This window comes from Amphiura filiformis, chromosome 3 (genome assembly GCF_039555335.1).
Source record: "Amphiura filiformis chromosome 3, Afil_fr2py, whole genome shotgun sequence".
Classification (NCBI taxonomy): domain Eukaryota; kingdom Metazoa; phylum Echinodermata; class Ophiuroidea; order Amphilepidida; family Amphiuridae; genus Amphiura; species Amphiura filiformis.
Window position 1 is genome coordinate 17,389,285 of NC_092630.1, and position 127,662 is coordinate 17,516,946.

The 127,662-nt window shown below is 36.6% G+C and overlaps 2 protein-coding genes across 2 annotated transcripts; both read right to left on the reverse strand.

Moving 5' to 3' along the window:
- Nucleotides 1–1,924: 1,924 nt before the first annotated feature.
- Nucleotides 1,925–27,040, reverse strand: LOC140147103 (hyalin-like). The gene is made up of 12 exons (XM_072168878.1): nucleotides 26,912–27,040; nucleotides 26,028–26,284; nucleotides 24,000–24,323; nucleotides 22,533–22,787; nucleotides 20,042–20,311; nucleotides 17,278–17,598; nucleotides 15,207–15,482; nucleotides 8,485–8,757; nucleotides 7,025–7,297; nucleotides 5,474–5,746; nucleotides 2,169–2,444; nucleotides 1,925–1,959 (listed from the first exon to the last, which is right to left on the reverse strand). Coding segments are annotated over exons 1-12 (2,835 nt in total). The 5' UTR covers nucleotides 26,914–27,040.
- A 2,120-nt stretch (nucleotides 27,041–29,160) lies between these two features.
- LOC140148138 (uncharacterized) lies at nucleotides 29,161–74,756 on the reverse strand. The gene is made up of 10 exons (XM_072169996.1): nucleotides 74,450–74,756; nucleotides 48,978–49,259; nucleotides 45,111–45,437; nucleotides 39,825–40,079; nucleotides 38,601–38,936; nucleotides 35,994–36,249; nucleotides 32,990–33,313; nucleotides 32,091–32,348; nucleotides 29,812–30,133; nucleotides 29,161–29,191 (listed from the first exon to the last, which is right to left on the reverse strand). Exons 1-6 carry the CDS (start codon nucleotides 74,517–74,519, stop codon nucleotides 36,044–36,046), a joined length of 1,476 nt encoding a protein of 491 aa, XP_072026097.1. The 5' UTR covers nucleotides 74,520–74,756; the 3' UTR covers nucleotides 29,161–29,191; nucleotides 29,812–30,133; nucleotides 32,091–32,348; nucleotides 32,990–33,313; nucleotides 35,994–36,043.
- Between the last annotated feature and the right edge of the window lie 52,906 nt (nucleotides 74,757–127,662).

Consider the following 127,662-nt stretch of genomic DNA (forward strand, 5'->3'; position numbering starts at 1 on the left):
ATAATGTATACAGCTTTCAATTTCAATTTAAACAAGAACTGTTTTTAAAACTGAGAACGCCACGAATCAAGTTCGTGTTTTCGTGAATCATTAACCATGTGTCAAATATCGGCACATCATTATAATAGCGCTAGTAGCAAACTGCGCTAATATCCAATCCCGCACCTTCCTTGCACAGACACTGACCTCTGGTTTATGTGTGCACCCAATATAAGTGAATTTCAGTCTCAGCACAGACTCTCTGGGTCTGTCAGGTCTGTGGTCTTAGTAAACATACTGATGAGGTGATATTTCCTGGATAGCTTTAGAGATGTTTAAAACAACCAATACACCAACATAGTACCCAAGTGGCCTGATTTAAAATCCAAACACCTCTTTAGTACCGATTCGTGGCAAAAAACAAGATGGGTTCATTGAATTTGGCACCATGAGAGCACCTACTAGCTAGGCGGTCCTGTAATATATTCTTACCTCCAGTGACTGTAACTCTTAGAGTATCAGAGTGTGTAAGGCCACAATTGTCAGTGGCTGTTGCTGTTACAGTTGTCACTTTTTTTTTATAACGGGTTATATAAAGGTCATGGAAACGATATTTTTGTTCTCAAAATGTTATTGTAAATATTTTTTTTGCAAACACGTTTTTGCCAAATATTTTGTTAACACACAAATGCTTTTGAATGTTATGGACCCTTTATATGTCCTTTATATAACACGATATTTAAACGTTTTCTGGCAACCTTTTCTAACCTTTAGCGAATGATGCATAAATGGTTTGCTTGCTGAGCTACACATTTTATTTATCATCCGATTTTCCTTGTTAAAAAGACAAGATCGGTTGTTTATAAATCATCTATTTTATTAATTATATTTTCAATAATTGATTAACAAATAATAAAATTATTTATCTATTTTCCTATCTATTTATTTATCAGGTCAAATAGGGTACGTTATCGGATTTTCCCATTAGAAAGACAAAATTGATGTTTTATTCATCAGTTATTTCATTAATATTTTCAATAATTCGGCTGCATTCCATAGTGGCGTATACCGTATAGTGATTTTTGGTAATTTTTTGAAAATTAGCACATATGTTTTAATAATGTTCATTTTTCTAAGTCTCATCAGTCAAAATTAGCTAATTAATTAGTAATTAATTAATTAATTACATGTGGTGCATAGCATGAAATTTTGTGTTTTCCATAGTGGCGTATCGACCATACGCCACTTTTTATACACATATTATAATTAATATTTTAAACGTTTGAAACAATTAGGTGTTTTTTTGAATCAGTATGCTTTGGATACTATTAGTAAAACCCCGTACTTCGCGTTTCTGAGTTTCAATGTGGATATTTATCTTTGCAGGTAAGCGAAGAACCCAAATTGCTGAAGCACCCTGTATCTATTTTACATACTAAAGATATTCTTCCGAGACCCACAATTACATAAAGATTTGATTTAGTGACGGCTAAATAATTAAAAACTCATTGCCCATGACGGAGGAAATAGATGACGTCATAAACGCACAAACTAGAAGCGAGGTTGAATAGTGTGTTACTAAAACGTATGGCGCAGACAATCTGCGTGTTTCTACTGGAGAACGATTGGCGGGTAATGCGTAATGCGTGATTAAAAAGATCACGACCTGATACAGTCACTCACTCGCTGATGAAAGATGGAGTACCATCTGAAAATTCCGAGGTAGGAATTAATTCCTTGTGTTTGGATCAAAAGTTAAATCAAAATCATGATTTATACCAACACAGATGAACTTTCATGAAAGTCTTTTATTATGGGTCATCTGTCTCGCCTTTACCAGATGAGCCACGGGGAGAGCGGATTTGTTTGGTCGTGCGGGGAATTGAACCCCGGACATCTCGCACCAAAGACACTGATCTTAATCACTGTGCCTCGCTGCTGTATCCTATTGGTCAGGGATGTTGAATTTGACAACCACTTCTAAGAGAAGTTATATTTGTACAAGAGAAGTTATATTTGTACAATTAAATCTTCGCTTTTTTTTTAATCATTGAAGCCATCCATTTATGCCTCATTGGCAATGGGCTACGAAAAATAACATGAACACGATTGATTGCCATAAAAAGTAAAGATTGTTGTGAAAATGGGACCTGTTGGGATTAATACCCGGGGAATGCTATTTTTGTTACCTTCGTTAACCGTAACTGTGAAAGTATAAGGCGTTGAGGAGATATCACAATTGTCCCTGGCTGTGCCTGTTACCGTTGTCACTCCAGTTGGAAAAGTCCCACACACTTGATTTCCTTGAGGGTTTATTTGAATAAATCCACTCTCGTATGTTACAGTAGAAATTCCTGAATTGTCTGTTGCTCTGCATGGTGTAAAACATACTTGTGTGCTTCCTTGTGCACACCGTGGTTGAGGTGTAACATCTGGACAGAAAATGGTCGGCGGGGTGGTATCACCTGTAATGAAATATAATTATTTTGATAATCGACATGGAGAGATATTTTACATTACTGATACAATCATGTTACGATAATATATATTGACAACTGGTGTTTCTGTCATTTCTTTCCAGGCCATGCGCCTGAAAAGATTCTGCATCATGAATTTTCAATCAGTGTGCAATAACCTAAGCCCATATTTGGGTCCGCTAATTTTTAGAGGAATAAGAACAATAATACCATTGCCATAAAATTATTTATTTATTCATATCTATCTATTTATTTACCAGGTCAAGTAGGGTACATTGTTCAATACTATGCATGTATTGTATTTTCCAATTGAAAAAACAAAATTGATGTTTTATACATCAGTTATTTCATTAATAGTTTTAATAATTGATATCCACAAAACAATACAGGGTAGGATATTAACTTTTACAGCAAACGACATCCATGAACAAAAAACATATCCAGCACATTTCATATCTGTCTAAAGTAGACTAAACAACCTCATCTATTTTTCTCAAAATAGCCACATCTTGAAGATCAGCACAAAAAGTTATGCATATGCAAAATGAGGCATATTCCTATTGCCAACTTGATAAAATGTATTGGTTTGTGGTTTTTCAAATGTTGCAATTAACCATTGTTTCTCACAAATATGAGACGCAAAAACCCAAATCTAGTACAAACAATCATTATATTTATAAAGCTATAGCTAACTTTCAATGGTAGAGATTGGACCCAAGACAAATTACACCTACAAATTAAAGCCATATTATAACATTTGCTGAGGAGGACGCCCTCACTGATTTTTTTAATTCATTTTTACACGATTATATTGTACTTTATTAAACCAATATACCCTGCCAAAAATCAAGACTCTATGTGCTGTAGTTTTGTCAAAATCCGAGATTTTGAATAAAACGATGGAACCGGCGTTTTATTATGACGATGGAATTATTAGTCGAACGCATACACGATGTTCATAACACACAGTACGTACACGGCGTGCGGGACGGTGATCTACACAACAAAGGGTCGTACCATAACATGACCGAAGGAGTGGTACGTATTGGCGACATATGCGCTGGTAGTAAATTCCAATTTTCTTTGCTTTGCCGTAGTTGTTCGGCTCAAAAATAAAAGGGATATATCTGACAGTAAAACTAACATTTTATGGCAAAGAAATGCTAAACTATTTTGTATGAAAATGTTATAATATGGCTCTAAGTGTAAATCAGGGTTACACCGAAAATTCCCGAAATGCCCTAACGCACTATAAAAACAGAAAAAATCTACACCTAGATTATTTTTGTATAAATATGACAACCAAGATCGAAGATTTTAATACGAATACAAGTAACTACTAATTGCTCCTTGCTCCTGTATGCTAGGGATACAGCTGGTATTAAGCTGAATTATTAACACTCCATCACTGATCGACAAGCTATTTGCATGGGTTACATTTTAATATTGAAAAAGTGAAGTCAAATGAAGACCTGCTTTTGTAAATAATGTATACAACTTTCAATTTCAACAACTGTCGGGTGTTTGTTTCCGAAACTTTTCTATTAATTCTATGGCGGAAAAATTCCCGAAATGCCCTAACGCACTATAAAAACAGAATAAAATCTACCCCTGCTATATTTTTGTATAAATATGACAACCAAGATCGAAGATTTTAATACGAATACAAGTAACTACTAATTGCTCCTTGCTCCTGTATGCTAGGGATACAGCTGGTATTAAGCTGAATTATTAACACTCCATCACTGATCGACACGCGATTCGCTACAAATGAAAATAGAATGATTTTTTTGGTTCGGACAATCGCGCAACCTCAGTTATTTGGTCCACATCAGCGCAAGTGCATTATTTTGTCTATTTTCTCTCCCAATAAGTAATACAAGTTTATTAATCTATTTCATACACGAGAAGAAACAAAACACGTGATTTTTACTTTTTTATATAACAAATTATCACTAAAAATGTTGGAAAGCAGAACCAAATATAAATGCATCAACCCGCCCAAACCTGTGGTTGAAAACAAATTTAATAAATTAATGCAAATTTTTGGCTCTCATATAGAAGTGGATGTCAAGGACATTAAACCATGGTGGATATAGCAAATAATGAAGTCGGACAACCCATCTCAAAATTATATTATGGGGGTGCCTTTGGGACTTGTTCCTGTATAATTATGTTGCTTTTTAATAGCATTGTTGGCAACACATATGTTAGCTATATTGCTTTTCCATATTAAACTTGAGAAAACACTACGCGGGACGCGTCATTTTATTCCGTAGGCGGCGGTAGAGTGTCACTTGTAATGAATATGCATTCTAGTTGTTTTTTTAATGTTGTTAACAGTTATCTGTCGCCTGAGCCGTAGTAAAAGTGTATCTTGAATTTCCTTGTCCAGTACAGATGGTCGTTTGTTGATTGGCTGGGCATTGTATAGATGGTTAGATGGTGGGTCTCTGTCAGCTATTAAAGAGGAGAAACAATGTAAGTTGATCAAAGAAATATTATTATACGTTCCATATCTATTTGGAGCGAGTCATGGTAATCGCTAATGTTTATATACAGCTGCTATAATTAAAGACAGAGATAAAAGCAATTGATCGTGTTTGATGTCACTGTCAATTACGATCCTTGATTGGTTTACACAGGTTAATCAGCGCGTAACAGGAAGACCGCTCTATCTGGTGCTGATCGGAGAAAAGGAATAGCAGCAAATGGCGAAAAAGTACGTACTTTTACAAGGCAAAAAGCAGCTTTTCTAGGCATTGTTGACATGGTGCCTTCGCCAAAGAAAGTTTCCTACTATAAAGACCTAACTTTTGAGATGGTTTGCATGTCGAAAGGTGCAAAATTAACAATAAGGCGCCCGGTTATAAATCCGCGTTCAGCAAGTCATCATCACGACACTTGTAAACAAACCGTGCTCGAATTTGATTGACAGATGACGTCAGACGCAATAAATTCTCTTTATCTCTGTCTTTAATTATAAGTCGAGCCAAAATAACTAAAAGAGTGCTTACTTTGAGTGACCGTTACTGTAAATTGACAGGTGGCCGTTCTTTGGCTGGAGTCAGTGGCAACTGCAATGACAGTAGATGTACCAACATTCATGCTTGCTGAGCGTTGAGACTGTGGTTGGAACACGGTAGATCCCGAAGAGCTATATGTTACAGTTGCTGCACCACAATTATCTTGAGCGGTGGCTGTGAACTGAACCACTGTGCTGGTGACACCGCAATTGAGTTCTCGGGCAATATTTGATGGACAGGTGATTGTTGGTGGGAAATTATCAACTGTAACCATGGTAACGATGAAAACACAGATAAAAAAATGATTTGTTAATACCATCATGTAGTTTGTACTCAATAAAGCTTATAAAACTCCGCAAATATTGAATAAGGATATAAACTGTCTATGAAGATCATATTTCATATTTACCAGGTCAAATAGGGTACATAGTTCAATACTATAAATTATGCCCATATCATAAAAAAAAATTTTTAAAACGTTATAAACTTTTTTTTATAACGGGTTATATAAAGGTCATGGAAACGATATTTTTGTTCTCAAAATGTTATTGTAAATATTTTTTTTGCAAACACGTTTTTGCCAAATATTTTGTTAACACACAAATGCTTTTGAATGTTATGGAAACATTTTATACCCTTTATATGTCCTTTATATAACACGATATTTAAACGTTTTCTGGCAACCTTTTCTAACCTTTAGCGAATGATGCATAAATGGTTTGCTTGCTGAGCTACACATTTTATGTATCATCCGATTTTCCTTGTTAAAAAGACAAGATCGGTTGTTTATAAATCATCTATTTTATTAATTATATTTTCAATAATTGATTAACAAATAATAAAATTATTTATCTATTTTCCTATCTATTTATTTATCAGGTCAAATAGGGTACGTTATCGGATTTTCCCATTAGAAAGACAAAATTGATGTTTTATTCATCAGTTATTTCATTAATATTTTCAATAATTCGGCTGCATTCCATAGTGGCGTATACCGTATAGTGATTTTTGCTGGACAGGTGATTGTTGGTGGGAAATTATCAACTGTAACCATGGTAACGATGAAAACACAGATAAAAAAATGATTTGTTAATACCATCATGTAGTTTGTACTCAATAAAGCTTATAAAACTCCGCAAATATTGAATAAGGATATAAACTGTCTATGAAGATCATATTTCATATTTACCAGGTCAAATAGGGTACATAGTTCAATACTATAAATTATGGCCATATCATAAAAAAAAAATTTTTAAACGTTATAAACTTTTTTTTATAACGGGTTATATAAAGGTCATGGAAACGATATTTTTGTTCTCAAAATGTTATTGTAAATATTTTTTGGCAAACACGTTTTTGCCAAATATTTTGTTAACACACAAATGCTTTTGAATGTTATGGAAACATTTTATACCCTTTATATGTCCTTTATATAACACGATATTTAAACGTTTTCTGGCAACCTTTTCTAACCTTTAGCGAATGATGCATAAATGGTTTGCTTGCTGAGCTACACAATTATATTTGATTAGATTATGTTACCTTGAGTTATAGACACTCTTGTCTCACAAGTAGCAGTTCGTCCACTAGTGTCTTGTGCAACTGCTGTGACCGTTGATGTACCAACATTCATGGTGGCACTGCTCTGGGGCTGTGATGTGAACTGGGTTGAGCCGATTGAGGAGTATGTTACTGTTACAGCGCCACAATTATCGAATGCTGAGGCTTGGAAGTCAACTTGAGAATTTGTAGTTCCGCAATCGACTGTACGATCAATGTTTGGAGCGCAATTGATTGTTGGAACTTGGTCATCGACTGTAATATTGAATAAACACATTATATGTTTTACACGTCAGTTCTCAGCTACATCATGAAAAAAGGGTCAATATTTTAAACGTTTGAAACAGGTATTTTTGAATCAGTATGCTTCGGAAAACCCCGTACTTCGCGTTTCTGAGTTTCAATTTGGATGTTTATCCTTACAGGTAAGCGGATAACCCAAATTGCTGAAGCACCCTGTATCTATTTTACATACTACTAAGATATTCTTCCGAGGCCCACAATTACATTTGATTTAGTGACCGTTAAAGTCTCATCAGTCAAAATTAGCTTATTTTAAAATTAGTAATTAATTAACTACATGTGGCGTATAGTTACATAGACCATGCATCACTTTTTATACACATTTTATAATTAAGAAATATCGGCCAAAATGAAAAACATTGCATGTCATAGTGGCGTACACATCGCTATATGTCATAGTGACGTATTGGACCTATATGCCACTATGGAATGAAGCCGACGAAAAGTAACAACATAGGGATTACACGACGATCGAGGTTTTTCATAGTGACGTATATTTTTGTACTTATTGTTTTCAGTTTGCCAGCAATATTATGTATTTGTTTCTTTTGAAGAATATATAAAAATAAAAGTTACTACAGAAATTTCACATCATTTACAATATATGATGAATGTCTGATTGACACAACTCGAATTTAAACTGGCATTTCTTCAAACCCGATTTTCTCGAAAAGTTGCTTATTCGCGGTGCCCCACTATATTCCACTCTGGAATACAGCCGACGAACTGTTATCCACAAAACAATACAGGATAGGATATTATCAAAAAACATATCCAGCACATTTCATATCTGCCTAAATTCTTCAAGCAGAATAAACAAGCTCATCACTTTTTCTGAAAATAGCCACATCTTGAAGGTCATCACAAGGAATGTGATGCTCTACCAAGTTGCTAAAATGTATACTCGTACCCCAATCTCGTACATCATAGCACCCAATTGATTTTGTGGTTTTAAAATGTTGCAATTGAAATTGATTATGAGACCCAACAGTCATTATATTATAAAGCTGTCTAAATCTAAATTAAGTGTAAATTCAGGGTTACACCGCTTTGGCGGAAAAATTCCCGGAATGCCCTACCGCACTTTAAAAACAGAATAAGATTTAACGAAACAATTATATTTGATTAGATTATGTTACCTTGAGTTATAGACACTCTTGTCTCACAAGTAGCAGTTCGTCCACTAGTGTCTTGTGCAACTGCTGTGACCGTTGATGTACCAACATTCATGGTGGCACTGCTCTGGGGCTGTGATGTGAACTGGGTTGAGCCGATTGAGGAGTATGTTACTGTTACAGCGCCACAATTATCGAATGCTGAGGCTTGGAAGTCAACTTGAGAATTTGTAGTTCCGCAATCGACTGTACGATCAATGTTTGGAGCGCAATTGATTGTTGGAACTTGGTCATCGACTGTAATATTGAATAAACACATTATATGTTTTACACGTCAGTTCTCAGCTACATCATGAAAAAGGGTCAATATTTTAAACGTTTGAAACAGGTATTTTTGAATCAGTATGCTTCGGAAAACCCCGTACTTCGCGTTTCTGAGTTTCAATTTGGATGTTTATCCTTACAGGTAAGCGGATAACCCAAATTGCTGAAGCACCCTGTATCTATTTTACATACTACTAAGATATTCTTCCGAGGCCCACAATTACATTTGATTTAGTGACCGTTAAATAATTGAAAACTCACTGCCCATGACGGAGGAAATACATGACGTAATAAACACACAAACTAGAAGTGAGGTTGAATAGTGTGTTACTGAAACGTATGGCGTAGACAATGTAATATGGGCAATAGAGAAGGTACATTTTATGAAATGTACTGGCTTATGTAAAAAAAACACAGGTTGAATAATAATGTAATGAAATATAATTATTTTGATAATCGACATGGAGAGATATTTTACATTACTGATACAATCATGTTACGATAATATATATTGACAACTGGTGTTTCTGTCATTTCTTTCCAGGCCATGCGCCTGAAAAAGATTCTGCATCATGAATTTTCAATCAGTGTGCAATAACCTAAGCCCATATTTGGGTCCGCTAATTTTTAGAGGAATAAGAACAATAATACCATTGCCATAAAATTATTTATTTATTCATATCTATCTATTTATTTACCAGGTCAAGTAGGGTACATTGTTCAATACTATGCATGTATTGTATTTTCCCATTGAAAAAACAAAATTGATGTTTTATACATCAGTTATTTCATTAATAGTTTTAATAATTGATATCCACAGAACAATACAGGGTAGGATATTAACTTTTACAGCAAACGACATCCATGAACAAAAAACATATCCAGCACATTTCATATCTGTCTAAAGTAGACTAAACAACCTCATCTATTTTTCTGAAAATAGCCACATCTTGAAGATCAGCACAAAAAGTTATGCATATGCAAAATGAGGCATATTCCTATTGCCAACTTGATAAAATGTATTGGTTTGTGGTTTTTCAAATGTTGCAATTAACCATTGTTTCTCACAAATATGAGACGCAAAAAAACCCAAATCTAGTACAAACAATCATTATATTTATAAAGCTATAGCTAACTTTCAATGGTAGAGATTGGACCCAAGACAAATTACACCTACAAATTAAAGCCATATTATAACATTTGCTGAGGAGGACGCCCTCACTGATTTTTTTTAATTCATTTTTTACACGATTATATTGTACTTTATTAAACCAATATACCCTGCCAAAAATCAAGACTCTATGTGCTGTAGTTTTGTCAAAATCCGAGATTTTGAATAAAACGATGGAACCGGCGTTTTATTATGACGATGGAATTATTAGTCGAACGCATACACGATGTTCATAACACACAGTACGTACACGGCGTGCGGGACGGTGATCTACACAACAAAGGGTCGTACCATAACATGACCGAAGGAGTGGTACGTATTGGCGACATATGCGCTGGTAGTAAATTCCAATTTTCTTTGCTTTGCCGTAGTTGTTCGGCTCAAAAATAAAAGGGGATATATCTGACAGTAAAAACTAACATTTTATGGCAAAGAAATGCTAATCTATTTTGTATGAAAATGTTATAATATGGCTCTAAGTGTAAATCAGGGTTACACCGAAAAATTCCCGAAATGCCCTAACGCACTATAAAAACAGAAAAAAATCTACACCTAGATTATTTTTGTATAAATATGACAACCAAGATCGAAGATTTTAATACGAATACAAGTAACTACTAATTGCTCCTTGCTCCTGTATGCTAGGGATACAGCTGGTATTAAGCTGAATTATTAACACTCCATCACTGATCGACAAGCTATTTGCATGGGTTACATTTTAATATTGAAAAAGTGAAGTCAAATGAAGACCTGCTTTTGTAAATAATGTATACAACTGTCAATTTCAACAACTGTCGGGTGTTTGTTTCCGAAACTTTTCTATTAATTCTATGGCGGAAAAATTCCCGAAATGCCCTAACGCACTATAAAAACAGAATAAAATCTACCCCTGCTATATTTTTGTATAAATATGACAACCAAGATCGAAGATTTTAATACGAATACAAGTAACTACTAATTGCTCCTTGCTCCTGTATGCTAGGGATACAGCTGGTATTAAGCTGAATTATTAACACTCCATCACTGATCGACACGCGATTCGCTACAAATGAAAATAGAATGATTTTTGGTTCGGACAATCGCGCAACCTCAGTTATTTGGTCCACATCAGCGCAAGTGCATTATTTTGTCTATTTTCTCTCCCAATAAGTAATACAAGTTTATTAATCTATTTCATACACGAGAAGAAACAAAACACGTGATTTTTACTTTTTTATATAACAAATTATCACTAAAAATGTTGGAAAGCAGAACCAAATATAAATGCATCAACCCGCCCAAACCTGTGGTTGAAAACAAATTTAATAAATTAATGCACATTTTTGGCTCTCATATAGAAGTGGATGTCAAGGACATTAAACCATGGTGGATATAGCAAATAATGAAGTCGGACAACCCATCTCAAAATTATATTATGGGGGTGCCTTTGGGACTTGTTCCTGTATATGTTGCTTTTAATAGCATTGTTGGCAACACATATGTTAGCTATATTGCTTTTCCATATTAAACTTGAGAAAACACTACGCGGGACGCGTCATTTTATTCCGTAGGCGGCGGTAGAGTGTCACTTGTAATGAATATGCATAATAGTTGTTTTTTTAATGTTGTTAACAGTTATTGTATAAGCAGCTGTACATGGGTTACATTTTAATATTTTATGGGTTACATTTTATTTTTTATGGATTACATTTTATTATAAAGTGAAGTCAAATGAAGACCTGCTTTTGTAAATAATGTATACAGCTTTCAATTTCAATTTAAACAAGAACTGTTTTTAAAAACTGAGAACGCCACGAATCAAGTTCGTGTTTTGTAATTTGGCATTGATACATGCATAGAACGCTGGTACTTTGCTTTGTGTGTGGAATCATTAACCATGTGTCAAATCTCGGCACATATTCATTATAACAGTTAATATCCAATCCTGCACCTTCCTTGCACAGACACTCCCCTCCTTTTTATGTGTGCACCCAATATAAGTGAATTACAGTCTCAGCACAGACTCTCTGGGTCTGTCAGGTCTGTGGTCTTAGTAAATACTGATGAACTTTTCCATATTGAACTGGTGAAACTTTCGGGTGTTTGTTTCCGAAACTTTTCTATTAATTCTATTAATCAATGTTATTTTAAGCATGATCGCAAAAACATTGCAAACCAGAAGGCCAAGACCAAAACAAGGGAAGTGCTTATTAGAGACATGCTATTCGCTGATGATGCTGCCATAGCTGCCCATTCTGAAGTTGCGCTACAGAAACTAATGGATCGTTTCGCAACAGCCTGCGACCGCTTCAGCCTAACTATAAATTCAAGTTATGGGGCACTAGAGCTCCACCATAAGTCCACATCGGTGACCAGCAACTTGAAGTAGTTCATCCATTCACCTACCTAGGCTCTACTACCATAGACAATTTCTCTCTGGATACTGAGCTCAACAAAAGAATAGGCAAGGCGGCCAGGTTAACTAAGAAAGTATGGGAGAACAAGTAGCTTACCAATACAACAAAGATAGCGGTTTACAAGGCATGTATAATCAGCACGTTCCTCTATGGTAATTAATCATGGACGACCTACTCTCAACAGGACGAAAGCTGCAAGTATTTCACTTGAGATGTCTACGCCGCATTTATGGAATCATTCATAAGCTTCTTACTGCAGATGCCTGGTTTTTAAAACAATGTGCTCTTCATATCGATAAACCTGTTTTTTCAAATCCTGACTGATCAAATTCGATATGCTAGGTTTTTGAAAAAACAGATTTCTCAACTTAGCCTAGGTTTATCGAAAAGCTTGATTTTTGAATCGATAAACCTGGCTTTACAAATTCGATTAGCTTATTATATGGGGGGGCTTTGGGACTTGTTCCTGTATTATTATGCAGGAACAAGTCCCAAAGGGATTTCCCTTGAGATGTCCCTTGGAGTCGATCCCAAGGATCTCCACTACGGAGAACTGTCTTCAGGACACAGAAGAAAGGGTTGACCACCACCCCGCTTCACGGGTGTCTGTTAAGTGTGACTGAAAACACTTACTGGGTCACCTGGGAAGGAATCTAACACTAGCGACAGAAAAACTTAGAAGCAACAACTCTTAGCTGGCCTGAAAATGGAGAAGACCTCATCCAGAAAGCTGCTGATGACAAACGAGCAGGGCGCAAAGCCAGTCAGTGTGAAACATAAAAACAAACCCAACCAGACGCGCCAGTCTTCACATGTCAGGTCTGCAACAGAAACTGCAAGACTCGCATTGATTTATTCAGCCACACAAGACGATGCTCCTGAACCACCATTTTTTGGTAATTTTTTGATGTGTTCTCTAAATTGCTAAAGTGGATGTAAGGGGTTTTGCAACAAAGCCCTTCATATGTTGCTTTTAATAGCATTGTTGGAACCACATATGTCGGCTTCATAGCTTTTCCATGTTGAAATTAGGAAAACACTAGGCAGGACAGTGTCACTTGTGATGAATATGGCCATGTGTCACAAGTTTGGACCCAAAAAGCTGGCCGCGTGACATTTATTTTGAAAAAATGAAATGAAAATGATATTTTCAAAATGAAGATGAATTAAACAACACACGCCCTTCATATTAGTCTTGTTTTAAAGCTTAGTTCTTTTATTTTAATTTGGCACCAAAACCAGAATTTTCCATTGATGTTAATTAATTTTATGATCAATTAAGCTAACGGACTTGTAGGGTGGCGAATAGACAAGCATGGATTGGCGGACACGATACCATACAAAGTCTATGGAAAAAGTTCATAACAGTTTGATGATACATTTATTTTCCCTTTATGTTGAGTTGAAAGCTAAAATCTATGATTATTTCATTACCAATCGGATTTCATTAAATGACGTAACTAAATAATTATGTACTTTGTTTAATTTCATCTCATAGAGTAACGAGCGCATTTACAGGCTCTTCCATGCCTTTTCTCGTTGGCTTCTAAAACAATCAATTTTCACAATTCAAGTATATTGTGTTTTTGTCTGGTCTGGAATGATTATTTATGATTTAAAGCACTTACTGTTAAGTATTTAATCAGCTAATTAGCACTAATTTAACCATTTAAATAATTAATTATATTTTTCAATTTCAGCAACTGTCAGGGGTTGGTGTCCAAAACTTGCGGAGTCCTTGTAAAATTTCCAAATCAGAATCTGAATACAAGGAAATTGTAGGAAAAAACTGATACCATTTTCATATACATCTCTACAAACATTATGATTAATGTTCAGATAAACACTGTCATCCAAAATTTATTTTGAAATGACACGCATTTAAATAGATGCATTGAACTTTTCCACTTACATTTCAGTCTAACCTTCAAGTAAGTTCTCATGAGTTGGGTTTTATATTATATATGGTCAATTACTGTTGACAACGGACGAGGACACAAAACACATCAATGATCAATAAATGATACAAGAGGATACCTTGAATATACGAACAACTAAAAAGAAACAGAGCAAGATCTACCAACTTGGTGTGGGGAAACAAAATACAGACTAGACGGTATGCAGAGGGGAACAAAAAACAAAAAATGTAGGCATAGAAGTAGGTAAAGTTCGATAAAAAAAAAATACCAATTCCAAGCCCCACAGAAGTGTGAAATCTGCAAAAACAACAGGGGATCAACAGGAATACAAAAGTGCACATAAGCAGACATGAAGAACCAAACAACCAATGCAGGTGCAGGCAAAGTTCAAAGTTCAGTTACTGTTGATTATTTTTGCCATTTTAAAAAAAAGACTCGCGTGGAGTGATATAGTCAATTTATTTGTCATTGCACTTGCACGCAGCTACCATGACAACGCTGACTTACGCGTGTGTATAGCGTTCGCGGTGACCACCTGGACTCGCCAATTATAGGTGCGGGTGTCGCTTCTAAACAAATATTGAATGTTTTATTCGTTCAATGGAAAGAATAATTTTATTCAGCCCGTACTTCACCTCATGAAAATATTCTTACCATTGTACTCAACATTCAATACTTGTATACCATATATGCGAGTGACATGTTGTGACAGCGTAAACATACAATGCAGCTAGTACCCAAAAAGTCATTAAATCTATGCTTATGGTCATAACCCGTGTACACATAGTGATGGATTTGGGAAATTCATTAAATTAGTTTCACCAAATTAGTAGACGCCAAACTGTATAGAACATTCGTAAATTCAATATTCTTATTTTATCACTCTAACATACTGTAAATGTTGTGTTTTATTTAGGCATCATGCCATAACCATACCTGAACTAACAGTGACAGTAAACTGGCAGGAGTTGGTCAAACCACAGGCGTCAGTTGCTGTTGCTGTAACAGTTGAGACACCGGCTCTAAACGTAGCTGTAACAAACTGCTGTTGTACATCAAATTGAACCGTACCACTGTCATATTCAACTGTAGGCGTTCCTGCATTATCAAACGCAACTGCAGGTTGGAACTGAACTTGGCCAGTTGGAGATCCACATTGAACATCAGACCTGACATTAGCTGGGCAAGTGATCTGAGGTACTTGCGTATCACCTGTAAAGGATGATTATATGACACAAGATAAAGTTAATCGCATTTGGTTAGTCAAGCCGCATGTACCCGAAGGCGTAATGTTTGAATGTTATGCTATCTATATCTTATTAGGGTCCTTGAATGTCGATACTGTGAGTCTTGTTATCAGCTTTCTTCAAGTTTGCGAATGGAGGTTGTTGTAAAAACAAATAAAACATGAGTGACCTGAATGCGAATTGAAGGTCAACTTCATACTAGATTCTTTTATTCGTTTTCAACTTTATAGTTACCGTAGCTTTTGATTATCAGCACCAATTTAAGCATTATAGATTGTTTAAATAACACATATATAAAAGCATACATGATATGGGTGTTACATTACAAATACCCTGATCTAACGAATTTTCCCGATCGTTCTTCATGAGCTCGGATTTTTTTTTTTTTGGGGGGCTTTTGGATTTGTTCCCGTGTCTGTTGCTTTTAGTAGCATTGTTGGAAGCATACATATTAGCTTATTTAATTGCTTGAACTGGGAAAAAAACACTAGGCGGGAAAGTTTAACCTGTAATGAATATGTATATACCGTAGTTTTATTTCTCAACAAAGCCTTTTGTTTCCTCGACCTCAGTTTTTGTATTTTATTAACCAACTCTCGATTACTGACAAAATGAGGTACGCGGTTTTGCTAACGCAACAAATATTATTCTATTCTCATTGGTTTAGAGCTAATCGATTGTAGATCAGCGACGGAGAGTAAAGTCAGCTAAATATAGAACCCCGGCATTATTATTTTGGAAACTTTGGTTTTGATCGAAAACGAGGTTTCTCAGCAGAAAAGCAAGTTTTTCAAAGCACTTTGACACTCAAATCGAGAAATTGTTTTTTGAATACAGAAACCAAGTTTATCATTCGATTAATTTAGTTCATCGCCGAAAACCTGGGTTTCTCTATTCCATCAAAAGCATATTAAACATGCATTGCTTTTGGCCCTTTTCAATTTAATGTAATGTTGTATCCGCAGCCTTTCAGTTTCCGGATTTCTTTAACCTACTCTCGACTACTGAAAAAAGAAAGAAATGTGATAAATGCGAGATATAAAAGCTACACGCACGGGACACTGAGATAAGCGCATTTGATTGCAAATATGCCATGACTGTAGACCAATTATTGCCAGAGTCAAGATTCATCAACTCAAATTTCTCGGCCATATATTGCCTGTTGAAGATGACGAGCTGGTGAAAGAATATGCCCTTTATATTCTACCATATCATGCATATGGGAAGAGGAAACCGGGACGGCCGCGCACACTGTACTTAGGGATGCTGCGGCCAAACAAAATTGTTTCACTTGCCCAAGATCGCAATAGTTGGAGAAAGCTAGTAGTCGCCTGCTCCGCAGCCGACTGATGATGATGATGATGATGATGATGATGATGATGATGATGATGTAGACCTTGTTGATGTGATTGAGATATCATTATGCAACTCGTCATATTTGTACGCTTATTTTTGACCAACGAGGTAGCTCGCTTTTCTCAACGCAACAAAAAGCACTATGTTCTCATTGGTTCATAGCTAATTGCTTGTGCACGCAACATCAGTGAATATCAGTCTCAGCATTGACCCTCTGGCTCTGTTAGGTCTGTGATCTAAGTAAATATAGTGATGAGGTGTTACTTCCTGGCTAGCTTTAAAGATGTGTAAAACAACCAGAGTTACAATACACCAACAAAGTACCCAACTGGCCTGATTTAAAATCCAAACTTCGTGACAAAAACAAAATGGGTTCTTTGAATTTGGCACCAGATAGCAACTACTAGTTAGGTCATCCTGTAATATATTATTTAACCAAAATGTCTTACCTCCAGTGACTGTAACTGTTATAGTATCAGACATTGTATTTCCACAATTGTCAGTGGCTGTTGCTGTTACAGTTGTCGTTCCAGTTGGATAGGTTGCACACTGTTGATTTCCTTGAGGAGTGAATTGAATGAATCCACTGCTGTATCTTACATTTGGAGTTCCTGAATTATCTGTTGCTGTGCATTGGTTGAAACACACTTGTGTGCTAGTTTGTCCACACTGAACTTGGGAACTTACACCTGGTCCGCAGGAAATAAATGGCCGGACAGTGTCTCCTATGATTGAATAAAAGTAAATAAATAGATGCATATTTTAAGTCCCCGTGGACAATACATCATATGACAGAAGATAAAGTGAATTGCATTTGATTAGTCAAGCACATGTACCCGAAGGCATAATGTTTGAATGCTATACCATCGATATATTATTGGGGTCCTTGAATGTCGTTACTGTTATTATTATCGTCAGCTTTCTTCAAGTTTGTGTTCGGTGTAATGCTTAACTGATGAGTTGTCATAATTCAAAGCTATTCAAACTAACATTTCCAGGATCTGACCGCCTTCATTTTCTTGATTTTAAAACGCATGGGTACATGTTTTGTTGAAACAAAATTAGTGACCTGAATGCGAATTGTAGGTCAACTTCATACTAGACTTTTTTAGTCGTTTTCAACTTCATATGGAAAGGTTTCTATACAAAATGATTCTCTTATAAACCATCAAGCGCACAGTTTCCACCTCGATACACTTGAGCACACATTTTCGTCCACGAGCTACACGGTTGCGGTTCTAGCTGAAAAATGGGCCTCTTTGTTTGGTTTTTGTCGAAACCTCAAGTGTTCCCTTCATTCAATCAGATTTTTTTATATATCAAACGAAAGCTAACACCTTTCGTTACTAGGTCAACAGATAACGCAATTCAATGTTATAGCAAGGCGAATGTGGATAATCTGTTGAAAACTACCTATCCAAGCACATTTTTGACCAAAATGTAGGTTTCTTCTTCAAGTGTTTCTTACAATATTTTTCAAATTTTATGTCATTAAATGAAAAAAGCACACTTATATTGTCCATATACTAGTGTCACTAGAATGAGCAATGGCCAATTCTCTTTGAATTGCAAAGCTTGTGCAAAAAGTTACGTTTGTAAATTCAATGAACTGTGACTTTGCTAAAGAGCGCTTACAATGTTACCGTAGCTTTTGATTATCGGTACCAATTTAAGCAAAATAAAATTGTACCAAAATGTAATTTGTCTTTTTTAAATCCGTAAAACTTTTAATTGAATATATTGTTTAAATAGTATGTAACAGCATACATGATGCGGGTGTTACAATACGAATAATCTGATCTAACGAATTTTCTGGATCGTTCTTCATGAGCCCAGGGTGGATTTGTTCCTGTGTCTGTGCCTGTGTAGCATAGTTGGAAGCACATATGTCAGCTTCATACATGTAGCATGAACTTGTAAAAACGCGTAACTAGGCGGGATATTGTTACCTGTATTCTGTATATACCGTAGTTATATTTCTCAACAAAGCCTTTTGTTTCCTCGGCCTTTCAGTTTCAGAAATTTATTAACCAACTCTCAAGTTATGAAAAATAAAGAAATGTGCTAAATGCGAGATTTCAATGCTATACGCGCGGGACGCTGAAATGAGCAATCTCATTGCAACCGTCTCACAATTGCAGACCTTGTGTATGTGATTGATGTGTTATTGCTCCAAATAATTATGATATTATGAATATACCACTTACTCATTTACACTCATTTTTGACCAATGAGATTACACGGTTTTCGCAACGCAACAAAAAAGCACTATGTTCTCATTGGTTTATAGCTAATCGCTTGTGTACCAAATATCAGTAAATATCTGTCTCAGTCCTGACTCTCTGGGTCTGTTAGGTCTGTGATCCTACATACTGATGAGGTGGTATTTCCTGGCTAGCTTTAAAGATGTGTAAAACAACCAGAGTTACAACACATCAACATAGTAAGTACCCAAGTGGCCTGATTTAAAATCCAAACTCCACTTTAGTGCCGCTTCGTGGCAAAAACAAAATGGGTTCATTGAATTTGGCACCATAGAGCAACTACTAGGCGATCCTGTAATATATGATTTGAAAGATTTCTTACCTCCAGTGACTGTAACTGTTAGAGTATCTGACCCGGAATTTCCACAATTGTCATTGGCTGTTGCTGTAACAGCTGACACTCATTGACTTTCGTTGGGTCACATTTAATTTACACTCTGTGTCTGGGCGCGCGGTGAGGTAGCACGCCTTTACAACAAAAAGGCTGTTTGCTCTCATTGGCTCATAGCTAATCACATGTCTTGCAGCTACGAAGTGTAAATATGCCCAATCGGCATTAGAAGTTTGCAATGCATTGTGGGACAGTTTTTGCAGTTTTAGGACACTTTGTCCTTTGACCTTTCAGAAAATTCAGAAATATTGGGTTTTTGTACGTACAAAATATAATCTAAAATGTTTTACAATATTTAAAACAAATATAAAAAATATTAGTACTTATAAATTAATTATTTGGTATTTTTAATGATCAAAATTGTGACAATAATAAGAAAATTAATAATAATTACGTAAATTTTCCCGATATGTCAGAGGTCAAAGTGTCCCAAAACTGCTCTCAAAAACCGGAAGTTAGAATGGCGATTGGGCTTATTCAGCTAAGCACATAATATAGAAAGTTTAATCTTACCACCCGTAACAGTTGCTGTGAATGTACAACTTGCTGTCTGGCCAGTTGTATCCCGAGCAGTAGCAGTAACTGATGACGTTCCCGCTGGAAATGTTGCTGAAATCTGGCTTGGGTTTTGAGTATTGAACGCAATAAAACCACTATTGTATGTGATCGTTACCAATCCCACTCCGTTTGCAGCGGTTGCTCCAGGGAAGGTCAAGAAAGAGGTACCTTGTGCACAACTTACTTGACTGTTTTGGTTTGGAGGACATGAAATTATTAGGTTGGCTGTATTGTAAATAAAAAAAATTGAAAAGAATAATATTATTATCTAAATTATGATAATTACAGCTCAAACTTATTAATAATATTATTTACGTGCAAATATCACATGGGCATGGTTAATGTGAATAATATAATAGACCATTCCTATAATTGGCACCTTCCTGTCGTTGATGGGGTGAACATCGATATCACATCGATATCATGTACTCAACGAAAGTGAGGCCAAAAGGTACGTGATTATACAATCTCGAAATGATCACGTGATACCCTTCTTTACCTCGATATTACTACCCTATAATATAATGATGTTCACCCCATCAACAGCAGGATTGTGGCAATTGACCTTTTCGGTAAATCCCATAAGCCTTTGCGAGTTCACCTAAGAACTCGTCATTCTGCGTCACGCCGCTCCGCGCCGATGCGCACATCGTTTATCGAACAGCGTTACTGCGCATTGCAAGTCGGCGTGACGTCAAATGACGAGTTCTCAGGTGTACTCGCAAAGGGTTATGGGATTTACCGAAAAGGTCAATTAGAGGAATTGTCTATAGTAAGGCAAATGTAATAAACATATTGAAGTAAAATACACTGTTAAGGTGGAATTTGCGGCATTTTGAAAGTACTCGAAGCATAATACAAATTAATTGAGTAGGGCAAAGTACACTAATCAGTGTGCCTTTTTGTTTGAAGCTAATCGGACACACACTTTTCATGATACAAATATTTAAATTTCTTTGCATTGTTTTTTATCAATAATCAATATAGTTAATGATCTAATCTAGCTTCGTATTTAACGGAATATTGAATAGACCCCTATATTGAGACAAATCTGCCACCCAATGACCCCTTGTTTTCATCAGCTTATAGCCAAATGACCATCTTTTTTTATTATTTACACCAGATCTGAAAATTTTGAGCAATTCTGGAAGTATTTCCCATTAAGACATTGCAGCATTATCAGGGTAGTCCCACTTTAAAAACGTGATCTAAACAGATTGTATCTTGCAAACAGAGCTATATATATTTATAATCATAATTATTGTCATGAAATTATTAAGCGAAAAACAATACAAATGTTTGTATTAATTTTGTGTACCAGACTTGAGTCTTGTTTATCAGGGACAGTCTGTAGCTCATTGGTAGAGCGCTCGCCCGACAAACGAGAGGTATGGGGTTTAAGTCCGCACAGGCAGGTACGTCGTATCGTATGTCCGGAGTTTTTACTCTGGTATATCTGCCTATGCATGTCATGTTTCCATTTGTAATTTCATGTTTAATTATGCTAGTGTGCGATGCGTGATTCTTCTTTCCCCTGTATATTAATATATTAAGAATAACGGTTAACTTGATCTCGTGCGCTAGTTTGTAATGTTTCCATGTTCCAGTGTAAGATGCGTAAGCCTCTTCCCTTGTTTGTTATCTATTGATTAAATAAACCTCTAATAGGGGCCTAAGTCCTTTCAAGGATTTGAAAGTTCACTTAGTCCCTCAGTCAAATACCATGAAATTAAGAATTCCAAAATTTGATTTTTTTTTTTTGGGGGAAATGTCATCTTTAAATGCGTATAATTCAAAAACATGTCTGGCGACTTTTTCCGGCTTTTGTTGGAGCTAGTCACATATTTATAGTCACGATCGTATTTGTTATGTCGTGTCCCTGTGGGAACATTTGGTCAAATTCTCCATGAACGAAGACTATAAAATAAAGCCAAAGAACACTTTGCTGTCAGTAAAAGCTATCAACTTAAACACTTACAAAAAATGTTGTCTTTTCAAATTGGACTACTAAAATCCAGAGCAGTGCATTGTGGGAAACATTTCCTAAAATAGGATGTTGATAGTGTACTATTGACAGGCATATGACGCGAAATAATATATAGGAGTGCCCCCGGGAATGTTGCCAACTTCAACGCATAGGCCTACGCCAGTTTTAATCAATCTACTCCGGTTTGCAATTGCTTTACCTGGCGCACTCTTAGAAATAAGTATTGGCGTATACTCGTAAGTACAAAAGTGGCAAATAAGCCGTAATACTTTAATTGATAGGGGCGGCTTCAAAACTCGACCGACTCCATGGTTTAGAACAATAGAAGGGCTGCAACCGGATGGAACCGGTCAAGTTTTGAAGCCGTGCCTTACCAATTTCCTCAAAAGCTTCCGTTTTATGAAGGAATGTACTGATTCAATGAATTGCAGGAGGGTCATAGAGCATTCAAATAATTACCTGTAACAATGTAGTTGTATGTACAAGTCACTGCATTTCCATTTGAATCTCTCACCGTCAAAGTTACCGTATTTGTTCCTACTTGGAATCCCTGTAGAAAGTGTGTCGTAGCCTGATTGAACTGGAATGTACCAATATCTTGACCGTTATAGTTGTATGTGTAGGTTACCACAGCACCGAGTGGGAAGTTGAATGTGGGACGAGCAAAACTGGTGAATGTTTGCGTCGACTGTCCAGGATTCGGGCAAGCAACACCTAGAATCAACAACGTATTCAGATAGTTATAGTTATAGTTATAGTTATAGTTATAGTAGTTATTACTACTTCTACTACAACTACTGCTGCTATTTCGGATAGTATTATTTTTTTAATTATTAGTGTTATTATTATTATTATTATTATAATTATTAGTGTTATTATTATTATTATTATTATTATTATTATTGTTGTTGTTGTTGTTATTATTATTATTGTTGTTGTTGTTGTTGTTGTTATTATTATTATTATTATCAGATAGCTCAAATCGCTGAAGATTGAAAGCCTGGGTGGTTTGTAGTGGCAACGACCTGCTTCAATAAATATTCTGTTCTGTAAAGATTCTTACATTGGTTCTGCCTCATGTTTTCAAGATCAAGATTAACGTTGAAAGTAAGTGCGTGTTTATTCGTACGATATTTACCTACTTATGTACATTCGTATGTGAGGAGTGCGTGCTTGTGTGTTCTTGAGGTGCACGTGTGTTTTAGTGGTGCATGCCGGGGTGCGTGTGTGATTCTATCTTCCTAATACAATCCAAGTAACCAGAGAAGATTATCATAACATCACCACAATGCACCATGCTTTTGCAAAACACCCTAAAACTAGTTCCTGATGGATGCAAGTTCCTATTGCATGTACCCGAAGGCGGCTTTACCATGTTTACAGCAGCTAAATATACTGGCCCTCTTGGAGTTCTTAGGTTTTGGATGGTATTCATAAGTAATTGGTGGTCGTACGTATTCATTGCATTAATTGCAAGTATTCAAAAATTTTAAAAAAAGAGCTCGTGAAGTTAAAACAAAATAGATTATGAAATTTGAAATGAAAAATGGGAACCAGTACTTTTTTCACACGGAGATCAACCAAGCTTCTCTTTTGATGTTTACTGACGTATATAGACAGCAAAATTCAGGACGTAAATTTCGGAAGGCTATTATAACGTAACAAGAGGGCAGTTACTGATAGATGTATAAATCCACTAGAGTGTGAAACTGGCTGTTTGCACATGAAAGAACATAATTATTATAATACTTTTCTGGCATGGTTTGGTCTGGCTGAAAACGTTCACATTTCAAGTCAGTGGTGTGTGCAGCACTTGGTGTATTCTGGGATGCTGTAATAATATTCTTTGCCAACTAACAGTATTATAGTAGACGTCTAACATATATAATTAACATATTGGTATTATGTTAGCATCAAGATACTCACATAGTCTGAAGTAAGTAAATGTACAGGTTGCAGTATTTCCGGCATTATCAGTTGCAGTGACCGTTACTGTGTTTGATCCACATGGCAGATTATTCAAAGAATGCGATTGTTGCGTAGATTGAATTGTCGTCAAGAGTTGATTGTTAACTGCTGGGTTTACATCGAAATTGCTGTATCTATATGCCAGCTGAACGTTAGCGTTGTTGGGGAAATTCGAGAGTGATGGACTGCTGAAGCTGACTTGAGATGCGGGGTTTGGTGACAAAGGATTCAGACGATTTTGAGCAAAATTGTTGGTGGTATCCGGACAGGCTACCGTTGGTACTGAAAATTAAATCATATACTTCTTTACTCAGCAAAATATTGGACAAAAATGTGGGTTTTTTTAACACTTCAGCTCTAAATTTACTAGAAGAGCAATTTACTAACCATGTCCTGTCTATATCCGCCCGTTCAAGCAAAACCACAGTATCTGTTTGCTGGCAAATACCACATTTATCTAACCCCCGTGTAACGGAGCACACGTATGGGTCCTAACTTGTAGATGTGCCTTTTGCCCCAGATTAAAGGCCCCAGAGGCCCAATTGTGAAAACAAAGGGCCGGTCGTTTATCAGCAAATTAACTACAGGGATCAAATTTGGTACACTATAGGTCTTCAGCATTATATTGTCAGAGGCTGTGCAATAATTATGTGTACCCCGGGGTGGCGAATTTTCAAAATGGTCTGTAAAAAATCGCTTGCCCCCCTCTCTGGCCGTGCCAAAAATCTTTTCCCCCCCTCTTATTTTGACTTGCCAAAAACCTTTGCCCACCCCATTTTGACGTGCCAAAATTCTTTGCCCACCCTTACACATGCAAAATTTTGGGGAACCCGAATTTAAAACCTTAAATTGTCTTATCATATATTGACCCCCCTTTCGACTTGCCAAAAAATGCTTGCCCCCCCCCCCCCCTTTGGCCTGCCAAAAAATCTTTGCCCCTACCCCTATAATTCACCAGACCGGGGTACACATAATTATTGCACCACCACCTTTAATGTGTTTATGAGCCCCATATTTCACATAATCTGGGCCCCGGGGCCATAAACGCTAAAACATAGGACCGACCGTTACTCGGTAAATAAAGCAGCTACAACGCCCTGCTTGAATATACTGATATCGCTTGAGAATTATACCTTAACATATGTACACGATTCCCATAATTCAAATATTATGGGCCCCTGGGACCCAAACGTTAAAAGACAGGCCGGTCGTTACTCAGTAAATAAAGCAACTGCAACGTCCTGCGTGGGTATATTGATAGCAGTTGAGCATTATACATTAACGTGTGCACATGGGCCACATAGGTCAAATATAAATGGGCCCTGGGGCCCCAAATGTTAAAACATGAGACCCGCGTCCTGGCTTGCAGTAGGCGGAGCAAGGGGGTCCCGGTCCTAGACATTCGTGTTTGCTCAAACACAACCCTGCTTTCTAGTTTACCTTGGGATAAGATTGGTCAATATATTTGAGTACCAGATATTAGCACGGTATCTGCACTTGAAGTTGCTGTATTTTGACCAAAATAACAAACGTTTTGTCCAGTATCTGTTTTGTAATCTGTTGTCAAATGTTGCCTTTTAAAACTGAATTTATACTCCATCGCGATTTTGCGATGCATCGCCCATCGCTTTTACATTTATACATGTACTAGCACGCAAATCGAGACAATTGCCGCCGACATGTTTTGTTCAAAATAAAATAACGCTCTAAAGACATGCATCGGTGTTGATAATTATTGTACCAACAGTTCATTAGCGAGAAAATTTAATTAATTAGAAAAACAATTAAACCCGGTGGTACGTAATTATTGGTCACTCTAGTTCAAGTGACTAGCGACATTGACCGTCTCGACGTTCTGAAACCGGAAAGAGCATGCGTGAGAATTGCTTTTCTGCAAAGGCGATCGAGTATAAATTCAGCTTTACGTGGGAGGGTAGATACGTTCCTAAACTTTAAAAGAGCACTTCCTTTAAAATTAGTAATTACCTCCTGTAACAATGTAGTTGTATGTACAAGTTACTGTATTTCCATTTGTATCTCTCACAGTCAAAGTTACCGCATTTGTTCCCGTTGTGAATCCCTGAAGAAAGTGTGTTGTAGCCTGATTGAACTGGAATGTACCAATCGTTTGACCATTGTAGGTGTAGGTATAGGTTACCGCAGCACCCAGGGAAACGTGACAGATGGACGAGGGAAACTCGTTGATGTTAATGTAGACTGTGCAGGAGTTGGACAAACAACACCTAGAAGTAACAATAAGTAAATATTCAGATTGTTATATTACCACTACCATGACTACTACAACTACTACAGCTACTATTATCATGATCATGACTATTGTTTTTTATATTATTATAATTATAATATTATAATTATTCTTTTTTGTATTAACATTTGTATGGGTATGATTACACTAATGCTAGGATATCAAGCATGCAGATCTGTCAGTACAGTTCTTTTTTTACAATGGGCGTCTACGTGCATAGAATAACCTTTGAGTGTGTTGGGTACAAAAATGCTCACAGCTAACTAGAGTTTAACCTTGATGGCAACATAGTATACGTGTTGAATGCAGGTTATTGGACTTTGCCATGAGAGATGACATCACTTTGGTTCATAGTTAGTGGCGGCACCAGGGGAGGGCAAAGTGAATTTCGGAGGGGGCAAAATCGACAAACTTTTGCATAAAATTGCCGCAAAAAAGTGGAAATTTACGTGATTTTGGAGGGTTGTCTCAAAAGTGAGGGGGCGGGGAGGATAACAAAATATATGGGGAAAATGCCCCTTGCCCCCCCCCCCCATGTAACGCACCCACTGCGTGTAGCTTGATCAAAGTTTCACAGATACTCAGTAATATATTATATACTCACATAGTCTGAAGTAAGTAAATGTACAGGTTGCAGTATTTCCGGCATTATCAGTTGCAGTGACCGTTACTGAGTTTGATCCACATGGCAGATTATTCAAAGAATGCGATTGTTGCGTAGATTGAATTGTCGTCAAGAGTTGATTGTTAACTGCTGGGTTTACATCGAAATTGCTGTATCTATATGCCAGCTGAACGTTAGCGTTGTTGGGGAAATTCGAGAGTGATGGACTGCTGAAGCTGACTTGAGATGCGGGGTTTGGTGACAAAGGATTCAGACGATTTTGAGCAAAATTGTTGGTGGTATCCGGACAGGCTACCGTTGGTACTGAAAATTAAATCATATACTTCTTTACTCAGCAAAAAATTGAAAAAAAATGTGGGTTTTTTTTTAACACTTCAGCTCTAAATTTACTAGAAGAGCAATTTACTAACCATGTCCTGTCTATATCCGCCCGTTCAAGCAAAACCACAGTATCTGTTTGCTGGCAAATACCACATTTATCTAACCCCCGTGTAACGGAGCACACGTATGGGTCCTAACTTGTAGATGTGCCTTTTGCCCCAGATTAAAAAGGCCCCAGAGGCCCAATTGTGAAAACAAAGGGCCGGTCGTTTATCAACAAATTAACTACAGGGATCAAATTTGGTACACTATAGGTCTTCAGCATTATATTGTCAGAGGCTGTGCAATAATTATGTGTACCCCGGGGTGGCGAATTTTCAAAATGGTCTGTAAAAAATCGCTTGCCCCCCCCCCCTCTCTGGCCGTGCCAAAAAATCTTTTCCCCCTCTTATTTTGACTTGCCAAAAAACCTTTGCCCACCCCCATTTTGACGTGCCAAAAATTCTTTGCCCACCCCTTACACATGCAAAATTTTGGGGAACCCGAATTTAAAACCTTAAATTGTCTTATCATATATTGACCCCCTTTCGACTTGCCAAAAATGCTTGCCCCCCCCTTTGGCCTGCCAAAAATCTTTGCCCCTACCCTATAATTCACCAGACCGGGGTACACATAATTATTGCACCACCACCTTTAATGTGTTTATGAGCCCCATATTTCACATAATATGGGCCCCAAGGCCCCAACCGCTAAAACATATAGCCGACCGTTACTCAGTAAATAAAGCAGCGACAACGCCCTGCTTGAATATACTGATATCGCTTGAGAATTATACCTTAACATATGTACACGATTCCCATAATTCAAATATTATGGGCCCTGGGACAAACGTTAAAAAGACAGGCCGGTCGTTACTCAGTAAATAAAGCAACTGCAACGTCCTGCGTGGGTATATTGATAGCACTTGAGCATTATACATTAACGTGTGTACATGGGCCATATAGGTCAAATATAAATGGGCCCTGGGGCCCAAATGTTAAAACATGAGACCCGCGTCCTGGCTTGCAGTAGGCAGGGCAAGGGGGTCCCGGTCCTAGACATTCGTGTTTGCTCAAACACAACCCTGCTTTCTAGTTTACCTTGGGATAAGATTGGTCAATATATTTGAGTACCAGATATTAGCACGGTATCTGCACTTGAAGTTGCTGTATTTTGACCAAAATAACAAACGTTTTGTCCAGTATCTGTTTTGTAATCTGTTGTCAAATGTTGCCTTTTAAAACTGAATTTATACTCCATCGCGATTTTGCGATGCATCGCCCATCGCTTTTACATTTATACATGTACTAGCACGCAAATCGAGACAATTGCCGCCGACATGTTTTGTTCAAAATAAAATAACGCTCTAAAGACATGCATCGGTGTTGATAATTATTGTACCAACAGTTCATTAGCGAGAAAATTTAATTAATTAGAAAACAATTAAACCCGGTGGTACGTAATTATTGGTCACTCTAGTTCAAGTGACTAGCGACATTGACCGTCTCGACGTTCTGAAACCGGAAAGAGCATGCGTGAGAATTGCTTTTCTGCAAAGGCGATCGAGTATAAATTCAGCTTTACGTGGGAGGGCAGATACGTTCCTAAACTTTAAAAGAGCACTTCCTTTAAAATTAGTAATTACCTCCTGTAACAATGTAGTTGTATGTACAAGTTACTGTATTTCCATTTGTATCTCTCACAGTCAAAGTTACCGCATTTGTTCCGTGTGAATCCCTGAAGAAAGTGTGTTGTAGCCTGATTGAACTGGAATGTACCAATCGTTTGACCATTGTAGGTGTAGGTATAGGTTACCGCAGCACCCAGGGAAACGTGACAGATGGACGAGGAAACTCGTTGATGTTAATGTAGACTGTGCAGGAGTTGGACAAACAACACCTAGAAGTAACAATAAGTAAATATTCAGATTGTTATATTACCACTACCATGACTACTACAACTACTACAGCTACTATTATCATGATCATGACTATTGTTTTTTATATTATTATAATTATAATATTATAATTATTATTTTTTTTATTAACATTTGTATGGGTATGATTACACTAATGCTAGGATATCAAGCATGCAGATCTGTCAGTACAGTTCTTTTTCCACAATGGGCGTCTACGTGCATAGAATAACCTTTGAGTGTGTTGGGTACAAAATGCTCACAGCTAACTAGAGTTTAACCTTGATGGCAACATAGTATACGTGTTGAATGCAGGTTATTGGACTTTGCCATGAGAGATGACATCACTTTGGTTCATAGTTAGTGGCGGCACCAGGGGAGGGCAAAGTGAATTTCGGAGGGGGCAAAATCGACAAACTTTTGCATAAAATTGCCGCAAAAAGTGGAAATTTACGTGATTTTGGAGGGTTGTCTCAAAAGTGAGGGGGCAGGGAGGGATAACAAAATATATGGGGAAAATGCCCCTTGCCCCCCATCTAACGCACCCACTGCGTGTAGCTTGATCAAAGTTTCACAGATACTCAGTAATATATTATATACTCACATAGTCTGAAGTAAGTAAATGTACAGGTTGCAGTATTTCCGGCATTATCAGTTGCAGTGACCGTTACTGAGTTTGATCCACATGGCAGATTATTCAAAGAATGCGATTGTTGCGTAGATTGAATTGTCGTCAAGAGTTGGTTGTTAACTGGTGGGGATACATCGAAATTGCTGTATCTATATGCCAGTTGAACGTTAGCATTGTTGGGGAAATTCGAGTGATGGACTGCTGAAGCTGACTTGAGATGCGAGGTTTGGTGACAAAGGATTCAGACGATTTTGAGCAAAAGCGTTGGTGGTATCCGGACAGGCTACCGTTGGTACTGAAAATTAAATCATATACTTCTTTACTCAGCAAAATATTGGACAAAAAATGTGGTGTTTTTTTTATTACTAAGCATGTTCTATCTATGTCCGCCTGTTCAAGCAAAACCACAGTATCTGTTTGCCAGCATATACTACATTTATCTATGCCCGTGCAACGGAGCATAGATAGTCTATTTTTTGTGTTTCGTCTTCTCCTTCTCAAGATCACTTCTTTGCACTCCTGTAGCTTAAGAACTAAAGAGAATCGGGGCACATGCTTGGTATAATAATGGCCCTACCCCGTACATGTACTTTTTGCCCATCTTTGCCCCAAAGATCAAAGCTCACGGGCCCTGGAATTTGCCATTTGGTCTAATACCATTTGGTCTTATATCCATTTCGTCTACATCCATTTCGTCTAAACCCATTAAGTCTATATCCACTACGTCCAATAATCATTTGGTCCTTTAACCATTTGGTCCGATAACCATTTGGTCTGATAACCATTTAGTCTAATAACCAACAAGTCTAAAACCATTTAGTCAACAACTATTTAGTCTAATACCCATTTGGTCTATAACCAATAGGTCTAATAACCATTTGGTCTAATACTCATTTGGTCTACAAACCATTTAGTCTTACAAACATTTAGCTTATTAATTAATAGACGAAACGGTATTAGACTAACTGGTTATTAGACCATACGAGTATTAGACCTAATGGCTATTAGACCAAATGGAGTATTAGACCAAATGGTTATTAAAGAAATATTAGACCAAATGGTTATTAGACTAAATGGTCAGTAGACATACCGGTTATTAGACCAAACAATATTAGACTAAATGGACATTAGACGATATGATTATTAGACTAAGTGGCAATTAGGCTGTCTGGTAATAGACCAATTGAAAATAGACTAAACGGGAATTAGACGAAATTGTATTAGATCAAATGGCAATAGACCACGGCCCCAGAGGCCCAAATGCAAAAGCATGCCGTTTCGCATCAAATAAAAGCAGGCTTAGGGCCCTGAGTTGGTAAACTGATAGCCACAGGGCCAGGGGTATTTTATATTTACACTTACACATGAGCTCCATATGTCATATATTTTTGGGCCCCAGTACCCCAAATATTAAAATAAGGGCAACAGATTGACAAGGCTAGCTCTAAAACTACAATGGCACTAGGGCTTATATGTGGTACACGTATGTGTCCTAACTTGTAGATGTGCCCTTCCTTTGCCCATTTTGGCCACACTTGTTCCAGACTAAGGACCCAGAGGCCCAAATTGGAAAACAAAGGGCTGGTCGTTTATCAGCAAATTAGTTACAGGGATCAAATTTGGTACACTTTTGGCCCCTAATGCTAAAACATGACACCCGCGTCCTGGCTTGTAGTAGACAGGGCAAGGGGTCTGATCCTAGACATTCGTGTTTGCTCAAACACAACCCTGCAATATATTTGAGTACCAGATATTAGCATGGTATCTGCCACTTGAAGTTGCTGTATTTTAACCAAAATAACATTGAAACCAGTATCTGTTTTGTAATCTGTTGTCAAATACTGCCTTTTAAAACTGAATTTATACTCCATCGCGATTTTGCGATGCATCATACCTTTTACATTTATACATGTACTAGCACGCAAATCGCGACAATTGCCGCCGACATATTTTGTTCAAAATAAAATAACGCTCTAAAGACATGCATCGGTGTTGATAATTATTGTACCAACAGTTCATAGCGAGAAAATTCGTTGAATTAGAAAAATGTTTAAACCCGGTGGTACGTAATGATTGGCCACTCTAGTTCAAGTGACTAGCGACATTGGCCGGCTCGACGTTCTGAAACCGGAAAAAAGCATGCGTGAGAATTCCTTTTCTGCAAAGGCGATCAGTATAAGTTCAGCTTTACGTGGGAGGGTAGATACGTTTCTAAACTTTAAAAGAGCACTTCATTTAAAATTAGTAATTACCTCCTGTAACAATGTAGTTGTATGTACAAGACACTGTATTTCCATTATTATCCGACGCAGTCAAAGTTACCGCATTTAGTCCCGTTGTGAATCCCTGAAGAAAGTGTGTTGTAGCCTGATTGAACTGGAATGTACCAATCGTTTGACCATTGTAGGTGTAGGTATAGGTTACCGCTGCACCCAGGGGAAACGTGACAGATGGACGAGGGAAACTCGTTGATGTTAATGTCGACTGTGCAGGAGTTGGACAAACAACACCTAGAAGTAACAATAAGTAGATATATTCAGATCGTTATACCACCATTCTCTTGCCTACTAGAACTACTATAGCTAATATTATCATGATCATGACTATTGTGTTTTATATTATTATTATTATAATAATTATAATATTATAATTATTATTTTTGTATTAACATATGTATGTGTATGATTACACTAACGCTAGGACATCAAGCATGCAGATCTGTCAGTACAGTTCTTTTTTCCACAATGGGCGTCTACACGCATAGAATAACCTTTGAGTGTGTTGGGTACAAAAATGCTCACAGCTAACTAGAGTTTAACCTTGATGGCAACATAGTATACGTGTTGAATGCAGGTTATTGGACTTTGCCATGAGAGATGACATCACTTTGCGCCATCGTTAGTGGCGGTACCAGGGGGAGGTCAAAGTGAATTTCGGGAGGGGGCAAAATCGACAAACTTTTGCATAAAATTGCCGCAAAAAGTGGACATTTACGTGATTTTGGAGGGTTGTCTCAAAAGTGAGGGGGGCGGGGGAGGGATAAGAAAATATATGGGGAAAATGCCCCTTGCCCCCCCCCCCCCGTAGCGCACCCATTGCGTGTAGCTTGATCAAAGTTTCACAGATACTCAGTAATATATTATATACTCACATAATCTGAAGTACGTAAATGTGCAGGTTGCAGTATTTCCGGCATTATCAGTTGCAGTGACCGTTACTGTGTTTGATCCACATGGCAGATTATTCAAAGAATGCGATTGTTGCGTAGATTGAATTGTCGTCAAGAATTGATTGTTAACTGGTGGGTTTACATCGAAATTGCTGTATCTATATGCCAGCTGAACGTTAGCGTTGTTCGGGAAGCCCGCGAGTGTTGGACTGTTGAAGCTAAATTGAGATGCGCGGTTTGGTGACAAGGGATTCAAACGGTTTTGAGCAAAAGCGTTGGTAGCATCCGGACAGGTTACCACTGGAGCTGAAAATTAAATCATATTCTTATGATTAAATAATATTAGAAGCTACATTGATCAATGTGCTATCTTTCAATATATTTCTTTGTTTGGTTTTTAGTTATATATTATTTTGAATGATTAATTTCGGCGGCGTAGCCATTTTCCCCTCTTAAATGCCGCTACGTTCGTTATAGGTTTGGGTCTCCAAGTAAATTTAAATTTTAAAACAGTTTTGAAGAATTTTCAATAATTTCAGGTAAGTCGATCATTACAAGTCTTCTTTCATGTAAAGTTTGTATTTTACTTTTATCTCGTTTGCTGACATATGATTAGATATACCGGCAGGGCCGGATTGACAATTGGGCCAGAGGAGCCCGGGCCCAGGCCCCCAACTTGTTTCGGCCCCCAATGTGACCATGTACATGTTTTTTTTTAGTCCAAAAACACGATGTTTTTGACCAAAATATGCTAAGATTGCAACATTTTGCGCACTGGCCCTGTGCATAGCAAATTTTACATTTCATTTTGGGCTACAATGGTGTGAAATTGAAATTATTTCGCAGGCGGTCCGCGCGCAAATGTAAATCGATCTTATAGTAGGGGCCCTATTTGTAAACCACAACTTCACAATTGAGTGCACATGCCTTCCTCACAGTGAGTTTGAGGCCTCCGAATTTTAGCCTGGCCCAGGGCAACCCAAAAATACATATGGGGGGGAGGAATACGAAAAAGATTTTCCTGTCACATCATTTTGACCCGTTGACCCGGTATTATCGGTGAATGTACATATACCGGTTTTATATAGAGAGACTGTACATGTGAAAGTTCTTGCTTGAGATATGCCGGGTGATTTTACATGTAAAATGACCTGGCTGGCATGCCGGGAGATATTAGCAGTGTATTCGATATTAGCAGGGTATTCGACATATTGACCACACACACTGCATTGAGGAACTGCAGTAATTATTTGGACTTGAATTTTATTGCAAAAATCAAAACGATAAAGATTTTTTTCGCTAAGTTTTCTTGAAAAACTTATGTGAAATATTCATTCTCCATTGAACTCTGTTAAAGTCAAAAGTTGAATCAAAAATTGCCACTTTTCTTAATTTTCAGGTAAAATATTGGCAATTTCGAACATATCAATTTTTGCACATCCTCCCAAAACAAAACCACCCAAAATGCCCCCCCCCCCCCTCCTCATTTGGGCAATTTTCAATTTTCAAATAACGAAACATCCTTAAAAACCTAAGATCACACAAGAATATTAAAAAATAACATAAAAATTCACAACAGTCTCTAACATATCAGTAGATATTCTAAGATAACACTGAATTTTAGGAAATATTCTAAAAATTCAGTGTTCAGTGACATTGGGCTTTGTAAAGTCTTCGAGTTTCCAAAAAAGGCTTTATTGGGATAATGTCTCGGCTGCTTTAGCTACGCTAATTATCATGTTTAGGAGTTGCACCATAATTAAATAAATAAATTTCAGGATTTATATGGCGCATTTTTCCAGCGCTGTAATTTCGCTGCGTGGTGAATCATCACAATCAGATCGCATCAACTAGGCTGGTTGCAGCCAAACATTGCGCAAACCTATCCGCACTTAGATTGTAACATCCACCCATTTTCTGCAGCTCCCCTAATTCCATTGGGTGGAGGAAGTTTTTGATAACCAAACAACTAATCACCGATTTTTGAAAGCAGGAGGAAACCGGAGATCCCGGAAAAACCTGCGAGAGCAGGCATGGATCGGGATAAACAAAGTGCACATACAGGCCTTGGGCACGGCCGGGGCTTCAACCCGGGGCATCAGTGGTGCAAGGCGAGGGAACTACCGCTGCGCCAACTCGCTCCCCTAAAATTTGACGATCATCCATTTGGTCTTGTGCATCATGTTTCACAAATTACTTTTCAACAAGGCTATCTGAGTCACCATGGAATCACATGAAGATACAAGCTTAACAATAGTATCTAGATAAGCCTGCACGTTAAGATTTGTTGTGCATTTCATTCGATCTTTGGGATCTCGCACAAAAGTGCACAAAACGCATTGTATTACCCCCGGGAGTGGGAGGGGGTCTTAACAAATGTCTATGTGCCACTCAGACTTGCACTCCCACTTTGGTGGTGACCCTACCGAAGAAGACCCTTATTTTCAATTTGAACAGCAACTTTCATTCATCACTGATTTTGTTACTTATTTTGAAAAAAAACTTTGCTCTCACCGAATGCCAAAAATCATGCTCTCACCCAATGACCCCATATTTTTATATTTTTTACAATTTGTTCTCACCGAATGCCCCTTACTGCAAACGTGCCAGCCCTACACCTATATCCATTTTATATTGAAGTGCCTCCCCCCTATAAAAAGCGCCCAATTCAGTCAAAATAGCCCTAATGCGCTCAATTCATGTAGTGTGGGCTCATTTTTTTCTGCTGAAACACACCTAAAACGTATTTACCCAACATTTCAATAAAAAAAAACATAATTTCGTACAAATTATGTGGCTTCGAAGAGGAAATAACCATAATACACCAATTCATAATTTGGTCACACATGTGAGAGGCATCGCTATACCAAAATTATTGAAAATACACTCCCAAAACCGTGACACATACCGTATATCATCAAACAGGGAGACGTTTCTAACATAGGAATGGATTAAAATGGCATACATTACAAATACATGTACTTACTTATAATTACTTGGTAGGTAAATGTACAAGAACAGGAATTTCCATTTGTGTCAGCCACCATCAAAGTTATTATATTGGTCCCTGTAGTGAATCCTGATAGAAGGTGAACCGAGGCAACAAACGAGGAATGAATCAATCGTTTGTCCATTACGTATGTACGTATACGTCAGGATAGCACCCGTTGGGAATGTAGTCGAGGACGAGCAACACTGAAAAAAGTTTGCCGCTGAACTTGGTACAGTCGGACAAACAAGACCTGGAAACAAGAAATAATAGACATTCAAATTAATAAAACATAATAAATAATAACACTAATACTTATGTTAATATTAATACTATATAATACAAAATCTACATTAATATAATATATCTTTTATGCCAATGCTCGCAACGCCGCAAATTAAAGACAAAATAATAATTGAAAATTATAGTATAATTATACACCGCACAAGAAATATCCGTACACGTAAAACAACCAATATCTTAAAGACACTAGACCTTTAATTAAAATTACTAAATAAAGTAATCAATGGATGTATAATTTTGTTCTGCGTATTGTGATAAGTCGTTCAGCAAGATGTGACTTTATTCCCTCAATGAGAAAACTAAAGAGAGTATTTCAAAGGTGACACATTTGAAATACTCTCATTTCAGCGTGAATGATTAACACTCCCTCGCTGTGCTCATAATTAACGTGCTCTGTCACCTTTGAAAAAAAAAAATCTTTTTTTCATTCAAATTGGAATAAGTTGGGGGGAAAAGTAGCAAAATTCTCCATCTATTGACTACTTTATGTGGTAATTTAGGTGTGTCATTAAGATTTGGTTTGGTTTAAGTCTACAGATACTTCTTGTGCATTATAAGTATTTTGTAGGATTATTTTGTCTTAAAAGCAATCGTTTTAATATAATTGTTGGACCATCCATAATCAATCAATGATCTAAGTGAAAGTGTAAAAAAATTAAAATTGTTTATTAATTGCGTAAATGTGAAGGATAAATCAAATTAAATTGAAATATTGGAAAAAAACGATGGAAACAGCAGTATTGACAAACCTGAAGCCCTGTTAAAATGCATGTAGTTAATTTCTCTACTTAAATAAAAAAAAAAGATTCATGAATGTCTTGTTTTGGCTTTAATACACGGCCTTCAGCTTCAGCACTACCAGGCCAGCTATGATAGAACATATATGACACTAACAAAGGTGTCAAAATCTGAATTCTAATGATTTTTATGATCCTCTGGATGAGCAAATCACTGGCCTTTAATAGAATAAAATTGATGATACCGACCTCTCATGTCAACTTAGTGTTTGGCCCAATTCGATAACCACGCCAATAATTTTATATACACTTCTAGTGCCCGTTTCTATTCATCGTTATGTATTCTTCTCCCGTGCATTATTTTCGCGAACTACCCTTCATAGCCCAAATTATATAAACCTGCACGCTAAACAATGCATCATCTAAAACCCGCACGCTAAACAATAGATTCTAGATAATCCGTGCACGCTCAAATACTAGAAATACTATACTTTCATACTTTCACATAACTATATAGTAGAGTTAGGTGGCGCTTTCGACACAGAGGTCACATAACTATATAATTGTCTGTTCGATATATATACCATCAAAAAAGTACGAATATACATTCTGTGGTGTTAAAATGGTATAGTTACAAACAGTGTTCTATTTTGCAAATATCATTGTCATAAATTATGATTAATGACCTCAAATAAATCAAACATCAAATGAGAATAATCGAGCTTCTATTAATTAAAAGGGCCAAAAACAGGTGGATCATAATTATACAAGATGACACCATTGCAAAATATTCAGCATTTTACAAATGAAATACATGTAGGCCTATATCTAAAACAACATGGCCGGGCCCGGGAAACACACACTAGCGCATAATATCATGATCATGCTTTATAATACTGAACAAATTGTAAAATCCCAATGTCGTGTGTTTTAATATAAGTAGATTTTAAAGTTCAAATTATAGAGCTATAAAGTCCAGTTGATATTGATATGTTTTTTCTCTCATCTCAATTCACCGTAGTACTAGTCGGACATCTAAATCGATCGTTTCCAGGTGAACTGGTTCAGTGCTCTCTATGTTCAGAAACCACGATATTATATTAAATGATCACAAACAACAAAGTATGACGTATGGCGCAATCGATACCATTGATAGCTAACTTATACAGGGATTGATTTTCTTTACCAGTTAAATGCTACCTAGCTGGTCAATGGCCTGACGGTGTTTTTAAAATGTACGATATTTTCCCTAATATTAAAATTAATATAATGAATGCAGCAATTAATATTGCCTATTGTTTTAATACACTCAAAGTGTATGACGGATAATGTACTCGTACAAATGCATTCGTCAAGATAATTGCACTTGCCATGGAATTATTGCATTTAGCTCTCGAGCCTATTGGCTCTCGAGCTAAATGCAATAACTCCACGGCGCGTGCGATTATCTGGACTAATGCATTGCACTCAGTTCATTATCCTTATCATAAATACTTTTGTGTGACAATCATATTGATAGTATCACATCTACAATAAACATAATAGTACTTAGTAAGATACTCACATAGTCTGAAGTACGTAAATTGACAGGTTGCTGTACTTCCGGCATTATTAGTTGCTTGGACTGATACTGTATTTGATCCACACTGCAGATTCGACAGAACATGACTATTTTGCGTAGACGGAATTGTTGCCAATTGTTGGCCATTTATTGGTGGATTGACATCAAAGTTGGTATATGTATATATCAGCTGAACGTTAGCATTGTTGTTCGGAAAGTTTGCGAGTGCTGGACTGCTGAAGCTGACTTGAGATGTACAACCCGGTGATAGAGGGTTGAGACGGTTTGCAACAAAAGCATTGGTAGGATCCGGGCAAGTTACTTCTGGCACAGATGGAACTATTGAAGAAAAATAATAGATTAATAACAGGTGATGCCTCGTTACAAACATTCATAAGACCATATAGACGGGTATCTACCAGGTTTTAATGTGCATCCCCCCCAGGACTCTACCAAACCAACTTTTTTAGCTTCCTTTTATGGTCCTATAACACATTCAAGATGTTAACAAAAATATTTCCCGGCACTCCGGCCATATTCAAGGTTAAAGGTCAACACAGTGGTCAAATTTCAAAGTTGCTCAAATCTGGTTAACAAGCACACCAAATTATTCCTCTCATTGCAAGGATTCAGAAAAAGTATAGTTTGACCTACCTGCGACTTACCGTTCTTGAGTTATAAGCAAAAAGGTCAAATTTTGAGCGGTGGTCAGTTTTTTTTGGCCACACAGGGGCCAAAAATTAAAAATGCTCCGATTTCAACGCAAATGGTCTCTTGGAGTCTGTATAAGTTGCGGATTTGCCAGTTGATGGTTTGGCTCAGGTTAGTTATATGTTTGTCCATATTTAGTTGTTGGTCGAAAACAAAACCCAAGTTTCGCACATTGGATGATTGAGGAATGATATCATCACCAATATTGAAGTTAATATCATGTAACCGGGATTTATGATGAGATGATGACATAACAACAAACTTATCGGGATTTAACTTAAGTTTGTAGTAGAAGTAAGTAAAATATTGGCGTAAAAGTGGAAGTAGAGTATATGCCATGAACTTTGCTAGGAGCGGTTTCAAAACTCGACCGACTCCACTGTTTAGAACAATAGAAGCCGGGTCCAACCGGACGGAACCGGACAGTTTCAAGCCGTCCCTTACCACTTCAGCTTTACTAATGAACGTACTGATTCAATGAATTACAGGAGGGTCATAGAGCATTTAAATAATTACCTGTTACAATGTAACTGTATGTACAAAACACTGAATTTCCATTTGTATCTCTCACAGTCAAAGTTACCGTATTTGTTCCTACTTGGAATCCCTGAAGAAAGTGTGTCGTAGCTTGATTGAACTGGAATGTACCAATCGTTTGGCCGTTATTGGTGTATGTGTAGGTTACCACAGCACCGAGTGGGAAGTTGAAAGTGGGACGAGCGAAACTGGTGAATGTTTGTGTCGACTGTACAGGATTCGGACAAGCAACACCTAGAACCAAGAAGATATTCAGATTGTTATAGACATTACTACTTCTACTACAACTACTACTACTATTTTTGAAATTATTATTATTATTATTATTCGATTGTGAAGATTATCATTCATCCAGGTAATAACAACTATGAAATTGACCTGTGATACAACATCCGCATCACAGGTCAACGAACTTTAGCCGCGATAACATCAGTGGGCCTGATGATGCATCCGAGATAGGGTGTAAATATTGCCACTCATCAAAACGTAAGTCCAGTAGATCAGATTATAGTCTCAATTTCATAGTTACCGTGTAACTGGGGTTCACCTGCAAACAGGGATATCCCCGGTTGACTTTTCATGCTAAAGGGCTATACAACCCCTAGAGGGCGCTAAATGCATTATTTGGCATATGGCCTGCATAAGGGGTGATATCCCCTATTGCATAGTACAGAATCCGACCAATCTGATTCCATACTATCTAACTGGGGATACACACACATGATTTTTTCCAGCAAAGTGGGGATTATCCACACATGCAATGCAACATAGCATAGCGCATTTGGATAGTCTCGGTTGAATAGTTTACACACACATATCCCCGGTTGGCACGTTTTACAAGTAGGGGTGTGTGCAGGCTTGGCTAGCTGAGCGTGATATTATGCATCACGAACATTATTAGCCCCCTTTTTGCTCGTTATGTTTTTCGTCTTTGTTATGTTTTGCTCGTCCTCCTGCCTTAATCATTGTTGCTGCTGCTTTTTTTATTTTTCCTTACAAGGACCCCAATGGAATTAAGCTTTCTTTGGAAGGCTTTTTGGGCTATCCTTGGTACTCATTGGTTTTTCTTCCATTATCACCTCGTGCAATAGTTTATTCTGGTACCTGAATTACATATATGTAGAGTAGATTTTAAAGTATTTTATCCATAATGTGCAATCTATTGTATTTTCTCTTTGTTTGCAATTTTGATGTATATTGAGTGCTAAATAAAATGAAACGAAAAGAAATGAAATGTGTGTTCTTGAGGTGCAAGTGTGTTTTAGGGGTTCGTGCCGGGGTGCGTGAGGTGTGTATGAATTCGCCTTCCTAATACAATCCAACTAACCAAAGAAGATTATCACCACAATGCGCCATGCTTTTGCAAAACACCCTAAACAAGTTTCTGATGGATTCAAGTTCCCATTGAACATGTACCCGAAGGAAGGCTTTACCATGTTCACAGCAGCTGTATTACTTGGAGTTCCTAGGTTTACGATGGTATTCATGAGTAATTGGGGGTCTCATGAACTCATTGCAAGTGTCCAAAAATTAAGGATAGTTAACCGGCGTGTGTACATGTGCGTGCGTAAAACGTGTAAAACGGGGATACATTTCTGAATTTTTACCGTGTAACTGGGGTTACACCTGCAAACGGGGATATCCCCGGTTGACTTTTCATGCTAAAAGGGCTATACAACCGCCTTAGAGGGCGCTAAATGCATTATTTAGGCATATGGCCTGCATAAGGGGTGATATCCCCTATTGCATAGTACAGAATCCGACCAATCTGGGGATACACACACATGATTTTTTCCAGCAGAGTGGGGATTATCCACGCATGCAATGCAACATAGCATAGCGCATTTGGATAGTCACGGTTTAATAGTTTACACACACATATCCCCGTTTTACAAGTAGGGGTGTGTAAGGGGGTGTATGGGGTGTAAGTGGGGGTGGGTGGGGTGGGTGGTGTGTATGGGAGTGTGTATGATTACACTTACAATCAAACTAACACTAACGCTAGGATCTGAAGCATGCTGATCTGTGCACAGTTCTTTTCCACAATTGGCGTATACATGCACAGAATAACCTTGAGTGTATTTGGTACAAAAAAGCTCACAACTTGTAGTAAACCCTGATGTCAACATACTACGCTTGTTGAATGGAGGTTATTGAACTTTGCCATGGGAGATGAGATCAATTTTGTTCATAGTGAAGTACGACGGCAACTTCATGACCTCTTTTGTTCGATAGAAAATTATTACGGGTTGGTGAGCACGGTGTTACGTAACACAATGTTGTAAATTTAGCCAGCAAACATTTTTTATCAAAATTGCTCCAGAGATACGGGTCGTTTACTGCTTAAATTACGTACCATGACCACGGATAAGATACCAAACATTTGTGTAAAGCAACAAATATTGTGTAAAAGTTGAATTATATAGAAAATAATGAAGCTTGAACATGCCCAAAGTAGCCAGGAAAATGCGAAAAATTGCATGTCACGTTCACCAAAATGGGTATGTATCTACAATTATGAGCAAACGCCGGTCGTATGCTTTTCTGTAATGATAGACATTAATCAACCTCAGCTTGTATCAAATTTTCAGCGAAAATGATTGGTGGAACAAAAAACGTCGTAGGTTGAAATGTTGCTTTCAAAGAGGCCTCGTGTCGTATTCGTGCGTGACTATTGGCGACCAATGTCACTAGGAAAATTAGCAGCCGGCCTTGTCCATATATCGAAAAATAATCGTCAGAATCGTCCATTTGACTCCAGTGATATTTATTTATTCAAGCAAAATACTGCCTTGACTTACAAAATATTGAAGTCAATATAAAAAGTAATATCACCTCATTTTGCTGAACTTACAAGCAGTTTTAAAAATATTATTGTTGATCGAGACACTGAATGAGAATGAGTATAATACAACAAGTTGTGATGGTCTAGTGGTTAAACGCCGTGGCTTGTAGTGCGCTAGGTTGAAGGTTCGAACCCTACCGTAGCATTTTGATTTTTTTTTTTTCTCTTGTTCTGTTAGGCCTATGAGGGTGTGAGTGTAGGCCAGTCATTTATAATTATTTGGATATATCAATATCATGATATGCAACACGGCCTTCCTTGCAATGTTTTTATGCGTACATATCAAATCACGAGAAAAAAGTAAGCCATAATGCTCGAATTTCAAACCTGATTTTTTTTTGGCATATCTGTAATTTTTACACATGTCCCAACTTACACCCCTCGGGCGTACACCCACCCCTACTTACACCTAATTGGAATCAGCCAAGTTCGTTCTCTAGAGCAACTTTGATGCCTGGGATTAAGACATGATCCCCAATATATAGAACACCACAGTTAAGCGGTCAAGATAATAAATGTTTTCTTTCATTTTCCCTCATCATTTCTATTCCAAATGACCAGAAAATCTTCCTGACAGATGTTTATTGATATTAAAAGTATTTTCATAATTTTCAACAAAATCAAAACGCTAAGGTAGGGTTCGAACCTTTAAACCTGTCGCACTTCTAACCACGGCGCTAGCCACTATACCATCACAACCTGTTGTATTTTGTATGTACATTTTGCAATCTTACATAGTGTCTCGCTCAACAATAATCTTTTTAAACTGTTTGTAACACTCAGGTCGCGCTATAAAAAGTCGATCGATACATCGATAAATCAGCACAATTCAGGGATACACCTTTTTACTATGAAACTAATTTTCTCGGTCAAATATAAAGGAATATTTTTTCCTTCAGAAATGTCAGGTAAAAATGTAGTGCTTGGATATATTTTTTTTAAATGTTAAAATTAGGCATGAATCTGTGTCTTTTAGTGTAAGATTTTTGATTTTTATAGGCCTTAACTTCGCCCGCGAGCTTTTTACGGAATTCATTTTTTAGCGTTTCAAAGATATTTGAGTATTTCTGTGAGGCACATCGTGTGTGTCCATATATGATAGTTTGTCAGAATATCCGTTTTGATTTCACCTTTTTCACTTGCGACTGCCAAAATGTCCAACTCAGTAATAATACTTCATTTCTAATATAACCAGCAGAACTAATCGATATTTCTATTGTGGCTTGCAAAATCATCCTTCCATGAGTACATTTGCGAGTTGATTTTGAAAAAATTGGTAGTCGGAATTGAAAATGGTGCAATCAAACCCGAAATTCTGACAAAACTATGATATATAGCTCGCGGTGATGTGCGTTAGAAAGTTGGGGGGAAAATCCTTCATTAGCGAACTATATTACTTTGAAAAGCTAAAAGGTTGATCAAAAAAAAAAAAAAAAAAGCTCGCAGGCCAAGTCGAAGCCTATCAAAATCGAAAATCTTACACTATATGACTGAATTTCACGCCTAAGTTTAACACTAGGATTTGAAGTTTTCATGACATTTACTGAAAAAATGAAAACTATTGCTTTGTATTTGGTGGAGAAAATTAATTTTGCATTCATAAGGTGCACCTCAAACTTTTGCTCATTTCAACACCAAATTCGATCGTTTGTCATATTTGTATTGCCTCATTAAATGACTGAGTGAGCCTTGTACAACAATAGCCATCGGTTGACTAGAGTTCTGTCTGGTAAGTTCAGTTAAATGAGGTGATATTACTTTTTATATTGATTTCAATATTTTGTAAGACAATGCAGTATTTTGAATGAATAAATAAATATCATTAGAGGCAACTGGACGATTCTGACCATTATTTTTCGATATGTGGACAAGGCCGGCTGCTAATTTTCCTAGTGACATTGGTCGCCAATAGTCACGCACGAATACGACATGAGGCCTCTTTGAAAGCAACATTTCAACCTACGACGTTTTTGTTCCACCAATCATTTTCGCTGAAAATTTAATACGAGCTGAGGTCTATCATTACAGAAAAGCATACGACCGGCGTTTGCTCACAGTTGTAGATATAACCATTTTGGTGATCGTGACATGCAGTTTTCCTCATTTTTTTTGGCTACTTTGTGTATGAATAACATTCATTTTGTCCACAATAATTCAACTTTTACAAGTGACTGTTTCCTTTAAACTCATGTTTCATATCTTATCTATAGGCTCAATACGGGAATTAAGCGAGAAATGACTCGTGTATTCCATTTTTGAGTGTTTCCCAAAATACCGTCTTTATTTTCAGCATTTTGTTACGTAACATCAGAGGTCACGCCTGTAAATATTACCGGAAGTGAGCAAAGTTGCCGTCGTACTGGTGTAGCTTGAGCAAAGTCTCACAGATACAACCAACCTAATAGCATCAAGATACTCACATAGTCTGAAGTATATAAATTGGCAGGTTGCGGTATTTCCCGCATTATCAGTTGCAGTGACCGTTACTGTGTTTGATCCACATGGCAGATTATTCAAAGAATGCCTTTGTTGTGTAGATTGAATTGTCGTCAACAGTTGATTGTTAACTGGTGGTGTTACATCGAAATTGCTATATCTATATGCCAGCTGAACGTTAGCATTGTTGGGGAAGCTCGAGAGTGTTGGACTGTTGAAGCTGACTTGAGGTGAGAGGTTTGGTGACAATGGATCCAGTCGGTTTGCAGCAATAGCGTTGGTAGGACTCGGGCAAGTTACTTCTGGCACAGCTGCAAATATTGAAAAAAAATAACAGATTACTTACAGGGGATGTCCCATTACAAACATTCATAAGACGGCCAAAAACATTATCTTAATACTAATAACGGCGTGTCCGTCCGCCCGTCCGTCCGCGCGCTATCACGTTCGCGTCCGCGCGGTTCGCGTCCGCGCGGTTCGCGTTCACGCGGTGCACTATCGCGTGCTCGCGGTGCGCTATCGCGGAGTATCAACGGGAGTGTGCGAGGAGTACAGTGCGCGCATCGGAAAAGCATTACAGTGTGACTAACAGGTGCATGTCATCGGACCCATAGACATACCACCCTAGACCAATGACTTTGGTTCGCGTAGTGAAGCCGACACTGCTTAGCAACGACTTTGACAAAGACGCATACCCGGACGCAAAAAAGCAGATTTGTTCGCGTCTATGGAACATGTTGCATTTGACGCGAGCGATAATGGCACAACAATCACGCAAACGAGCGCGTCTTTCTCTCCAGACATGAACGCTTATTTCTCCGCGTCCGACCACCCGACCAAAATCACCTTGGATACGTGGCTTCACCTACTGCCACGGTCAGGGATGGGTAGTCATAGGTCTAGGGTGGTATGTCTATGATCGGACCAATAATTATCAGGCCTTATTTTCAACACATATTTCAATACCGAACACGTGCACACACCAAACACGTGCATATAGGCATATTTCAGCAGAACATGACTATTTCCGGATAACCGTTTTTGCGTTCACGTTTCTCGCGATTGATTTCATTACTTTAGTAACGGCCTATATCCACGTCCAGATACTAATTTCGGTTTCTCTAAATGTGGTAACAGGGCAGGGCTTGGAAGAGGCGAATCCCGGGAGGCGAATGACGGGTTTCCAGATTATGGGTAGGCCTACCGAACTACCGAAGTAAGCATCACACCTATGAAACAAACAGAGTTGATTAAGTTGTGTCAAGTTGGGTCTTGATCATTGAGAGACGCATTTCATAGTAGTTTAAAAAGTCAGGGCAGGTATAATGGGTAACGGGTTTGGGTAATTAGAAATAGGCCTATCACGAGAAGCATCTAGTAATTAATAATGATAGCAATTATAAAGCATTTTATATACGTTGGCGAAGTGATGTAATAATCGGATTAACTACCATAGCAATAGGTGAAAACAATTTTTTATATACCGCGCTGCACTGGTATGTTCACGCGGTACCTCTGCATTGAACCATATCATGTTGATCACTCGCACCTGTAAGATTAGTATCTTTGAAAAGACCGGTATTGTATTCAATCTATGATTGCAGACATACACAGGTGATGAGTGCAACCTGCTTGTAGTGCAGCGCGATGTAATCAAAAATTGTTTTCACCTATTGCTATGATAGTTATCACTTCGCCATGACCAAAGGCCCGTAAGTCCTTAGCATAGCAAAAACAAAAATAAGCATCCATACAGGCTTAAACAGTGCGGGCACTGAAAATATAACCTATTAAGTCTACCAAAATATGTTTCAAATGTATAGACGAATCCAAGTAGCCAAGTCATGGTCAGGATTTGGTCGGACATCTTTGGGTAGCCGTTTGCACCAACCTGATGTTTTGAGCGCCCCATTGTGCAAATAAAAGCACTCATCACCTGTGTATGTCTGCAATCATAGATTGAATACAATACCGCTTTTTTCAAAGATACTTATCGTACAGGTGTGAGTGATCAGAATGATATGGTTCAATGCATAGATACCGCGTGTAGTTAATCCGATTATTATGCCACTTCAACAGCGAATAGACCATGTAAGCTCATGTAAAAGCTGTGTGTTTTGCCGAAGGGAACTGTAGGGCCTATTGTGTTGTAAACTAATCATTCTTTTGTCTACCTGTGTTTTCGCGGAAGGTATAAAACGGGTGATGGAATGCAGTTTAAAATTTCCGCCAAGGGCGAATCATTTCACATTTTGGGTGCATTGTAGCCGACGGCTACCCAACTAAAGGCTGCTAGTCAGGTGTAGGAGTGCGTGGATTTGGATTCGTCTATAGATAGCATACATGTATCACAACAGCAAATTTACATCAACCAAGGACAAGTCACGAATTTGAACAGATACAAAATTGTACCGGCAAAGACGGATGCCAGACAGTAGGACAAGTAGGTGACCCGTCCCTCAATACGATTTTCATATAGGAAAGACATCATTATCACAGTAAAAGTCCGTCAGAGAGCCAAAAGAGTAGGTTTAGGTTTAGGATTAAGAAATTACGTTAAAGGTTGATATTGTCATTGTGTATGGCGACAACTACAAAGACAACTTTATCACTGTATTTACTATTGTTTGATATCGTCTGGATATTATGAGATAATACTAGAGAGTTTGCGAAATGCGGCTTAAAAGCACAAACTTCAACGTCTAGAAGATTATTGAGGATCATCTATTCAAAACCACTTTGCCATTAAAGCCTCTAGAAATCGACGTGAACGCAAAAATCTACAGTGAGCCGTAAATTAAGAACAATAGTTTCCAGATTTCCTCATATACCGTAAAAACTCGATAGTTAGCATAATGTGCTTACTAACATGCAAACATGCAGAACCCATCCATAAAAGGGTTTTGAGCTAATCATCGATACACATAGTTAAATACGAACAAGTAAACCTCTTATATTTTATCTAGTTAAAAAACCAATTATTGGAAATCTAATTTGGTTTGGGTAAAAAACACACCGCATGTTGTTGAAAATAACTGCTTGAATTAGGATAAAATAATTTTCTGTTCCAAACGTCAAGCTTGGTACATGTATATACTTTTGTGTGTGTTCATGACGTACACAAATTCAGTTTCCGAAATAGAGAACGTCAAGGGATTAAGTTCACGTATAAATGGTCTGTTTTTACTGGAGCGAGCAGTGTAGCAAACTTCTGGAAGAGTATGGTAGGTACATATATTTTTAAAAAGAACATGTCATAGGTAATAAGTCACTATTACCGGTTATAAGTCACTATATAATCATTAAATAGCTCTAGTCTGTGTTTGCTTTGACTAAATCCTGTTCAAGTGATGGGTTACAATTGCATTGTATTTTGTCTAGGTATGTATAACCAACAATAACAATGAGAGGACATTCCTGAACCTCGTTGACTTGGGGATGATTTGAAATGACCGCCAATTATGACTTTATTACCAGCAATGTGGAAAAAGAGACACACGTAGAACCGAAAAAAGGGTACCATTTTGTTGAAGGATCAGAGTTCAACAAACCATAACCCCGCTTCTGGATATCGTTTGAAGTCAAATGATATACTATTTTAAAGCTTATGATATATATTTTCTAAACACGAAATAAAACAAAATTGACCGGGGCCGACTTTACGGCTGATTCGTAGTGTCCAGTCACATTTTGGTTTGATCTTTCTTTCTTTCTTCTGACGTCTCATAAAATAACACAATACAATGTTGTGTAGAAAAGGAACAAAAACTATTTCCCGACCCCTTAGTGTGCTAAAAACCGAATCAGATGCCTATAATTTTAGTTAGCTTCATCAAAAAATGTTAACTTACCAGTACTAACAGCTCGAAATGTGCACAATGCTCTCTCTTCAGTTACAGTATCCCTTATCTCAACAGTGACAACAGTAGTTAGACCCGCTGGAAAACCCGTCAGAACATGAGACGGAAAATCACTAGCTGTTTCAATTTGTGCATTAATCCCGGTTCTACCAAGGTAGTCGTACGATATCGTATTAATAGATCCCTGTATCATAAGCGTCGTCATCGGGTTGGTAATGGTTACCGTTCCTCCTTGTTCAACTGTTTTTGTTACAGGGCATGTGATTGTAATACCTGGCAAAATGAGAAAATAAAGAAATGATTACCATTAAACTACAAAACTATTGTAATCATGAACAGTGGCGTACCCAGGGGGGCAATGGGGTGCCCCTCCCAAAAAGAAATTGAGAGAGGTGGTGGGGGAGGGTCCCTGTAATAAATCCCTATTACTTACGAAGAGTACGGTTCGTAAGTAAGTTGAGTGAAATGGAACTTACGATACGTCATAAGGGGCTGTGTAATAATTACGTGTACCCTCGGGGTGGTGAATTCTCAAAGCGGTCGTCTGCCAAAAATCGCTTGCCCCACTATGGCAGTGCCAAAAATCTTTGCCCCCCTCCTTTAAACAAGATTTTGGGGAACCCGAATTGAAAACCTTAAATTGTCTTATCATATAATGCGAGCGCAACGAGCAGGAAATTTTGCATATTTGAACGTGTTCCTAATGTTTTCCTGCACCTTTTTAGGGCATAATATAGAAACGGTGCCCAAAATATCTGTGCCAAAATTGCTTGCCCCCCCCCTTTTCGACCTGCCAAAAATTGATTGACCCCCCCACCTGCCAAGAAATGCTTGCTCCCCCATCCTTTTGGCCTGCCCAAAATCTTTGCCCCCCACCCTATAACTCACCACCCCGGGGCTACACATAATTATTGCACCACCCCTAAGTTGCGATTGATTTTAAGACTTACGTAGTACGCGACGACAATAGAGGTCTATATTGGTGTAGAGGTCTCAGTGTGGGCCCCCACGAGAAAGGTTATCAAAACATAAGCTATGTCATGTATGTGTTCACCGCCATGATCATACTGTTGAATGGGCTGTTTTTATAGCTCGCGCCACAATATTTACACATTTCCCGTGTGACCTCAGGGTCATTACAAATGTACGGTAATGTTAATTGGTAGGCCTATATAATTTGTGCTGTAACTGTGTCTCACTATAAAGAGCAAGAGTTTCGGGATATATACTCGGTATTCACTATAAACACGCTGAATGACAAATTTGAGCTCGGGGAGTTATATATATCCCTGCTCCACTTCCTTGAATGACGGTATCGCGGCACCCTCTCAATTTATAGTGGCTGTATACGGAAAGATTATACTGCAGTATCCCCGGGGCAATATCCATCGATTTCGAAGGATATCTATTCCGTATAATATGTGCGGCATTAACCGGTATTGGTCCGTTTATAGTGGCGACCAATGCCGTATAATATGTATTTATACGCTTAATACCGGATAATCTGGTTCTACTCGTAGAGCGTGTTTATAGTGGTGTACGGTATTCGGTATACTTATACGCATCAAGGAAAGGGACTGTTATATCGATATTCTTGAGCGAACTGTATACAACCACCATTGTTCAATAACCTTATTGTGATGTGACGGGAGTTTTAAAAGCATGGGCCCTGAACAAAATATGATGCGCGCGCATTGTGCCAGGTAAAAACACTATGGAAATTGTGGTGATGCGTGCGCATACTGCCAGGCAATGACGTCAGAAATCAAGTCATCTATAGATGAGGTGACATGTGTTTACATTTGATACGCCCTCTGTTGGTCTGTGATCAAAACTGGCAGGCAAAAAAACACTGTAGTTTACATGGAAGAAGTTAATTTTTATTCATTAACTTTGGTTTCCAAGCAAATAATACAAAAAATGGTATCAATCTTGTTTATAAATGCATCAAGCTATATACATAATATCACACAAAACTTCAAAGGTTTTTAAAAGTTGAGTTTTAAAGAGATTTATGTGGTCTGTCATAGACACTTCTGTGTTATTTTGCCTGACTTGAAACAACAGAGGGCGGTCTGAATGTAAACATGTGACATCATAGGTCACCTCATCTATAATAGCGCTATTCTGAATCCGATTCCGACACAAGTGGTTGACCTCAGCGTTGTCTGTTCAATTAGCTTAGATTCTTGTACAGGGTGTCCCAGAATGATTTATACCGTGTTTGAACAAAATATCTAAAATATATAGTCAACAGTATATCTAATTTCAATAAGTGCAATAGAATGACACATATGTCTCCTACTTATTCTGTGACTTTCATGGAAATAGCTTGATTCGTTTTGGCGTGACATTGCTGTTACTGAAAATGGACGAAAACTGCATGTGTATAATTTTCAGCGCAAGGCTTCATAACACATGGATCCTTTATCACCATCGTCCAGTCGCACTGTGCAATATATTGGAGAAATCCTATATTCTTTTATAGGAAATACACCAAATTTGGCACAGATGTAGAGCTTACAACGCTGATATGGGATTAAGTGAAACATTTCAATATGACTATGATATTTAGGTTGAAAAACGTACTTTTTATATGATTTTTACCACAATTTGCACCCAAAAATGTCATTATTACAGAGGATATAACTTCCTTAAGAATCCCCCGCAGTAAATTGTAATATTCTCTGTTACGTAGCTGTGGGTTTGCCAATATACTGTGGACATAAATACATGCTGTGACACTAAGGACGAACCTTCTCTATACGATCCATCTCTGCCGGCAATATTTCAAATGATGAAACCTCAATATTTATTTTCAAAACTGCTGCCAAAGAAAGAATAGTTAATGGTCACCCAAGCAAATCCTTTATTCCATACAAGGATTGCTTCGTAACATCATAAATAATCGATAGATATCGACCATTTAGTAGAAGTAAGAACAGGACACAACAAATATTCTGCATAACATTTTCTAAATAACTTTGTAGGTTTTTTTACAGGTTTTCAAAATAGGTAGTTTTGTCAAAACTTGGAATTGACCATTTTTACGCAATATCCTGTAACTTCTGTTAGAAACGTGTAATTTCTAAAATCTAAAATTTCTACGAAAGATAAATATATGTAAATTTTAGAATTTAAAACAATACTACCTTCATACCTAAAAAAATACAAGTTTTCCGGTATAACTCATTCTGGGACACGCTGTACTTGTAAGATATTTGAAAAAAATAAAAAATTGTGGTCAAAGTCATCAAAGAAAAGTGTTAGAACCAACGCTCTGCAGGGTCTATTGTTCTATTGTTTCCGATGGAAAACACTTATTTTATGAATAGCCTGTTCGTTTGATGCCGATTAGAGTTTACAATTGTTTCGAACAAAGGGGTTCCGCCATTAAATTGGTCACTGATCCGGCATCATATTAATGCTCTACACGACAGACGAGTATCAATAAGTGACCACAATACAGTCATGTGTAAGGGCAGTCATGTGTAAAGTGGTACCATTGTTCTCACGTATCCCAAATGTGTGCTTGTGTGGGTCTGAAGTCTATAAAGGAGGATTTAGATGTCGATGCAATCATCTTTACCACCCACCTGACTTTAGGCGCTTCATTTAAATAAATTGGCTGCTTTTGCTGATCGATTACACATCAGAATGTATTAAGGCTGCCATGTCCACATATCTATATTACTCTATAATGGTAATCGCTATACGTATACATGTAAGTATAGGTATAGGCCTATAAAGGTTGTTTTTAACAAATTTCCAATTAATTTTATGTTAAGAAGGAGATTGGTATAGAAATAGTGGCGTATCCAAAGAGGGGAGGGGGTTGGGGAGTGGTAGATTCACCCCTGTGAGAAGTCTTGCGAGGGGAGGAGGGAGGAAGAGGGGATATGGAGAATGAGAGAGTGCTGGAGGTAGGGAGAAAGAGGAAGAAATGAAGAGATATAATAAAGACAAGTAGATAAATAGAAATATCAGGTGGTGGCGGATGCGATATCGCCATTTTTAACGTCCCCATTGGATTAACACGTAATCGTGAAATCTTCACAAACAATTCTAAATTTGTTATGTGGTGTCAAAGCATAATTATCTTACTCTAAAACCGTTGGGGTACGACAAAGTACCCCACTATAAGTATGTTGTTTTTCAATGTATAACTGCTAACCGTCTATTTTGAATGGGGTTGTCAGCCTTGTATTTACGCCAGCCTCGAACGTCACGTGTTGCGTGTCCTATACCGCCTGAGAAATTTAAGGAAAATGATGGGAATGAGAGAGGGAGGGTGAGAGGGGACAAGGAGAGCGAGGGAGTGATTAAGTGTAGGCCTAGGAAAGAATAAGAACAGAGAAGGGAAAAGAAAGGAACGATGAATACATTTAATAATAATTATTAGGCCTAAACTAAACACATAACAGCACTGGGCAGCCATTCGATGATGCCAATGCCTTTATTCGTTACGTAATTAAAACGCCCAGTCAGATGTATTTCACACCTGCCAAACACAGTCACCCAATTTCGAAAACTGGACGTTGAATGTACACTTTCATGAATATTGATTGGCAACATTTATTATGTCAGCGCTCTAATCGGAAACAATAGAACAATAGACCCTGCAGAGCGTTGGTTAGAACCAAAGAGTTTTTAATAGAAATAGAGTCGCAATAGATTATATAATGCTTTGTTCAACACCCGATTCACACATATGTACACGTAACACATTGTGTCCATACGGGTCATATGGGCAGGGTAAATACCGTGCTGGGGTGGATATGCTGTATTACAGCATACGTATGGGCACGGTGTACCCCGTTGTCAAAATAATTTGTAACATAATTAATTAATAACCCTAACCCTAAACCTAACCCTAAACCCTAACCCTAACCCCCCTAACCCTAAACCCTAACCCTAAACCCTAATCTTAACCCTAACCCTAAACCCTAACTCTAACCCTAAGCCCGAACCCTAACCCTAAACCCTTATCCTAACCCTAACCCTAAACCCTAACCCTAAACCCTAACCCTAACCCTAAATACTAATCCTAACCCTAAACCCTAACCCTAATCCCTAACCCTAACTCTACCTTTTACTTTTTACCCCATAATTTCCCTCATTCTTCAAGCCCTGCCCTCTTTCGGGGGCTAATTTATAGTTTAAGTTTGTTGGATATCAATATTTCGCGGTTAGTGCTTCTTTGTAGCCCTGCGGGGCAAACTAGTTGGATGATCCACATTTCGTGGTTAGTGGTTCTTTTTTTCTTCTCAACCCTTCTGTCTGGCCTTAACTGTGTTCCTTTTCAATATATCTGTTTTTATGTGTATTATGAATAAAATTGAAATGATGAAAAAAAACCAATACCTTCAAATTATGTGAGTCTTATGTTGTATTTTAATACGGCAGACTTCTGTGACATTTTGAGATATTTTCTAGTGCTGTATTTTTCTGGTATTAGGAGCAGTGTGTAACCTTGGACATCCAAGATGCAATCTTGAAAGTTAACGATGCCATCTTTGACATTCAAGAATTTGCGGTATATTTAAATCGACGAATCACATCAGGGCCAGAAATTGCAAACAGCAAATCATCTTAAGCGTAGGCCTATGTAATACCATGATATTCATCAGTACTCCTCTTCTTTTTTTCTTGCAAATTTATGAAGTACATTAATATGTTCATCACCTCATGTCCTGAACTTATAAAATATCCCTACATACAAAGTGCATTTTAGTAAATCATTTTGGCCTTATATATTTTTTGTTTACTGTATCTTAGTAACTCAGATGTATGTTTCATTACAAAACATGATTTATTCTATTCAAGTAGAGAATGAATAGAATACTATAAATCTTTTGTTATACTATCTATAGAAAATGTACTCAGCCATGCATGCTAAATAACACTGAATAAATTAAATAAGCTCTTCCACAGTGGATGCATAGCCAATTTAATATTATGTAGCTTCTATAATGTGTTGTTAGGAAAAGAGATTTCAAAAGGTTATAGGTCATCATAGGTCAGCTTATAGGTCACTTGGTTCAGGTGAAATTAAGGCATCCATTTTGAAATACACGTGATAGTCTGTGATATCATAATGAGGCATCAATTTTGATATTTTGTCTGGTTTGTCTTTCACTGGATATAATAATGAAAATGAAAATGTGGTGGATATATTAACATACCTTGGGATGTAAATGGTGAGTACAATTTAGATTGCCTGGTTGAAATGGATTGAATAAACAAAGGTAAAATAGTTACCAAAATCACAAAAGTGAAGCTTACGAAAAACTACCTAATATGGTGGTGACAAGGTGACAAGAAATACAATTTTTTTAACATTGCTGTAGTATGGTTGTGATAACCTGTTACCTATGGCTTAATTAAGTTTCAGTGAAATAATGTTACTAGTTCTAGTTAAAAATACAAAATATAGCTCAACATTGAAAATAGAAGCATTTTAACCAGTTTGTGTTTTTTTATAGGTGTGGAGCACCAAGTTCATGAAGTCATAAAAGAAATCAGGAACCACTTATTCCCATTTTACATATCAGCAACACATATCCAAAATTTTAAAGAAATCCGTTGATAGTAAGCTTTCCAATATGAAGTGAATTTAAAACATCAGTGATGTACCTCCTTTTGGCTTCTACCTTTAAAAGTATGTAAGCTACATTGATATCGATGCCACCAATAGAACGATAAGATTTGCCCCTTCATTTTGCATACCACTTTGTTCAATTTTTTTCTCATTTCTTCACAAAATGCAAAAAAAAAACCCGCAAACAAATGCAATGGGTGTAGTACCTCCTTAAGGCGAGCGGAGGGGACCATGACCTAGCGGTGTTTGCGATGAATATAAAACTGACAAAATAAGAGGAAGGATAGAAACACTCCAAAACAGTCAAAAACTGAACACGTATCAAATTCTTAAACATCAATATTCAGTGGCTAAACATAATCCATCTATACACTAAAATGTTTAATACATTCCTGCCTTCATTTTGTAAACGTATTTTAAAAAACAGTGTGCTAATCCCTGTTCATGTAGTGGGTTACAAAAGCATTGTATTGTATTAGCCCCCACTAACAATGAGATGACATTCCTGAGCCTCGTTGACTTGGAGATGATTTGAAATGACCGCCACTTCAGATTGTCAATATTGTTTGTTATTTTCTGCCAACAATGTGGAAAAAGAGACACGTGTAGCAGCCGACATAAGGTACCTTTCGCTGTAGAGGTAACCGGAACGGTGGGGGTAAATGGAACGCTGAGTATACAATTTCCTCAATCAAGAACAAATTTGGGCAACATCATACCGAGTGTTCCATTTACCCCAACGCCATAAGTTTCGCTTTTGTTTCATACCCCAAACTTGGGTTTACTCGGTATTGGAGTGGAAGAAAATCTCAAAGGTTGTCACTGACCATGAAGTGGTGCTACGGTTCAGTGAACACTACTAATTTAAGGGTATTGATTCCTAAATATTTGAATATTGTGCTGAGAGTTGTCATACAATATTAGCAATATGTTTGTTATTTGCAATAACATAAATGTTTTAAACAAAAAAATAGCAGATTATTTTAATGATGAAATTATGCAAATTAATATGATAATTAGGTAATTAATTAGTTTGGTGTTCCATTTACCCCACAACAGATCCACTTGAGGTAAATGGAACACGGTTAACTGACTTTAGATATATACATGTATATATAACATGTTAATATTTTTTTGCTAATTGGTTTAAATATTATGAAATTATATACTACAAAATAACTAATTCATAGTAGATTAGGCCCCAATTGATTTTTATTGTAATCTGAAACCCATTTTTGTCTGTTATGTACCAAGAGAAAGTGTATTTTTACGTGGTATTTAACCAAGTTTATAAAAAACATGAAAACAAAATTACTGTCGTTACTCTTTTGTTTAGGCACAAAATATATGTTAAATAAAATATTCTGATGTTTTTTCAAATAGCTATGAATGTAGACTCCTTGCAAGAAATGCCACTTATTCCAATTACCCACCCCACTGTTCCATTGGGCTGTTCCATTTAAAATCCACACTACCCCTGCGGAAGATTTTGGAAATATCTGCAATAGGGGGAGTATGAATTTCAAAGGAAATAAATACATTAGGCAGCTCCATTTGAATTCCATACACCCTCTGAGAAAGATTCAACCTGAATCTTCCCCTGAGGGAGAGAGTTTCAAAATGGAGCTGCTAATGTGCTCATTCCATTTGAATTTCATACTCCCCCTGTGGCAGATATTTCCAAAATCTTCCACAGGGGTAGTGTGGATTTTAAATGCAATAGCCCATTTACCCAATTTGTTAATCTTTTAACAAGTTACAAAAACATAGTATCTACTTATTGAAACAAAAGAAATCATAATATGTGACGTGTCATGTCAAAAGGAGACACTTTTGGGCAGGTTACCAATTTTGAGGTTTTTACATATCCTAAATAAAGAGATATTTTGCTCCACAACGCCGTTTTCCCCAATGAAATCGGACATTCCTAAGCGAAGATATTGAGTTCGTAAGTTATGGTATTATAAAATTAGAAATTGAGATATCGGCCTTTAAAAATATTATTGACAATGTTGAGAGTAGGAATTACCTTGAAAAATGTCTCAAAAAGTACTAGATGCCAGTTATATTCCGGTCTAAAACTCTCAGACAATATTTTAAATATTAATAACATCACAAATTTGCAACAAACCCAAATTGTGAAAAAATCACCCCAGGCAGATTTTTGGCTGTTTCTCCATTTACGATCCTGCCCAAAAGTGTCTCCTTTTGACATGACACGTCACATATATGGATACCCCTTCCGACCACAGAAAGTGATTTATTGCTTAAGCGTTCCATTTACCCCAATTTACCCTAACGGGTCACATATTTCCAAGTCCAATTTGGGATATGAAAAAATATTTGCGAATAGTGTATGTATTCGCCGTAGAAGTGATGATGTAACAGGATTAACTACCATAGCAATAGGTTAAAATAATGTTTGAATATATCGCCCTACACTACAAGCAGGTTGCACTCATCACCTGTGTATGTCTGCAATCATAGATTGAATAAAATACCGCTCTTTTCAAAGATTGGCCTACTAATCACTGTGGATACTAATGCGGCCCATACACGTTCAATCTTATTGTCAATACCAAAGACCCTAGATACAAGAATGGATACAAAATCTACCATTGAACACGCACAATGGTAGATTTTGTATCCACTCTTGCATCTAGGGTCCCCAATATCGATCAATATTTTGATCGTGTATGGGCCGCATTAGGGTCTTTTTATCTCAAACGTATTAAATTCACAATTTTGGTGCAATTTGTATTGTCATGCCCCCTCCAGAGTTAAGGGCTCGGATAGCGAAGTTTTCGCGTATTTTTGTGGAACCTGAGAGCACATCAGACAGGTCCCACAAAAATATTGTGCAAACTTTGCTATCCGATTCCTTAATATAGCCAAAGTCCAATAGAAATATGTACATGCATAACCTTTGGCCCATGATTTCATCCAATACTGAGGTTATTCATTTCTCAAACAAATTAGTTTCCTCTTTCGTTTGCCAAGAGGAGTAATTTGGGACGAGTTGCGATTGATTCGGTGCATTTTGAAAATTCGGCCTCTGTGCATGAGATATTTGACCTAGTTACCCTGTTAACATGAACTAAGCACCCTGGTAAATATGGCAATGGACCTTTTTTTTTCCATTTCTTGCCATGAGAGGAACAATTTGAGCATAGGGGCATAGAAAAAGATGGAACCAATTCTAGTTTTATCATTTCATGTGTAAGGATGCCAAAAAGCATTGGTTCCACTAATGTAGTAAGACAAATGCTATAACTCAAATATCATTACACAGCGTCATGTACTATCAACTGAAACAGCCCAGATGCTTAACGGAAGCTGGTAAAACATTCGTCGTTGCCAATGCTTTCTGTGAAAAAGTCACAAAATTGGCATAATGACTTGCATGGGAATACTTTCGATTGTGGTTTTTTTTTTCACCAGATTCTAGGGCGGTTCCTTATGGTACCCCATTGAAAGATTTCACTCAACCATGGTTGCATATTGTGTATGCACAAATGTCTGGTTGTATATCAGAAGTTCATCGCAACCTGCCCAAGTATCCATACAGAGTCGAATGTTAAGTCAAAAGTACATGTAACTTCTGATTAGTTTCCAGAATCAGTTCTAATAGGGATGAATCGTCATTGTTAATAAATATATTGCTTTAAATTGTTTTGTTTTAATAATGTGTTTAAACATGATTGAAACAAAATCATTGCTATTATGTTTAGTCAAACTGTTCATCACCATGATCACAAGAAACGATGTTTCAACTTTAAAAAAGCACTGTTTCCAGTGCAAAAGAAAAATCAGTAGACAATATTCTCATCTGTAAGTACAAAGTTCTTTAAGTTTATAATACCACTAATATGCTTGGGCGATGCATGAAAATACGACGAAGAACTATTTGTTTGCAGGCCATCTGAAAAGGCTGCTTTAAGGTGGTACTACACCCCCTGATAAATTTTGTGACTAATTTTGCATTTTTCTCAAAAAATAACCACACTGGTAACAAAGTTATGTATATTATAGGGCAAGAAATCCAATTACTTCACTGAAATTTCAGTGATTCAAGACAAGTGGTTCATATGTTAAGAAATGAGGTACATTCTAGCGGTACCTCTTTTCTTATCATAAATAACGTGCCGCTTGTCTTGAGTCACTGAAATTCCAGTGTAGTAACTGGATTCCTTGCCCCTATAATATTCATAACCTTTGTTACCAGTGTGTTAATATTTTTTTTGTTTTATGCAAAAATAGTCACAAATTTATCAAGGGGTGTAGTACCACCTTAAAATTACTAAAATTACCAAGTTATAAAGCATTTTAGGTGTTGATGGTTTGAAATGGTATGTTGTCTCTCATTATGTGCATTGTTGAAATATTAGGCCTACTAAAATTCATCCGCACGGCATCGGTTTTTACTTTAGTAAATCATTTCGCCCTAGCTAATTGTAACTTTCATGCAGCTTCGAGGGCGCAGTCCGGTTCGCGTATTTATTTTCTACAACTATAATAGACCGCAATACACTAACCCTAACCCTAAACCCTTACTATAACCCTAACGATAAAGGTTAGGAGTATTGCCGCCAAAAGCAGAAAAAATAAGCGTTTCATCTGGTATTGGTGACGTTTAACTGAGCGAGTTCTGATAATAGGAGAAAATTCCGCACAAAATTGGCAATTTTTCTTAGAAAACTGTATAGGCAATTAGTGGTATTTAACCTTAACACGATTATTTATGTGGACTCAAAGAACAAACGTTGCCTGCATAACATGAGGTCTACTGTTTTATTGAACTTAACATTGGAATGAGACAAGTTGGACTCGAGTTACAGAGTCAAAGATATGTTTTCAAAAAGTCGTCTTAGACGAAAGAAATTTGAACAAATCGAAGCGTAGCACGAAAATCACAAAAATGAACTTTGCTGACAGGAGGACTCGAACCAACGACCTCGGTATTACTAGTCACCGCGCTCTACCACTGAGCTATGACAGCATCTAGTGGCGAGGATCGAGTTTTAGACCTATGCAGTGTTCGACTGTGACATGCCGCAAACTTGAGGGCGATCGCCCGTTTTTTAAACGGTGATTCAATTACTTCACGGCAATTTATATTTTTACGTAAGAAATATAGTAAGGGTTACTAAGGGTCACTTATATATATATATATATATATATATAACATTTCTGGAAAACAGTAAGCTTTGTGTACAAAGATTGCTTTGTTTGTTATCACCTGGGGTCCTTTGAATGTGAAACTGTCCATGGTTGCGTAATTTTTACTCTTAAAAGCTTCATTACAAGTGTTCAATTATGGAAAACCAAAACAGCTTAATAAATAACAAAAAGTCATCAAAATGAATCACTTTAAGACATATTACATGTGTGCAGATTTGTACAACTTTGTACTTTGTTTCATACTTTGAAGTCCGCCTCTGGTGTAGAAGTTATTAATCGGATTAACTACGGTAAAACAATTTTTAAATATATCGCATTTCACTAGTACGTTCACGCGGTACCTCTGCATTGAGCCATATCATGCTCAGTGTTCACTCGCACCTGTAAGATTAGTATCTTTGAAAAGAGCGGCATTGTATCCAATCCATGATTGCAGACATACACAGGTGATGAGTGTAACCTGCTTGTAGTGCAGCGGACATATTCAAAAATTATTTTACCCTATTCGTCGTCGAAGTGATGTAATAATCGGATTAACTACCATAGCAATAAGGCAAAACAATTTTTGAATATATCGCACTTCACTAGTACGTTCATGCGGTACCTCTGCATATCAAGCTGATCACTCGCACCTGTAAGATTAGTATATTTGAAAGGGGCGGTATTGTATTCAATCTATGATTGCAGACATACACAGGTGATGAGTACAACCTGCTTGTAGTGCAGCGCGATACATTCAAAAATTGTTTTACCCTATTGCTATGGTACCGTAGTTAATCCGATTATTACGTAACTTCGACAGTGAATGCGTCTTTACTTTTGAATGTTGCGCCCGAGTCATGTTAGGATATTACGAGGGTTCAGAACCAGAAAGCCGTAACCAGCCCTCACAAAATGAGCATAAAGTTGGCTCCAGGTGGTGTATGACGTGCAGTCCCTAAATTCAGTAAATTTTCATCGTCAACCGTGTAATTGAATGGGATTATTTTGAAATTTTAAAACGCTTGAAATATCACAAACAAATAGGCCTATGTTGATAAATAATATAAATACAAGCTAAAACCGTTGGGGTTCGATAATGAACCCCACAAAATTAACCGAGTATATGGAAAATGCCATACGGCCGGGCGGTTCCACGAGTTGCCGGCTCGATCATGTCATCCGCCGCCTGGTTGGCTCCTTGCTTTGGTCTTCAAAAATCAATATTTCCGTCACAATGTCTTTTGTTTTCCATTGAATTTTGTCATGATTAATGGACTGTATCTTCTATAATGCCCTGACGACTTTATACTCATTTTGTGGGAGCAGGTGATTGTGAATTGAGGCTTTCTGGCTCTCAACTCTGTATTTTGTGCATTTGAATGAGTAACCGTGGACTACTTTGTTCAAATGAGTGTTGTTGTTTTTTTAATGTAACATTAGCATTGTTAGTAGTTTTTGGTCTTTTCAAACAGTGTTTCCAACAGGGAAGGAGAATGCCCCTTTTCTTTTTTTCAAATGTGAGATTCTGAGGGATAAAGCCACTAGAGCACCAAAAAATGTCTTGGAAGTGATCCATGTTCTCTAATAAACTTATTTATATGTATAAGGTTTTCCCAAAGTATTTTAAAATCTAAACAATAGTATTGATCAAATCCAGAAAAGAAAACATTTTGAAAGCTTATGGTATGACCTTTCTAACACTCACAGTCATAACAATTTTGAATGTCCATGGATGGATTCCTCACCAAAAAAATACGAATTTTTACGAAGACAATCTTTTTATGTAAGTCAGCACTTTTTAAAAACAAAATACAAAACCCTTTGTCACTCTGAACTAACAAGATGACAATACATAAATCAGCATTTTTTTTTTTTTTTTTTTTTTTGACATCTGTGACAACAAATATGTAAGTATATTAGAAAAAGAATGGGAATAATAAATGAGTTTGAACCCATCCAGTGGAGCCACTTTTGATACAGTGAAGACCAGCACAATAAATTAGCCAAGGAAACGGTTGTACTAAAACGTGAAACAGAGTTCAACCATGCTCTGTGATTTCAACACAATAAGAAAAGAAAATTGGTAGCAATGCACTAAGGTAGCACGTATTTCACCTCATTGTAAAACACAAAACTCTAATATTTGACGAAGAATGAAAAGAAGAAACCAAGGCCACAGATCATGCATGATTTAATTTGGGGCTGTGAAATGCAAATAATATCTGACCTGGGTTGTGCTTTTTATGAAATCTCGCAAGCTATTCATATTACTTAAAGACATTGGTACATGCACCTTTGAAATAAATTGAACGTAATTATTATGGCTCATTTAATAGAATCAAAATCGACTTAAGGGTAGACGAGGTATTGTTGGTCGAAGCAACCTAAAAATCGATTTTCATTATGTAGATCAATATATCATTTAAAATTAACACCTTGATGTTTTGCAAAAGTTCATTCTACAAATCGTATACTTTGCAAACTTGCTTAATTTATTGTTGTTAATGAGTTATGTACGTTTTGTATAACAAGTGTTGTTGTTTCAGCCCTCTTTACAACGTAACTCAAGAACCGCAGCACCTATAAAAGTATATTTGTGATATTTTAATTCTTCTACACGCTCACTATGAATTGAGCAATGCACTTTTTGCCCAAGCTCACTACCATTCGTAAGATGCTGTGAACTACCAAATCACAACAGTTTAAAATAATTAATAACCTTAATATGAATAGGTTCCTAAAACATTAGCCTGAAGTCTCCAAGATAGCCTGTACATTAATCATGTTCATATCGATAAAATAATCAGTGGGCCGCTCCTCACAAAACAAGAAACAAGTCACATTTTTTTTATATACTAGAGTACCTGTTGCTATGACGGCACTGTAGCTGTACATGAGAGCACCACCAGCATCAGATAGTGATGCTGTTTGACCCCCAATGACCCCATATGACCTGTGACCCTAGATGACCTTGGCTTGATCACCTTTGACCTTTGATGACCTCAGTTTTATTTTTATACATCCGTTTGAAATTTAGAAATCATTTTCAGCTATGAATGCTGGGAAGACATTGCAGTCCTCGCAGGGAGTGGTGAAATCTTCCTGTTCCTGTCATATTGAGAATTTGTTATACCATGTTTAAGCCCTCGTATCAAGGATTCCACCCACCAAGTCTGTGCCCGATCGGACAAAGTTTGAAATTTGACCCCCTCCGTAATGACCTTTGACCTCGGTTGACCTCAATGGTATTTTGTGCATATATTCCCCTCGTAGCAAGGATTCCACCCACCAAGTTTGAGCCTGATCGGACAAAGTTTGAAATTTAACCCCTCCATAATGACCTTTGACCTTGGTTGACCTCAATTTCATTTGGGGCATTTTTCCCCTTGCATCAAGGATTCCACCCACCAAGTTTGAGCCCAATCGGACAAAGTTTGAAATTTGGCCCCTCCGTAATGACCTTTGACCTCGGTTGACCTCGATTTTATTTTGGGCATATATTCCCCTGGTATCAAGGATTCCACCCACCAAGTTTGAGCCCGATCAGACAAAGTTTGAAATTTGACCCCTCCGTAATGACCTTTGACCTTGGTTGACCTCAATTTTATTTCGGGCATATATTCCCCTCGTATCAAGGATTCCACCCACCAAATTTGAGCCCGATTGGACAAAGTTTGAAATTTGACCCCTCCGTAATGACCTTTGACCTCGGTTGACCTCGATTTTATTTCGGGCATATATTCCCCTGGTATCAAGGATTCCACCCACCAAGTTTGAGCCCGATCAGACAAAGTTTGAAATTTGACCCCTCCGTAATGACATTTGACCTTGGTTGACCTCAATTTTATTTCGGGCATATATTCGCCTCGTATCAAGGATTCCACCCACCAAGTTTGGGCCCGATCGGACAAAGTTTGAAATTTTGACCTTTGACCTTGACCTCCGATGACCTTTAAAACTACCCCATAAACGTGGAATGCCCGAGACCTATCTATATCCGAAATGTCGGAACGATGCGTCGAAGCGCGGCGAAACGCATAGCCGGACAGACGGACAGACAGAGCTCACGATTTTATTAGTATAGATATTTGCAGTTGTCTTCGATATAGTATAGAAAATAGCAGAAAATAAGCCATAAAATAACAAATAAATGCATCTGTACAGCGTGCCCCAATACATAGTATTGCTCATAACCCCTAAATCTCTTCATTAGAAAAACTTGAAATCCAAAATTTCCCAACACACCCCTATAATCATAATCTTGACAATTATTTCTGCTGTACATGTCTACAATGTGTCCCAATAAAAATTACCGGATGCTTTAAATTTGTTAAACTCCAAAAGTACATACTGAAATCAGACAAGGTAAAATCGCATCTAAATCACGTGTATTACTATCTTTCCTAACATATCAGGATAAAGTTAGTCCGATTCGGTTGGTTAATGAAACGGTTAATTATATCACCACAATGACAATAGGGCTATAATTCATTCCAAGTAGGCTCTATTTTAGGCCCTATTTAAAATCGGTTTTATTGAGCAAATTAGTTTACACTTTCCAAATAAGAAACGGAAAACCATTTTAATTGAACAGTCTCTGGTTGCATACTAACTGCAAATTCGCACTACGGATGTCCTGTTTATACAGTACTTTTTCTTAATGAGGGGAGGGGTCGATAGGTTCAACACCGAGAAATTGGACAATAGATATGCTTGGCAACAGGATAAAGCAGTTGGACAAATTAATTGTTCCGAAGAGCATTTGAGCATTTGGTAGATTTGATACGCTTAAGGGTAGACTAGGTATTGTTGGTCGAAGCAGCCACAAAATCGATTTTCATTATCTAAATCAATATATTATTGAAAAATAACACTTTGATGTTTTGCAAAAGTTCATGCTACAAATCATATACTTTGAAAACTTGCTTGATTTATTGTTGTTAATGAGTTATGTACGTTTTACAAAAGTGTTGTTGCAGCCCTCTTTACAACATAACTCAAGAACCACAGAACCTCCTACACACTCGCTATGAAATAATCAATGTATTTTTTGCCAAAGCGCACTACTATTCGCAAGATGCTGTGAACTACCAAAACGCAACAGTTTAAAATAGTTGCTAACCTAAAGAGGCAGTTTATTGAGAATACCAATTTTATTTTATGTTAAAATTCTGGGGAAAAGTCAGAATTCTGGGGGAAAAGTCGACAACTTCCCAGCAAACACAAAACGTTTTCGACATCATTCTCAAAAGGTTAGAAAAGATTGCCAGAAAATGTTTAAATGTCGGGTTATATAAAGGACATATAAAGGGTAGTAAACGTTTTCATAACATTTAAAAAACATTTCTTGATAACCTACTGCAAATAGTCTAACATAATGTTATTTAAGTGTTGACAAAATATTTGGCAAAAAATGTTTGCAAAAATATATTTCACAATAACATTTTGAAAACATTTTTAAATTATTGTTGTAGTGTGTTTTCATACAAAACGTTTTAAAACGTTTCCATGACCTTTATATAGCCCGCCCTTTAATGTTATTAACACCTCAAGGTAACAAATATTGGTAGACATGGGTATTGAAGTTGAACTCAACCATTTGTCAAACCTCTTGCTTACTTTTTCTGGTGTTCTTGCTTCACTGGCCATTTGCAATATTGACCAACAGGTTTTGTGGTGTTTGTGCTTTCATTGATCATTTATAAAAATTGACCAACAAGTTTTTTTTGTGTTTATGCTTCATTGCCCATTTGCAAAATTGACCAATAAGTTTTTTGGTGTTTGTGCTACACACTGGTCATCTGCAAAATTGACCACCATCTGTAAAATTTACCAACAAGTTTTGCGGTGTTTGTGCTTCATTAGCCATCTTCAAAATTGACCAACAAGTTTTATGAATTGCAGATTCATACGTAGTGGTAATAACAATGATCAGGTTGGTCTCTAGCCGTTTCCAAGAAAATATCAGAGCTAACAACTTCGGCTGATGACGAGGAAGTTCCTCGAAAGCGATCCCGGTAAGCGAAATAAACAAGTAGTGTTGAAGTTTAAATTAATAATTTTCAAGTTTTATGGTGTTTGTGCTTCATTGGCCATCTTCAAAATTGACCAACAATTTTTTTTTGGTGTTTGTGCTTCATTTGTCATCTGCAAAATTGACCAATAAGTCTTTTGACGCTTGTGCTTCACTGGCCATCTGCAAAATTGACCAACAAGTTTTTTGGTGTTTGTGCTTCACTGGCCATCTTCAAAACAGACCAATATTGTTTTGGTGTCTGTGCTTTATTGACCATCTTCAAAATTGACCAATAATGTTTTTGGTGTTTGTGCTTCATTGGCAATCTTCAAAACAGACCAATATTTTTTTGGTGTCTGTGCTTTATTGACCATCTTCAAAATTGACCAATAAAGTTTTTGGTGTTTGTGCTTTTATTTTGGCCATCTCCAAAATTTGCCAACAATTTTTTTTGGTGTTAATTTGTGCTTCATTTGTCATCTGCAAAATTGACCAATAAGTCTTTTGGCGCTTGTGCTTCACTGGCCATCTGCAAAATTGACCAACAAGTTTTTTGGTGTTTGTGCTTCACTGGCCATCTTCAAAACAGACCAATGATTTTTTTGGTGTCTGTGCTTTATTGGCCATCTTTAAAATTGACCAATAAAGTTGTTGGTGTTTGTGCTTTTATTTTGATTATTATTATCTCCAAAATTTGCCAACAAGTTTTTTGGCGTTTGTGCTTCACTGGCCATCTGCAAAACAGACCAATGAATTTTGTGGTGTATGTGCTTCTTTGCCCATCGTTAAAATTGACCAATAAAGTTTTTGGTGTTTGTGCTTCATTTGCCATCTGTAAAATTGACCAACAAGTTTTTTTGGTTTTGGTGCTTCATTGGCCATCTGCAAAATTGACCAATCAGTTTTTTGGCGTTTGTGCTTCACCGGCCATCGGTAAAATTGAGCAACAAGTTTTGTGCTGTTTGTGCTTCATTGGCCATCTGCAAAATTGACCAATAAGGTTTTTGGTGTTTGTGCTTCATTGGCCATCTGCAAAATTGACCAATACGTTTTTTGGTGTTTGTGCTACACACTAGCCATCTGCAAAATTGACCGGCATCTGCGAAATTGACCAGCAAGTTTTTTATTGTTTGTGCTTCATTGGCCATCTGACCAAAATCGTGCTTCATTGGCCATCTGACCAAAATTGACCAACAAGTTTTGCGGTGTTTGTGCTTTATTGGCCATTTGCAAAATTGACCAATAAGTTTTTTGGTTTTGGTTCTTCACTGGCCATCTGCAAAATTGACCGGAATCCTCGAAATTGACCAACAAGATTTTTTGGTACTTATGCTTCATTGGCCATCTGACCAAAATTGACCAACAAGTTTTCTGGTGTTTGTGCTTCATTGGCCATTTGCAAAATTGACCTACAAGTTTTTGGTGTTTGTGTTTAATTGACCATCTGCAAAATTGACCTACAAGTTTGTTGGTGTTTGTGCTTCACTGGCCATCTGGACAAATTGTGCTTCATTGTCCATTTGACCAAAATTGTACAAGAAGTTTTCTGGTGTTTGTGCTTCATTGACCATCTGCAAAATTGACCTACAAGTTTTTTGGTGTTTGTGCTTCACTGGCCATCTGCAAAATTGACCAACAAGTTTTTTTGGTGTTTTGTGGAATAAATCTTAGTATCAGTACTTCCGGTCACTATGAATGTGAATGACAACTCAGAATAACAATCATTTTCTAGTGATATCCACATACTGACTGTGTGACGCACTCGCATTGCAGACAAACGGACACAATCAAGGGTTGTCATTGGCCAATACAAAGTACAAAAGTACGTTTGCACTGTGTAATAGATCAAATGATACCGCCCTCAACAGTTAGTGTGATTTAAAGAGACGGTTTATAGGTATTTGTGATTCATAAGTATGCATTGTATGAGAAAACTACATTGATACCATTGTATCCTTTTTTTCTGGTAATAAAAGAAAAGAATCAGAAATTTTTTGAGATACTTGAAAAGCCTTTGAGATACGTGTTTAAAAACATGTTGATCTCATTTTTTGATCTCAAATCTCATCAATCTCATTGATCTCAAAAACTTACTTTCCCAAAATCTCAAAAAAACTCAAAATACAAAATATCACTTTTTTGTTGGATGGTGCACGGTGGCCGAGCGGAACGGGCTAGGACTCATAATCGGAAGGTTGCGGGTTCGAGCCCCGGCGACGCCAACGGTGTTGTGCCCTTGAGTAAGGCACTTTATCTCGATTACTCCTCTCCACCCAGGTGTGAAATGGGGAGCTGTTATGAATCCTGTCCATTGAGTGCCGCCCAAAGGTATGAGCATGCCTTGGGCATTGTATGGCAGCTGACATATTCTAATGACGGCGGAATAAATGTAAAGCGCTTTGGTACATGTGAAAGGCGCTGTATAAATACCAACATTTATTTTATGGTAAGACGTCGTCGGGTTATGATCAATTATTGTACATGTAGACTCATAATAAAAGTCACATAAGTTCCAGCACCTTCTCGAATAAGCAATTTGACGGATCAGATTTAAAGTCAATAGCCAAATATCCTATTCTTTGCAGACATTGCTAAACGTGACAAAACATTACCTATAGTGAAATAGCAAAGTTGTTGTATGCATTGTACGATTTTAATGACATTGAATGACCATAAAAATTATTATGTGAGGTCATCAAATATCATGTGCCATGCACAATGTGGAATAAAATCGATCAATGTTCAAACGTTCACCTTAAAAAAAACACCTTACATCATTGTGGAATGTATGATTTTTTGCAACGTTGCTCAAAATTTGACCTTGCATTGTGGAAAATGATTTTTTTCTTGCAGATAATACATTCAAATGTCATTCTTAGAGTGTAACCGTCCCGGATAACCGTATTGGGGTCATAGAATCGTGCCCTGAGGACGAGTATGTATTATATTTATCCATTGAAAAGGCAAGATCAGACCATGGAAGTACTGGCAACAGTGGCGTAACTAGGGTTGGTAGCGCCCGGGGCAAGAAACAAAATTGGCGCCCCTACCCCCACCCAAGAATATCATAGACGCGGGCAGTGGCGTAGATAGGACCTAAGGATACATAATGCCCCCCCCCCCTCCATTCTTGAAACAATTACGCGCGGAGCGCTCGAAATTTTTGACAAATAAGACCAATACACTACTTAATTTTGGTTACTAGAATTTTGCATAAATTTTGACTTTCATCGCTAAGGGGCGCAGAATCGATGCTGAATTGGTCAATTTGGCGCCCCCTAAGGGTAGCGCCCGGGGCATGTTGCCCCCTCTGCCACCCCCCCGTAGTTACGCCACTGATTGGCAAAAACAGTAGCAATCAGCCCCGGCAATCAGCACATGCAGGTAAATTATTTAACGATACAATGGTGCATTCCAGTTGAAACACATACATCCCCTATGGAAGACATGACAAGGGGTGGGGTAGATTTCAAATATAGCCACCCATTCAGGTAACCAATCCTGTGTAGAAGGTTAAGGCCACGTCTTCCATATGGATTTCAAATTGAATAACCCAAATGTCTATTCAGAATTATTTGACTTTAAACTATACGTAAGCAATTTTACGCACACAAAAAAAAATCATATCAGGCCATTGTAAGGGTCGGTCGGACTATTTTTGTTCCTTGCAAAACACGTCGCTATTAAGGGTAGACGACGTATTGTTGGTTAAAGCAGCTAAAAAAACGATTTTCATTGTCTAAATCAATATATTATTGACAAATAACACTTTGATGTTTTGCAAAAGTTCATTCTACAAATGATATACTTTGAAAACTTGCTTGATTTATTGTTGTTAATGAGTTATCTACGTTTTACAAAAGTGTTGTTGTTTGAGCTTTCTTTACAACATACTAGTAACTCAAGAACCACAGGACCTACAAAAGTATATCTGTGATACTTGAATTCTTCTACACACTCGCTATGAAATGATCAATGCAATTTTTGCCAAAGCGCATTACTATTCGCAAGATGTTGTGAACTACCACATCACAACAGTTTAAAATAGTTGCTAACCGTAAAACGATGATTTATACGGTTTGTCAGCCTCGTTGTTGGTATATCAGACTTATGCAGTTCGAATTACAAACAAGAAAACCATTTTACGAATTTATTGCCAAAAGTATAAAAAAAATAATTAATAGCGACTCTAGATTTTCCAATTTTTGGGCCGGTCAAAAAAAGGGAGATATTTTTTCCTGATCAAATTATTATTATAATGGAATTGACAAGCAAACTTCGAGGCCCCAACAACTTGAACAAATGAAGCGCTAAACCTTGATGTTAGGTTAGTCAAACCAAACATTTAAGAGCAATGCAGTCTTCTTTCCAGTTTGATTATTATTTTTAGATAAAGTGTGATTTTGCAAATTGCACTATGTTCCTATGTCCCCAAGGGGTTACCCTCCCCCTATAATCCCACAAAGTATTGACAATAGTTAGCTAAGTAATTCTGTGCATACTTACATGACGTAAGAATCGAGTAAAATACAAAAAGTTGGTACTGATTTGGTACTTTTTTTAATATGTATAACAATTGGTCTCGCACGAGCAGTTTGATAGAATTATTGGTTACGCTTCAATAGCATGAATTTAAATTGGTCCGGATGTAACCTCAAGGCATTGAAAATGGGCGTGGAATAATTAGCCTTTTAGGAGGTTTTTAAATATAATAGAGGTTTTTCCGACCCTGACCATGCTGATAATTTACTATACGTATTTTGATAATCTATAGACTGCACCTTTCACTATGGCCAGATCGTTTCCCAACAATAACAGAATCAAACAACGATAAAGAATGCAATAATTGTGGTCGACCGTGGTTCTTTTTGGAAACTTTTAACTACTTGTAACTGTAGCAACAATCTATTCTGAATTCCAGTGTATGATCTCCGTGTGCAGATAAACTAATGACTATTATGGTTATTTTATTTGTTTCTCCACGCTAAACAGAATCAATACATGAATATTTCGCACTCAATGTACACGTAGTCACATAAAAATAATAAAAACCCCGCCTTTCATGAATTTTTACCCCAAGTGGTTTTGCAGTCAAACCCTTGTATCTTAGAAACGTTTGCTTTTTATTATCTAAATCAATATAATTGAAAATAACACTTTGATGTTTTGCAAAAGTTCATTCTACAAATCATATACTTTAAAAACTTGCTTGATTTATTGTTGTTAATGAGTTATGTACGTTTTACAAAAGTTTTGTTGTTTCAGCGTTCTTTACAACATAACTTAAAAAACTGCAGGACCTACAAAATCGGAGTATATCTGTGATATTTGAATTCTTCTACACACTGTATGATCTCCGTGTGCAGATAAACTAATGGCTATAATTCTCCTTAACGTCAACAAAACTGTTTGGTAAAATTTGATGCGTTGTCATTTTGGTAAGAAACTGTGTGTTGCCACTGCATGAAAAGTGATTTAAAAAATACCTGTATATAATACCGGATCTGTGTCCCTACTACGTTTTCGTTGGTTGAAACAAGATACCATAGAGCAACGTGAAGCGCCTTGAATTAAACGAAATATTCGGACAATTTCCCGATAACCCATGCATAATTGCCACTTTCTATAAATTCATTCTTCAAAATTACATATGCAAAAATGCATACGCGTATCTTTCAATTGTAATTCTTTTTTTCCCTATCATGACCCATCATATCTCCTTACGGAGCTGTTTATTTAAACAAGCAATTAATAAGCTGATCACGCAAACATGCAAAAAAGGGTGTGTTTAATCATTTTATATTTAGTATGATAATAATCATATATCAACATTGCAACTTAAAAAAAGCTTAGCAAGACTTTAAACCAATCAGTAAAATTACACAATAAGAGGAGTTTTGCCTGAGCCACAGACTTAGTCCATTTGTAGCGTTACTTCACACAGCCACATATGCACCTGCTAGGAACACAACCAAACCGTGAAAGTGTAACACAAAGGGCGGGCCACGCTTGTAGTTCAGGTGTAAGCACTCCCAGTGGGTAAATTCTTTTCGTAGCATCAAGGCATTATTTCACTTGTCTTCTCAGTGTTGATTTTCACCCCTGTTTGCCAATATCTTTACACCTCACAAAACAGCTCAGTATTGTTTGTTGGTTATTTTGTCTAACTACAATAATATATAAAATATGGTGTAAATTCACAGGAATAGACATGTGCAATATACCGTAAGCGTTATTTTCATACCGCATATTATTATAAACAAAGGATATTTATTTGAGTTGTAGCATTAATACAAAATGGTAGCTAGCTCTACGTAGACTAAATATACAAAATGGTAGCTCTACCAAAAAGTAGATACAACATTAGAGCATATTTTATTTGTTTCTCAACGCTAAACAGAATCAATACTTGAATATTTCGCACTCAATGTACACGTAGTCACGTAATAATAATAAAAAACCCGCCTTACATGATTTTTTACCCCCAAGTGGTTTATCCATTTACAACTTGCAGTCAAACCCTTGTATCCTAGAAACATTTGCTTAAATGAGATCTGTCATGGGTAACACACAGTCTAAGCTTATTTACTACGTACGTTTTAGAGTAACAAATAACTACTATTCCACTTGTGCCAATATTTTATATTTGCCTGTGACTTGCAACGCTGTAATTATTGTTTCAATACTTGCATCCTAGCCATAGCATTCAACATAAAAAGTCTTCCGTTTTGAAATATTTTCTTGAGACTCTGTACCAATACTAGGCTTGTTTGTACTCATTTCAATTCAAAATAAGGTTATGCAAATTAACAATTCCAAAATTTTTGGATTGAAGAAAAATTAAAACTAATAATAATATAAGTCAGTATACATGAACATTTTAAGGTTTAAAATAGCAACGTGTCACTGGTACCTTGAACTAATGACCAATATACAATGTATATACCTTTAATTTTGTTAACATTGGATTTTTAGCACCATTGATTTGAAGGTTATGTCAATCACAGAAAACAGAGGAAAATGCTTCTTCATGTACAGAGTTAGAAACGAACTAAAAACATGACCATAAACCGTGTCAAATATATATTGTCACGTTCTTTCTTCTTGTACGGTTCGATAGAAAGATTTTGTTCCCGAGTTGGCTTCATTTCAATTATTAATAGTAGTCTGGATATTAACAATATCTTATATCTTATTATTTTCCCATATATTGCTGCTCATATCAAGCCAGTGGAGTGAGAATGGTCACGTTTGAAGGTGTGCAGTAGACATAAATTGCCTTTTTTTATCCGTCCAAAGATTCAAGTGTGATTTGCGCGACGTTTGAAAATGAATAAAGAAAGAAAGAAAGAAAGAAAGAAAGAAAGAAAGAAAGAAAGAAAGAAAGAAAGAAAGAAAGAAAGAAAGAAAGAAAGAAAGAAAGAAAGAAAGAAAGAAAGAAAGAAAGAAAGAAAATAATTATAAGTTATAAGTTATACTACCAATTCCAGACACACCCACCCACCCATGCACCTACCAACCCAGGCAAATCCACATTTAAAGTATAAAGCACAAACAGCAATATTGTACCAATATCTTATCAAAATACACAAAATCTAAAGAAATACCATTTTGAGTAGCAAAAATGAAGCCTTCACTGTGATTGCTTCGTAATATTTTACTTAAATAATATACTTTACTTACCTGTGTTTTGTGCAGATGCATACTGCTGATGCAGCAGAAACACCAGGGCTCCAATCAACAAAATCTTCATGTTGGAATTATGCGACTTCGCCGGTTTTTAAACGGCGAACTTCGCTTTGTTTTTTGCTCCAGGCAAATTATTCCGCGACTTTGCTTATTCACTCTTTTGCAAACTTCGCTTACCACTCGAAGGATCTATCCAGAATGTTATCCAATTCCACTAAAAGTGGTAGTTCAAGAGAACCAAACAGATAGTAGTCTCACCCCTTCTTGGGTGGACGCATAGAGTGAATCGGTCCGTGAACTTGGCTTCTTTTCATAATTTTGTGTCTTTCTTCATGGCTTCACCGCACGTCGTGGGAGGGAAGAATACAATAGAGGCGCGGTGAACCGTGCAAAAATGGCTTCGTGGACAGCCAGCCATTGAAGAATTACCAGGGTCGTCGTCGGAAAATTAAATGTGGATCTAGGATTTGGAAAATTGGCTGTTAGTGCCTTGCAAAACGCTGATTTTGTTACTTTGGTCGATTTAGCATTTCTTCCGCTCCTTCTTGATCCGCGGTTTTGTAATTAAAGGTTAATGGCAGGACGTTAATGTCATGCGCGAAAAAGTTTGTTACAAAAAGAACACATCGAGGGTTGAGAACCAGAAAGCCTTTAATAACTCACAATGAATTTCATTGTCAGTTAAGGCTTTCTGGTTCTCAACTCCACGACATGTATCTTTGAACGTAAATTATTGACACTAAATTAAATGTAGGAAGAGAGCAAAATTAAACTTATACACTACTTGAAGACGGCGGTTGACCCAGTGAAAGCGCTCCGATGAGTGTACCAAATTTGAGTCGCGTAGAAGTCGCGTATGAATATGCATCATTATAAATTTAACTGTGTTTTGAAAATCATAGCTAGCAAATATCTATAGCATGTATAGGCTAGGCTTCAGAATAAAACCGGCAGCCGATTATAAACAAAGTTTACATGACTCATATTTCAGTAGAAAAATAAAATAAATAAAATGTAGACATTTATATAGTGCTTTATGCCGTAAACAGCCTCTAAGCGCTTTACATTTATTCCGCCGTCATTAGAATATGTCGGAACCACGTTTGCAGCCTACAAGTGGCGCAGGGTCCATCAGTACAACGACTGCGACTACCCCTAACAGCTTCCCATTGCACCTGGGTGGGGTGAGGCAAGCGAGGCAAAGCGCCTTGCCCAAGGGCGCAACAGCGGTGGTGGGACGGGGAATCGAACCCACGCACGTCGAGCAAGCTCTCAGATTATGAGTCCAAGGCGTAACCACTGAGCCACCGTGCCCTCACAGCAAACAACACAGTGGCTTTTATGTCATCCCGTTTAAGCATTTACGGCCAAAGACATATGAAAAAATCTTAGTTGGTCCATCTAGCACATCATGCTACATACCACCAATGAAAAATATTTCTTTTTCTTCTGGTAATTTTTTTTTACACTTAAGGTTAACAACTATTTTAATCTGTTACGATTTGGTAGTTCACAGCATCTTGCGAATGTTAGTGAGCTTTGGCAAAAATTGCATTGATCATTTCATAGCGAGTGTGTAGAAGAATTCAAATATCACAAATATACTTTTGTAGGTAATGTGGTTCTTGAGTTATGTTGTAAAGAGCGCTGAAACAACAGCACTTTTGTCAAACGTACTTAACTCATTGACAACAATAAATCAAATAAGATTTCAAAGTATCAGATTTGCAAAGCATCAAAGTGGTTTTTTTTTTTCAATAATATATTGATTTAGATATTGAAAATGATTTTTTTGGCTGCTTCGACCAACAATATCTAGTCTACCCTTAATACTGTATTTGTAAAATTATTGAGATTGTTGATTTTTCTTTTGACAAAACATTTACAAAATTGTCTAATTATTATATTATTATTATTATTCTGATATTTAATTGTTGTTATAACAATTCTTTCATTAATCATGTTTATGGTAATGTATAATGGCCTTTGTAAAGTATGCACTACAATCAACGAATACCAATGGCCAACTTTTGTAAAACGAAATCTGTTGATCAATTTGATTATGAATGTACCTTCTTTCGACCCAAGGACTGCAGTTCTTCACCAGGGGCGTAGGGGGGGACACAAATTTCGGGGGGGGGGGGTAAATACGACAAAATGTCCCGGTTTGCGTCATTTAGACCGGTATTATCGGGAGATATATACATAGTACCAGTTGGTATTTAGAGCGACTCACATGAAAAGTTTTCCTAAAATATTCCAAAGTCTAAACATTTTTGACAAATCTTTAAAAAATTAAAAATTATCTGATAAATCCCAGAAATGAGGAATGAGGGGGCGAGAACCAAAACATTTTTTCGGGTTAACCTTTACCTTGACTATCACAATAAACAATTTACGATAACAAATATCTAAACAATTGCTTGGTCATGTGTGAAACCAAATTTATGCAGTGTCAGCGTAAATATTTCTTCTTTTATATTTTTCCTATGATATTATCAGAATCTATAGAACCTAAATTCTTGCTGTTCAATTAAAAGCAAAAAGAACATTGCATTAGGAAAAGACGAAGGATTTTCAACAATTCACGAATACCAATACCAATGTTGAGATGTGGTATAGATATGATAATGTGAAATTGTGTGGCAAAGCACTGGGTCTTTTCTCATCATCCTTTATATATTTTGTTGGACCAAAAACAAGCTGAAATTATGCACAAGCTTTTCCTGTTACCTTTACCTTAAAAGTTAGTAAGTAAGGACATCAAACGTGTCATCAAACTTCGTACACATAACGTGCATACCAAATTATTACGAAATGTAAAGTCTCTTAGTTTGAATAAGTTGAACTTTTGTCCCCGAGATTTTCTTCCTTTTCAATTAGTTCCCATTCATCGCCATTACACAGACTATTAATGAACCATGCCTAAAATTATAGCAATAATTTCAACACCTAAATGTTCAGAGTCAACAACCACTACTAAAGATCCACGGCTATTGCCATGATATGCCCTGTGCTCAAAGTCACACACATTCTGACTCTAAATTCAGTGCTCTAAACGAGAATCCACACGACGGGGATCAAACTGAATGATAAGCGCCGAAGGCCATGGGTACGAATCCATCCAACAGCAATTTTTTGTGTGTGATTATACTAATCTTAGCTGCTATGTTCGCCTTCGTCAAATTTCTCACAAGTACAGGGTGTCTGAAAATGTAACATAAAAACTGGGATTTTGTTTCTTACATTTTGCAACTAATTTCTTACCAAATGTATATTACTATACAGAAGAGTGGCATCGCTTTGTGAGAATTCGACAGACAGTAACAAAATATGCCATTTAATAGCAACAAAATGGTCTAAATTTATTGGTCCAAACTCCATACTTTAAGAGCACAAGTTTGCCAACCAATACAATTTTAGAAGAGCATTTCCCCACAGAACAGGTGAATACGGTACGGGTGGCTGGTCATGCAAGCTCATGCACAAAGGTCAATTCTGGTTATTCTGCTGAAGGTTGCTGCATATGCCTGTAACTTATCGACGAATCTTTTACAGAGCTGCTCTACTGCTGCAATGTTGACTTGACTCCATAAAGTGGCGATCAATGTGTTCTTCAAGAGTAAACTGTCTTAACAGTACGACGGCAACTTCGTGACCTCTTTTGTTCGACAGAAAATTTATACGGGTTGGTGAACACGAGTTACGTAACACAATGTTGAAATTTTAGCCGGCAAACACGTTTTATCCAAATAGCTCCAGAAATGGAAGACACGGGTCGTATATTGCTCCATTTATGTACCCTGACCACAGATAAGATAGCAAACATTTGTGTAAAGCAACAAATAACTTGGAAAAGTTGAATTAAATGGAAAATAAAGATGCTTGAACATGTCCCAAGTAGCTCGGAAAATGAGAAAAATTGCATGTCACGAACACAAAAATGTTCATATCATCAAGCAAGAAAAAGCGCCGGGATCAAAAATGGGTGTCATGTTATAGAATAACTAAAGTGAGCTTGCCTGAAAATTTCATCAATTTTGGTTGGGGTATATTCTTAGTCGTATATTGAACATGTTGAAATGTTTATCTTTGTGCGTGACTACTGTCACGCGATATATTGTAAGGCCGATGTTTTTCTTGCAAAGAAACTTTCATTGTCGATTGTCCATTGTTGGTTATTTACCTTGAAAATAATACTCCCAACGTTTAAACAATTTTAAAGTCAGCATAAAGGTTTGTGTTAAATTATTTGGACGGTGTGAATTCATTCCAGAAATAGAATACCGGGGGTAAATTAAATATTTGGAAGTTCGATCTTGGTTCGAACCCCGCTAGCACCTCTCTTTGATTTTTGATTTTATTTTAACTCATTTTTTAAATCCTAGTTTTCATATTTTTATTAAAGCCATAATATACGATTTCGGGCAAATTTGAAGTTTTGTTATTCCAAAATTATAACAATATTTATAATATTAATAAATAACTGTCAGGAAGGTTTTCACATTACATTTGAAGCAGGAGTAGCGAGATAGAATGGAAGAAAACACCTGATATCTTGACCGCTTAACTGTGGTGTTCTATGGGGGATTAAATAAGACATCAAAGTTAGTTACTCTATCTAAAAAACGAACTTGGCTGATTCCAATTAGGTGTAATCCGAGGTGTAAGTTGGACATTGTGTAAAAGTCCTGGGTTTAAGTCCTGCAAAGGTCGAGATGAATTCTACTGTAGACATGACTGCATCATGAACAATCTTTTCAAAACTACTTGTACTTCAGTTAAATGAGATGATACTACCTTCTTTGACGATTACAATATTTTGTTACCCAATAGAGTATTTTGCATTAATAAAATATAATACAATAGACGTTTTTAATTGCTATATTGAACAATATAACATGTATAATAGACAGCGCCGGCTGGGATCCATTTCGTGAAGCATCGTGACACTTGCAACGTGCGCTTACGACACGAGGACTCAAAGAACACAACTATTCAACCTACGACTAGGTTATTCCACCGCTCATTTTCGCTGAAAATTTAATACAAGCTCTGGTTAATTAATGTTTATCATAACAGAAAAGCATTAGACCGGCGTTTCCTCCAAGCTGTAGATATAACCATTTTAGTGATCGTGACATGCATTTTCTCTCATTTTTTAGGCTACTTCGCAACACCAAAAGCATTCATTTTTTCCACAATAATTCAACTTTTACACGTTATTCTTTGCCTTATACTCATGTTTCATATCTTATCTATGGGCTCAATATGGAAATGAAGGGAGAAACGACTCGTGTATTCCATTTTTTTTTTTTTTTTTAAAAACCGTATTTGCCACCTGATTTTCAACATTGCGTTACGTAACAGCAGAGGTCACGCCGGTAAAAATTACCGGAAGTGAGCTAAGTTGCTGTCGTACTGTTAAGCAGCCATCTCTAACTTGCTTACTTGCTTAATTCGAGTGGTGTCCTCGAACTTTAATCATGGTAATGACTTTCCACCTTTTTCTATCCTCCTTTGCTGTACTGATGTCTGCTGTCTCCAGTCCCGTGTCATCTTTCAGTATGTCTACCTAACAAACACAAAAATGTTTTTAAAACGTTTTTATACAAGTTTTCCCGTGAAAACACACTACAAATTTTAGTTTTTAAATGTTTTTAAAATGTTATTGTAAAATGTTATTGTAAAATGTTATTGTAAAATATTTTTTGCAAACGTTTTTGGCCAAATATTTTGTCACCAAAACCATGTTAGAATTATTGCAGTATAGGTTGCCAACAAATGTTTTTGAATGTTATGAAAGCATTTTATACCATTATGTCTTTTATAAACGCGACATTTAAACGTTTTCTGAGAACCTTTTCTAACCTTTTGCAAATGATGTCGAAAACGTTTTGTGTTTGCTGGGTATGTAGGTCCAGGTTTCTGCCTCTCGTGCTTGAGTATCCAAGAAATTATGAACCACTTTTGATGCGGGCTCAGCAAACCGGATTCTTTTTCTCTGATCTTTTTTTCTCTGATCTTATCAGAGATGTATCGTTCGAGTCCGGACTTTTTGTTGGACTCGGACTTGGCTCGGACTCGGACACGAAAAGACTCGGCTCGGCTCGGACTCGGACACAAAAGGACTCGGACTCGAAGCCGAGTCTGGTCCGAGTCCAGTCCAATTAAATCCATGTAAAATGTGAAATGATAAATCTAAAAATGTCAAAATAGATCTCAAATTTGTTGACTTTTGAATATTTGGACTATAAAAAATATCTAAGAGTTTTTTCATGGAACTTTCCAATCCATTAAAATTTAAGAGAGAAACATGCACATGCACTGGACCCTACATCTCAGCTCCCACTCAGTAAATTGGTAGGTCCATGACAGGGCTACGGTGTCTGTAGTTTGTGTGTGCTCACTACTCACAGCACATTTGTGTGGGACAATTTTGAAAAGATGATTAGAATTAAAGGTGAATTTCTGTTAGTATGATTATTATTATGATGATGATGATGATAAAGATGATGATGATGATGATGCAGAGATACCAACATTAACATCCAGAAAATAGAGAGGATTCAAACAAAAAATAGGGAGACTTTCAAAATACATGCAACTTCAAGGGCACAAAATTTGCCAGAAATAGGGAGGTTGCCAAATTTGGGTGTCAAAATGGATAAAAAGGTTTACAATAATAGGGAGCCTCCCTCTAAAATGTATTTGAATACATTGCAATTCATTTACACATCTTTATGCTTCACACAGCCTAGTGACATTTCTCTAGTCCTGAGTTTACATGTAGTGTGCCACACACACACAAATACCCCCACATGACTGCTGTCTGATACAGGTGGTCTGATACATGTAAGTTTAGTTTTTACCTTCAGGAGTTACATGTAGCTGCTCATGGGTATGGGTCTTTGAAGTATTGTATGTACCATGTGTACGGTTGGTTGGTTGGTTGACCTGGGTTGAGTCTTTGAAATGTCAACTGTGTGGGGTGGGGTAGGGTGGGGTGGGGTTTGGTAGGGTGGGTGTGTATAGGGAGAGCGGTGTGTGGTGTGGTGTAGTGAGTGACCTTTGACCAATGACCTTCTCTTTCTGCAATTTTATCATCAAAATGCCTTAAAATTATGCGGAAACTTTGAAATTGTCTTTTTTTCAGCTAATTTGTATTGTAAATTTTCAAATTAGAAACAAAATTTTGCTCCATTATTTGGAATAATGACCCATTTTTTCAAAATTTTATACAAAATGATCCCCTCTCTTTCAAAATTTTATACCCAATTACCCTAGCTTTTTCATTTTGTTATACCCAATTTTTATACAAATTCCTACTAAGCAATGCCAGTAGGCAGATACATGTCACATTCAAGTTGAATGACCCCCCCCCCCCACCTCCGGTCATGGACTCTGACCTCGAGTCCGGACTCAGGTCTTATTTTTGTTGGACTCGGACTTGGCTCGGACTCAGCACCCCCGGACTTGGACTCGAGTCAGGACTCGGACACAAAAGGACTCGGACTTGGCTCGGACTCGGATACAAATGGACTCGGCTCGGCTCGGACTCGGACAAGCTGTTCTCGGGTACAAGTCTGGATCTTATGGCCTATTTTTGGAAGATATCCATATGCATATGTGCATCTCCAATGCACATTCAGCACAGTTCTTAGCATGCGGATGTAACAACAAACAATTCTGTCTCGCCATCTGGTAATACTACTTTGATTTGGTGTTTTGGTACATTTTACCAATAGCTTAAACAATGAGATTCGGAATAATGTAGGCATGCGTATATTCAGCATCTTGCCTGTATGAATCTTGTCGAAAGCTTTCTTGAAGTCGATGAATGTTATTATTGCTGGCAGCGTGGCAGGTTGTGCGCCTTCACCTCTTTAATCATCCTTCGTAGCGCAAGATTGTGCCCAACAGTCGTTCTCCCAACTCTAAATTAATTCTGATTTGTTTTCAGATGTTTGTCTATTTCTGGTCTAATTCTGGCATGGGGTATGGGCGAACTTGAAGTACAGGTATCTGGAGAGGGGAAGCGACGAGTTATTCCAAATCACAGCGGCAGGTAGTGACTGGGCCGCCGAGTGCGAATATGTATTTTGGAAGGTTCGTGTTTGTTCTAAATTTTGGGACGTTTTTCCAAAATTTGATATTTTTTGTGATATTTCAAAAAAGCGACCTGCCAAAGACAAATCTGTGGGCACATGCTTTGTTATTGCTAATGCTGTTCTTTTCCACATACCTACGTTACCATTCGCTTTGGTGATTTACTAATATTATATATTTTGTGACTGTAATTTGGTGTTTTCAATGCGATTTAATCTTACCCTGTCTTTAAGACGGATATCTGGTCATTGATCTCATCGTCGGCTTTTGCAGGCAACAGAATGCAGATTGGCTCACGATATATGTCGTATTCCTCTGTGTGGGTCTATTGATGCTAAAATTACTTTGAATTCCTTGTAACAAGATGATAACTTACCTCTGTATACAGGGTTCGTCGCTGTGTCTGGAAAAACTGTAGTCTTTGGCGCCGTATCAATATCTCAAAAAAGCGCACGACTAGCGAGCGTGTCTTCATATTTCCCGCATGAAAGCTCGTGTTAGCACCACACCACTCCACGCCATACATAAATTCTCCCAGTCACATTTCCCCAATATGAAATTTAAAAAAAGTTAAATTTTAATTTTACTTCTTTTAAAATTTGGCAGAGGCGGGGTTCGAACTCACGGCGCACCACGCCACTTTGGATATGCTCTATGAGCCTAGCGCCTTAGACCACTCGGCCACTTGTCTTGATGGAATCCATTTGAAACTTATTTGAAGATATAATCGCAACTTCAATATAGGCCTACCACGTGACAAGCAAAAGCAGAAAACGTACCATATTTTGGAATTTTATTTGCCTAAAAACATTAATGTGTATTAATAATTGTTGTTAATTGTTGTTAATCCGACAATAAACATGATAAATGCGTGTCTATATGGACAATACATTATATCGATTTTGACATGTGCTCGCACGGTGTCAGTACATTTCCATGGTCAGTAAAATACTATAGAGGAACCTACCATTTTTCTTGTATACACGTTCGATGTTTTTATCAATTACATAAAAAATCCATTTTAGACCCCAAATGTTTTGTCAGGAAATAAAAGATTAGATTACCATAAAAACGAAACAGTAATCTTTTGCCGGGTCTAATGTTATTTATACATAGAGTTTTCAACGTTTTTCTATCCTTATTCTTGCTCAATTAAAAAATATTTTGGCGTATATAAAATTGAAATAAAATTCTCTGCCTCATAAACGACATCAAATGTGCCACAATTGGGTATCACGAATCGTTATATATGATGTGCAGTTAATATTCATATTTTCTTTTATACAGAGGATGCTTCAGTTTGGACAGGAAAAATATTTTCCTGAAAACCCTCTCACTCGGTTATTTCAAAACGGTAACCACGCTTCCCTAGAATGTGCAATAATTTAGCATTAAATTTTTTCTTATTCTAACAGCAAGCGTTTCTATAATGCAGTATGGCGAAATGTGGTGTATGTTAGCACCTATACTATACTAAACGGTTCCAAAAAAGTAAGTCCCCCCTAAGACATTTTAGTCTAATCCAAAAACGGCTTGATCAATTCTCTTGTTTTAAAGTTTGGAACATAGGCTGATTAGTTATGCATCAAGTGAGCGGGTTTTTGTTGCTACTTTTTATCATCATCATTGCAAAATGCAGTCATTTACGATATTTTCGGCCAAAAAAAAGTTGCCTTTTTCTACATAGGCTTTTTATGCTTGAATTTGGGTTTGACAATTTTCCCTTTAATTGAGTAATTTAATCAAAAAGAAGCATAATTGAATTTAAATGAATTTAATTAAGTTTAAGCCTTTCCTGATTTAGGTATCACACATTAAAAACAGTTTTTATGGTTCAGGGAATAAATTAAATTGAATGCTGCAGCTTATTAATGTCTTTCAATAATGAATAGGCCTTCCTTCATGTGAGATGGTTTCCAAGCATCGTTCTTCTCTGCTGTTGGTCAAGCTGGTTCTCCGCATGCTGTAGGATTTGCTGCAAAGTCCTCACTTGTCCGCTTGTAACAAGTTGAGTCTTGATAAAGGCCACCCATATAAATGTTTTTGAACCATTCAAGGAATGACCAATGAAACAAGTGTATAGGGCCAGCATAAAAGATCTAACCAGGAATCTATTAGTCCATTGGTTAAATTAATTAATGAACATAAGATTTATCATTGAAGTTACAGTTGTTCCTTCACAATAAATTAAATTAGAATGAAAACTTGTTAAATTTACGCATTTTAATGCATACAAAAAGCCAATTTAGAACAGTGCAACTTTTGTTGATGAATAAAATTTAATAAATGGCTATATGATTACTCACTGAACCATAAAACATGTTTGAAAAGTGTAAAAATTAATTCATGAACATCTTAACTTAAGTTATTTTAATAAAAAAAAAAAAAATATAGAAACATTCCTTTTTGATTAATTTTATTCAAGTGAAAGAGGTCTGAAACCAAAAGTCATGCATAAAAAGCCTATGTAGAAAAGTGCAGCTTTTTGTTTTGGTCGAAAATTTTATAAATGGCTGTATTTCTCAGTGAAGATGATAACAGATAACAAGAAAACACCGTTCACTTGATGCATAACTAATCAGCCTATGTTCCAAACTTTAAAACAAGAGAATTGATCAAGCCGTTTTTGGATTATACCAACAATTCTTAGGGGGGGGGGACTTACTTTTTTGGAACCGTTTAATATGGATACGTGTGCTGTGATTGGTGCTGCTTGAGATATCTCTTTGTATAATGCCAGAACCAAGCCACCAATGACCGACCTTGTTACAGACTCTTAATCTGTTATCAAGGTTATATAGCATAGATAAAAGACTGATTGGTTTAGCAGCTGGTCAATACATAATCCGTCAGGGCACACAGCAGTTTGACTATGGAGTGAAGTACCCATTATTGATTAGGTGCGGATATTAAAAGCACAGCTCCTTTGCGTGTATAGCAGAAAATTATAAATAATAGAATGTCATCGTGCAGTTATTGTTGCCTACATGTATGCACACAACACAGGGGCACTCACAATAGGCAATTGACCCCTACTGGTAGCGCTGTGTTGTAGATATAGGAGATGAACTGGTTAGCGTCATATATCAAAAAGTATAAAAGCTATGATTTTAGTACTTGCTCTATGTTTCAATTACTTATTCTTTTCAAAATATCTGAATTTTCATCCCGGTACAAGCTTTAATAACGGGGGACCATACATTTGTATGAGAAAGAAATCCTACCATCTATCCAAACTGCCGTGTTATTCCAATGCACATTTTGAAAGAGGGGTGTCACGAAATCGTAATAGGTACAAATTTAGTACTTTCTGTCAATCAAGTTTATTCTCTACATGTCAACTTTAAATCATTATCATAGTCCTTATAATAACGGCGGACCGCCTTCATGAGTAAATGACAGCAAACCAGTGAAAAATACCCCAAAACTCGGTCAGTGGAGCTCCGCCCGTACATGTCAATAGCGCGTAGCGTCATTATCGATTGGATTAGTCGACCGTAGCGGACAATTCGATCGCTCATTGGATTAATATTATCACGTGGTAATAAATTTGCATTGGACAATCGATTACTATAATGGTTTAGCACTGCATATCTCGGTTTAATCTTCACTAAGCGGGTTTACGGCTGGAAAGATTACGGTGAATTTTCCGTGGACATAACTGCACTATGTTTGGAATTTTGTAACTAAAATACTAACTGCATTCTGCATTATTTATTTATTTATTTATTTATTTATTTATTTATTTATTTATTTATTTATTTATTTATTTATTTATTTATTTATTTATTTATTCATTTATTTATTTACGGGTCCTATGCTATTTATTTATTTGTTTATTTACTGACTTTAGTAAATAATTAGTAATATTCCATGATTTTAGTTAAGCAGAGACACACTTGGGTCCTGATGTGACCAGGCTCAAAGAAAATGCTCAAGTCAGGCTAAAAATCCTATGTAAGCATGCTGGCCTATATGGAAAGAATTAAAAAGAGAAAAATATTGTTTTTCATTATCACTGCCATAAATTGTTAGTATAAGCAGGGATATGAGACAACCTGGTATAAGCCATTACAAAGTGAAAAGTTGAAGTCGACCTGAAGTCAATTCACCCGAGGCCACATGAGCTGAGGTCGACAGTTATATGGATAGAGAGAAAGAAAGAGAGGGAGGGAGGGAGGGAGGGATGTTGTTATAGGTAAAACATTTCTGAAAATCTGATCAAAGTTATCAACTAGTTTCAGACCTTGATCTTCTTCTGATGAATTATTGCAGAGAGAACAAAATCAACAAAGCGAGATAGAATTGAACAATTCATTTCAGGAATTAGGTTAAATATAGTTCATATTGTTTCTGGGTTATGTGCAGATATTTATGTCAAACACGTCATGCTACTTAGTTGAAATACGATAGTTCAATTAAACGGGGACACCGTTTCAACTACATGTACTATCACTTGCTCTATCCTTTAAATTTCTGAATACATCATAATGAGTAGGCTATATAATAATAATAATAATAATAAAAGACATTTATTGAAAGCGCACTAATGCATGCAAAAGCGGCCTCTAGGCGCTATAAAAACAGAGGTTTTTAAAACAACATCAAAATTCAAATTACAAATAAATTCTATAACAATATAATACTAAAGTAATAAACTACAATAGATAAAAATCATACAACATGCTACACATAACCAAGGCAGTAATAACATCAAAACATTGCTTAAAAGTTATACCATAGAATAATATTTCTTAAACTATACATTTGCATTCAAAAACATACATATAAGGCAAGCAAATATATTATTGTAAAAACAATTAAAATACACTACTGGAAAAAGATTATGCGAGGAAACGTTCACGTTTTCCTGACCCATGCAAAAACCCATCCGGGGACGAGCAAAAACAAAACCCAGTGGGCGATGCATGCATCAGAAAAAAGCAAAACGTAAAAACATTAATCTAATACAATGCACCAAACCTTAACTGGTCCCCCGCACGGGTGCCCGCGACAAGCCATAAAATTGTTTCTGAGTAGAAACAAGTATGAGTTTATCGATTGAGAATCTACGAAGCCCCGGAAGGGTCATAGTAAAAATATTTATTTTTTGTGACAGTGAAAAATATATTTTGACCTTTTCGCCATCCCATAGGGCTGGTATCTAATTCTGAGATGGGATGTGTGTACACTAAAGATTAGCTAAGATTATAGCCTTCTTCTATTGGTATGAATTTTTTTTTACTAATTCGATTTGCAAGGAAAAGAAAGTATGTTTTGCCGTTTCAACGAACGAAAACGATTGAGTATTGCCAAAGTTATGTTTGAATTAATTATGACTTAAAAAGTTATCATAGGTTAGGCCTACACATATAAACATAAACTTGTTCAGGAATCAGCATATCAAAAAAATGACATGGTCAACAATTAGTAATTAGCGGGGAATGATCACTGGAACGAGGTCATATCAGTGGACTACTGAGCATAGCACGATGTTTGGTTGCCTGTGAGTGCATAATTGATATGTTGATAACAGATCTAATAATGTTGTAGAATCAAAATCTTCATTATATGGACCACATTGAAGTCAAAAGTAATTATCTATCCTATCCTGTATCGTTTTATGGATAAAATTGACTCAAAATGTTATTGATGGTATTATTGCTATCTTTAACATCAGTTTTGTCTTTTCAACGGGAAAAATCCGATGGAAAATAAAGTTTTTAGGGGCTACCTATAATATTGAGCAATATATCCCATATTTTGACATGCATTTATAGAAAATAAATAAATTATTGTCTTACTTTATAATTATAAATACTGTAAAATGACACATAACTAAAGTGAGGCCACTTTCTATCTTTCTTATTTGATTCACAAAATTACATTCAACAAAATGATTGAAGACTGAGAAAACACACAATGCAGACTATTACAGAATGGAGTAGGTAAGATGCCATGTCCATAGCTTTGCAGGAGTTTCGGACTAACAATCAACACATTCAAAAATACAGTTTAAAAGTGAATATTGTAGTGAATGATCAGTCCTTTATCATGTGCTTGCCACTATCTACTTTATAGTAAACTATACATTGCGAAATAATATAAAATCATTTTAAAATAAAATGTGCATGTAAGTTGAGTTTACATAGCGAATTAACTAACAACTGCAGTGTATTTCTTGATTTTCTTAATAATAAGCATGGGTACTAAAAAACAGTAAAGACAAAAATACAGAACAATTTGGAGTAATGAATTAAAGAGTTGACAGGAGTTATAGGAGTTAATGTTTTTTGTTGTTTTTGTGTGCATGTTCTCACCATTGATGGTTTGGTGGACTGTCATGTAACATGGATGTAAGCGTGATCCTAAAAATGCCTTTCACGGTGACCCAAACTATTTACAAGACCTCTTCTGCATTGAGGCTGGCCTTCCTTTTAAGGAATTTTTATTATCATACTAAATGCAATTGAGACATTTTATTTTTGGATTAATGAGTCAAGCATCGTCATCGTTCACCGGAGAAGAACAACGCGACTCGTGTCCCGATGTTATTCTTGGTCGATTTGTTCAGCTACCATTGAAAAGCACCCCCCGACAGCCCCCCCCACCCCCCCCACCCCATGCACCCCTTCTTCTCCTCCCACCCCACAACATATATTTCACTGTATGACATAAATATAAAGATCAATATCCCGGCAGGACATGTCATGGCAATGAAATTGATCTTATTTATTTATTTATTTATTCATTTATTTATTTATTTATTTATTTATTTATTTATTTATTTATTTATTTATTTATTTATTTATTTATTTATTTATTTATTTATCTATTTATATATTTATTTATTTATTTATACTTCTGTGATACTTTTACTTCTTAATATTTATTTATTTATTTATTTATTTATTTATTTATTTATTTATTTATTTATTTATTTATTTATTTATTTATTTATTTATTTATTTATTTATTTATTTATTTATTTATTTATTTATTTATTATTGTGAGAAATTTGATGATGTATATACACGTTGAGGCTGTCATACCGGAAATAATAAATGCACGGGAGAAATGTGATATGACGGACGTAGCAGTAACTTTATTGATATTGATAATTGCTAGCTTTCGACTATGTCTTCATCAGGCAACTCAACTACAAAGAAAATTGATACGGGAACTAAATAATAATAAATAAACCAAAGTAAAAAGGTACGACATGAACATGAAAATGCGTGGCACACAATGAGTGCCGGTCGATAAACAAGCAGCAAAAAAATGTACATGTCGGACCAGTGAAACACAGAAATTAAATAAATAATTCAAGTAAAATAAATAATTAAATAGGAACCACACACGCAGAGTGGAACACACAAAAAACGAGAGCAAAAACAATAGGCACGACTCTACCAGTGTAAAATAACAACAAAGGAAAAAGTATAAACAAGGAGATCGATACCACAATGAATATATAATTACTATAAAAACATTAAACAGAGAGTAAAATATTTCCCATCTATTTATTTATTTATTTATTTATTTATTTATTTATTTATAATTATACTAGTGAAACAAATCTGTTTCGTATAGATGGTTTGACCCATCTACACTCTTCAGTTGAAATGTGGAAGTCATCTTATCGCTCCTATATTTTATACTGTAGTTGAGCACTGTATCTAGTGATGGTTTCATTGTAATTTCTTGCTATTTATTTGTTTATTTATTTATTTATTTATTTATTTATTTATATATTGATTTTATTTTATTTATTTATTTATTTATTTACTTATTTATTTATTTATTTATTTATTTATTTATTTATTTATTTATTTATTTATTTATTTATTTATTTATTTATTTATTTATTTATTTATTTATTTATTTATTTATTTATTTATTTATTTATTTATTTGTTTGTTTATTCTTTCTTTACTCTGGATGGCTCCGTCTCCCAAGAGGTTCAGATAACTATTACAAACAAAATGTTAACAAAATAAGTATACAATGAATATATAATTACTATAAAAACATTAAACAGAGAGTAAAATATTTCCCATCTTTGTATCCTACATTGTAAAAGTTCCATCACGAAAGGTGTGAATGAGATGGGGTTGGGGAGGGGTGTAACGCCGTGGGTAAATGTATAGAACGAGTGTTAAGTTTGTCAATTAAAACGATAAAGGAAAAACACGATGCCAAAGATTTTGGACACACCTTTTACAGAACGTGTTCAGCTGTATACCAATGGGCTTTACATATTCGGAATAATCAATGGTCATAATGATAGCCCATAAATTATGTATATAACTGTAAACATTTGCCAGGAACACACCAAAAACGACAAGAACTTTTATTCCGAAGTGTCACGTCCGTGGCTTTATAGCGAAACTGATTGACCGCGATGTTTTCATTCCATGGGAAAACTCTAAAGCTAAGTTGATACTACATCGCTGAGCGACGAGCGATTGGTTTCAAGCCAATGATGAAAGTCCTTATAAATTACTTTGTGAAAAGCGCGATACCTCATTAGTTATATTGTTCAAATGGTGATGGAGTATATAAGATTCAACTTAAGGGTACACAATGTATTGTTGGTCGAAACAGCCGAAAAAGAAAATCGATTTTCATTACCTTAATCAATATATTATTGAAAAATAACACTTTGATGTTTTGCAATAGGTCATTCTACAAAGAGTATACTTTGAAAACTTGCTTGATTTATTGTTGTTAATGAGTTGTCTACGTTTTACAAAAGTGTTGTTGTTTCTGCCCTCTTTACAACATAACTCAAGATCCACAGGACCTACAAAACTATATTTGTGATATTTGAATTCTTCTATACATTCGCTATGAAATGATCAATGCAATTTTTGCCAAATCTCATTACCATTCGGCATTCGCAAGATGCTGTGAACTACCAAATCGCAACATGCAACAGTTTAAAATAGTTGCTAACCTTAATTTATTTTAATGGTGGAAGAATATTGGTCAAGTGTTCTGTACAATCCGGTTCACAGAATTAGGCACAAGTCTCTGGATAATACTCCAAATCGGAGGGTGTAGGTGTAGGGCGTGTGGGCTGTGGGTGGCTGGGTGGCGGGTGCATGTGCGTAGGTAGGGGTGGGGTGTTTAATGTGGGGGTGTGTAGGGGTGTGTTAATATGAGGCTAATGAATCGCATTATGTCCAGTTGGCGGGTCGAAGAGGAGCATGACCTAGCGGTGTTTGCTCTCAAGTATTTAGAAAAATAAAGCTGAATGGTAGTTGTTCTACGAAGAGGATCCCAAAGCTTCAGGGATGTCCGCCCCATATGCACAATTTATCTTGGGAAGGGAAAGCGACCAAAACTTTCGTTTTGCTAAAATTATATTATTGGCATAAACTCAAGAACCGCAAGACCTATGGAAATATAAATGCGATTATTTGCTCTCTTAAGAAATCGGATAGTATTAAACGCTTGCACAGTATTTTTTGTGGGACATGAGAGCACATCATGCATCAGACATATCGAATTGCATTCTGAAATTCGCGATATAATACAAATTTTATGGCAAATTATTTAAAATCGATATTCTTTTAAATTTGTGATTTTTAACAGTCCTCGAAATTTAATGATATGTACTTAAAATGTACGTATCTGGGAGGAAAAGCTGTCCGTCATTTGAAAAGTTTGACCTTTCGAATTGAAGATATACACTTTTTTTACCTACATTTTTAGGCCCTGGGGGAAAATGTATATCTTCAATACGAAAGGTCAAATTTTTCAAATGATGGACGGCTACAGCTACTCTCAGCTACATATACCTCTAAATACAGTCATATCATTAGATTTAAAAGTACAGTCATATCATTAAATTTATATAGTTAACTTTGAGGAGTATAAAAATGTCAAAAATATCAATTTTGAACAAGTTGCTATAAAATGTGTATTATATCTCGAATTTCAAAAAATCTAAATTATTTGGTATCAGAAAGACATTTATCGTATTCAGAATGCAAGTTGATGTGTTTGATGTGCTCTCACGTCCCACCAAAATACTGTGCAAACATTGCTATCCGAACCCTTAAGGAAAATATGGTTTCTGCTAAGAAGAAGAAGAAGAAGAAGAAGAAGAAGAAGAAGAAGAAGAAGAAGAAGAAGAAGAAGAAGAAGAAGAAGAAGAAGAAGAGAAGAAGAAGAAGAAGAAGAAGAAGAAGAAGAAGAAGAAGAAGAAGAAGAAGAAGAAGAAGAAGAAGAAGAAGAAGAAGAAGAGGCAAGAAGGAGAAGGAGAAGAAGAAGAAGAAGGAGAAGAAGAAGAAGAAGAAGAAGAAGAAGAAGAGAAGAGAAGGAGAAGAAGAAGAAGAAGAAGAAGAAGAAGAAGAAGAAGAAGAAGGAGAAGGAGAAGAAGAAGAAGAAGAAGAAGAAGAAGAAGAAGAAGAAGAAGAGAAGGAGAAGAAGAAGAAGAAGAAGAGAAGGAGAAAGAAGAAGGAGAAGGAGAAGAAGAAGGAGAAGAAGAAGAAGAAGGAGAGGAGGAGAAGGAGAAGGAGAAGAAGAAGGAGAAGGAGAAGAAGAAGAAGAAGGAGAAGGAGAAGGAGAAGGAGAAGAAGAAGAAGAAATGAAGTACCGCTAGACTATATTTTGTTGATACTTTTGTGTGTGTAAAGTAAATAGCCGTATTGTCCTGACAGATTGTGTTTAAATGCTATTTCGTATAATCAAAATCTATGGTATAATGTACAGTGTATAATTACGGCCGGCAACAACTGTAAGTTTGAAGGTAGAATGTTGGCAACCCATGATTTGCCAGGTATTTTACAGTAAAACATACGCGCTTTCTACCGTATTTTATGTACATTCTACCGTACTTTTACGGTAATATACCGTTTATGTGCTAATTATACGGTGAAATACTTGTACCACCATCGGTTTTTTTTACTGCGTAGATCAAGTTGCGTTGGTAACCATTATGTTATTTATGATACTTATTTAAGAAATTTTACACCCTCGATAAATTTAATGACTATTTTTTGCATTTTCTCAAAAACTAATAACACACTGGTAACAAAAGTTATGTATATTATTAGGGCAAGAAATCCAATTACTACACTGAAATTTCAGTGACTCAAGACAAGCAGTTCAGTAAATATGATAGGAAATGAGGTACACCCTAGCGGTACCTCATTTCTTATCATAAATGACAAGACGTTTGTCTTGGGTCACTGAAATTTCAGTGTAGTAATTGGATTTCTTGCCCCTATAATATACATAACTTTTGTTACCAGTGTGTTATTAGTTTTTGAGAAAAGTGCAAAAATAGTCACAAATTTATCGAAGGGTGTAGTACCCCTTAAATGATTTTGTTTCACATTGGTGTGCTAGTAGTTGTTAAATATTTTATCATATCATTTAGTTTTTTATTTGTACATGGCACTGGGCAAGATCTGCGGTTACCTGATTCGGGCCCTGGAATACGGGTGTAACCTCTACAAGAATACAGGCCGATGTAATAAAAAATAATAATGATATCAATAATCACGGTGTTCTGCACACCATAATATTTTGGCTATAGAATTATTTGATTTCAATGTCATGTTCCATACTGTCACGTTTCCGTTACGTTTGTTTGATTGTAGTCTGTGGCATTAAATCTATTTAAAAAAATGTGAGTGAAATTGCAATGTGACCTCAATTACAATGTGACCTCTTGCAATGGGATATTCCAGTTGAGATCCACACTCCCCCTCACCGTAGGCGTAGATTGCAAATGGAGTCACCCATTCAGCTTAATTCACACTCCCTCTGTTGAAGAATAAATTCATGCCTTCCTTCCTTCCTTCCCCGGGTTCCTTCCTTCCTTCCTTCCTTCTTTCTTTCCTTCCTTCCTTCTTTCTTTCCTTCCTTCCTTCCTTCCTTCTTTCCATCTTTCCCTCCTTTCTTCCTTCCTTCCTTTCTTCTTTCCATCCATCCTTCCTTCCTTCCTTCCTTCCTTCTTTCCATCCATCCTTCCTTTCTTCCTTCCTTCCTTTCTTCTTTCCATCCATCCTTCCCTCCTTCCTTCCTTCCTTCTTTCCTTCCTTCCTTCCTTCCTCCTTCCTTCCTTCTTTCCTTCCTTCCTTCCTTCCTTCTTTCCTTTCCTCCTTCCTTCCTTCTTTCCTTCCTTCCCTCCTTTCTTCCTTCCTTCTTTCCTTCATATCTATATACGTGCTGTACCATAATATTTGAGTAGGCCTATTATCGTACGGTCTTTATGTTAACCATGCATGATACCGGAACGTATGAACCGGAGATAGTCTTCCCTCCGACTCATAAGGGGTGTATGCATTTCAATTGAATATCCACATTTTCGATACACATATTCTGTATACATAACCTGCTCTGCAAAAACAAAGACAAAGAAGAACAAATATTTTTTAAAGATGTTTATTCGTTCGTATTAACACAGGTTCATGATTAATACATGCATGGTAAGGCACTAGACAAGAATGATGTGCTTGGTATTGTGTGGTTGAAACTCTTCCCATGCGTAGATTATTTTCTTGTGAAACTTAAACAATTGTTTCCTGTAGAAATCTTTTCTTGTCCTGTATTAATTAGAGAAAAATATAAGTAATGATATTTTCATTCGAAATTATAGTATTATAGCGATAAATCAATGAAAATCGGTCTTTAATTATGTTCAGGCCGTATCTAACGTCTGACATGTCTGACAAAACCATAAGTATACGTGAATTCTTGCATATCTTACTTTAAACCTGGTAAGTAGTACAATTTAACAACACTCATGCACTTCTGGTTCATATGCGGGAAGCAAACATAAAATTAATTTTAGCATATTATATCCCGCAGTTTCTGCCTATTTTTAGCCTTCCGGTCTTTAATTATTTCATTGTGAAACGATTGGACTGAATAGGTAAGTATGAAAATTCCAGACCAAATCAGCAAATAGTCTTCTAATTAAAATGGCCAGTACACATTTGGCCAATTCAAAAATCAGCAAATTTTGTTCAAGAAATATTCCTAGAATCGTCAAAATCATAGCATTTTATTACATTGAATGTTAGCTATTAAACTTTGACATTGACTTCACGAATTGCCAAAGGGTGACAATTAATTTTAACACCCACCTGAATCCCGGGACTCGAATCTTATTTGTACCACAAAAAGAGCAATAATCAGCAAAAATATGACACAAACGACAAAATCATATAACCTGAAAAGTTACCGTGTTCTCTGCCAGATCATTAATCAAAAAGTATCAATGCAATCTTCGACACAGAGTTAACAAAATGGATGCCGCAACTTTGCCAGTAGGCCTACCAACTTGCTGAAACTGATGGTATGGAATCACTAGCGCCAATACATTTTGAGCATAAGCATAAAATGCTTAGCGCATGTTATTATGTGAGAGTTGTGGGTAGGGCAGTAGGCCTATGGTCTATGCAGCCATTTTTGCATGAAGGGCTGGGGGTTGGGTTCAACCAGCCTCCCCAAATTGCCCTTTTTCGGTTTGTTTTCAAAGCTTCGACCCCTAATTGACAATTTCAACCCCATGAAAGAACATACTGTATTATCAGGGTTAAAGTCAAAAGGGTTGGGATTGGGTTTAGTTATGACACTCAGGTGTAGGCCTATATTATACAAAAGGCCAAGTCGACCAAAATACTTCCATTTGGCAGTAGCAACAGTAGACAGTTACAGCTGCTTATGAAAGTTTCCATGGCTTATCGGCGCACCATTTGATTTCCAGTGGACATGGGAGTTTTTTGAAGAAAAAAAACTTCGCAGTATAAAGGTATACATTAAAATTGAAAAACAAAATCGAAAAAAAAAAACCCTAAAAAAGTCTGCCTGACACAAACCTCCCACCCGATAATCAAATGGTGCGTCCCTTACGTGTATGACCGTCTTAACCTTGTGCACTTTGTAGATCTGATCATGTAAATAATTATGATTATAATTTGAAAATTATATTTTCTCTGGTCCCAGCAAGTGCATGGCATATACTATATAGAAATTGTCAGTCTGTTTCTTTATTGCCCTTCATTACGCGCCGGGTCGCTAAGTTTGAATAGGGAAGTTTCAATAGCGCAACTTTTCAATGCTCTCACGGTCCATTCCATTTCAGTGAGCGCTTTGTTGTCAAAGTTGAAATAACCAGCTATACAAATCGAATTTTTTGCTAACACAGCTATATGCTACATGTAGAAAGGGCATTAAAATATATTCGTCAATTATATCCGAACATTCTAGACGAAATATACAAATGATTTGAGATTTGTAATAATTTATGAAAATGCGACAAATTTGGAGACAATATGCCGATTTTGTTTCTTTCTGGGCTGTTCATTTCAGAAAAGGTGCTGGGTTTTGTCTTTTCAGTTAAACGTTCAAGAGGGAGATCAAGATGCAGACATTGGGAAAGTGAAGCGGAATGCGAGTAAAAGGAGGGGGAGAAGGAGGAGGAAGTGGGGTCAATTATGAAATCTAATGTCAGATTTGTGAATAAAGAACACCATAAACTACCATTTAATTTACAACGGCATATTTTGTATTAGGCTGCCGGTATAAACTGTAAAACAAATTCCCCATTGAATGTAAATCTATAGTGCTATATAGGTATAAAATCCGAACGTATAAACGACAATTGGCTTTTCTATTGGTATAATTACAAAATATCGTTACTTATTCATTAGGTTATACTATCTTCACAAAATTGGAACACTTCATTACTTGCATTATTCAGCATTTGATGACCAATGTTTGTTAAGTATACTATCTGTCAAAGAAACAAACGGAAGATGAAAATTATATTTTAAAAAAAAGCGCAGTGATTTATAGTGCGCTACGCACAGGCACAACGCCTAGACGTTGATCCACAAGCCTCAGCACACTTTACAGGTTGTCGCTGACCACTACGACCCCACATCATTCCACAAACCATTAAACAACAATTCAGGGACGTTGCTGCTTCCAGAGCGCACACCCTAGACATTCCACAAATAACCATCGCAACCAGGATCAGCTCCCCGAGTTTCGTACGGGTTACAACGAGACAAATTAGCAGTGAGTTCCTTGTCCAAGGGAATTTCAAGGTAACTCAATTTTTCCATGTGAGCGTATAGGCACCGCCAGGGTTCGAACCCGCAACCTCTCGCACCGTAGGCGAACGCCTTATCGATTGAGCTAACTTGACTGCTAATAACACTATTACAAATAATATTACTCTGTACTGATCATTATTGATTAGGATACCATCTTTACAAAATTGCAATACTTCATTACTTGCATTATTCAGCATTTGATGACCAATGCCTGTTAAGTATATACTATCAGTCAAAAAAACAAACGGAAGATGATAATTATATTGGAATTATTACAAATCGTGTTACTTTGTATTGATAAAAAATTATCATGGTTTCTATCTTCACATAATTGGAGCACTCCATTACTTGTATTATTCAGCATTTTAATGACCAGTGCTTGTTAAGAATACTATCAGTCAAAAAAACAAATGGGGAAATTATACATACAACTATATATGTAATTGAAATTGTTAAACATAGTGCCACCATGTACTGGTATAATTGCTTGTTAAGTGCAATATCAGTCAAAGGAATCAAGGCAGGGATATCACGCCATGCTCTGGTTGAAACGAACCTGACCTGGACGGTACAAAGACAGATAGCCTATAATATACAGTTTCATTTTTATTTATTTTTTATTTTTTCATGTTCATTAGCCAAATCTTAATTTAATACAATTACAAGGTCTTAAAGAATAGTTGAATAGATTCATCAATTTTGTTGATTAAATAGACATTTTCGTATTTTTTGCTTGATTTCATTTTGGCCAAAAGTGGATGACCATGCAGTCATAATAGAAGTCATCCGATGTGAAGGACAAAGTATTGTAGGGATTAAAATTTCACTTTTTTTTTTTTTTTGAATATCGAGTGTTTGATCGCAAGTCTCCAAATTGACATATTTGATATGCAACGTACCAAATCAATTCATATACATATACCATTCCACAAAGGTAAGGCGCACAAACAAAAATATGAAAGGTCATTAAAAGTTGAAAAGAAATAACAGAAAGATGAAGTGATCAAGCAAAAGTCAAAAAGAATAAAGAGCTTATTTTCAAATGACTTGGGAAAGACGAAATATCATGATTGTGTATAGAATGGAGATTCCATTATACACAGGTGGCTTGTGATGAAAGCCGAAGCCGACAGTGTCAAAAATTGCTGTATGCATGTAAAGTCATCTCTTCGGGCCAAAAAGTAGATTTATTTTAACAGAAAAAAGGCGAACGAAGCTAAGCGAGGGAAAAGAATTGCAAAACACTTGTAATATATACAGATTTTGGTGATTTTTAGAGTCATTTGATATGATAAAATAAAATAAATAAAACGCGCCTGACCGAGGTCCGTTTGTCCGTTGAACAGGATTCTTACCGTATTTCATTTTCACTGGTCAAATCTTAGTTCAATGCATGGTCCTGAAATGTGTTTATAAATGAAGACCAGAGTGCCAGAAGACCGTAAGTCCACTTGGCCCTCAACGTGTATACACTAAAGTTATGTATAGTTTCTTAGGGTTTTATAATGTTTAATACATGTTCCAGTGTGAAAACATCATGAAAGGTTGTGAATGATTTGTTTTGGCCCCTGAACATAATATAAAACATTACCAAACTATACGAAATTATACGCAACTTTAGTGTATACATGTTGAGGGGCCAAGTGGACTTACGGTCTTCTTGCACCCAGGTCTTCAAATAGAATGCAATCAAGCAAAAAATAAAATGCATACAAAAACCATTTTTAACTAAAAAAAGCTTTAATTTTCAAATTAGTCCTTGGACAAAAAGGAGTCCATCATTAGTATACACAAAACAAAAAACTTGGCGAGTTTTCATTTCAAGGGGTATGTACATGCAAAATGTCATATTTTGATATGTCTACAGGGCAGCTATGGTTCATATCTGACCCCTTGTTTTGTTGCTGCATATTAATCACACAATGATAGTGCAATGTTAGCATTTTTCGTTGTCAAAATATCCATTTATATATCACGGTAATCTGGATAGCAATGTGCTAAATGATGGTTATGGTTCAGCTGCAGTGCAAGTAACTACTGACTCGACATTCCTGTCTGTATCATGACTATTGACTATACAAATCAAACTCCCACGCTATTTATTTCCCTTGAATAACGTTTGCACGCACCCCATTCACCGCAAAACTGATACCATAAATTCATAAAATGGTATTGGCCTACCCTGTATATAAGCTCTTGGATTCCACCTGGACAAAAAGAAGACGCTTTTGGCCTATAGAGCCGGAGATTGGTCAAGCTTTATACTTTTTCCGAATCCTTGTGATTTTTGGTATATGTTTGGTATGCAAATTGTTTTATGCAAATTAGCCATTTCCCCCAACGTTGCTTTTTCTCCTTTATTGATGATAGGTTGTTTGGGAAGTCTTTCAGAAATATATACTTAAAAAAATCATTTTTTTTACAATTTTGTCCAGATATGTTTTTCCTAACAGTGGCGCAACCAGGTGGACCCTGCAGTGTGAGAAGTCTCGCCCCTTCTTGGGATGCTGGTCGTCCTGATATTTAAGATTTTTGGCCTTTTTTGTATTTTTTTAGCCAATTTCTGACCACTTTCGTCAAAGTTTGCCCCCTTAAAAGTGGTCTTGCCCTCTTTGCCCACCCTTTGAAAAGAGTGCTGGCTACGCCACTGTTTCTTATAGATTCGACTAGACTATACTGCACTGGTGGTCTACCGGAGATACAGCTGCAACAGCGGATATAAGTGGTGATATGGTGTTCTTAGCTATCTTATCAACTCCTGACATGAGTGTTAATGCAGTCGCCATCTACTGCTGATGTGCGTTGATGAAATCCATCTAACTGCGGATATGGGCGTTTGATAATGTAGCTATCTACTGCTGATATGGGTGTTGATGAAGTAGTTGATTCATTGTTGATTTGGGACGGGTGTCGATGAAGTAGGTATTGTGATCTTCTTGGAGATGAAGTAGCTATCTACTGATCGTCGGGAAGGAAAAACCTCCTATGTGCTTTTGGCCTCTGAACATATCAGCAAAAACAGCAGAGCAACACTTAATAAACACTTTAACACTTCATAAACACTTGTTTGTACAGTGAAGGTATAGGGATGTTAATTTATAAACACAAAACACGTTTAGAAATATCTAAACGATGTTTTGTGTTTTTAACACAAGATAGTGTTTAAAACTATGTAATTAAACATCTTGTGTTTATGAAGTGTTAAAGTGTATATTAAGTGTTGCTCTGCTGTTTTTGCAGTGTATTTAAAACAAAACTGCCAACAGGTTACATATGATGTTTTGCTTTAAGGTTGGTCTGAACCCTGGAATTATGGAAACTTTCGGACCTCATAACTGCTAAATTATTAGTCTAAAGAATATAAAAGTATACATTTTTGAATGGAAATGACTTGATAAATTCATCTGTGAGGTCCAATTTGGGCCAAAATGCTCATTTTGGAGAAAATCCCAAAAAACAGGTTTTTTGGCCCAAATTTTTTCGCGCAACGTAACAAAAAAATTGTTTGGCCAAAAAAAAATGTTTTTATTATTTTTAAAACTAGATAAAAATATCTAGGACCCGTATTTTTATTTTTTGAATTTTGACCAACTTTGAGAAATTTGCACCAAAATGGTCAAAAATGCAAAATTTTCAAAAAATCATAAAAAAATGCCGATTTTTGCCCAAATTTCAAATATTTTTGGTGAAGTTGGTCAAAATTCAAAAAAATAAAAATACGGGTCCTAGATATTTTTATCTAGTTTTTAAAAATAATAAAAAAAATTTTTTTTTGCCAAACAATTTTTTTGTTACGTTGCGCGAAAAAATTTGGGCCAAAAACCTGTTTTTGGGATTTTTTCAAAAATGAGCATTTTGGCATAAATTGGACCTCACAGATGAATTTATCAAGTCATTTCCATTCTAAAATGTATACTTTTATAATCTTTAGACTAATAATTTAGCAGTTATGAGGTCCGAAAGTTTCCATAATTCCAAGGTTCAGACCAACCTTAAACATGTTCAGAGGCCAATGACACATAAGAGGTTTTTCCTGCCCAGCGAGATAATAATAATAATAATAATAATAATAATAATAATAATAATAATAATAATAATAATAATAATAACATTAATAATAATGTCAAAATGTCAAAAATAAAATTATAAAAAGATGGTAAAGATAATCCTATACGCTATAAGGAGGATCTTTGACCTTAAAAATAAATCAAAACACGACAATCAGTAGAGGCCATAGTAGCAACTATCACGAACAAAATATAATACAGAGATAAAAGCATAATGCGAAAAAACATGACAAAAGCTGGAACACTAATAAAGCATGCAACAAAACAAGCGTAGATCCGTTGTGCGTTGGGGGGGGGGGGTAAATCCCCAAAACTTTGACTAGGGAGTGATCCATACAATCCCAATGTTGACGCCTGTATGGGGGTTTCTGACCAAATTAACCACATATTTGACCATTTTAGCCCCAAAAGTGCCAATTTTCGTGCGCGTTTGCACCATATTTCGCCAGTTTAGCTTCAATATGGCAAATGCCCCCCCCCCCCCGCTTCGCGCGCATTTGTACCATAAACTTATTCGGTCGCCAAAAGGTGCTGGATTCACTATACTCCAAGAAAAATTCAAACCCCCATCTCCCCAATGTAAAAAAAAAACACACACATAAAACTACATCATTAAAACAAAATAGGATAAATGGCATGGCAAGAAGGTTATGGCAAAACACGAAAGAAATCCAAGAGCTACCACAAAACAAAATCTTGCAAGGCAATGCACGTGAACCGTCAGGCCTTCTCAGGTGGATAAGCAAACACCAAACATGCCAAAGGTAAGAAAGGGTGCCATCGGTCAACCGTTGCCCCAGGCAAATTCAGCGAGAATGGCAATGAAAATTAATTAAAATAGAAATTTTGTACCCCAAAATGTCATATTTTAACCAGCTACTTCCGGAGAAGAAACTTCATATTTTGGTGTGTAAAATTCTGACACATGAATATTTGATATCTATGAACCAAATCATCACTTTATTCACTAAATTTGATTTATGGGTGAAAATGTTATTTTTGATCTGTTTTGACCAAAAATTGTCAACAAATTGGGTTACCAGCTTTTACGCGAACGTACCGCTTGATGCTTTAAAAATAAGCACATATTTCCAACACAGAACCAATCTATGGGTGGAATTATGCATAATGTTCAATTCAGGGGCATAAAAACAAGAACTACAGCCCGTTATATTGATTTTTTAAAGTAAAATAATACCTATTTCAATGCATCCAAAGGTCCTGAGAAATTAATGAGGTGTCACTGGAGCTGGAATAGATAATAGGAAAGTTCAAACAGAAGAATTGAAGAAATCTATCTAAGAGATTCTGAATACAACCTAAGCATGCTAAGGGGTCACAAAAACGTTCTCATCCCAAAACCCATGCAGAACAGAGTTCCAGAAAAGGTCGTCATCGTATAAAGGTGCAATATTTTGGAATGACCTTCCTGATTTGACTAAACAAGCGTGCAATATTTCGCAATTTCAAAAGCGGTTACTTAACAAGCATTATTTTTAAATGCAATCCATCTCAATCTTGGTTTCATGTTTTAACGTAGATATTATTTGTGTATAATTTTTGACGTTATTATTTTGAAAACTTGTAAATTTGACTTTGAATTCTTAAAAGATTATGTTTATTTCCTTAATGTTCTTCAAAGTTTTACATCTGTAAGATAATTGTTTTAAAACGATCTTTTATTATGTTTTGTAATAACCTGTATATAATATTATTTATTGTTTTACACCACGGACGTGTGGAAGAACAATTTATTTGGAAAAAGTAACCGTGTATAAATAAAGTGAATGAGTGAATGAATGAATGAATGAATGAATGAATGAGTGAATGAATGAATGAATGAATGAATGAATGAATGAATGAATGAATGAATGAATGAATGAATGAATGAATGAATGAATGAATGAATGAATGAATGAATGGTAAGGTTGTGGCTGTGGGTATAGAAGGAGTATTTACTTCTGCAGTGTTGAATAATGTACCTTACTATACTGTTTAAAAATGGGTATAGATTGAACAACTTCTACTTATTGACCTTTGATAAAGCAAGTATGCACTACTGATATAGGTGTGACATCACGTGGTGTTACCGTAGCTGGAACATAATTATTATAGTATGGTATGATCTTCTATGATAAAGATTTATTTAAGGTTTATTAACCAGCGATGACTCTTTGACGTTTTAGTCAATGAACTAAAATGATAGGACTAATACGACCAAAACCAAAATCGTGTTTCATGGTTCTTTTGTCAGTGTATTTTGTCAATGCACTGCGCATAAAATAATCAAGGACCGTGAAAGGTGCCAAAGTGTCAGCCTTTGCACTATCATAAAGTGTCATCATGTTGGACACACAGGACACCTAGCCCCGCTGAAATCCTAAAAGTTCGGTCTCTTCATGCAGGTGATATGACAATAGATGAACAGTTGTCAAAAATCACATTTATAGCACTCACAATGATGTCAGGAACAAGGTTTAATATATCGATGTAGCTTTGACGATAGGAAAGATTTACAGTAGCGTAGCCAGCGGGGGGGGGCAGGGGGGCAGAGTGCCCCCCCCCCTGACAAAAAAAATGAAAGAAAAAGTGCCCTCTGACAAAAAATGAAAGAGGAGGGCAAAGGAAAAGAAAAGGGCAAGGAGCCCTTTTCTAGCAAAATTCAGGGCCAAAATAGTGTAAAACACAAAAGCCCTTTTTTAGCCGGATAATGGGCGAAAATAGTGTAAAATACCATTTTTTTCGCGCTACGCGCACACATCATCCCAATAAGGCCCATTTCGGGAAGCTCGAAGACATACAGTCTCTATGTATTGTATGATGCAACTGCAATTTTTTTCGTATGTGCCCCCAACATTTTATTTTGCCCCCCCCCCCCCCCGACCAAGAAAGCTGGCTACGCCCCTGGGAAAGAAGCTACTTATGAAAAATTATTTAAAAAATAGCCCCAAATAAGGTGTGTTTAGGTACTTTGAGGGCCAGTGTGCGCGACGCGAGCAAAATTGTGCAATTTATCTACTGGTGATGGCGATGTTGGTGTTGAAGTAGCTATCAATGGATACAGATTAAATAGCTCTGCAGATATTAGTATTGATGAAGTAGTTATCTACTGCTGATATGGAAGTTGATAAAGTAGCTATATACTGCTGAGTGCTGATATTTTCGTTAGTGAAGTAGCTACACTCTTAAATAAACGGACGCCTAAAATTGTGTTCAGGTTTTTAACACCAAATGTGTTCTATAATTTTTAAAGTTATTATACTGAAATTTGACCCATGCTGTCCATGTTTCCTTGTTTAACAGCGTTCTGTCACATTAAAAACTGTTGAGGAGAACAGTTTTAACGCATTCCAGGGCATAATTCAAAATCTTATATTTCAATGTGTTCAATTTTGAATACCAGTGTTACAGAAATGAACACTTGACAGAACATATTTTGCACACCTCTTTTGTAACAGTTTGGGAACAATGCGTGTTCTAGAAACTTCTGCTGATACCGATGTTGATGAAGTAGCTTTCTATTGTTGATATGGGTGTTTATGAAGTAGCTACCCAGCAAACACAAAACGTTTTCGACATCATTCGCAAAAGGTTATAAAAGGTTGTCAGAAAACGTTTAAATGTCGGGTTATATAAACGGTATATTAAGCGTATAAAACGTTTTCATAACCTTAAAAAACATGTTTTGATAATCTACTGCTCAGCAAACAAAAATGTTTTACAGAAAACGTTTAAATGTCGGGTTATATAAAGGGTATAAAAATGTTTTAATAACATTCCAAAAACATTCTTGAAAACTTGATACAAAACATTCTAAACAGAATGTTATTTGGGGGTTGAAAAAATATTTTGCGAAAAATGTTTGCTCAAAATATTTTCAATAACGTTTTAAAAACGTTTTCATGACCTTTGTATAACCCGACATTTAAATGTTATTAAAAGGTTTTGCAAAAAACATTTTAAGAACATTTCTGTGTTTGCTTGGTTCAAATATTTTAACATAATGTTATTTAAGTATTGACACAATATTTGGCAAAAATGTTTGCAAAAATAGTTTACAATAACATTTTTGAAAACATTTAAAAATATTGTTGTAGTGTATTTTTCATACAAAACGTTTTAAAACGTTATCATGACCTTTATATAACCCGACATTTTAATGTTATTAAAACGTTTTTACATAAACCAAAAGCCAAAATATAACTTATTTAAAACATTTTTAAAACGTTTTTGTGTTTGCTGGGATATCTACTACTGATAGGGTGCTGATGAAGTAGCTATCTACTGCTGATACGTGTATTGATGAAGTAGCTATCTACTGTTGATATTGTTATTGGTAAAGTAGAGCTATCAACTGCTGATGTGGGCGTTGATGAAGTAGCTATCTACTGCTGATGTGGTTGTTAATGAACTTAGCTCTCAACTGCTGATATTGTAGTTGATGAAGTAGCTATCTACTGCTGATACGGGTGTTGATGAAGTAGCTATCTACTGCTGATATGGGTGTCAATGAAGTAGCTATCTACTGCTGATATAATAATTGTTGATGAAGTAGCTATTTGCTGCTTAAAATTATATAATAGTATTGATGAGGTAGCTAGCTATCTATTGCTCATATCGGTGTCGATGACGTAGCTATCTATTACTGATGATATGTGTTGATGTTGGACCAAGTAAAAATATACCAGTTTTCTTTATTTCAGGCATAAATTGTTGGAAAAATGTTTCGGCAATGGATTTGCTTCTGTCCAAGAAGCATTTTAAGTTCTGTTTTTATATCAACCCGTCAGAACCATCAAATAACATGAATAACAAGAGCCGTCTGCTCGGCAGGTTAACTGATATCGATATAATGATCAATTTGCATCATAAAAATATATATAATAAATAATAAATAAAAAGGCCCTCCTCCTCCTCCTTTTCCTCCTCCTCTTTTTGAACAAAATCAACTTTGTATCAACTTTTCACTTGCTTTAGTAGCTATCAACTGCCGATATGGATGTTGATGATGAAGAAGCTATCTACTGCTAATATATGGGTGTTCATGACGTAGCTATCTACTGGTGATGGCGATATTGGTGTTTGAAGTAGCTATCAATGAGTATAGATTAAATATAGTTACTTCTGCAGATATTAGTATTGATGAAGTAGCTATCTACTGCTGATAAAGGTGTTGATGACGTAGCTATCTACTACTGATATTGGTATTGATGAAGTATCTATCTATTACTGATATGGTTGATGAAGTAGCTATCTACTGCCGATACCCGATACGTGTGTTGATGAAGTAGCTATCTACTGTTGATATGGGTGTTGATGAGGTAGATATCTATACTGCTGATATTGGTATTAATGAAGTAGCTATCTACTACTTATATTGGTATAGATGGATGAAGTAGCTATCTACTAATGATATAGGTGTTGATGAAATAGCTATCTACTGCTAATATATGGGTGTTCATGACGTAGCTATCTACTGGTGATGGCGATATTGGTGTTTAAAGTAGCTATCAATGGGTATAGATTAAATAGTTACTTCTGCAGATATTAGTATTGATGAAGTAGCTATCTACTGCTGATAAAGGTGTTGATGACGTAGCTATCTACTACTGATATTGGTATTGATGAAGTATCTATCTATTACTGATATGGTTGATGAAGTAGCTATCTACTGCCGATACCCGATACGTGTGTTGATGAAGTAGCTATCTACTGTTGATATGGGTGTTGATGAGGTAGATATCTACTGCTGATATTGGTATTAATGCTGAAGTAGCTATCTACTACTTATATTGGTATTGATGGATGAAGTAGCTATCTACTACTGATATAGGTGTTGATGAAATAGCTATCTACTGCTAATATATGGGTGTTCATGACGTAGCTATCTACTGGTGATGGCGATATTGGTGTTTAAAGTAGCTATCAGTGGCTATAGATTACTAGTAAATAGTTACTTCTGCACATATTAGTAGGCCTGTTGATGAAGTAGCTATCTACTACTGATAAAGGTGTTGATGAATTATGAAGTAGCTATCTACTACTGATATGGGTATTGATGAAGTAGCTATCTACTACTGATATTGGGGTTTATGAAGTAGCTATCTGCTGCTGATATCTTAGTTGATGTAGTAGCTATCTAATGATGCTACGGGTGTTGATGAAGTAGCTCTCTGCTGCTGATATGGGTCTTGATGAAGTAGTTCTCTGCTGCTGATATGGGTGTTGTTGAAGTAGCTATCTATTGCCAGAGGCGGATTTAAGGAAAAAGGGCCATGTCAGCAAAATATCCTGGGGGCCCAATGGTAAAGAGTTGAAATCAGGAACGTACCTGAATTTTTGTCAAAATTTGATAGTGATCATTAGTTCGGCCCAATGTTATGAGATACGTGCGCGTATTGCGCAAACATTCATTCCATTTCATACTATTTGAAGTAAAAGTTGATGTAGGCCTATATTCGGTAAATTTCGCGCGAAGCGCGCGAAAATTTGCAATTTCACACTATTCTATACACAAATCGAGGGTTTAGCAGATTTGTGAGTGTTTAAACGGTACTAAAGAACCCACCCTCCCAGTAGCTGCTTCATCAACACCCCTATCAGCAGTAGATATATCAGCAGTAGATATATCAGCAGTTGGAAAATATGTTTCGGCAATGGATTTGCTTCTGTTCAAGAAGCATTTTAAAACAGGTTTTGTTTTTAAATCCATCCGTTAGAACCATCAAATATAACGTGGATAACAAGAGCCGTCTCATCAAGTTAACTGATATCGATATCATGATCTATTTGCATTATAAACCTATAATAAAAAGGCCCTCCTCCTCCTCCATTTTTGAACAAAATCCATACGATCAACTTGTATTTTTTTACTTGGCCTTAGTAGCTATCTACTGCTGATATGGGTGTTGATGAAACAGATTTCAACAACTCTTCCTATACCTTTATACAGGAGCCAACCGTTGTTAATCCGTGATGAACCCACACTTTTACTGTAGCGTATACGCGATCGCGGGCGAGAATACGCGTTACGCGAGAGCGCGTAAAATTCGTCATGTCTGGAACCTTTGTGCGCTTTGTGCGTATGCAAGCTTACAAGTTGAATTCAGTATTTGCCAGGTAGCGGCTAAACATTGCAGTTTTATTCTGTAGTTTTATCCCAGTTTTGTTGCTAATTTTAACAGAGCAATCGTCGAAGTTTTTGTAAGGCTGAGTGGCAATGATTAATTGACATTCCTCGTGAAATAACTCGCGTCCGGCGCGTCTGCGTGGTTTACTTCGCTCGGGCAGCTAAAGCTGCCCTCGCGAAGTAAACCACGCAGACGACGCGGCCGCATCGTTGTTAAACGGTGATGAACAACGGTGAAACATGATTGAATCCCTAATTCAACAACTCTTCCTATACCTTTATACAGGAGCCAACCGTTGTTAATCCGTGATGAACCCACACTTTTACTGTAGCGTATACGCGATCGCGGGCGAGAATACGCGTTACGCGAGAGCGCGTAAAATTCGTCATGTCTGGAACCTTTGTGCGCTTTGTGCGTATGCAAGCTTACAAGTTGAATTCAGTATTTGCCAGGTAGCGGCTAAACATTGCAGTTTTATTCTGTAGTTTTATCCCAGTTTTGTTGCTAATTTTAACAGAGCAATCGTCGAAGTTTTTGTAAGGCTGAGTGGCAATGATTAATTGACATTCCTCGTGAAATAACTCGCGTCCGGCGCGTCTGCGTGGTTTACTTCGCTCGGGCAGCTAAAGCTGCCCTCGCGAAGTAAACCACGCAGACGACGCGGCCGCATCGTTGTTAAACGGTGATGAACAACGGTGAAACATGATTGAATCCCTAAATCAATGGGAACAGATTAAATAGTTACTTCTGCCGATGTAGTATTGATGACGTAGCTATCTACTGCTGATATTAGAATTGATGAAGTAGCTATCTACTTCTGATATGGGTGTTGAAGAAGTATATATCTACTGCTGATATTGTTATTCACGAAGTAGCTATCTACTGCTGATATGGGTGTTGTTGAAGCAGCTATCTACTAACGGAGGCATCTCTGGACCCTTCGATGTAACAACAGGAATCCTGCAAGGCGATGTATTGGCTCCCTTTCTCTTTACCATCCTTGTTGACTACCGTACCTTTTGGGAAAGGCGTCTGGACCAGACTCCGGAGTTGTGACCTGTCCTCGTCGATCAAGAAGATATCGAGCCAAATTGCTAAATGACCTGGACTTTGCTGACGATATCGCTCTCCTTGAGTCTTCCACCCCTCGGGCCCAGTCTCAGCTCTCCAGGACCGCTAATGCCGCAGCAGACCTTGGACTTATAATCAGCGCAACCAAAACAGAGTATATATTTTTTTTTTTTTTTAGACAGCTGATTTTATTAAAAGTTTCTTAATACATAATACTGCCACTAATCAGTGACCTTAATGTACATTTACATGCATTTGATTAATGACATAGGCATTAACAGAGAGTTATAAGAGGATTGGAAAAAAGCAACACTTTAAATAAAAACTAATCAATGCAGAGCAAAATGGGAAACAGAGCACCAAAATGAAGCGAATAGAGCCCAATGCTGCAACTACTGGATTACGACTCAAATTTAGTAGGCCTATCAAACAAACAATCAACACTGAGCTCCACCCGACTCACCCGCTGTCCCGCTCCCCCTCACTCAACATTAAGCAATTTTTACTATTTTTTTTAAAATTAAGAGTGAAGCGAGTTTACAATGGTTAAAATACACAGGGATTAAATTTTTATCATGCCATTAACAGTTGCCAGGATTGCCACCTTTTATTAAACTTTTGTAACTGTAAGCTACATTTTGCTTGGTATTTCAAAACATTGTAATAACATTTAACTTCCCTTTTTAAAACATCGAAATTTGGTCGTTTTTCTGTCATCTTTACTCTATACAAATGAAGTTTTGCCATAGTCAAAATCAGTGTTAAAATAAAATCATGTGTTGATCCAAACAGAATTAATTGAGGGGTCATAGCTAGATCTATATTAAGGTTCTCTTTTATCCAATCTTTAACGTTATCCCAAAAGTTTCTAGAAATAGTGCAATCCACAAAGAGATGCTTGATTGTTTCCGGATTTGTCTTACAAAATGTACATAAGTCATCATTTCTCGTGTTCATTTTCAACAACAAAGTGTTTGTGTCTATGATACTCTGATTAATTCTATATTGAAACCATCTCATTTTAATATCAGTAGAAAATTTAAAATTTAAGGTACTTATTTTTTTCCAATCATCATTGTCCATTCCAAATTCCGTTTGCCACTTACTCATTGTATTCTTCATCTTTGATCCAATAGAAATATCATAGAACACTTTGCACCCTTTTCGTTGCTTAAAAAGTAATTCCATATTATATGGCTGAAAAGGCGAGGCTAGTTTGGAGCCTATAGTACCATTGTAATTAAAGTTTGATTGAATTGCCCTGACAATACCATTGTATTCCAAGAAATTGGTCTTCACTTTATAAAGTTTTGTAAATTCTGCACTAGACAAAAAAGATCCGTTTACTTTTAAAAGATCATTTATAAACAGCACACCCCTTTTCTTCCAATGGGCATAACAAACTGATTTACCACCAATCTTTATTTTATCGTTCCACCACAAGTATTGTTTTGCAATACGATTGAAATCAGATTATTATAATTTACAATGTTTATAAGCGAGGACCAAGAAAGCAGAGTATCATACCAGAACTTGTTATCGATCATGTTTTTCATGTCATTAAAACGATTCATACCAAAGCAACAAATATCATCACTTATTACATTCAAACAAAAACGAAATAGCTTAACCCATTTTTGATCACCACAGGCAACTCTCCGAATCAATTTACCTTTAGAGCATTTATATGCATTTCTACATTTGGCATCTTTACTCCACCATTTTCATAATTTTGTATAAATTGGCTTCTTTTTACTCTGTCTGGCTTGCCGTTCCAAATATATTTATATATCTCATCATTTACCGTTTTGATAAACTCCTTGCTTGGGTTTGGTAGCATTTGAGCAATGTAACTTATTTTTGGCAAAGCCAATGATTTCACAACTATAACCCGTACCAACACAGTTAAATTTCTTTTTTTCCAACTTGATAACATTTTTCTTATCAAAAGAAGTGCATTATCATAATTATCATTTACCATTTGAGCAAGGTTTGTACTAAAAGAAATTCCTAGAAAATCAAAGCCACCATTGAAATTCCATTTAATTCTTAAATTGTTACTAATTTTAGTATTTCTGAATTTCTGAGACCCAATCAAACTGCAACCGTTTTATCTATATTAATTTTCAAACCAGACATCTCATAAAATGATTGCAATGTTTTAAAGGCACTTTCCAGTGATTTTTCTGTACCATCTAGTATTAATGTAGTGTCATCTGCATACTGCGCAATTTTAAAATTTATGTCATTTATGCAAATTCCTGCTATATCCTTATTTTGTCTTATCATGGAAGCTAATACCTCCGCACATAAAACAAAGACATATGGTGAGAGAGGATCGCCTTGTCTACAACTGCGCTGAATTTGGAATGGTTTAGATATATTTCCATTTATGATTACAGAAGATGATGCATTCTTATACAAAGCTCTAAACCATTTGCAAATGTCTGATCCGAAATTAAATGCCCTTAAAGTTTTAAGAATAAAATCATGTGAGACCGTGTCAAAAGCTTTTTCAAAATCAATCAGTAAAAGCATCCCAGGAATTTCTTTAACTTCGGTATAGCTCAACAAATCATAAATAAGGCGAATACTTTCACCAATGAATCTATTCGGGACAAAACCTGTTTGGTCCTCCGAAATTAAATATGGCAAAACCGATTTTATGCGGTTTGCAATACAGGCAGAGGCCAATTTATATGATACATTTAGAAGTGATATAGGCCTCCAGTTTTTTAAGAACTGGCGGGGCTTATCTCCTTTCGGCAGAAGAGTAACATGACCCCTTTTTTGAACTTGAGAAAGAGACCCATTTTTAAAACCTTCATTTAAAGATCGAAGAAGAAAACTGGATATTTCCAACCAGAAACATTTGTAAAATTCCACTGTAAACCCATCCGGCCCAGGTGTCTTATTGTTCTTCATGTTTTTCAAAGCATAGGTGAGCTCAGAATGAGTAATTTCGCCCTCTAAGGTATTTGATTGTATTTGCGTTACTTTGTTTATGCAAGCATAATCATCAATTTTAACATTATTATTTCCACCTTTTTCTTTATGCAGATTTTCATAAAACGATACTACTTCCTTTTCAATCTCATTTTGAGCCGTTACCTCTGTGTTGTTACTTCTCACAATTTTTACCATTTGTTTGTTTACAAAGTTTCTCTTTTCAAGATTAAGAAAATATTTGGTGGGTTTTTCCCTCCTCTATCCATCGGGCCTTTGTTCGAATAAAGCATCCTTTAATCCTTCTACTACGAATATCTTCAAGCTCATGTTTAGCATTATCTAACTCATTCTTTAAAATTTCAACATTAGGGCTATTTTTCAATGAAGCTTCCTCGTATGACGTATTTAAGTTTTCTATTAATTTGTCAAGTGCTTCTTCAGACTTGTCTATCTCTTTCTTTCTTTTTGATGAGTATGCTATAGTAGCCCCTCTGATTTCCAAAAGCAGTGTTTCAAAAAACAGTTGGTCATTAATAGTTAATTCTAACTCATTTGGATCAATATTGTTTATATTTTCTCTGTCATACGGCGAAGCAGCATATATTTGTTTCACTTTAGTTATCGAGTCTTTAACCACTTTCACATATTCATCATCTTCAATTAAATCATTATTCAACTTCCACGAACCTCGTCCCCTTTGTATATTATTGTTCTTACTTAGACCAATGACTACCATGGAATGGTCAGTCCTATAACCTGGTAGAATGTCAGAGTATGACCATCAACTGTCAACCCCAGCCTCATATCCAAGTGTACAGAAAGCCCGACTTCAGATACCTAGGCTCCATGATGGGGTGCAATGCTACGGCATGAGTCGTGGGTTATCTCTAAGGATATGGAAAATAAAATCAACTCATTTGGCACATCCTGCTACCGTTTTATGTTGAACATCAAGAGTAGACAGAGTACCAAATACTACTATTTACAATCTGACAGAGACAGCGACACTTGTTGAGAAAGACAGGACTCGTCAACTGACATCTGTAGGGCATAATACTCCACTTGCCTGACGATGAGCCAGTAAAAGAGTATGCATTGTATGTCCCTACTCATGGCAAGAGGAAATGGCAACGAACCTTGTTCTGGAAATACATCCAGCGTCTTTTGGAGAGATACGGACAGCATGCTGAGTCAAGGTCAACTATCAGCAATGATTCAAGACCGATGTAGCTGGAGGAAACGTGTAGTCGTCTGCTCCGCAGCCGAAGGATGATGATGATGATGACTACTGATATGGGTGGTGACGCAGTGGCAATCTTTCCCTGCTATCTAAAATAATAATGGATATTTTGTCTGATATCAGTATCTTTCTAAAATGCTATCTACTTCTTAAACGGGTGGTGATGAAGAAGGAAAAAACCTATCCACTGTTGATATGGGCTTTGATGAAATAGGTATTGTTGATATAATTGTTGATGAAGTAGGTATCTAATGCTGATATGGTTGTTGATGACAAAGCTTTCTACTACTGCTGATGATATAGGTGTTGATGAAGTAGCTATGCTGATATGGGTGTTGAAGAAGTAGCTATCTACTGCTGATATTGGTGTTGATGAAGTAGCTATCTACTGTTGATGTGGGTGTTGATGAAATTGGTATATACTGCTGATATGGGTGTTGATGAATTAGCTATCTACTGCTGATATGTGTGTTAAGCAGTAGATAGCTACTTCATCAACACCCACATCAACAGTAGATAGCTACGGTACTTCATCAACACCCACATCAGCAGTAGATAGCTACTTTATCGGGTGTTGATGAAGTAGCTATCTACTGCTGACATGGGTGTTCATGAAGTAGCAATCTTTCCCTTCTATCTAACATAGGCCTAATAAAGGGTATATTTTCCTGATTAGAGTTTTTTTTCTAAAATGCTATCTACTGATCTATCTAGCTTTGGGAAAAATTAATACCACCAAACTGAAAAGAGTATCAGTGCCGAATATTACAGAGGGACATATAATTTGAAAAACTTGTGACTTTTATATACACTCGTTCTATATAACTATATAGTTACATTAATAAAATATTCAAATCTCGTAGAGGGTGCTATCTCTACTGTTAAAGACTGCAGAACTGATAGCAGTGCTTTTGTAGTAAAACTATATACTGCTGAACTGCTGATATGGTGTTGATAAAGTAGATATCTACTGCTGATATGCTGTTCAGAAAGTAGCTATCTGATATGGTGTTAATGAAGTAGCTATCTACTGTTGATATGGGTATTGATAACGTAGCTATCTACTGCTGATATGGTGTTGATGAAGTACCTATCTACTGCTGATATGGGTGTTGATGAAGTAGCTATCTATTGCTAATATGGGTGTTGATGAAATAGCTATCTACAGCTGATATTGGTGTTGATGAAGTAGCTATCTACTGCTGATATGGGTGTTAATGAAGTAGCTATCTACTGTTGATATGGGTATTGATGACGTAGCTATCTACTGCTGATATGGTGTCGATGAAGTACCTATCTACTGCTGATATGGGTGTTGATGAAGTAGCTATCTATTGCTAATATGGGTGTTGATGAAATAGCTATCTACAGCTGATATGGGTGTTGATGAAGTAGCTATCTATTGCTGATATGGGTGTTGATGAAGTAGCTATCTATTGTTGATATGGGTGTTGATGAAGTAGCTATCTACTGCTGATATGGCTGTTGATGAAATAGCTATCTATTGCTGATATGGGTGTTGATGAAGTAGCAATCTATTGCTGATATGGGTGTTGATGAAGTAGCTATCTACTGCTGATATGGATGTTGATGAAGTAGCTATCTACTACTGATATGGGTGTTGATGAAATAGCTATGTACTGCAGATATGGATATTGAAGAAGTAACAAAATACTGTTGATATCCGTATGAATGTACTAGCTATTACTCTCCTCAAATGTTCATAAATAACCCAGTCGTGCTAATGTAAATTAGGATGTCTCACACGTATCCAACATCGGCTGATACACGTCTAGTGAAAGAGCGCCATCTACCCAGTTGTAGTTTATGTTAGAAATCAAACTATTGAATTAATTTTGCTGAGGAGTCTATCTGCATCATTTCTGGGTGTTGATATTTCACTACTGCTGATATGAGTATTGATTAAGTAGCTATATACTGCTGATATGAGTGTCAATAAATTAGCTATCTACTGCTGATATTGGTGTTAATGAAGTAGTTATCTATTGCTGACGTGGATGTTGTTGAAGTAGATATCTACTGCTGATATGGGTGTTGTTGAAGTAGCTATCTACTGCTGTTATGGGCGTTGATGAAGTAGTTATCTACTGCTGACATGGATATTGTTGAAGCAGCTATCTATTGCTGATATGGGTGTAGATGAAGAAGCTATTTAATGCTGATACGGTGTTGATGACGTAGCTATCTACTGCTGATATAAATATTGATGAAGTAGCTATCTACTGCTGATATAGGTGTTGATGGAAATAGCTATCTGCAGCTGATATTGGTGTTGATGAAGCAGATATCTATTGCTGATATGGGTGTTGATAAAGTAGCTATCTACTGCTGATACGAGTGTTGATGAAGTAGCTATCTACTTTTGATATGGGTGTTGATGAAATAGCTATCTACTGCAGATATGAGTGTTAATGAAGTAGTTATCTACTGCTGATGTGGAAGTTGTTGAGGTAGCTATCTACTGCTGATATTGGTGTTGATGAAGTAGTTATCTACTGCTGACATGGATATTGTTGAAGCAGCTATCTATTGCTGATATGGGTGTTGATGAAGTAGCTATCTACTGCTGATATGGTTGTTGATGAAGTACCGGTAGCTATCTATTGCTGATATGGGTGTTGATGAAGTAGCTATGTACTGCTGATATTGGTGTTGATGAAGTAGTTATCTACTGCTGACATGGATATTGTTGAAGTAACTATCTATTGCTGATATGGGTGTTGATGAAGTAGCTATCTACTGCTGATATGGGTGTTGATGAAGTAGCTATCTACTGCTGATATGGGTGTTGATGAAGTAGCTATGTACTGCTGATATTGGTGTTGATGAAGTAGCTATCTATTGCTGATATGAATGTTGATTAAGTAGTTATCTACTGCTGATATGATGTTGATGAAGTAGCTATCTACTGCTGATATGGCTGTTGATGAAGTAGCTATCTATTGCTGATATGGGTGTTGATGAAGTAGCTATCTATTGTTGATATGGGTGTTGATGAAGTAGCTATCTACTGCTGATATGGCTGTTGATGAAATAGCTATCTATTGCTGATATGGGAGTTGATGAAGTAGCTATCTATTGCTGATATGGGTGTTGATGAAGTAGCTATCTACTGCTGATATGGATGTTGATGAAGTAGCTATCTACTACTGATAATGGGTGTTGATGAAATAGCTATGTACTGCAGATATGGATATTGAAGAAGTAACAAAATACTGTTGATATCCGTATGAATGTAGTAGCTATTACTCTCCTCAAATGTTCATAAATAACCCAGTCGTGCTAATGTAACTTAGGATGTCTCACACGTATCCAACATCGGCTGATACACGTCTAGTGAAAGAGCGCCATCTACCCAGTTGTAGTTTATGTTAGAAATCAAACTATTGAATTAATTTTGCTGAGGTGTCTATCTGCATCATTTCTGGGTGTTGATATTTCACTACTGCTGATATGAGTATTGATTAAGTAGCTATATACTGCTGATATGAGTGTCAATAAATTGGCTATCTACTGCTGATATTGGTGTTAATGAAGAAGTTATCTATTGCTGACGTGGATGTTGTTGAAGTAGATATCTACTGCTGATGTGGGTGTTGTTGAAGTAGCTATCTACTGCTGATATGGGTGTTGATGAAGTAGTTATCTACTGCTGACATGGATATTGTTGAATTAGCTATCTATTGCTGATATGGGTGTAGATGAAGTAGCTATTTAATGCTGATACGGTGTTGATGACGTAGCTATCTACTGCTGATATAAATATTGATGAAGTAGCTATCTACTGCTGATATAGGTGTTGATGGAAATAGCTATCTGCAGCTGATATTGGTGTTGATGAAGTAGATATCTATTGCTGATATCGGTGTTGATAAAGTAGCTATCTACTGCTGATACTGGTGTTGATGAAGTAGCTATCTACTTTTGATATGGGTGTTCATGAATCTACTGCAGATATGGGTGTTAATGAAGTAGTTATCTACTGCTGATGTGGAAGTTGTTGAGGTAGCTATCTACTGCTGATATTGGTGCTGATGAAGTAGTTATCTACTGCTGACATGGATATTGTTGAAGCAGCTATCTATTGCTGATATGGGTGTTGATGAAGTAGCTATCTACTGCTGATATGGGTGTTGATGAAGTAGCTATCTACTGCTGATATAGGTGTTGATGAAGTAGCTATCTACTGCTGATATTGGTGTTGATGAAGTAGCTATCTATTGCTGATATGAATGTTGATGAAGTAGTTATCTACTGCTGATATGATGTTGATGAAGTAGCTATCTACTGCTGATATGGCTGTTGATGAAGTAGCTATCTATTGCTGATATGGGTGTTGATGAAGTAGCTATCTATTGTTGATATGGGTGTTGATGAAGTAGCTATCTACTGCTGATATGGCTGTTGATGAAATAGCTATCTATTGCTGATATGGGTGTTGATGAAGTAGCTATCTATTGCTGATATGGGTGTTGATGAAGTAGCTATCTACTGCTGATATGGATGTTCATGAAGTAGCTATCTACTACTGATATGGGTGTTGATGAAATAGCTATGTACTGCAGATATGGATATTGAAGAAGTAACAAAATACTGCTGATATCCGTATGAATGTAGTAGCTATTACTCTCCTCAAATGTTCATAAATAACCCAGTCGTGCTAATGTAACTTAGGATGTCTCACACGTATCCAACATCGGCTGATACACGTCTAGTGAAAGAGCGCCATCTACCCAGTTGTCGTTTATGTTAGAAATCAAACTATTGAATTAATTTTGCTGAGGTGGATATGCATAATTTTGGGGGTTGATATTTCTCTACTGCTGATATGAGTATTGATTAAGTAGCTATATACTGTTGATATGAGTGTCATTGAATTAGCTATCTACTGCTGATATTGGTGTTAATGATGTAGTTATCTACTGCTGACGTGGATGTTGTTGAAGTAGCTATCTACTGCTGATATGGGTGTTGTTGAAGTAGCTGTCTGCTGCTGATATGGGTGTTGATGAAGTAGTTATCTACTGCGGGTATGGGTATTGATGACGTAGCTATCTACTGCTGATTTATATGTTGATGAAATAGCTATCTACCGCTGATATGGATGTTAGGAAGTAGCTATATACGCTGGCGAAGTTACGTAATTAATCGGATTAATTACCATAACAACAGGTGAAAACAATTTTGAACATATCGCGCCGCACTATAAGCAGGTTACACTCATCACCTGTGTATGTCTGCTATCATATATTGAATACAATACTGGTCTTTTCAAAGATACTAATCTTACAGGTGTAAGTGATTAGCATGATATGGTTCAATGCAGATGTACCGCGTAACGTATCAGTGCAGCGCGGTATATTCGAAAATTGTTTTCACCTATTGCTATGGTAGTTAATCCGATTATTACGTAACTTCGCCAGCGTATACTACTGATATGGGTGTTGATATATTTCCTTCTGTAATATTCGGCACTGATACTCTTTACAATTTGGTGGTATTAGTTTTCCCCAAAGCTAGATGATCAGTAGATAGCATTTTAGATACAAATCTAATCAGGAAAAATACCCATTATTATGTTAGATAGGAGGGAAAGATTGCTACTTCATTAACACCCATATCAGCAGTAGATAGCTACTTCATCAACACCCATATCAGCAGTAGATAGCTACTTCATCAACACCCATTTCAGCAGTAGATAGCTACTTCATCAACACCCATTTCAGCAGTAGATAGCTACTTCATCAACACACATATCTGCAGTAGATAGCTATTTCATCAACATCCACATCAACAGTAGATAGCTACTTCATCAACACCCACATCAGCAATAGATACCTACTTTATCGGGTGTTGATGAAGTAGCTATCTACTGCTGACATGGGTGTTGATGAAGTATCAAACTTTCCCTCCTATCTAACATAATAAAGGTATATTTCCTGATTAGATTTTTTTTCTAAAATGCTATCTACTGATCATCTAGCTTTGGGTAAATTTAATACCACCAAACTGATAGGAGTATCAGTGCCGAATATTACAGAGGGCAATATAATTTGGAAAACTTCTGACTTTTGTATACACTCGTTCTATATAACTATATAGCTATGTTTTTTTCCATCATTAACGAAATATTCAAATCTTGTAGAGGGTGCTATTTCTACTGTTAAAGACTGCAAACGGATGTCCGACTGATAACGGTGCTTATGTAGTAAAACTATCTACTGCTGAACTACTGATATGGTGTTGATGAAGTAGCTATCTACTGCTGATATGCTGTTGATAAATTATCCATCTACGTAGCTATCTAATGCTGATATGAATGATGATGAAGTAGCTATCTACTGCTGATATGATGTTGAGGAAGTAGCTATCTACTGCTGATATGAGTGTTGATTAAGTAGCTATATATCTATTGCTGATATGGTTGTTGATGAAGTAGCTATCTACTACTGATATGGGTGTTGATGAAGTAGCTATCTACTACTGATATGGGTGTTGGTAAAGTAGCCATCTACTACTGACATGGGTGCTGTGGTGATGAATTAGCTATCTATTGATGATACGTTGATAAAATAGCAATCTACTGCTGATATGGGTGTTGATGAAGTAGGTATATTATACTGCTGATATGATTGTCAATGAAGTATTTATCTACTGCTGACATGGATGTTGTTGTAATAGCTATCTTTTGCTGATTTTGGTGTTGATGTGGTAGCTATCTAACTGCTGATATGGGTGTTGATGAAGTAGCTATCTACAGCGAATATGTGTGTTGATGAAGTAGCTATCTACTACTGATGAAGTAGCTATCTACAGCGGATATGGGTGTTGATGAAGTAGCTATCTACTACTGATATGGGTGTTGATAAAGTAGTTATCTACTTCTGATATGGGTGTTGATGAAGTAGCTATCTACTACTGATATGGGGTTTGATGAATTAGCTATCTACTACTGATATGGGTGTTTATGAAGTAGCTATCTACTACTGATATGGGTTTTGATGAAGTAGTTATCTACTACTGATATGGGTCTTGATGAAGTAGCTATCTACTACAGATATGGTTGTTGATGAAGTAGCTATCTACTGCTGATATTGGTGTTAATGAAGTAGCTATCTACTGCTGATATGGGTGCTGATGAAGTAGCTATCTACTGCTGATATGGGTGTTGATGAAGTAGCTATCTACTACTGATAAGGGTTTTGATGTGGTAGCTATCTAACTGATATGGGTGTTTATGAAGTAGCTATCTACTACTGATATTGTTGTTGATGAAGTAGCTATCTACTGCTGATATTGGTGTTGATGAAGTAGCTATCTACTGCTGATATGGGTGCTGATGAAGTAGCTATCTACTGCTGATATGGGTGTTGATGAAGTAGCTGTCTACTACTGATATGGGTTTTGATTAAGTAGCTATCTATTACTGATATGGGTGTTGATGAAGAAGCTATCAACTACTGATATGGGTGTTAATGAAGTAGCTATCAACTACTGATATGGGTGTTGATGAAGTAGCTATCTACTACTGATATGGGTGTTGATGAAGTAGCTATCTACTACTGATATGGCTTTTGATTAAGTAGCTATCTATTACTGATATGGGTGTTGATGAAGAAGCTATCAACTACTGATATGGGTGTTGATGAAGTAGCTATCTACTACTGATATGGGTGTTGATGAAGTAGGTATCTACTACTGATATGGGGTGTTGATGAAGTAGCTATCTACTACTGATATGGGTGTTGATGAAGTAGCTATCTACTACTGATATGGGTGTTGATGAAGTAGCTATCTACTACTGATATGGGTGTTGATGAAGTAGCTATCTACTACTGATATGGGTGTTTATGAAGTAGCAATCTACTACTGATATGGGTGTTGATGAAGTAGCTATCTACTACTGATGATATGCTGTTGATGAAGTAGCTATATACTGATATGGATGTTGATTAAGTAGCTATCTACTACTGATATGGGTGTTGATGAAGTAGCTATCTACTACTGATATGGGTGTTGATGAAGTAGCTATCTACTACTGATATGGGTGTTGATAAAGTAGCTATCTACTACTGACATGGGTGTTGATGAAGTAGCTATCTACTACTGATATTGGTGTTGATGAAGTAGCTATCTACTACTGATATGGGTTTTGATGAAGTAGTTATCTACTACTGATATGGGTCTTGATGAAGTAGCTATCTACTAATGATATGGGTGTTGATGAAGTAGCTATCTACTGCTGATATGGGTGCTGATGAAGTAGCTATCTACTGCTGATATTGGTGTTGATGAAGTAGCTATCTACTGCTGATATGGTTGTTGATGAAGTAGCTATCAACTACTGATATGGGTGTTGATGAAGTAGCTATCTACTGCTGATATGGGTGTTGATGAAGTAGCTATCTACTACTGATATGGGTGCTGATGAAGTAGCTATCTACATAATTTTATAACCTTGCGAATGATGTCGAAAACGTTTTGTGTTTGCTGGGTAGATACTTCATCAACATCCATATCAGCAGTATATAGCTACTTCATCAGTACCCATATCAGCAGTAATTAGCTACTTCATCAACACCCATATCAGCAATGCTATCTAGCTTTGGGGGAAAATTAATACCACCAAACCGAAATGAGTATCAGTGCCAAATATTACAGAAGGAAATATAATTTGGAAAACGTGTGACTTTTATATACACTCGTTCAATATTCAAATCTCGTAGAGGGTGCTATCTCTACTGTTAAAGACTGCATACGGATAACCGACTGATAGCGGCGGTTATGTAGTAAAACTATCTACTGATGATATGCTGTTGATGAAGTAGCTATCTACTAATGATATGGGTGTTGATGAAGTAGCTATCTACTGCTGATATGGGTGCTGATGAAGTAGCTATCTACTGCTGATATTGGTGTTGATGAAGTAGCTATCTACTGCTGATATGGTTGTTGATGAAGTAGCTATCAACTACTGATATGGGTGTTGATGAAGTAGCTATCTACTGCTGATATGGTGTTGATGAAGTAGCTATCTACTACTGATATGGGTGCTGATGAAGTAGCTATCTACATAATTTTATAACCTTGCGAATGATGTCGAAAACGTTTTGTGTTTGCTGGGTAGATACTTCATCAACATCCATATCAGCAGTATATAGCTACTTCATCAGTACCCATATCAGCAGTAATTAGCTACTTCATCAACACCCATATCAGCAATGCTATCTAGCTTTGGGGAAAATTAATACCACCAAACCGAAATGAGTATCAGTGCCAAATATTACAGAAGGAAATATAATTTGGAAAACTTGTGACTTTTATATACACTCGTTCTATATTCAAATCTCGTAGAGGGTGCTATCTCTACTGTTAAAGACTGCATACGGATAACCGACTGATAGCGGCGGTTATGTAGTAAAACTATCTACTGATGATATGCTGTTGATGAAGTAGCTATATACTGATATGGATGTTGATTAAGTAGCTATCTACTACTGATATGGGTGTTGATGAAGTAGCAATCTACTACTGATATGGGTGTTGATGAAGTAGCTATCTACTACTGATGATATGCTGTTGATGAAGTAGCTATATACTGATATGGATGTTGATTAAGTAGCTATCTACTACTGATATGGGTGTTGATGAAGTAGCAATCTACTACTGATATGGGTGTTGATGAAGTAGCTATCTACTACTGATGATATGCTGTTGATAATGTAGCTATCTACAGCGGATATGTGTGCTGATGAAGTAGCTATCTACTACTGATATGGGTGTTGATGAAGTAGCTATCTACTGCTGATATGGGTGCTGATGAAGTAGCTATCTACTACTGATATGGGTGTTTATGAAGTAGCTATCTACTACTGATATGGGTGTTGATGAAGTAGCTATCTACTGCTGATATGGGTCTTGATGAAGTAGCTATCTACAGCGGATATGTGTGCTGATGAAGTAGCTATCTACTGCTGATATGGGTGTTAATGAAGTAGCTATCTACTACTGATATGGGTGTTTATGAAGTAGCTATCTACTGCTGATATGGGTGTTTATGAAGTAGCTATCTACTGCTGATATGGGTGTTGATGAAGTAGCTATCTACTGCTGATATGGGTGTTGATAAAGTTGCTATCTACTGCTGATATGGATGTTGATGAAGTAGCTATCTACTGCTGATATGGGTGTTGATAAAGTAGTTATCTACTACTGATATGGGTGTTGATGAAGTAGCTATCTACTACTGATATGGGTGTTGATGAAGTAGCTATCTACTACTGATATTGGTGTTGATGAAGTAGCTATATACTACTGATATGGGTTTTGCTGAAGTAGTTATCTACTACTGATATGGGTCTTGATGAAGTAGCTATCTACTGCTGATATGGGTGCTGATGAAGTAGCTATCTACTGCTGATATGGGTGTTGATGAAGTATCTATCTACTGCTGATATGGGTGTTGATGAAGTAGCTATCTACTACTGATATGGGTGTTGATAAAGTAGCTATCTACTACTGATATGGGTGTTGATGAAGTAGCTGTCTACTACTGATATGGGTTTTGATGAAGTAGCTTTCTACTACTGATATGGGTGTTGATAAAGTAGCTATATACTACTGATATGGGTGTTGATGAAGTAGCTATCTACTATTGATATGGGTTTTGATGAAGTAACTATCTACTACTGATATGGGTCTTGAAGAAGTATCTATCTACTACTGATATGGGTATTGATGAAGTAGCTATCAATTGCTTGTAACTTTACTTCTTGAGGTCACATTGGATTCAATGTGGTGTCAAAATGTGCAGAATTAGATAGTACATCTATTAAAAAAAAAACTTATCCCAATGTGGTTCAGTTTTGAAATTATGATTATTTTTCCAAGTGTAAGGATACATTCTTTCATCAACACCCATATCAGTAGTAGATAGTTACTTCATCAAAACCCATATCAGTAGTAGATAGCTACTTCTTCAACACCCATATCAGTAGTAGATAGCTACATTATCAACACCCATATCAGTAGTAGATAGCTACTTCATCAACACCCATATCAGCAGTAGATAGCTACTTCATCAACAACCATATCAGCAATGCTATCTAAAATACCGGTATATCTAAAATGCTATCTACTGATCATCTAGCTTTGGGGAAAATTAATACCAGCAAACCGAAATGAGTATCAGTGCCAAATATTACAGAAGGAAATATAATTTGGAAAACGTGTGACTTTTATATACACTCGTTCTATATTCAAATCTCGTAGAGGGTGCTATCTCTACTGTTAAAGACTGCATACGGATAACCGACTGATAGCGGCGGTTATGTAGTAAAACTATCTACTGATGATATGCTGTTGATGAAGTAGCTATATACTGATATGGATGTTGATTTAGTAGCTATCTACTACTGATATGGGTGTTGATAAAGTAGCCAGAGGCGGATTTAAGGAAAAGGGCCCTGTCAGCAAAAATATCCCGGGGCCCAATAGTAAAGAGAAAATCAGGAGCGTGCCTGAATTTTTGTCGGGAGGGCAAGAAAAACATTTGGCCAGTGAGCATTAGTTCGGCCTAATGTTAAGAGATACGTGCGCGTAGTAAAAGTTGATGTACATCTGGTAAATTGCGCGCGAAAATTTGTGAGTAAACAGATTTGTGAGTGTTTAAAAGGTAGTACTAAAGAACAAGGAATATTTCCTTTTATGTTTTTGCTTGATAGTCAAGAAGCAAAAAAAACAACCGAGATAATGCCCGTGTTGGACAATAGTAGCTATCTACTGCTGAATGCTGATATGGATGTTGATGAAGTAGCTATCTACTGCTGATATGGGTGTCGATGAAGTAGCTATCTACTACTGATATGGGTGTTGATGAAGTAGCTATCTACTACTGATATGGGTGTTGACGAAGTAGCTATCTACTGCTGTTATGGGTGTTGATGAAGTAGCTATCTACTGCTGATATTGGTGTTGATGAAGGAGCCCTATATACCGCATTAGGTTTTTAACTTGGGAAGGGTGACCTTTTTTTATCAGTCAAGGCGGTTTCACTGTGATCAAGATGAAGAATTTGATTGATATTTACGATTTAGGACTAACGATGTCAGACGTGATATTTTTGTGTGGTGGATTTGAAAAACAAAATCAGCGCAAAAAGCGGGCGATTTTGCTAATGCGCGTGGTGGCTTTGAGACGAACTATTAAAAGCCCATTCAGCATGTTCAGTGATTTGCTCATCCGGACGATCATAAAATTCATCAAAATTCAGATTTTGGTACCTTTGTCATTGTCACAGATGTGCTAACATAGCCTGCTAGTGGTTCAGCCAAAAACCGTGTATTTAAGACAAAATAAGTCATTTACATGAATCTGTAATTTAAAATCATACTGACAGTATTTTGGAACCGGGGGAGGGGCACAACTTGTAAATGTACCGACGGAAATATTTTTTTGCCGACGGAAGTTGTGATTTGTTGACCCCAAATTTTTTGCATTGTTTGAAAAGTGAAGAGCAAAAAAAAAAAAAAAAAAAAAAGAATAATATGCTTCCGTAAACAAACATAAAAACACAACATTTTTATGTATAATTCAATCAATTTAATTCACAATTGTTCATCCTTTTTTTACAATTCTCCCCTTTTTTCTGTGACTGTGAGTAAAAAATAGTCTATTGTTAACTCATTTTTTTACCAACGCCTTCAGTCTACCGACGGCCTTACATGAACCGACGGCACCGGCCCCCTGCCCCCCTGGTATTAGCTATAATATGTATTTGAATGGGGCTTCAACTTTATCATTACTGCTGTTTTCTTCGTTTTTTGCCACATGTTTCATTTTAAAATACCAAATGGCAATTTGAATGACTTATCCTTCACTTTCAAGCAATTTATAAACAATTTCAATGTTTGTACACTTTCGCTTGGATCACTGAATGGGACTTTAAATTATGACCTAATATCATGATATACGGCGGCTTTCAGCTTACTATTTGCATGCTGTCAGCACATGGGTGCAAAAACGAATTGAAAAAAAAAAAAAAAAAACAGAGTGCAAGAAACTAAATTTTTATAAGTTTTACGATTTCTGACTGCGCAATTCACCAAATGCCTTCAAAGTTTAAATACATTTAAATATTCATAACAACAACTTTATCATTACATGTAGAGCAATTCTTCCGCGACTCCTGGCCCAAGACGGCTTTACCGGAGGCCAGCTCGATCTCTTAATGATCAGGCAGAAATTTGATATATATTCTAAACAGAATGTTATTTTGGGGTTGAAAAAATATTTTGCGAAAAATGTTTGCCCAAAATATTTTCAATAACGTTTTAAAAACGTTTTCATGACCTTTATATAACCCGACATTTAAATGTTATTAAAATGTTTTGAAAAAACATTTTAAGAACATTTCTGTGTTTGCTGGGTTCAAATATTTTAACATAATGTTATTTAAGTATTGACACAATATTTGGCAAAAATGTTTGCAAAAATAGTTTACAATAACATTTTTTGAAAACATTTAAAAATATTGTTG

Coding starts and splice junctions, on each gene's coding strand:
- LOC140147103 (XM_072168878.1), bottom strand. Junction 7,298..8,484: donor AAGAGTGTCTATAACTCAAG/GTAACATAATCT, acceptor TCAATATTACAG/TCGATGACCAAGTTCCAACA. Junction 5,747..7,024: donor AAGAGTGTCTATAACTCAAG/GTAACATAATCT, acceptor CCATGGTTACAG/TTGATAATTTCCCACCAACA.
- LOC140148138 (XM_072169996.1), bottom strand. CDS start 74,519: ATGAAGATTTTGTTGATTGGAGCCCTGGTGTTTCTGCTGCATCAGCAG. Junction 49,260..74,449: donor TGCATCTGCACAAAACACAG/GTAAGTAAAGTA, acceptor TCATTTTGCCAG/GTATTACAATCACATGCCCT. Junction 45,438..48,977: donor ATTTCGAGCTGTTAGTACTG/GTAAGTTAACAT, acceptor CAATATTTGCAG/CTGTGCCAGAAGTAACTTGC.